This window comes from Artibeus jamaicensis, unplaced genomic scaffold (assembly GCF_021234435.1).
Source record: "Artibeus jamaicensis isolate MK-2021 breed Jamaican fruit bat unplaced genomic scaffold, CSHL_Jam_final contig_399, whole genome shotgun sequence".
Classification (NCBI taxonomy): domain Eukaryota; kingdom Metazoa; phylum Chordata; class Mammalia; order Chiroptera; family Phyllostomidae; genus Artibeus; species Artibeus jamaicensis.
The window spans coordinates 2441878-2586056 of NW_026521816.1; the positions used below are offsets into that span (position 1 = coordinate 2441878).

Below are 144179 nucleotides of genomic sequence, written 5' to 3' on the forward strand. Positions count from 1 at the left end.
GCTCCCTCATACCCCTGCCCCAACTCCACTCTCCCAAGGAAACAACAGTATGGGAGTTGGTGTGGATACTTTTTTCCTCACCCCCACCTCCTTTTAGGCTTTCAGTTTTTAATCTGCCTCCATAATATTCAGCTGTCAGTACTTTCAGCCACATATTTAAATATCTACCATGAATTTATATTCTACTTATACTATTATTCAGTGTCCACATATAGATTTACAAATATTATGTGACACTGTTGGGGGAAATTGATAGCTATTTTAAAATATAGCACAGCAATTAGGGGACTGTTTTTTTATAGCCCGGGAGTTTAACAGCCCAGTGATTTGCCTTGTTTCTTTTAGCTTATCGCCTACATACCAGAGATAGTGAAACGCTCTGCTTTCTGCTTCTGTAAATTGTCTCCTGCTTTGGTCTGAAGGACAGGCCTCCCCCTTGCTCTATCCCCCCTGCTCTATAAAATAACTGCTTTCCCTTTGTTCAAGGCCCAGAATTTGGAAACTGACTGCTCTGGGCCTGCGCGTAAAATAAACTTCCACTCCGTACACCCGAAAGCGGCTGAGTTGTTTTCTGTAACAACACTATGTAGAATATGACTTATTTTCCAGAATAGCGACTTTGGATAAAAACTGGAGCATCTGGGCTTTAAAAACATTTTCTCAGTTCTTTTCTCAGTTCTCAGTTCTCTTCTTTTCAAGAAGTCATTGATGGAGACTGAATTTAAAGTAAAAAATGCTAACTTGTAAATTCCAATAAAAAAGACAATGCTATACATAGATTTAAGTAAATACTATTCTAGACAAATGTAATAATTAAGTCGCTTAACACTGACAAATACTGAACTTTCTTTTAAGCCGAAGGAACATCTACAGTAGCAGCTGCACCACAGAACCTCGACAGAAAGTGAGGCTATGAGACTGCTGCAAAGACAAAAGACAGAAAAAGTGAATTCAGCCCACACATGTGAAAAGTCAATGAGTAAACCATATAAGGAAATCAACTACCAGAAGAATGTTAACAGTGAACTACCACAGCTGTAGTAAATCTTTTCCTTTGTGAATGGAAGACAACAAAATAACCTTATACCAGTAGTAGAAAAAAAAATGAATTATTTATATTCTAAGAGGCTTCCTGGGGGGGATATACATGTATATTCATGTATGTATGTATTAAAGCTTATAAAATTGAAAATGTGAAATAAAATGGATTAATATTAAGGTTTCATAACAGGGAAAATTTAAGAGAACAATATTTTCCTTGAGGGAAAAAATATTTTCCAAAACTGGTTTAAAAAGCACGTACGAAACTATGCTGTCAGGTGCCACACCAGAGGTTTGGGGTTGCTTTTATCAAATGCAGCATAACAAAAGGCACTTCACAGCATAACTTCTGGTCTGGAATCACACAGAAAGCAATTAAATACTCTTTTAATTGTTTATAATACACAAATTTTTGTGGGTAGCAGCAGCTCCTCCTGTAAATGCTCTTAAAAAAATGAAACAGAAGCAATAGAGAAAAAAAATGAGAATAAAGAGCAGCAGCATTAAATAGAAAAATAGATACATAAATACATTATAGAAGGCTTACAGCAAGCAAACAGTGCTGTGCAACTTTCCATTATACTAAGTAAAGTGCACTGCTTAAATGCTCAGATATCATTTCCCTCATGCTAAAAACAGGAATCTACCTATTGGTATTTTTGATACTAAACAAAAAAGGACATTTAGGGTTGTGGCCCTAATAGCTCCCTCCCAGTATTTATTAACCATTTAGATGTATTTTGTGGGAATATTTATTCACATAATTTTGCTTAATACATTTCTGTGTACACAAGACTGAATTTAAAAGTTCTGTAATATTTTCAATTACAGTAATAGGTGTGGATACTTCTAAATGTTTTATGCCTATGCAAATATATCATTTAAACAGATAGAGAAGCTGGCTCATTTAGTTGCAATCATACTATCCAAGCTTCTCTACAACTTACAGATTTGTCATTTAGCTGCTTCATAGACATTTAATAATTTCACTTATGCTGCAGGCTTATTTGCATGATATCCATTGTATAAATGCACCTTCGTTTACCCCTTCATTACCCTATTTCTTCAAAAGATTCTTTATATCCTTCTCAGTACCAACCACTCTCAAACCTTCTCTGGGTAACTTTGTCACCTTTCTGGGGAGTGAAAATTCTGTTGGGACTCTTCCCAGAGGCACCAGAGCTCTGCACCAGCACCAGCATTGTTTCCAATCCTTTTCCCACCCTCATTCTCCCTGCCACTGTTTCTGACAGTGTTCTGTGGGTGCTCTCTAGAGGCTCACATTTCAGAAGGCAGCTTGTGGGAAGCCAAGCACTGCAGCAGTGTTGCAGGAAAATGAAGCGACCAGACACCGAGGGATTCTGGAGTACGAGGTTTATTTCTTAACGTGCATGGGCCCAGAGGAGTCAGTCTCCAAATTCTGAGCCCCGAACAAAGGATTCTTGGGGGGTTATATAGCTTAGGGGTCTTCCTGTCTACGTGACAAACGTGGGATACAGAAGCAGAATGTGATAATTGTTCTACCAGCGGGGGTGCTAGTTCCAGTCCTACTGACTATCCGGCCACCCGTCCTCCCAGACGGCCCCATCATTCTCCCTAGGGCGCCTGGGGCCTGGGCAAATAAAGGTTAAACAGAGGTTTTTCAAAGTTTCCCATATCAGCAGCTCCTTAACAAATTCTTCAAAACTTCGCACTGAAGAGCAATTAAGAGAGGGCACACCTCTGGACTTTGGGGGATCATTATACCTTTAGTCATTGGTCAAGGATGTCTTTTGGCTCCCACTGATGTAACTCAGGCCCTCTGACCTCCTGAAGCAGAAAAGACTCTGTCTGGTTCTCTCTGTCTTGGCTCCTCTCTCCCCAGTCCTCTTCCTCACTTGCCATGGTGATCTTAAAATCTCATGCCCTTCCACTAAGCTCAGAAACTTTCAATGGGTACCCATTTTTTTCTGGAATAAAGCCCCAACTCTAAAGCACAGTTCTGTGAAACTCCCCATTTGCAAGAAAACATTTGTCCTCAAGCCATACCCTCCTCTTCCTGGATTCTATGGAAGTCCCAGGCGCAGAAACCCAGGAGCCATCTTCTCCTCCACCTATATTCGGTTACCTCCCGTGCTCTGGCCTTTCTGCCTCAAAAATAACTCTGATTGGTCTATTTCTCTCTGCTTGCACTATTGAGAATGCTTTTTCTCGTTCCTCTCCTTCCCCCAACCCTTGCAGGTGGTGTTCCTGTGCCCTCCCCAAATCTTTTCTCAGAGCAGCAGAGCATGCAGAGGATCAGAGAGAAAGCTGCTCTGCTGCTCCAAACAGGGGAGCTAAGTGAGGAACTATGGCTGCCCAGACTGCTATAAGTACCAAGGACAATGCTCCTATGTTTATTGTTTTAATTCATTGTCTACTTGAGGAATTTACAGCTTATGACAAAAACACTATGGGACTTGATATGGTTGTTTTCCATATCTGGTATGTCTAGGTCAGTCACCTTTAGACATGTTCATCATGTTGTTTTCATATTTGGAGGAGGGAAATAGTGTTACAGGTGGAGGAGTTTTTTTCATTTCAGCCCTCAACTACTTATGGGAAAAGTTGAAAACGAGCCCCCTCATGGCAGCTACTGTAGTTGTCAGGGATAGAATCTGGGAGGGGGAGTCTTCTTAAGCAATGCCTTGAGAATGTAGTTGTAGACAGAGGGTATCCCCAGCAGTGGGGCAGAGAACACCCAGTTTTTGTTCAGCCCTTGACTTCTCCAGAAGTAAGACTGAGTGACTATTGCCAGTAGTTGAACTCGTTTCTGTCTTCACTTCCTTGGAGAAATATAATAGCTTTTTATGGAAAAAGAAAAGCCCCTAAACATAAATTTCTGTTTTTCAGTCTGCTACTAAGAGGCAAAGGACAGAGTAGGTAGCTAATTTTCAGAATTTCTCACGGTCTTCCTGAACTCTGGACCAGTATTCAAAATCAGTATTGTTGCCTCCCTGAATGGAGGAACCTGGAAGCTGGAAGATTTGCATGTGCTTTCTCTTGTCACAGTGTCCACAGGTATGCAGATTCTCCCAAAAGAATCCCTGTGATGTGGTCACAGCTGGAGGTGGGAGTGTAATGAACTCCAGGGAGAGAGGAAGGTGAGAGAAGAAGGAGAGGGACAGCACCAGACAGAGCTATGTGGGTGCTGAGTGTCCCAGCCCAGTTTTCCTCACTTAATGCATAACATCCCTTCCTTTAGAAAACTTTCAGGATTTGAGATTTTTATGTTTTTAGTGAAATTGTTCAACTACCTTTTTTTTTTAACCTTTGCAAGATATTTATTGCGTGACTGGTACATTCCTCATTTGGCTATTTCCTGCAGCTATGTCAGTTATGTTATGCTCTCCAAATTCAATTACACAACTATGTAATCCAGGACCAGACTCTGTGCTAGGCATTGCTGGAATTACAGGAAGTTGTGTCCCTACCTCTGGAAACTTAGCTATTAAAGAAGCTGACCTACATCATTTACAGAGGCCTGACAACAGTAAGTGTTGTTAACTACAATACAGAATGCTAAAAGGAAGGGCAAGAGTAAAGGGAGGGGCTCAGAAAGATGCAGAGTAACAACTTGAAGGGAGAGTTGGGTTTGGAATCAGTGATACAGGGTGCAGTCAAGGGGGGGAGCCCCCAAAAAAGATTTGGAATGGTGTCCAGAATTCAAAGTGTATAAGAATATTGGAGAGACATATAAGATGTCCTCACCACTCCACCCCCCAGGGGAAAGGGACAAATGGAGCAGGGCCATTGAGAGCTGTTTTGCATAGCAACAGCTTTGCAGCTAACCTCTAGAATGGTCATTTAACATATCTATGAACTTTAACTGGTTTCATAGATATGTTAAATAGCAGTGGCCAAGTTTTGAGCCAGGGAGAAGGGAGTGGCTGGTACCCAGGATGTAACTAGGAGCTGCACTCCTGAGTGAGAGTGCTGGTGTGAGAGCTTGGAAAAGATTGGCTCCTGGACATGACGGGATAACTGCCCAGGTGAGAAGGGAGCCACAGAGTTTCAGCAAAGTAAGGGGGTGGCAGCCATTGAAGGGAGCACTGTGTGGGTGTAGGTGTATACCCTAAAGGACTTTGATATTTTAGTGGAGGCATTAAGCCTAAATAGCATTAAATAAACATTTTGTTTCCTTTTCACAAATCTCTGGCATTGAGAGATGTCTTTCCAATTGGCAGCGGACAGAAGAGCCCAGTAGATATTAGTATTCTGTCCTTGGGAGGGGCCCCTGTTCTTTAGCAGTTTTTGGCATCCCTAGGTGGGCCGAATATTGCCCCTCCCTCGGACCTGTTGTTCGGTAACAGTTTTTGGCGACTCCGCCAGGACGATAATTGTCTGTGGCAGACCGACCCCCTCAGGTGGGAGAGAGTGAGGCTTTGGAATTTTCCCAGTCTCTGAAGATTTCTCTGCGCCCTTGAGGGCATCGGCAGCCTAGTCATGCCTGGAAAGGTGAAAAGGAAATGAAGCGGGGAGGGAGCAGAGATGTGAAAGTGTTTGGGGTTGAAAAACTTGGTTTCTGACTGCTCTTTTGCAATAACAGAGCTGGAATTGTGGGCGATAGCAGGGGAAACATCTGGTTTTAACACCACCTGTATTCTTTTTGCTCTGAACTTTGGTTGCTTTGTTGGAACTGTGTGAGTAGTTCTATAGAGAAGTGTGTAATGGTCCAGAAGGAGAAGGGGGTCTTAGAACCCCTCCCTGATAGTAGATCACAGGAGGAGAAAGGTGATGAGGAAAGAAACCTCATTAATGCTCTGAACCCGGGGAATGAGGGACCCCAGACAGCAGTAACTCCTGTGGTGACACTGTCTTCTGGGAAGGTGAGGCCCAATGTTATCAAACAAGAGGTCCGAGGGAGGGGCAATACAATATTTGGCCCACCTAGGGATGCCAAAAACTGCTACACAACAGGGGCCCCTCCCAAGAACAGAATACTAATATCTACTGGGCTCTTCTGTCCGCTGACAATTGGAAAGACATCCCTCAATGCCAGAAATTTGTGAGAAGGAAACAAAATGTTTATTTAATGCTATTTAGGCTAACACCTCCACTAAAATATCAAAGTCCTCTAGGGCATACACCTACACCCACACAGCTCCCTTCTCCCACTGTCCCAACTCCGGGTACCGTAAATCAGGAAAAGAGCACACGTCTGTGTTGCAGGCCGCTGGCACCGTCAGCTGTGTCACCTTGCAGGCAGGATCTCTCTCTAGTTAGTCCAAAGTACTGTGGTACCCTCTCATGGTCCACTGGCAAGAGTTCTTTGTACCCAGTTCCAGCCAAAGTCTCTCTTGCTTTTCAGGCCACGCAGCCAAAGGGGGCACCCCAAAGCCGCGTGGGCCTCTTCTACCAAAGCTGCAGGGGTTCGCACTCCACCAAAAGCATGTGGCTTTCTTCTTCACCTGGCTGCAGGGATCTCCATTCTGGCAAAGCTTCGTGGTTTTCCCTTTCACCTGGGCAGTTATCCCCTCATGTCCTGGAGCCAGTCTTTTCCAAGCTCTCACACAGGCCTTCTCACTCAGGAGTGCAGCCCCTAGTTTCATCTTGGGTTACTAGCTACTCCCTTCTCCCTGGCTCAAAACTTGGCCACCGCTATTTAACATATCTATGAAACTAGTTAAGGGTTATAGATATGTTAAATAATCATTCTAGAGGTTAGCTGCAAAGCTGTTGCTATTCAAAACAGCTCTCAATGGCCCTGCTCCATTCGCCCCTTCCCCCTGCGGGAGGGGGGGGAGTGAGGACATCTTATATGTCTCCCAATATTCCTATACACTTTGAATTCTGGACACCATTCCAGATCTTTTTTTGGGGGCCCCCCCAGGGCTTCACCCTGTATCACCACTACGGCTTCTCCTGTCCTGCAAGTGGGAGAAGTCTCCACCCCAGATTCGCAGCCTCTGCAAGTGGGCTCTGCTCACCCACTGCAGCAGGGGCTGCCGGGAGCTGCTTTGGCTCCCGAAAACAGAGCTGCACAGCCTCCACCTTCACAGGTGGGCGGAGCCTGCTCTCCACCTGCATTGGTGACTGCAGCCTCAGTGCACCACCCCCAGTGGGTGGAGGGCAGTTCTGTGGTGCCCCCAGGGCCCGCGGGTGGAAGGGGCCTTGGGGGCTTCTGGGCTCCTGAAACTGGAGTTCTGGAACCTTCCCAGGTGGGTGGAACCAGAGTCGGGGTGCTGCCATTTTGGGTACAATGGATGAGCCACTGAGTGCCCCACCATGGAGGACAGCCCCTCATGCGTGGGTGCCGCCATCTTGGAACTGGATAAGGCTTCTCTTCAGATTATAGTCTGCATGCTACTGCTGTGTGGGCACTGCAGCAGTCAGGTTCTCCGTGTAACTGGTTCTGATAGTAATGGTTCTGGTTTTGAAGGTCATGAACTGAGGTCCAAGGGTGACCATCTTATTTATAGGGTATTTGCAAGGTCTAAGCTTCAGAAAGGTGCAAAATGTCCCTGTGAACCTAGGGACTTTTAGTGGAAGATACCTATAGTGCTATGGACTTTTAGCTGCCACATACTGAGTTTAAGTATAGTCCTTCCCAGTGTGGGAAAGGGACCAAGAGTAAAAGAGAATGATAGGTAAATCTAGATGAGTAGGAATACTTATAAAAGATGTGAAAATTTTAAACCTGTAGTAAAGGAAACCTCAACTACTTGTTTTCTGGTTTCATGGGCAAAACAAATTTCTCACATGTGGTTCTGTTTCTGATCAGAAACCTGTATTGTAAGACCTAGTGAAGGTCACTGTAGCCGGTTGGGGAGGATGCCTTTGCCACCCGGGACCCAGGAAGGGTCATTTGGGGCTGATGAGTGCTTCAGCTTGAGGCAAAGCAGCATGTCTCTGCCATGAGACCAGGCCTGAAGGAGCATGTCTCTGCCAGGCACCAGTGGACACACTGGTGCAAGAGAATGTCTCTACCTGTATTGTTTCGGAACTCTGTGTTTCGGATTTTGCTCTGTATCTGCTCTGAAAAGGAAATTGAGGATTCCAGAAAAGGTTGAAACTTCATACTCTGTAAGAAAATGAACAAGGGAAAGTATAAGATAAATAAATGAAGAAGTGTATGAAAGGATGTAAAAGTTTTTTGGATGTTGCTAAAGGTCTGGGAAGCTGCACAGATAGAATAGGGCGTGTTAAAGGTTGAAGTTTGTAAAAGTTTTGGAAAGGAATTATGTGGAGTTAGTAATGGAAGGTATAAAGCATGGAGATGCAATCTTAGTGGGTATCAGAAGGAAAAGGATTTTTCATCACACTTTGTATTTTTCTCCCTACCTGATCCCTCCACAATTTGGAATTCTGAAGTAATGAGCGATGACGTAACGTTTCTTTGCATAAAACCAATAAGACCAGTTGGTAATGGTAGTTTTGTTAACCAGGACTTTGACTGGAATGTCACGCCTGAAGAGGCATGTATGGGTTCTGGTCGTTACCAGAAAGCCCTGAGGAACTAGGATTGGCTTGTGAAGCTAGGCAAAAGCCCACAAGAAAAGCCTGGTACTTTGGTTGGTTGTGCGGTTCGTGCCAGTATTTCTAGGGAAGGAACGAAGGTTGCTTTCCTGAAAGATGGCTAAAAAGGAACCTGTAGGCACAATAGAGGCTCAAGGATTTGAGTGAAACAACTGGTACAGGCGAAGCCAGATGACAGATGTGTGGCTCTGCTTCTGTGCCCTGAGGGGCAGACTGAGAAGTCAACCTAAGGGTTCCCTGTGTGAGTTCCAGCAAAGCAGACTTAAGGATCATAAGTGATCCAGGCTTCTCTTGGTGTGTTTATGCAAACAGTCAAAATCAAAAGCGGACCCAAAGCAGTTCCTATAACAGTGAGGGTGATCTTAAGGAGAAAAATTATAGTTCAGGAAAATCACAATGCTCAATATTGGACATCAGAATGGCACATCTGTCTTGAAAGTTTGTTTTCATTAAAGAGTTGAAACCAGGTTTGTGATGTCACCGAAGATGTACAATTTACAGGTACAAAGGACCTTGCAATGAAATGTCTTCACAAAAGACAGTCTCACAGTCACAGAGACTGGTTTGGAGATTGTTGTGTGAATTAACCTGTGTGTTCTTCTGTTTTCATAGGGCGTATGCCTATGACCTGCCTATGCCTATGAGTGATTGGTTGCAATATAGGCCTCACTTAAGGAGCCCATCTTCGTCATCGCCCCCCTGAGACTCAACGGTTTGGCTGAACTAAGTAGTTGGGTTGGTGAAGGGCTGGGGCGGTCTGTGGGCTTCACTTTAGAACTGATTTTCCCTTTTCTGTCTTGATGGCTTGGACAGAAAGGGCTCAGAAATCTGAAAGGAGGGAAAGCTTAATGTATTCCCCTCAGCCCGAGTGAAGTATAGTGGAGCACAAGACTCTTGCATAGGTATAGCATGCCTTGTGCACCTTCCACTAAATAAGCCATTCTTTACTGAAGTCCCTGACTTTGTCAATTAATAGTTATGATTTAATTGTGCTTCCAATTTCTTGCTTAATCTGTCATCTCCAGAATATGACCTGACCAGAATGCCAACGGTCCAGTAATGCCAGCCTTTGGACACCAAGCCTGCGACGTCCGGGTGACAGCCAACTGACCAGGACCCTTTTAGGTCTTTCCCCTTGCAGGAAGGACTCCCTCCGTGCTGCACCTCCCCCCCCACTTTCAGGGCACCCCTGAGCCAGGGGTAGGTAGGACAGCGTCCACTTCCAGCCAGAAGCAGTTACAACATGAGACCTTCGTCCATTTTCCTTTATATGATTATAAAGTGGGTGTAAATCTGAAAGGAGGGATATTGATACGGGGTGCAGCCAAGGGGGGGCGCAAAAAAAAAGATCTGGAATGGTGTCCAGAATTCAAAGTGTATAGGAATATTGGAGAGACATATAAGAGGTCCTCACTACCCCCACATCAGGGGGAAGGGACGGATGGAGCAGGGCCACTGAGAGCTGTTTTGAATAGCAACAGCTTTGCAGCTAACATCTAGAATGATTATTTAACATATCTATAACCTTTAACTGGTTTCATAGACATGTTAAATAGCAGTGGCCAAGTTTTGAGCCAGGGAGAAAGGAGTGGCTGGTACCCAGGCTGTAACTAGGGGCTGCACTCCTGAGTGAGAGTGCCGGTGTGAGAGCTTGGAAAAGATTGGCTCCTGGACATGAGGGGATAACTACCCAGGTGAAAGGGAAAACCACGAAGCTTTGCCAGAATGGAGGTCCCTGCAGCCAGGTGAAGAAGAAAGCCACATGCTTTTGGTGAAGTGCGAACCCCTGCAGCTTTGGTAGAAGAGGCCCACGCGGCTTTGGGATGCCCCCTTTGGCCGTGTGGCCTGGAAAGCAAGAAAGACTTTGGCTGGAACTGGGTACAAAGAACTCTTGCCAGTGGACCATGAGAGGGTACCACAGTACTTTAGACTAAGTAGAGAGAGATCCTGCCTGCATGGTGACACAGCTGGCGGTGGCGGCGGCATGAAACATAGACGTGTGCTTCTTTTCCTGATTTACGGTACCTGGAGTTGGGACAGTGGGAGAAGGGAGCTGTGTGGGTGTAGGTGTATGCCCTAAAGGACTTTGATATTTTAGTGGAGGCATTAAGCCTAAATAGCATTAAATAAACATTTTGTTTCCTTTTCACAAATCTCTGGCATTGAGAGATGTCTTTCCAATTGTCAGCGGACAGAAGAGCCCAGTAGATATTAGTATTCTGTCCTTGGGAGGGGCCCCTGTTCTTTAGCAGTGTTTGGCATCTCTAGGTGGGCCAAATAGTGCCCCTCCCTCAGACCTGTTGTTCGGTAACATCAGGAGAAAGGAATGTGGGAGGGAATAGACTATTATTGCTACTGTAAAAGAACCAACTGGTCCTGCTGGCCCAGGCCCTTAACTTCCATGCCTGCTCTCCTACTGTGACCAGCAAAGGCACAGACAGAATTACAATGAAGGCAGAAGTGTTACATCATGAACAAATCGTGCAATCCTCACAGAGCTTGGTATAGGGAAGAGACAAAACCCTGTCCAGGAATCAGAACACCTGGGATTTGGTCCCATTTCTGTTCTGGCTGGCTTTGTGATCTGGGATAAATTCCTGCACCTTTCTGGACCTGACTTCCCTACAGGTAAAATGGCTACCCTAACACCTGCCAGGGCCAGATCTCAGGGTATCTGTGATGGTCAAAAGGACTGCAGATGGGACTGTGAGGATAAACAAGAAAGGAGCAGAGGGAACAGCAACTGAAGCAGGCTAAGAGATGAAAGCTGGAAAAGGGCCCTAGTTCCTGTGGCTAAGTGGATTGAGCACCAGGCTGCAAACTAAAAGGTCACTGGTTTGATTTCCCAGTCACAGCACATGCCTGGGTTGCAGGCCAAGTCCCTAGTTGGGAGTGCATACAAGAGGCAAATGATTGAATGTTTCTCACCCTCTCCTTCTCCCTCCTTTTCCCATCTCTAGAAATAGATAGATGATAGATAGATAGATAGATAGATAGATAGATAGATAGATAGACAGATAGATAAAGGAAAAATAAGAAGGAGGAAAGATGGAGATGGGCTGGACAGTAGCCAAGTAGAACCTGGGGAGAAAGGCAAGGTTCCAGCTGCACTGAGGTGAGAGTCTGGACAGAGGGCATCAATATCTGACATGATTTTCTAGCTTATCAACTGCTCAAAATTTTGTGGGACGGACATTGTCTGTAAATGGAAGTAACCATGCACTTTGACCCTTAAATGGTGTATCTAGCTAGTTTGTAACTAGTCAGCCCATCATATCAAGTGCCTTCATATGGCACATCAGACATGCTGTGATATCAACACAAGTAGCAATGCCATAGTCCTTTTCTTCAAAGTCTCCCTGTAGGGCAGGGTCCTCCTTATGTTCCCAGTCCCTGGCACAGACTAGGTGCTGAGTAAATGTCTCTAGATTAGGAGCCCAGTGAAATTTTGCAAACAACTTGGCCCTGGTCAAATTTTTGGAAAATAACAGAGAAGACACTTATTTGTAATGGATTAGAAATGAGCTTCTCTGAGGGTATGGTCATATAGTCCTATTATGTAAATTTGAAAAACTACCATTTTGGGGCTAATTCCCCCAAATAAGAGTCAACCATAAACAATAAAAGTTTTATTAAATCATTTAGACTTGAAAGAAGTCACAATAGTTAACATACTTAAATGCATTCTATATACCACCAACCCAAATGGATTGAGTTCAGAATTTTTATAAATAAAAAATAAAAAATTTTTATTTATAAAAACTTTTACATATTCACAGTGAAAAAAAAACATACTACCAATTTAGATGGTTAAACTGTTATCTATAATCAGTTTTCAGAAAGTACCAACCTACATATAAGACATGAGACACTTAAGATTTTATTAGGTTTTAAAAAGTCCATAATTAAAGAAGTTAGCTGTATGTAATACGTGATTCATTTCTTACCATGGCCCTTTTTTTAAATCCCCAAACCAGAACTTTTGACCAATTTACATAAAAAGCTTCATCCCCTTTTTTGGATATAAAGTATAAAAAGCTCTTATACTCTTCCTGGAACCATCTAAGGAATATAGCTATTTAATGCTAAAAATGCCACTATAAAACTAGCTATGGCCATAAACCACTGTACAATTTGTGCTACTTGTCCTCCAAAATAGTGCAGACTCCTAATTTACCCACCAGAGATAAAAATGGAGCCAGTTTTTTTTGAAAATCAGTTTCAAAATCACCAGTATCCCTAGAAAGCATGTTTCTAGAACAATCTAGTTACCAAAGGCAGGGATTTTCATTATTCTGTACTATAAGAATATGTCTATTAATTTTACAGATCGCTTCCACCTCCCTAGGCAAGTTTCAAGACCAACAAAGAAAAAGACCACATGTGATTCAGTGCTAATTCTCTTCTTGAGTACAGCAAAATCAAGAGTTGGCTCCAATTAGGTTATACCTCAAAATTCAGTTTAAATTTGGCTTAGAAAAGTAGTCAAAAAAACTGAGCAAAAAGAAAATTCTCAAGTCCACAATTTTGTAAAGTCACATTCCTGAGAAGTGGACTATTCCGCGTCACCCATCAGGAGTACAGGCACAACATAAGGCTAACTGCTTGGCAAAGGGCTATGGGAGTTGCTAGGTGGTCTTGAATGTTTTTGTTCCTGACGAACTCATGGAGCGAGACCTCTGCCTGAGCACTGTTTTTTCTGGAAACTCCAAGTCTTCAAATATAGCATTTTCAATGATGTCTGTGGCTTCAGGCCGATCCATGGGGGATGGAGACAGCATGTCTTTAACCACTGTATACTGAAATACAAAAATTGTTTTGTGACAAAAAGGCCAGGTTTAGACTACTAAACAGACCCCTAGTCAAGAGTCAGCAAAATTTTTCTGTAAATATATTAAGTTTGCAAGCCAGTTTCTGATACAACCTCTCTACTCTCACACTGAAGTACAAAACAGCCACGGACAGCATGTAAACAATGGGCATGGCCCATTGTTTTATCCAAAGCTTTATCACAAAACTAGGCAGCCGGCTGGAAATTGGCCTGTGGGTTGGAGCTTGCCAACAACTCGTGCTCCAAATAAATATGGACTATCTGTAGGTAATTGCTTGTTATCTAACATATAATAAAAGGTCTTAAATCACATCCTTGAGGTCTGGCTGGTGTAGCTCAGTGGACTGAGCGTGGGCCTGCGAACCAAAAAATCACGGTTTGATTCCCAGTCAAGGCACATGCCTGGGTTGCAGGCCAGTTCCCAGCAAGGACGCATGAGAGGCAACCATACATTGATATTTCTCTCCCTCTCTCTTTCCCTTCCCCTCTAAAGATAAATAAGTAAAATCTTTCAAAAAAAAATAAATCATATCCTTGAAACACAGAAATAATCTGACTAAAAACAAATTCACTAATACATGTGAAGTACAATCATCTCAATAAAAATTTCAGTTAAAATATAATAATGCCAGAGATCAGTATCTAACACCATTAAAAAAACTGAACCCCTATTAATGTAACATATTCATTTTTAAAAATATTTTATTTATTTATTTTTAGAGAGAGGGGAAGGGAAGGAGAAAGCATTGGAGAGAAACACTGTGTGCTTGCCTCTCATGTGTCCCCTACTGGGGACCTGACCTGCAACCCAGGCATGTGCCCTGACTGGGAATCAAACCAGCAACCCTTTGCTTCACAGGCCTGTGCTCAATCCACTGAGCTATACCAGCCAGGGTATAATGTAACATATTCTTATGAGCCCCCTTGAGAACTGATTCATTAAATTTGGAAAATATTTAACAAAATAATTTTTAGTAAAATATATTTTATTTAGGTTAGTGGATTCTGTATTATTATAAGATTTATTTTAATGCAATCCTCTATTGTAATACTGAAAATAAATTTAAACTTCAATTTGTGGTAACAGTCTAATTTACTTCAACTTAATTAAAGAAAATTCAAAATTCGTCAATGTATACATTTTTCAATGTTTGTGGCTGAAACATTTTATGAAATAAACAAAAGCTGCAAAAGAAAGTTCAAAGGTTCATCACACAAAATTTTCACCATTCAAGACCAGACCAGCTAAATGTCCCCTCCCCACTCTCCTGAACAATTTACCCAGAGTGGTACAACCCCAACACACACAATCAATGGGAATTATTTCCCTCTGCCCTGCAAAAAAAGCCAGTTTTTAAGATCTCTCCAAAATTCACTCAGATAAAACAATTAATGGCATGATCAGAACAGCAGCTCTGTCCCTGTAAGGGTACAGCTGTCCCTGGGAGGGCACACAGGGAGCTTGGCCTGTGTAAGGGAAAGATGGCTACAATTCGCATATAGGACTCCATGCAGCACAAGAGCACAGAAAACAAGGCCCAAGGCCCAGGGCTGAGTTCCAGTCTTCGATCTTACCGGGTACGCTCTTGGAATCAGGTCCCTTTCCTCTCTAGACCTTTGGCTTCTTCATCAATAAAATGGGACAACTGACTAAATGACTGCTAAGGACAGTACACTAAGTTCTAAATGATTCTAAAGTAAACAAAAGATGAGAATTATACAAACCTCATGAGGATATTTCTGAGTAAATAGTGGTGGAAATCTGAGATTTCTTACATCAGTTAAGATCTAAAAAAAAAAAAGAAAAGTGTTACCTTTGAATCTATTTTGATAGATCTATTTAAAGATAAAAATATTTCTGATACTTTAGAAGAGTGACTAAGGAGAAAGGGTAAATATTAAACAGATGGGAAACTTATCAATAGCTTTTACTGATGATAATCTATACATAAGTACCATCAAGTCATCGAAATCTAAAAAATAGCTCAGATATAATTATGCTTGAATCATGCATGATAGGGACAGCTGGATTTTAACTGAAAATAGACTCATTTGTATCAAAAAATCCAGTCATTTATGAATACACACTTGTGTCCTTAAGTGGATAACTTTTTCTATTAGTTTCTAATCTCTCTGCATTTGATAGAAAGAGCATACTCTTTACCTTTTGGGGGGGGGAACCAAATCAATTCTGCAAAACACTGAGTATAAAACTAAGCTTTTGAAAGTTCTCTGGGAAATTTTCAAACAAATTATTACTCTCTTTATGCTCCAGTTTCCTTATCTGCAAAACAAAGATAATAGGCCCCACTTGTAAGACTGTATTGAGAATTAAATGAGTTAATTTCAGTACCTCATTTAGCAAAGTACCCAATACTTCTTTTGTGATGATGACAAAAACCAATTTTTAGAAATAAAGCAAGCAAGTCTTTATATTTCTTAGGAAATAAACTGAAAAGGGGGAGTGGGGAGAGGTAGAAAAGAGTAAAGAGAGGAGGAATAGTAATGGAAGGAGACATGACTTGGAGTGGTGAACACAAAATACAATATACAGATGAGGTATCAAAATTGTACACCTGAAATCTATATAATTTTATTAACTAATGGCATCCCAATACATTCAATCAAAATAAAAATATAAATTTAAAAACAAAGAAAGAAATAAGCTGGAGTGTGCTTAAAAAAAGTAACAACTAGGTTGGCATTTGTTACTTCCTACTAAAACAGGAACTAGAACAATCTGTGCTACAGGACCTAGAAGGGAGAGTTTCATTACTAATAGGAAGGTCATACCAAATTAAGTGAAGATAAATGCTTGAGTCTGAACTCACTAAAGTAATGTTTAATCATATAACATTTTAAACCAAAGGTTTTTATGTTAAAACTTAAAATTGCAACAACACCATGACCATAATTCAATAGGGGAAATGGTAAGTTGTTTAAAAAAAGCATAGCATACTGGAGAAGGCTGATAAATTGGAAGTTCAAAAGTAATACCTGCTGAGCTTTGAAATACACAAATAAAAAAATAAAATGGCAAGCCACAGACTAAAACAAAGTACTCACAATACAGCTAGCTATCTGGCAAAGGACTTGAAAAGGACTGGTCAAGGTCATTGGTCATCAGGGAAATACAAACACAAACCACATTATGATTTTATTATGCCTGTACTAGAATGGCTAAAATTGTGAAGACTGAAACTTAAGTGTTGACAAGGACATGAAAGAACCAGAACTCTCATGCACTGATGGTAGGAATGCAAATGGCACTTTCTTATAAAGTTAAACCACTTACCACATAGTTTATCAATCCTACCTAGGTAAGTACCTAAGACAAATGAAAACATGTGTCTACAAAACAACTTGTTCACAAATACCCACAGTGTCTTTATTCATAAATGCTTCTCAATAGGTAAATGGATACATGAACTGTGGTACACACAATTGGAATATTACTAATAAAAAGGAAGAAACTACTGATACATCTAATAAAATGAATGAGTCCTGAAAACTTTTTGGTAAATCAAAGAAGGCAGACACAAAAGAATGTGTGTCTTGACAGATTCCATTTACATGGAGCTTTAGAAAAGACAAAGCCTGAGATGGTGGTATGGGATTGACTGGGAAGGAGAAAAGGAAGGTTTCTCAGGTGATAGAAATGTTCCATAGTTTGAATGTAGTGATGATTATATGGGTATATAAACTTGGCAAAACTCATGCAACTGTAACAAAGTGTAGCTCAATAAAGTCAATTTTAAAAAGGGCCTTGCTCAAATCACTGAATGGTCTGTTTTACATTCACTAAGAGAATTTCAGAGAGATTTTGGCTAAACATGGCAGATTTTCTGCTACATTTTCAGTAAACATTTGCACTGAAACAACTGCGAAAGAATGTGAAATACATAAATAAGTCTATAAGGATGAGAACACTGGAAGAAAAGTCAAATTTATGGAAGACAGGAAGTAGATAGAAACATAGCAACTACTTTTGCTGAAGAGAGGAAGGTAAGCAGAGCTACCTGCTGGGATAATGCAAGTGAACAGGGATAATGCAAGTGAACAGGGAGTGGACTAGCTGTGCAGAACCTGCAGGTGGTGGGGGGGAGGCCAAGGATGAGAGCAGGAAAACTATCTGCAAGTATGTATATGGAGTGATACATCCCCCTATAAACATACGAGCTTTATTTTCTGGAGAAACTGAACCAAGGAAGTCCAGACTTAGAGTCACTCAATAGAAAGGAAAGGTGTATGCTGGGGTGGGCATGGAACAGTAGGATGATCTGCATACATGCCCACCCATCCACACTCTTTCAGGATAAGGAAAGCCACTTCTCTGGAGAAAATGGTTGTTGTAGAGTAAATAAAGGTCCATAGATGCTGATATGTAGGAAGTTCTCTACCACACCCCTAGGTAAGAACTGAATTGTAGTCCTTATAGTGAAGTCCATTCTAGTGTCCATTTTAGAGCCCTATTCTTAAACATGAACAGCTAAGGACTGTTAACACGAGAAAAAAAATCGTTAAAAACACCCGAGTTAGATTTTGGTACGGAGGAAAGTGTGATTATAAAGAGGTAGTAGAAGGGAACTTTTTGTGCTGATGGAACAGTTCTGTGTCTAGACTGCAGTGGTGGCTACACAAATCTAGCACTATAAGCTATAAAGCCCTCAACATTCTGGGTAAAATTATTCCAAAACTAAAATTGAAACCTGGAAAATTTATCGATTATGTGTGAGGATGGGGAAAAAATGCATTTTCACATACTCGAGGACTCTAAAAATGTTAATCTAGAAATCTCATACATTCTTTCTGAGGAATTTATAGCAGAATGTGCTCTAGAGAAATAAAGGATAGTACAAGAAAAAGGGGAAAACATGAATCCAAGCCAGGAAGGTAAGGAAGTACATCCTTGGTTGACAATTTACAGAAGGTCTAGGGGTGGGAATCACAACAAACTGAAGGAAAACAGCTTTGAGAAGACTCCCCCCAAAAATCTACCTACCTATCTATCTATCAATCAATCAATCATCTATCTGCCTGCCTACCTACCCATTCATCTGCCCTAGTGATAGAGAAGTAAACTACATTGAAACCCAGAGGAAATATTGTTTGATATACAACAGACTTTGAACATTTATTAAAAATTACAACAGAAGTTCAGAAAACTAAGCAATTGAGAAAAGGGAATGCTTAAAAAAAAAAAAGGATTACATCAGAAAGACAAAGAGTATATTTGATCTAGCATAGAACAGTATTTTCATGGTCAAGAGAAATACTGACTTCATTTAACCAAAACTTTTCCCCACAATTACATGCTTTTCTTTATTATATTTTCAACTGAAATAAAATGCATATTAAAAATTCACTGTTTTAATCATTTTAAAGTATATAACTCAGTGATTTTTATTCTATGCATGTTTTACAACCACCACTACTATCTAATTCCAGAACATTTTGTCACCCAAAAAGAAACCCCATATTGATTAAGCAGTCACTCCCCATCCCATTCTATCCCCAAACCCCAGCAACTACTAATCTACCTGGTCTCTAAAGATTTGCCTATTCTGGATATTTAATATAAATCAATTCATACAATATTGGTCTTTTGTGTCTGGCTTCTTTCACTTAGTACAATATTTCCAAGGTTCACCTGTGTTGGAGCATAGATCAGTACTTTATTCCTTTTCATGGCTGAATCATATTCCATTGCATGGGTATACCACATTTGTTTTGCCATACATCAACTGGTTGGATTGTTTCTACCTTCTGACTATTATGAAAATGCTACTATGAACATCTGTGTACAAATTTTGGGGTACACATGCTTTCATTTCTAGGGTATATACCTAGAAGTGAAATTGCTGAATCACATGTAACTCTGTTTAACTTTTTGAGTAATTATTACAGTTTCCACTGCAGCTGCACCATTTTGAAGTCCCATCAGCAATGTATGAAGGCGCCAATTTCCCCAGATCCTTGCCAACACTTTATCTCATTGTGGTTTTGTTTTATATTTCTCTAATTAATAATGTGCTTATTGGCCATTTGTAAACTTTTCTTTGGAGAAATGTCTATTTAAGTCCTTTGCTCCTTTGCTCATTCTTTAAATTGGCCATTTGTAAACTTTTCTTTGGAGAAATGTCTATTTAAGTCCTTTGCTCCTTTGCTCATTTTTTAAATTGGACTGTTTGTCTTTTTGTTGTCAAATTGTAATAGTTCTTTATATATTCTGGATACTAGGAACTTATCAGATATATGATTCATAAATATTTTTACCCATTCTATAGACTGTATTTTTACATTCTTAAAAGGGTCCTTCGAAGCCATATGACCCTGATCCTTTAGATATGTTGGACTTTTTAATATCCCTTTCTGGAAGCTTTTAGGATGTTCTGATATTTATTCATTTTGGTAGGTCCTCTTGGTTAGAAGATATGAGTCCTTTTGCTATATATGAGACCTACATCCTCTTCTACCTGGCCAGCAATCAATAGATAAGATCTAAAACTGGTAGAGAAATGGTGATAACAGCATAAATTTTGGAAGTAGGGAAGTAAGTACTAGGGACAAGCTGAGGATTACTACTTATGAAGGGTGGGGAAGAATGTGGCAGAGGCCTATTTTTACAACATTCAGTACTATCTTTCTTAAAGAATGATCATGGTTTGAGAGGAAAAAAATAATTACACTTCGTTTTCCAGTTTTTAAGTGTATGAGTGTGTGGCCACTTGTCCTCTGGAATATTCTCCTCTGACCAACCACTGCTGCCATCACTTCCCCTCTTCCCACACCTCCATTACTATGTGGGTTCCCTAGCTTTGCACTTATTACAAACTTACTGAGTACTGAATGCTGTTGTGATGAATTTTAGTTAACAACAAGGAACAAAACAATTCAACTAAACAATTTTTGAAGACTGAGCTTTAAGTATAGGCAAGCTGTTTACAAACCCTCCCTGTGTAGCTCACGTAACTTCTTTCACTTTTACTTAACTAATCTGCTGGTATTAAGAATAACTTATTCTCCTCTAACATTCTTCTTTTGTAAATTCAAGAACACTTTTTCCACCTTTTTTGAAATGGGGAGAACTTACCCTGACTCTCTCCATCTGAGTGCCAAATGGGTACAACAACTCAAACAGGATGAGGCCTAAAGAAAAGATGTCCACTTTATGAGAGTAGTTGTTTCCATAAATCTGAAATCCCATATAAAGAAGAAGTAATTAGAAAAATATTAAGAGATAATATAATTGATAACGATATTGAATGTAATTGATAATATGGCATTGGTGAATCCCAAAGTTAACTTAGTCACCTAATGGTTTAAATATATCTGTGAAAATGTTAACAAAGAGTTAATCTTGTAAGCCTCTTTTCTTCAACTCACTAGAGCAGGAGTAATTAAACTACTCAACATCACAGAAGGAAAGCCCAGGAATACCTCTGAGATATGCATCAGGTCTGGCAGAAACCTGGAGCCTTGCAATGCTAAAAAAAGTTTGTGGGAGCTGATGAAAACTGCTCAACTACCCGAGGTGAAGTTTTTCAAAGTGAACACTATCTAAGGCAGATCTCTCATTTCTAATCATTTAGCCCTCACCTATTTTTACGAGAAAATCTTCATTACTCCAACCCACTAATCAACTGTGGTTAGTCCTCATTATGGCACTTAATTATGGATCACTTTGCACTCTTACTTGTAGTTTTCATGTACATATTTCCTGTTCTTCACAACTAGAGATGAAGTCCTGGAGGGAAGGGAACTGCTTCTTTTGTATTATCACAACCCAGCACTGATATAGACAAGCCCTTCAGTAAGTGCTTATTTATTAAAATAAACAGGTAAGTTATAACCCAAATACTCTCACAGCAAAGCCTCATTCAAATTAAAAGTGACCTAGTAAAAACCTTTTTATTTGTGGAAATTACTTCAGGCACATAACTTGACATTTGGCAAAACTAAAAAAAGAGTGTCACTCTGGAAGCACCATACCAGCATTTCTTCACTGGGGAGTCACAGGTAGTAGCCAGGATGACAAACCCTCCACAACCTCCTCTCTAAACAGCACTTGATACCTATCCCCCTGGTTACTCCCACAAGCTGCCTGCCTCTGTGCTTACAGAATATAAAACATCAGATGAAAAGTCATCTCAAAGTCGGCATCAGCTACATCATCTTCCTCTCTTCCCTTACTTCTTATCCCTGGGCTTACAGGGTATAGTGATGAAAAGGACACCCTCATACAATATTTGGAGAATATAAACTAACATACCTTTATAAAAAGCAACTGGCAATAAAGTTTACTCCCACTTGATGGCCCTAATTAATTCCATCCACACTAGGGTAGATGGAAATGGGGACAGATATTTGTGCACAGGGCTAGTTATCTAAATGATATTCCCAACAGCAGAAGTTCCAAGTAACTAAAATGTCCAAAACAAATATTGAATAAATTGCTTAACAGAAATAATATATAGCCAAAAAGGCTTTATAAGAATATTAATACTATGGGAAATGCTTACATTTTAACATTATATCCAAAAATTTACACATAGAATATCAATTGTTTTCCAAAATAAGGTACATATGAAAATGTTATAAGATGTATATGTGTATGTGTACTTCATAAAAGGAAATAAGTAACCACTACTAATGGATTAGAGGTTTAGTAAGTGATTTTCAGTTTTCTTTATACATTCCTATATTTCCCATATTCCCTACAAAGAGAATAGATTAACATATGAGGGGAAAAGCATTATTAAGTACTTTTAAAAACAAATGTAGTTTCATGATTACATGTAAAATAATCTTTACAAAACATCTAAAAAATAAGTGAAAATAAATATCAAAGAAAAGGGCAGAATATAATACACCCTTTCAGAGTTTAACTTGATTGTTTTAGAATTGTGTAATCCTAGAACTTGGGCTGTAGTATTTCCTGGTAATTACACTAAGAACAAAGTGTGGTCTCTGCTCATTTTCTCCTAGAAAGAAAATTAAGAGCTTTGATAAAAAAATATTTTGAAACAATATCTTAGTACTGCTTCTGAGGCTTGAGAAAGATATTTCATATAACCAAAGTACTTTGACTTTTGAAAGTGACATTTAATAAAGTGACAGTTTCCATATTTAAGAATACTGAAGAACGATAAGGTTTAAGAAAATTAAGACTGTCCATTTTAACTACCTGATTTTAACTATCATACACTGCCATAACAAAACTTCTATATCTACCCTTAATTTTTTAGTATCTTCAATAATTACAAATATGGTATCACCTGTTGTCAATCTCTTCCTTTCTTAATTTCTTAGATGGCAAACCTTAACTCCAACAAATACACACACGTGTATACACACACACATACATTAGCCACAAGCCAAAATAGCACAGCAGTGTGTGTATGTGGTGGCCATGACTGTCCACCTGGTGTTTATTCACAGATACTCACATTCACTTTCCCAACAAACATTTATGCTGAATTCTAGGCATTGTTTTTAGGTGTTGGGTTAAAGTTAAAAAAAAAACAACAAAAAAAAGAAGGTCCCTTTCTGATAGCTTATTATTTTAGAGGGGAAGCAAAATACTTACTTTTAGAGAATTAAAAATGCTACGAGAATAAACAGTATAACATGAGAGATCCTGAAAGGGAGTGGAGGGAGAGTCATCTATTTCACACAGGGTTTGGGGAGGTGGGGACTCCATCTAGTGAGCCCTTCACAGGTACATGCATACAGGTAGAATTCCTTTCATTTAGTCATTCCTATTTTGTTGTCACAATACTTCCCAAGTGTGAAGGTGTATTTCCAGCCTCTTAAATAATGGTGAGTCAAAATATAATGCTATTAAAATATAGTTTATTATCAATTCTGATACATGCCTATGGAGAAATACTGAAAAACAGAGAAAAGTCCAAAATACCATTCAAAGCTCCTACACAGAAGCAGTGACGGTTGATATTTGATGGCTCTTACTTCCTACCTTTTTTCATATGGATATTAAATACATATTTACAGTACTTTGGTATTTCATACAGTTTTAATTTCTCCTGTTTCCAGGTTATGGCTACCATTACTTGACTAGGATCATTGAATTGCTTGGGCTAATAGATTTCTTTTTTCACTCAAGCCAGTTTAGATACTTTTGGTTGCAAATGATCTACTATGTATAATAAATTTCTTATAAATTAACATCTCTGCCAGTATTACTTTTAATTCCTAAATTTATTTGTGGTTTTCCTCTTTTAAGTGGATTGCTAGGGAGGATTACCTTTTCCACTTAAAACTTAAAATCTACCATAATGCTGTTTCACTGTTTCATCAGCATGAGTTGTTATTCCTGTTTACATCCTGCAGAATGTTAACATCCTACAGAGCGGAATGCTATATCACTCATACAGTATTATATAATGAAAGCCTTTCAAATAAATTTATCTCCAAATAGAATGCTGATAGCTTTCTGTGAATTTCAATATTTTTTCATTTATTTCATTGTTTTCTTTTTTATTGTTTTTAAATTTATTTTATTACTGTTTTTAGAGAGAGAAAAGGGGAAAGAGAAACATCGGTTTGTTGTTCTACTTATTTATGCATTCCTTGGTTGATTACTATATGTGCCCTGATGGGTGACTGAACCCACAACCTTGGAATATCAGGAAGATGCTCTAACCAACTGAGCTACCTGGCCAGGGCCTCTTTCATTCTTTTCTTATTATTTTGCATAAGCATTTTTATTTTATCATTCACCCAATAGGTACTTAGGAAGGTGTTTTAAATTTACATTAGCCTAAACAAACAAAAACCGAAAATCAAAACAAACCACTATCACCTTTTTAAAACTGTGTTGTGATTATAGTGAAACAGTCACAAGTTCTATTTTCAAATACACTGATGTTTCTTTGTGGTCTAGAAGTCTGAAATGAAAGTATATCTTACTTTAATTTGTTTATCAATAAATGCTCAAATACTGACTATAAATAAGGCCTAGTATACTTTTCATCTAGCTTCCCTGGATGGGTAAAAGATCCATTCAAAGTGCAGAATGGCCCATTCCGACATGATTCACTTGGTTGGAGCATCATCCTATACACCAAAAGGCTAGGGGTTTTGAGTTGCAGTCAGGGCACATACCTAGGTTGTGGCTTCAGTCCCTGTCTGGGCATGTATGTGAGGCAACCAATCGATGTTTCTCTCTCACATCAATGTTTCTCTCTAAAAATCAATAAGCATATTAATTTTTTAAATTAAAAAAAGTGTAAAATAAAATAAGGATATTTAACAGAGTAGGAAACATTCAATGATATGGTTCTAGACTACACAGGACAAATGGCTTTTAAGAAGCTGTCACCTACTGAATTTTGACTCACTATCAAAGAATACTCATAATTACCTGAAAATTCTATTAAAACATTCCTCCCTTTCCAACTACATACTTTTGTGAGGTCAGATTTTCTTCATTCACTTCAGACAAAATAACAGACTATAACAAACTGAATGAAAAGCACATATGAGAATCTAGGTCTTTTAAATCAAATATTAAAGAGATTTATAAAAATGTAAATGAATGCCATTCTTCTCACCAATTTTTTCAGGGAGAGGGATATTTATCATAAAAATATCCTTACGATGAGATAGGTTTAATATTACTATTAATTGAATCAATGAAATTTTATAAATTTTTCAGTTTTAATCTCTAATATGGCAAATACTGATAAATAAAATCTCATAAGAAAAACTCTTAGGCTCTCAATCATGTTTACAAGTATAAATAGGTACTGAGACCATAAAGTTTGAGAATGGCTGATAAGCACAGATAAGCTTGTACGTATCATTAGCCTGGTGGTGGATGGGCATGCTCCTCCAAAGCTCCCAGGACACCCTGCTCCCACCACTCTTCCAATCTCCGTCCTGTTCCATTGGCGACTAAACATCCCACAAGGCAAGATATTCCAGTCTATCAACCTTTATTTACTGCCCTAGTACATTCTGAAAGTTGCTGTTGAAAACTGCTCTGCCTGGTTTCAGGAGTTGTAACTACCTGCCATGGCTAAGGCTGAGTGAGCGACCTCTGGAATGCGAGCCACTAAAGAGACAAAGCTTGTCTCTAGTAGGAAACGCTGTCTCTGCTTTCTCCCACTGCCCCCAAAGCAGTTAGTCCATAATAGGTAAGACTCCTCAGAGGAGGGGCAACCTAAGCCAGACATGATCATGTGGGAGGTCATCATGGAAGAACTTGGGGGGGGGCCTGCAACAAAGAGGGAGTGATGAACCCTTGTCCCCTGGCTATTCTGACATAGCCCGAGTCCCCATTTCCTCTGGGAGAAGACCTTCCTGGCTCTAATCCACTTAAGCCTGAAAACCTGTGATGGGGGAGGCGGTGCAGCCTCTTACCAGCTAGAGCAGGATCCAGAGTGGGATCCAGAGCAGGATCCGGGGTGATCAGGCATAAGAAAGAGTTCCTAAAAGTCCTGTGAAGCCTGCTTTGCTAACAGTGCTTTCATTCATATGTTAAGTGTCCAAGCAGGAAATGAGTATGTCTCCCAAAGTTTCTGCAACCCCCTTTCCTGACAGACTCTGACTCACACTAAGCCCTCAGATTTCTTTGAAATATTATCTACTGTTTGATCCTTACTGCCTGTATTCCTGTGTATTACAACCTAATAAAAGCCCCTGGAGGAAGGGGCTCCTGGCCTTTTTCCTCTGAGAAATTGGCCACCTCTCCTCCCCAAGCAGATCATGTCTTGGTAGTGCTTTTATCCATGGTAGATGGAGGGACCTGAGGGCAAAGCCACCCCCACAAGTTGCCTTTGAATTATTATAGGGCACAGCCCAGTACAGTACCTCTGACTCTTCCTGGCTTTGAATATAGTTCCTATACAGTTCACACAAGGTGAAGTGGAATTAAGTTTAGGAGAGGGCATTCAAAGTCTCTTTATAAATTTATGGTTGCTTTCAGGTTCTGGTTCAGAGGATGGGCATGTTTTATGAATGATGAGTGTTGTTTTAATTCATTCCAATTCAAGTTGTAGAAACTGACCCTAGCTGTGTTGCCTGTGCAACAAACACTACCACCAGTTTTCATACTTTTCAAATTTCATTTTATTGGGTATTTTAAGTAGAATATAGATGGCAAGTCATGGGGGATATCTGGCTTGCTGTCATGCTAAAAATCTATTTTCTTTTTATTTTATTTCATTGATTATGCCATTACAGTTGTTCTATTCCCCTCCCCCTTTGGTTTATGACCACGTGTCTCAAGTTCTTTAGATTCTATATTTCCCCTACTATTCTTGCCCTACCCCTTATCTATTTTCTATCTACGGTCTATGCTACTTATTTTCTGTACCTTCTCCCCCCTCTCCTTCTCCCACTCCCCTGTTGCTACCCCTTCATGTGATCTTCATTTCTATGGTTTGCTCCTGATCTAGCTGTCCTCTTAGTTTGCTTTTGCTTTAGGTGTGGTTCTTAATAACTGTGTGTTTGCTGTCCTTTCACTGTTCATCTTTTTTATCTTCTTTTTCTTAGGTAAGTCCCTTTAACATTTCATATAATAAGGGCTTGGTGATGATGAATTCCTTGAACTTGATCTTATCTGAGAAGCACTTTATCTGCCCTTCCATTATAAATGAAAGCTTTGCTGGATAGAGCAATCTTGGTTGTAGGTCTTTGGATTTCATGACTTGGAATACTTCTTTCCAGCCCCTTCTTGCCTGTAAAGTCTCTTTTGAGAAATCAGCTGACAGTCTGATGGGGACTCCTTTGTAGGTGACTGTCCCCTTATCTCTTGCTGCTTCTAGGATTCTCTCCTTCATTTGAATCTTGGGTAATGTAATTATGATGTGCATTGGTGTGTTCCTTCTTGGGTCCAACTGCTTTGGGCCTCTCTGAGCTTCCTGGATTTCCTGGAAGTCTATTTCCTTTGCCAGAATGGGAAAGTTCTTCTTTATTATTTGTTCAAATAAGGTTTCCACTTGTGGCTGTTCCTCTTCCCCTTGTGATACCTCTATAATTCGGATGTTGGAGCGTTTAAAGATGTCCTGAAGGTTCCTTAGCTTCTCCTCAGTTTTTTGAATTCTTGTTTCTTCATATTTTTGTTTGGTCATTTTCTTCTTCCTTCTGGTCCTCTCCCTTGATCTGAGTCCCAGTTTTCTTTCCATCACTATTGGTTTCCTGTGTATTTCCCTTCATTTCAATTAGTTTAGCCTTCATATGTTCCTCTAATTTGTGGCTAAAATCAACCAGTTCTGTGAGCATCCTGATCATCAGTGTTTTGAACTGTGCCTCTGATAGTTTGGCAATTTCTTGTTCACTTACATTTATGGGCTCTGGGGCTCTGAGTTCTTCTTGAGCCATGTTTTGATCTGTTCGCGCCTGTTACATATGAGGAGAGGAGCCTTAGATGTTCACCAGGGCAGGGCCACCCAGGTCACTGGTTTGTGATGCTGTATGTGGGGGCGGGGTCAGAGAGGGACAATAGCAGTCCCCTCTTCTCCTTCCCACCCCTGGGGTCTGCCTGGTCTGTCTCACTGCTCGCTCCTTCACTGGTTTATCTGCGTGCAAATGTGTGACCGCGGTCAGCCAGCAGCCTTGCACCTTCACTGGGTCTGCCCATCGCTACCCCACACCTGGGATTTGCCCTTGGCTGTGTGGGTTGGGAGATCTTTTTTGCCCGACCTGCTCCACTGCTGGCTCCACCCCTCTTACTGGTCTAGCTGAGTGGTTTGGCTGCATTTATTGTTGCTAAAACTTTGTTGTTTTTAGATTTGGTTGTGCAAGAAGGGAAAGTGTTTTCACCTACGCCTCCATCTTGGCGGAAGTCCATTAAAAATATACTTTCAATTAAGAAGGAAAACAATAAAACCTCACCTGCTCTGGGCTCATATACAGTTTGGTCCCTACTTGTCCTGTGTGTCTCGCATATGCTGGCATTGGAGTCAGAACCATCTGTTCTTCCTCATCTTGGTCCATTGCTGTCACTAATCCAAAGTCTCCAACCTTGACCACGTTGTCCACTGTAAAGAATATGTTGGAAGGCTGGAAAAAAACAAAACAGACAAAAGCACAATGGATGTGTACCGACAGGAGAGCAGTGAAGGGAATTTATTAAAATGACAACAGAAAGTAAATACAAGAAACTAGATATTTTCAAACATGTTTCCCTTTAAAATGACCTAATATGAAAATAAGAACAATCTTTCCATGCCAGACAAGTACTGTGAGTAAACAAAATGGAAGGGTAGCAGAGGGAGTTAGAATTTACATTTAGCCATTTAGATCATGAGTTAGCAAACAGCATCTGTTTCAACCCTTAGAGATTCACAGTACCTAGGGCCTGGGGTACTTAATGCTCAATCCTACTAGTCTATACATTTTCTCTCTGTCAAGCTTCTCTATATTTATGACTGAAGCCATGCTTATAATAATAGTAAAAATAATAGCAAATGCATATATACCACTTAAAATAAGCCAAAAGCCATTCTAATCTATTTACCACTGTCAATTCGCAACCTTATTAGTTCTATTAGTCCTTCCTTGGACTAACAGATTAGTTCTATTAGTCCTTCCTTGGACTAATAGATTAGTTCTACTAGTCCTTCCTTGTTCAATTTTCTGTAGTTTGGCTGCATTTATTGTTGCTAAAACTTTGTTGTTTTTAGATTTGGTTGTGCGAGAAGGGAAAGTGTTTCCACATATAAGAGTCCTAATAAGGACTCTTATTAGTTCTATTAGTCCTTCCTTTTACAGATGTGAAAACAGAGGCCCAGAGAAGTGCAGTAAATGGCCCAATATTAGCCAGGTAATAGTAGGTGCTAAAGCAGGGATTCAAACTCAGGCAGTCTGATTCTAGGAGAAAAGGATGTCAGCTGCCTTACCACAGGTCCAGCAGTCATTGTAGTTTGTGCCCTATGGTAGCAATCACTACTATTTGATAAATGAATGAAACAGACTGATACTCGGTTTATGTCTGAGAGAGACAAGTAGGCTATCAAGGAGAATAAGAGCTCATAACTATAACCTTGTGCTGCCTCTTCTAATATCCATATGCTTCCATGTATTCTAAGACCTCTGTCCCAAGTTATAAACTCTCATGTACAACTGTTTAAAAGATATAGGTAACCAAATTTCTCATGGGCCACTTAAAGTCCATCCTTTACATGAAATATATCTTCCCTCAGAGCCTACTCTAACCTCTGTTCACATGACCACCATTCATAGACCTAAGGAAAAAGAAAGCCATTTAGCTCATGAAACTGAATTTCATCAATCTTCAAATTCTGCCAGACAAATAACATTTTATTCCCAAACTCCAAAATGACAGTATACAATTTTGACTAATAAACTTACTGCACACAACCAAAGTCTATAGTAATAACCTTCCATTCTCCCACAAATAACCTTACATGAGAAACAAAAATAAACTATGCTACCTTAAATTTCACAATTCCTCTGCCTGCCATAATCTAGTGTTATTTACTGAACACTGCAATAGACTTTCAAAATTTATTTATTTTTAATGTTTAGGCTCTCTAGCATCTATTCCCCTGTACTTCCACTAGAAGTATCCTGACTTGACTTTGGGAACTCTCTTCTTCCCAGCTATGCAGCAAACCCATGGCTGCATAAAGCAATCAGCATAATCCCATCCCCTGGTCAGGACACTGGTTTAGGGATAAGTATGTGTCCTTGGTTTATCAATTGGTAGGAAACTCAGAACTTCCAGTCAATGGTGGGGGAGAAGAGATACTTTTCTCCCTTATTCCCTATCTCATCACTCCAAAGACTTAAAATGTGTAGCCCTGGGACTTCCAGTCAAGATGGTGGCGTAAGCAGACATGGCTCATCTCTTTGCACAACCATATCAAAATTACAACTAAAATATAGGACAGCCATCACTCAGAAATCAAGTTAAATGGAAGTCTGACAATTACGGAATTAAAGAAACCACATTCATCCAGACAAGTAGGAGGGGTGCAGAAGTGGAAAGTGCTGGCCCCACACCCACATGGAAAAAAATTTGTGAGCAATATCTCAGGAGCAAGGAGTCCCAGACCCATCCTAGGACCTCCAGCCCAGGATTCCAGTGCCAAGAAGTAAGTCCCACAACTTCTGGCTGTGAAAACCAGAGGGGATTGAGTTCTTGGCAGAAATTGCTAGAGCCCCAAGCAATTCCTCTTAAAGAACTCACAAAGGACTCACCTATTCAGACTTACCCTCTCTGAACTCTAGCACCAGGACCGCAGCTGGAAAGGCATCAGTGGTATACAGGGAAAAACTGAAGTGTCTGGCATCAAGGTGAGCAGAGGCCATTGTCCCTTTGTTAACCCTTCCCCCACAGAGCAGGTAACCTGGTGCCATCCCTGAGACTCCATCAACCCAGCTAACACTGTGCAACCTAGCTTGGAGATCTCCAGAGGCTCCACCCAATTTACGGGTCCACCTAAACTGCTATTCCATAAGAATGGCTGGCCTTGACTCCTAAATCCTATCAAACAAGCAACGGTTGGCTTCAGTGAGCCCTCGCTACAGCCAGATTAGAATCACAGGTTGGTTTTACCTGGGAATGTCCAAACCCAGCACAAGTAACAATTACCTCAGACTGCTTTAAACCTCCGGCCTGGTGCCCTGGGCAAAACACAGGTGGGAGCTGACCTTGGCCTGCGCCACCCAGGAAACCCAGGGCCAACACACCCAGTGGACAACTACAGATTACCTCAGAGTACCACCACCCTGCCCCCACCCTACACAGCTGACCCTCCATGGAAGGTAGAGGTTGGTGGTCAGTGGTCACAGCTAGCTTTTGCAGCTGACTGGTCTGAGTAAATCTCTCCCACTGACCTGCCAAAAGCAACCAAGGATCAACTACAAGAAGACAGTGTACTCAGCCCACACAAAGGGTGTACCTCGAGCACCCAGCTTGGGTGATAGGGGAGGCTTTACCACTGGACCCTACAAGATACCTACTACATCAGGCCACAGTGCTAAGACACAGAGTCAAAGCTCCTCTACCTAATACATTGAAACAAACACCGGGAGGCTGCCAGAATGAGGAGATAAACATGGCCCAAATGAAAGAACAGATCAAAACTCCAGAAAAGACCCAGTCAGGGCATGCATGAGAAGCAACCATACATTGATATTTCTCTCTCTCCTTTCCTTCTAAAGATAAATTAAAAAAACAAAAACAAAAAACCTCCAGAAAAGAAAATAAAACAGTCTATCAGATGCAGAGTTCAAAACACTGGTTATAAGGATGCTTGAGGAACTTAGTGAGGACCTCAGCAGCAGAAAAAATACTTGTTCAGAAATGAAGGAGGCACTAATTGAAATAAAGAACAATTTACAAGGAACTAACAGTAGAATGGATGAAGCCAAGAATCAAATGAATGATTTGGAATATAAGGAAGAAAGAAACAACCATGCAGAACAAGAAGGAAAAAAGAATCCCCCCAAAATGAGAATAGTATAAACAACGTCTGGGACAACTTCAAGAGGTCCAACATTTGTGTCACAGGGGTGCCTAAAGAAGACAAACAGCAAGAAATCGGAAATCTATTTGAAAAAATAGTGAAAGAAAACTTCCCTAATTTGGTGAAGGAAACAGACATACGAGTCCAGGAAACACAGAGAGTCCCAAACAAGATGGATGCAAACAGGCCCACTCTAAGACATATCATAGTTAAGATGCCAAAGGTTAAAAAATAAAGACAGACTATTAAAAGCAGGGAGAGAAAAGAAGTTAGTTACCAGATGGTTGCCAGATAGGAGAGGGAGGGGGAGAATGTGTGAAGAGGTGAGGGGATTAAGAAGTACAAATAGATAGTTACAGAATAGCCTTGGGGATGTAAAGTACAGTGTAGGAAGTGGAGTAGCCAAAGAATTTATTCGCATGACCCATGGAGATAAACAACAGTGAGGGGACTGCCTGAGGGAGTAGGGGCACTGAGTGAAAGGGGGCAAAAAGGGAAAAATCAAGACAACTGTATTAGAACAGTCAATAAAATACAATTTTTAAAAAATGTGTAGCCCTGAGAATAGCTGGCAGCAGTGCTGAGACTGTGAAGGAAGAGCCTACCTTAAAATAGAAACTAGAAACAGGGCAAGGTGGAGGGTGGGGGAAGACAACATTCTGGCCATATCACCTTAATCTTAGATAAAGCTTTACTTAAATTTTAGATAGTTCAGCTACATGGGCCAACAAAAGTTTCTTTTAGATTAAATTATTATAAATGCTTTTGGTTGCAAACAATATTCAAATTATAGAATTATATGAGCAACAAAATTTTCTTTTAAATTATTATAAATGCTTTTGGTTGCAAACAATATTCAAATAAAATCATCAGGCATTGTGCTAAGAATATAATAGGTGAACAAACAGACACAGCTCTCACCCCTGTGGAGACCAGAAGACAGTAATATAATTGTGATGAGGATTATGAAGGAGAAATATCAGGTTCTATGAGGACACTGTGTATTTAAGAAACTGAGACCTGGCTGGTGTACTCAGTGGATTGAGCACGGGCCTGCAAACCAGAGAATCGTGGTTTGATTCCCAGCCAGGGCACGTGCCTGGGTTGCAGGCCAGGTTCTCGGCAGGGGACACACACAAGAGGCAACCATGCATTGATATTTCTCTCCCTCTCTCCTTCCCTTCCCCTCTAAAGATAAATAAATAAAATCTTTAAAAAATTAAAAAGAAATGGAGAAAAACCCAGCGTAGCTTGAATGAAGAGAAGATTACAATTAAGTCTGAAGAATCAGGGACCAGAGAGTGGTAATGACAAAAATGTGACCAAAATATAAAAAAGGGAAAGGTCCTATGTTTAACTTTGAGCTCAGAGACTTAGGTCAGAAAGGACACAATGCATTAACTTTTTGGACTAGGAATAAAAATTATGGAGGAATTTTTTTTCTGGTTCACTAGAAATGTTTAAACAGAATTTATCTTTACAAAAGATTATGTTTTTGATATGTAGAAAAATTAAAGTGAAAATAAATTTCTTGAAATCATTTTGGTGCATAGACATACAAGAGAAATCTTTAGACAACATTGTAGCATTAAACAAATAGTCACCAACATCTCATTAACACTTCAAAATCAACAGAATATTCAAAATTAGTAAGAACATAATGACATGCCTTTCAACTTTGCATTTTGGATATATACTATGTGTTAACTATAAGAAAAATGTGTATATCAGGTAACTGGTTCCAATCAAATGACAAACATGCACCACATTCCAACAGCCAACACTCTCTCAAGTTAGGGATATCTGGCCTGTTGGAAGCTGTCTTCTCCCTTCCTACCAAAATCAATCTCTGAACTTTTTTCATTCGGCACACAGTAATTCCTGACAATCATTTTTGGCCCACATAAAATCACTGAAGTGATTAGATATACGTTAACAACAATTACTTTGGAACGGAGGAAGTATTTCTAATTAGTGTCCCTGTTACTCCAAACTCTTAAAAAATATTCATGAATTTAAAAAACTGACTGCTGACGTTAAGAAGAAAATTACTCATCCTAATAGCTAATTTGGTGCCTGAAACTAATTTATGGTTATGTAAAACAAAACTGAAAATACTTAAAATGAGTCCAAGTCTATCAAGAATTTAAGTAACATCCATCAGAAAAATATTTATGTATTTACCACACATCTATGTATACTATAATGATCACTATAAGCATATGGAATATGGCAAAAATTAGTTAAATAAGTTTATATACTTATTTTAGAAACATACTGAATAATGAATGTTTTAGTAAGAATCTTATGTAATTTAGTATATGGCATTGCTACAATATTCAATATTTTATATATTAAAGATAGAATCAAAGATTTTAGAGTTACAATCACTTGGCTAACCATTAGTCACCTTTTATCACCCAGCTTCTCACCTCCTCCCCCAAAACCTAAACAGTTCAAGAATAGGGGCAAAAAGAATAAAACTTGTGCTAACTCAGAGCTGGCTAATGAAGAAAACTGTCCCTTGGGTCCCTTTCAATGTGCTAGTTCAGGACACAATGGGAATCTGTGCCAGAGTTACTCAAAGCCGTAAGAAAATGGAATGTTTGGATTTTACTAAAACTTTTTTTCTTCAGGAGATTGGGAATACTTTTTACTGTAAAATGCACATAAACATATTATAGAGGAGAATTCTCAATTTGCCTGAGATTTCTAAATCATGAGATTTCTTACTTTTGCAGGAGGCGCCTTCAAGCTACTTTCCCAGATCTCTGGTCCTGAGGCCTTCTCTCTCTTCCACGCTTACAAGTACTTTTATTAAAACCTGACAAATATTGCAAGTATTGCACAGACTGTCAGTTTGAGACCTGTGGGTGATGTTCCATAAGTACCGACCTTGAGGTCCCTGTGCATGAGCCCCTTGCTGTGCAGGAACTCCACCGCCTCTGCAATCTGCAGAAAGATGTGCAGGCAGGCACCCCTCTCCCTTTCTGCAATGCTGCACCGGCTGTTCATCCAGTCTTTGAGGTTTTCTTTTCTGCACAGCTGCATCTGAATGTAAAGATACACTTTCGGTGAACTGGGTTGGCGTTGGTCTGCAGTGTTTTTAGTGAGATCTAGACTTAAAGAGGTTGGTCTTGGAAGAGAAACAGACAAAGTAGGTTCTGAAGATTTGCTACTGGAATGCTTGGTAGCAGTTATTTTATTAGCATAATTGTTGCCAATGTGCACTTGGCTGGTTTTGGGCTCTTCTTTACTAGATGCATTACCGCAGCCTGAATCTTCGAATACTATTGAAGAGGAGGTTCTCTCCCTTGATCCTACATAAGGAGTAGCTTCTGAAGGACAAAGTTCAAAGGAGTGCCCCTCATCACTGCCATCCATAGTACCATCTTCCACATCACAGTCTGTAAGGCAACTGTCCTGGAAGTTGTACAATGCACCTGCTGACTCACTGGTGTCTCCATGGTCTGGTCCTGAAAATTCCAGTGGAGAGAAGTGGCTCTCAGATGAACTTGTGTGACCACAGGAAATCCCTACTGAAAAAGACTTGCTTCTTTGTGGTGAAGGAGCTATGATTTCAATACGTTCCTTTGTAGAGAAAGGATCCATTTTGCATATTTTAACTGATGGTGCATCTACTGGACTAGGAGAGCTGAGCGGCCAATCTGTGCTAAAAGTAGGAGAAATACAAAAGGATGAGAGTAAATATGTGCTGATTAAATTATGTGAACTGCACCCTTTATTTTAAAGCTTCAACTACAATAAAGCCAGTTACCAAAACACAAATGATGGGCAGATTAAAATAATAACATGAGTCAAAGAACACCACATTCCATCTATTTCTTCTCATTTAAAACATTAATTTATATTTGGAACCATTATCTGAGATTGTCACACAAGGACAGCCAAGGCCTTTATGTGAAACACAAAGCACTGAACGAAAACCAAGGACAGGACCCCTCATGGCCATGACTCTGAAGCCCTGTACAAATTAGGGCAAAAAGCTCACTGGGCCTGGAGACAAGACACCATTTTACTTGATCTTTCCATGGTCTGGCTATCAGTTGAGTCTAACACATGTCGCTGTAATAAGGGCTGTGTTTTGTACTTTAACGTAGGAATTCTACTCCAGCTGATTAGTAAATAGTCCACTTGCAACTTGCTTCCTCTTTTTTATCATTTCGTAATTTTTAAAAGGTCCTCCTTTCTATAGCACAGAATATTTAATATAGGAATTATCTTTGGGTTTTATAAGTTCATATATTTTTAACTTCAAATAGTTGAAAACTACTTCAAAAAGAAGTTGTAAATTGTTAACTACTAAGAGCTGAATAAACATTTAAAAATATGTAGACAAAAGCATGTAATATCTCTTACTGAGAAAGCCACTGGAAACCCCATAGTGAATTACAATGCATAGAGCCCTATCCACTAAAAATTTTAAGAATTCATTATCTGGATCAATGATGTCAGCCATATTGCAGTATAAAAGGACCTCCAGTCTCTTTCCTTGAAGTTACAACAAGATGAACAGCTGTAACTCAAATCATCAATTCTCTGCCCAACACAGAAACACATCTGAGAGCTCCTTACATTGAGATATCTGAAGGTGGTGGGCTTATTGGGTGAATAGGAGAAACAGGCTAGATAAGGACAGAGACAGGAGTCAGACCCAATCAGGGACTTGCCACGGCCCTGGCTGATGAAATTCCAGTGAAGGGCAGGGGGAGAACTCCTACTGGGCAAACTTAAAAGGCAGAGACAGCAATCGGGGTACACACTGAGGCTGAGCCCGAGCCCAGGATCAGGGGCAGAGAAGCAGTACAAAGGGTGGCAGCATTCCAAAACTCACAAAGGATTCCACAGATGCAGGAACATACCCACCCCATCTTCCTGACCTGCCTGGAAGTAAAATCCAGGCAGATCACAAATGGTCAGGAAAAACTTTCCAGCCTAAGTGGTCTATACTCAATGAAGCTAAACCCACTAAGAAGAAAAAAGCTATAGACACCCAAACCTGTTAGCCCCCATCCACCCTCTCTCTCACAAATCCAGGGGACCTTGATAGCAGCTGTGTTGACTTAGATCAGCTCCACCTGCAGGTTCCGTCTACAGGAAGGTGGCAGTAGGAACACATAGGTCTACAGAACCATAGAGAACCACCACATCCCACCACCGTGGTGATGCCCAGAGAATCAAGCAACTGGGTCTGAAGAACAATGCCCACCTATTCCGGGGTATGGGGCATTTTCCATGGCTAATATGTAATAACCCACAGATATCCTGGAAGACACAGCAGTGCAAGTAAGAAAAAATAAAAACTTGTGCTTCAGCACTACCTACTGAAAAACAAAAGAAAGCCTTCTACTTATCAACCAGCTCAACAGTGGAGTCAAATACTAAATAAATAAATAGATAAATAAATAGATAGATAGATAGATAAAATGCCCAGGTAGGAAAATAATCTATCAAGCACAACAAATAGCCAAGGTAACAAGGGAGTTCAGAAAAAAAAGTCTCTAAAAAATAAACTTAAAGACATGAAAGACTGTGATTTAAATTAGAGAATTCAAGAATACGGTTCTGAAAAACTCAATGAGATACAAGAAAACTCGGAAAAGCAATTCAAAGAGCTCAGAAATAAAACCAATAAACAAGAAGAGTACTTCACCAAAGACACCAAAACTATAAAAAAGAACCACAAAGAAATTATGGAGCTAAGAACTTAATAAAAACATAAAACTGAGACACATACATAAAAAAAGGTGGGGGAGGGGAAGCAGAAAACAAAATCATAGAATACCAACAAACTGAAATGACAGAAACACATGGGTAAAAAAAAAAACAAGACACAGAACTACCAGAAAACAAAAGATAAAACGGAGATAGGAAATTGTCATACATCAAGAACTACTCTAAATGTAAGTGGACTGAACACACCAATTAAAAGGCACTGAGGAAGAATGAATTAAAAAAACCAAAACGAAACTATGTGCTGCTCTTAGGAGACACATCTCAGCTGCAAAGACAAATATACAGCCAAATATACACGATGACATTCCAAGCAAATGGTATCCAGAGAAAAGCAAGTGTAGCCACACTTATATCAGACAAAATAGACTTGAAGATAAAAAAGGCAAGCAACAAAGACAATCATTTACAATGATGAATGGGACAAATACATCAAGAAGACATAACACTTACTAATATATATGCACTTAAAAATGAAAGCACCAAGGTATGTAAAACAACTACTAAGAGAATTAAAGGGAGAAACTAACAAAAATACAATTACAGTAGGGGACCTAAACACCCCATTAATGGCAATGGGTAGATCATCCAAACAGAAAATCAATTTTAAAAATCAGCCTTAAATGATATAGTAGACCAATGAACATCAATATTTATAGAGCTTTTCATCCCAGAACAACAGAATATACATTCTTTTCTAGTACACATGGAATACCCTCAAGGAAGGACAATATGTTGGGGCTCAAAACTAGCCTCAACAAATTTAAGAAGACTGCTGCTATACCAAGCATATTTTCTAACCATGACAATCTGAAACTGGAAATCAACAGCAAAAAAGAAAAAATTGGAAAAAACCACAAATATGTGGTGATTTAACAACAAGCTACTAAAACAACTGGGTCAAAGAAACAAAAGGAGAGATCAATAGATAATAGAGACAAATGAGCAAGACCACATAATACAAAAATTTGGGGACTGCAGCAAAAGCAGTAAAGAGAGGGTAGCATTACATGCCCACCTCAAGAAACAAGAAAAATCTCAAATAAACAGCCTAACATTTCACCTTAAGGAAATAGAAAAACAAATGAAGCCAAAAGTAGAAGAGATAAAAATCAGAGCAGAATTAAATGAAACACAAAACAAAAAGACAATAGAAAAAAATAAGGCAACAAAAGACTGTTTCTTTAAAAATTAATAAAATCAACAAATCTCTGGCTTGACTCAGTAAGGAAAAAAGAAAAAACTCAAAGAAAATCAGAAACGACAGAGAAGTTACAATGAACACCACAGAAATACAAATGACTATTACAAGAATACTATGAAAGGTTATAAGCCACCAAATTCAATAACCTAAAAAAAATGGACAAGTTCTTAGAAATATATAAACTTCCTAGGCTGAATGAAGAACTAGAAAATCTAAATAGACTGATCCATAGTAAGGAAATTGAAACAGTCATCAAAAACCTCCCAAAAGTCTAGAACCAGATGGCTTCACTAGTGAATTCAACCGAATATTCAAAGATTTAGAAACTACCCTTCCCTAACTTTTCAAAAAAATTGAAGAAGAAGCTATAATTCCTAACTCATTACCCAAATATTAAACATTACCCTAATACCAAAACTTGGCAAGAACAACATACACACAAAATCACAGACTAGTATCTCTGATGAACACAGATACAAAAATCCTATACAAAATACTGGCAAATCAAATATAACAATACATTAAAAGGATCATATGCCACAATCAAGTGGAGTTCATTCAAGGGTGTGAGGATGGTTAAACATATGCAAACTGATCAATGTAATAAACCACATAAAACAGGATAAAAAATCATATGAACAGACACAGAAAAAGCATTTGACAAGATATAACATCCATTTATAATTAAAACACTCAATACAGTGGGTATATAGGGAAGTATCTCAACATAATAAAGTGCATATATGAAAAGCCCTCAGCTAAAATCATACCGATGGTGAAAAAATGAAAGCTTTTCCTCTAAAATTAGGAACAAGACAATGATGCAAACTCTTACCACTGCATTCAACATCATTCTGGAAGTCCTAGCCACAGCAATCAGGCGAGAGAAAGATATAAGACATCCAAGTTGGAAATGAAGAAGTAAAACTGCCACCTTATGCAGATGACATGATTTTGTATATAAAAAATCCTAAAAATGCCACCAAAAAAGTATTATAGAAACAATAAACAAATATAGTAAAGTGGCAGAATACAAAATCAATGTACAAAAATTTGCTGCATTCCTTTACACTGACAATGTTAGGAAAAGAAATGAACAAAACTTTTCCATTTGCAATCACAACAAAAGTAAAATACCTAGGAATAAACTTAACAAAAGATGTGAGGGACCTATATACTGAAATGTAGAAGGCACTGTGGAAAGAAAATGAAGAAGGCAAAGAAATGGGAAGATATTCCATGTTACAGACTGGAAGAATTGATACAGTTAAAAAGACCTTATTACCTAAAGCAATATACAGATTTAATGCAATTACTGACAAACTCCCAACATTCTTCAAAAAAACTGGAACAAAAACATCATCAAATTTGTATGGAACCATAAAAAAAATCCCAAATTGTAAAAGAAATCCTGAGGAAAAAGAACAAAACAGGGGGTTATCACACTCCCTGACATTAAATTATACCACAAAGCTACAGCAATCAAAACAATATGGTATTGGCAGAAAACAGTTCCACATGCCAATGGAACAGAATTGAGATCCCAGAAGTAAATGGACATGTATATGGGCAACTAATTTTCAACAAAGGAACCAAAAAGATACAATGGAGAAAAGAGAGTCTCTTTAATAACTGGTGTTGGGAAAATTAAAAGCCAAATGCAAAAGAATGAAACTAGACTGCTACTTGACACTATACATAAATATTTACTCAAAATGACTTAATAACTTAAATATAAGAACTGAAACAATAAAGTACATAGAAGAAAACATATGTACTAAATTTATAGATCTTGGAATCAGAGAAGATTTTATGAACTTGACCCCAAAGGCAAAAGAAGTAAAAAAAATAAATGAATGGAACTGCATCAAACTAAAAAGCTTATGCACAGCAAAAGAAACCATCAACAAAACAAAAAGGTATTCAACTGAATAGAAGAAGATATTTGCAAACAATACCTCTGATAAGGGGCTAATATTCAAAATATATAAAGATGTCATACAACTCAACACCAAACAAACAAACAATGCAATTTAAAGAATGGGCAAAGGACCTGAACAGACATTTCTCCCCAAAAGACATACAAATGTCCAACAGGTATATGAAAAAATGCTCAACTTCACTAGCTACGACAAAAATTCAAATCCAACCACAATGAGATACCACCTCATACCTGTTAGGATGGCTATTATCAGTAAGACAAAAAGTGTAGGAGAGGTTGTGGAAAATAAGAAATCTTCATACATGGCTGGTAAGAATGTGAACTGGGACAGCTGCTATTGAAAACAGTATGTGGGTTCCTCAAAAAATTAAGAATAGACATAACTGTCTAACCACTATGGTGTACATATTAAAACTAATCCAGAATAATACTGAATGTAAACTGTAATTTAAAAAATTAAGAATTAGAGCTATCATATGACCCAGTAATTCCTCTTCCAGGTAGCTACCTTAAAAGTTTTGAAAATATTTATTCAAAAAGATATGTGTGTCCTTATGTTCACTGTAGCATTATAAATGATAGCCATGACATGAAAACAACCTAAGAGTCCTTCAACAGATGACTGGATAAAGAAGTGGTACATATATACAACAGAATACTACTCAGCCATAGAAAAGATGAAACACTGCTATTTGTGACAACAATGAAGGATCTTGAAAGTATCACACTAAGCGAAATGAGTCAGATGGAAAGGACCTTATGATTTCATTCATGTGGGATAATAAAACAAAAAGCAATAAACAAAGAAAACAAGCAAATAAACTCAGAGACAATAGACAACAAAAGGATTATTACCAGAAGGGAAGGGGGATAGAGGGAGGATGAAGAGAATAAAGGGTGTCTGTGAAATATATGGTGGCACATGGACACCTGACTGGGTGGTGAGCACACAGTGCAATAAACAGATTATATATTATGGAATTATACACCTGAAAGTTACATAATGTTATTGACCAAGGTCACCCCAATAAATTTAATTTAAAAATTCATGTTCTGGACAAAAAAAATCATGTTTAAATACTAAATAAAATTTAATTTAACAACTGAGAATGTTCCAAAACATGGTGAGAGAATAGTATCTGCTGTTATTTTTCTTTTAAAAAGTCATTTCTAAAGTTATAAGAAATAACATTTTGGCCCTGGCTGGTGTAGCTCAGTGGATTGAGCGCGGGCCTGCGAACCAGACAATCCCAGTCAGGGCACATACAGGGGTTGCAGGCAGGTTCCCTGCAGGCCAGTTCCCAGCAGGGGACGCATAAAAGGCAACCATACATTGATGTTTCTCTCCCTCTCTCCTTCCCTTCCCCTCTAAAGATAAATAAATAAAATTAAAAAAAAAAAAGAAATAACATTTTTTCTTTTAAAAAGTCATTTCTGAAGTTATAAGAAATAACATTTGTTTGCATAAGCAAAAAACTAGCCTGAAAGAAAATACCATTTTTTAAGTCTATATCTAACAATATTTACCTTTCATCTTTCAGCCAAATTTCATCCATTTTTTCTTGCCACTTCTCTGGTGGCGCTTCCAACCAAGCATTGAAATACCTAACAATTCCTGGGTGTTCAAGCTTGGCTAAGGCTTTAACTTCTCGCATTACCTTTTCCCGAGCCAATTCTCTGAAATAGAGAAAAAAAGGAGAAACTGAAGGATGCTCTGATCTCAACAAGTAATCAGATATCAGTAATTAGATATAATAGTAAGAAATAAAATAAAATTCTCCCTAGGATCTAAAATTAGAAACAGATGAATTAGCCTAGTGGTATAATTCTAAAAAGCCAATATTAAATCCTGTACTTGAAAAAAATACATGTTTAGTATTTTGTTTGTTTGTTTTAGTTCTAGAATTAAGTGCTACAAGCATGTCTATTACTTCATTGAAAGAAAGCTTTCTTGGCTTATGAGTATAGACCTTTAAAGATTATTGCTTAATGTTCTTTAACGAATAAAAGGATGAATAGGTACAAAGTCAATTAATCAGAAAACAGAGCTCAGTATCACAGCTCAGGAAGATGGAGAATGACCACTGAACAGGGTACATATTACAATCCAAAGAGCTTGTTCTAGCATGTTTGTTTAAAGCATGTTTGTTTACTGAATATCATAGGCAATGAAATTTAATGACAAAGCATCTGGATTTGACCTTTTGCTGTGATAGCTTTTCTGATTAATCTAATCTCATATTTCTAGGGATTCTGCTATCACCCGAAACAATGTAAGTACAAGTTAAATCTGCTTCCTTCCCCAGGAGGTCGTCAACTACTCCCAATTTCCCCCCCGCTGTGTTTTGTTGTTATTGTCCCCACTCTGGGATTCCTGGTATGTTTCTGAATCTGTCAACTTCTGGTCCAAACTTACCAAAACCTACCAGCTCCTCCTTTCATTTCCTTACACTCATTCCTTCCACTGCTGCTGGGCTAGTATTCTGTATCTTAAGACTAAACTTTTGCAAAAGTAAATCTCCTAACATACATTCTTTTCTCTGACCCTCTTCCTCATCAGCCATCTATGTGCACACCACCTCCAGTTGTAAGAGGGTGCAATCAGGGGATCCCCAAAAGAAGGATTTGTAATGGGGCCTAGAACTCAGGGTATCCAGGAAATACTAAAAATATGGGATATCCTCACCCCCACAAGTCTGAACTGGGGAATGGGATACATGGAGCAGGGACATTGAGTTTTGCATAGCAACAGTTTTACAGATAACCTCTAGAATGGTATTTAACATATCTATAGCCTTTAACTGGTTTCACTGATATGTTAAATAGCTGTGGCCATGCTTTCAGCTAGGAGAAGGGAGTGACTTTCACCCAAGATATAACTGGGAGACAACTCCTCCTGGTTACAGAGCCTGAGCGCTTAGAGATGATTGTCTCCACAACATGGGGCGATGCCTGCCCAGACTTAACTATGGCAGCCCAGAAAAGCTGGAAAATGCAGGAATGCTGGCAAGTGTAGCTGATTGTGAAAAGAGTTGGAAATGGGGCTGCAGAGGAAGACTAGCACTGGGATTTAAACCTAGGCACGGCAGCCATGACAAGAACCGCTACGTGACTTTGGCAAAGAATCACCACGAGGAGGGAACCACCATGCAGCTTTGGCAGGTGAGAATCACGTGGCTTTGGGTCTCCCTTTGTCACACAGCTTAGGAAGCTGGAAAACAAGATGTAGCAGCAATACAGAGCTCTCTCTCAGCAGTTCTGAAGAATGCAGGAAAGATGCTGTGGGAAAGAAAAGGGTGAAAGAACTCTTGCTGGTGGGCCAGGAGAAGGTGCCACGTGGGTTTGGAATAAGAACTGGACATCCCAGCAACACAGATGATGGTGCCAGGAACCAAGGGAGGCCTGCCAGCCAAGCACAGATTACTGGCAAGAACTGGGAACTGCCTGAGCCATGGACTTCTATTTTTTTTCCTGAGATATGGTACCCCAGACCAGGCAAAGGGGTGAAGGAAGTACTGTGCGTGCTTGTGGGTGTTTTAATGGACTTTGGGATTTTGATGAAGATATTAAGTCATTACTCTTAAGTCTGTATAATTTGAATAAATAATTCCTTTCCTTTTCACCAATCTCTAACATGGAAAGCTATAATTCTCTGGCAATGGGCAAGGCAAACCTAGTATAGGGGGACCCCAGGAGAAGGGGGGGTTAATTTGGTAACACTGTGGGACCCCCTTTCCTAAGGGCTAATCAGGGAAAATCACGGGAGACCACATGTGACGTAGCTTTAAGTAATACAACTACTTGCACATATGCAGTAAAAGCCCACCAAAACTAGCCAGGAAAGATCCACCCTGTAAGAATAGAGTCCCTCTAGCCCATGAGGTCAATCTCTGCTTGGAGTTGGCCTGCTCCCATGTTCTCTGCTATAAACTCTGGGCGTTTGGTTCAATTCTTTGTCCCAATCACCAAGAACCAGGTTACCTATGCCCACCTGTGACACAGTCACCTCTACTTTGATCATGTGATTCTCTGTTCAAAGCCATAAGAGCCTGCAAAATGAAATATAAACTCCTTTGCTTGACACTGAACATGCTATGACCCATCTTTTTCATCTTCTCTTCCACACCCCCTCCCAATTATTACCCCTGTGCTCTACCCTTACCAGAACTCTCACCATTCTCTTTACCACCCTTGAGTGCTGGTCTAGAGCATTCACTCAGGACATGTCAGGTACTTGGCCATCCCTCCCCTACACACCTGTCTACTGAGGGATAGGCTACTCTTGAACACTCAGCACAGAAGTCACTACCTCCATAAACCTTGCCATCCTTGACTGCCTTTTGACTACATCTGTGCTTTTTTCATGACAAGCTATTTACTTAAATCATGGATCACAATCTTCCTTGCACTGTAACTGAGTATATATACAAAAAACCTCAAATAGTTATAGGTTTTTGAGCACAGAAGCCTTTCCTTTGTGTTGCCTTGCACACGTAAATATTTAAACTATCCAAAAATTACATACTAAAGAAATTAATTAGTCCCATAGTACTCAAACCATCCCATCCTTGTGTCCCTGCGTGGCATGGGCCCAGCTCCCAGTGCAAAGCGAGGTTCAATGCACAGGACCCATGCCCACAGGTAGGTTCTCCTGTGGGGAATCAGACCTGCATTGTTCCTGGGCCACTTTGAAACTTGCTTTTGCTAAGACTCCCTCACCATGAACTGAGGCAGCTAGTGCTTACTGTAACTTCCTAATGTAGGTGCTAAACCTCCCCAGTATGGAGTGTAACCAGTTCAAACACTTTTGCCCTTGGTCTGAAATATCCTTCTCTTTTGTTTTCTGGAAATCCTCTCCTGGCATCCTTTCCTTTGTTTTCTGGAAAAGGTAACCACCTAAAGTGAACCTGCATATAGTAAATGAGGACCATCATATAATGTGCTCAGAAAAGCAATAAAAATCTGTCAAGGCAAGGGTCGGCGCATTCTCCTCTTGAGAGAGTGGCTGAGGCTCTCCAAGGCGCTCTCCCCTTGAGAGAGTGGTCATGTGAATGGTCTTGTCTCATCCATAATGCTGCAGACCCAATGAGCCAGGGTCCAGGTCACCTATCTGTTGTACAGAACATCCTACTACCAGTTAGAACAGTCTGGCAGTTAGTGCACATTTACCAAGAATCCATGCTAAGTAAAATAAACTAGGCAGAGAAAGACAAATATATATGCTAGTATTTCACTTATATGTGGAATCTAAAGAACAAAATAAGCTAACAAATAAAATAGAAAGAGATTCATAGATACAGAGAACAGACTGACGTCTGTCAGAGGGGAGGGGAGCTGGAGAGCTGGGGGAAAAAGGTGAAGGGATTAAACAAAACAAAGACAAAACTCACTGACACAGACAACAGTAAGGTGATTACCAGAGGGAAAGTGGGGTGAAGGGAAGAAGAATAGAGTAAGGGGGGTGTGGTGGAAATGGTGATGGAAGGAGAATTGACTTTGGGTGGTAAACATACAATATATAGATGATATATTATGAATTGCACACCTGAAACCTATATAATTTTATTAACCAATGTCACTCCAATAAACTCAATACATTTTTTTTTAAAGAAAAAGAAATCCATGTGTAGAAGGCACAATGCACTTATTGTGCCTTCTACAATAAGTGGAAAGGAAGGTACTACAGAAACTCATCATCTTAAGCATCACATTGTTCTGAGCCAGAAATTCTACTTCTAGGAATCTACCCAAAGGAAACAGATGTGATCAAATATTTATATAAAAGGTGCTGTATAAAAGGCACATAGACAAAGCCAAAGAGGTTTAGGATCCAGGGTGGGAGGTGGGGATGGCTGGGGTGGGAGGGAGTAGTGAGAGGAAAATGGAGATAACTGTACTTGAAAAAAGAATTAGGAAAAAAAAGAAAAAGAAGACGAACACTGCGAAGTTATTTTTAATTGTAACAAACTGGAAACTTAAATATTTAACAATACAAAATAGTTAAATATGACAGAAAAATGTATTAACTGGATCATCCAGCTATAAAAACACTTTGAATGTATTTCAACATTTTAATAAAATACTCAGTAATATGGAAAATCCTGAGGATGCAATGAAGGAAGCAAGAGATGAAACTATACTGAATTGATAACTAGGTAAATTTATGGCTAGAAAAAATCAAAAGGAAATACTTTAAAATGTTAATGTGGTTATTATCAGGCAGAAAAGATACAGATAATTTTTATTTTAATACTTTTCTTTATTTTCCATAATATTGTTTTTCAATGGTGCTATGTATTATAATCTACAGTTACTAAAATTCGCTATGGGAACGTTCTGAGTTATTAAAAATATAAAACAAGGATAGATTTTTTAAAAGTAGATTCAAAGTAATTAAAGTAGATCATGCCTTTTAAACACCTATAGTTACCTGGTAGCACTTACACATAAGATTCAGAAGGTCAGAAACTGTTCTCTATAGTCTCTTTGAAGTATAGTAAGAAGGACATATTGCCTATGAGATTAAACTATACAGTGCTAACTCCAAGTTTACTAAAAATACCATCCATTACCTGTTGGGGAGACGTATTCTCTTGATAGCATAATTGCAGTCATCTACTTTGTTTCTAGCTTCAAAGACAACTCCAAACCCACCACGACCCATGCACTGAATTGGCTCAAAATCTGTTAGATATCTAAAAAAAAATTAATTAATTAGAGTTTTAATTTTGTAGTATGTAATAATCAGTTCAATCGTATTTCATGACATATAAAATGTATAAATTCAGCAAGTCTCATAGAACTTATTTTAATGAAGCATATAAATTCTACTGATAGCATTCTTTGTTTTGTTTGCATAAGCTGAGCAAACACATTCTAATTTTTTCACTAGGAAATTTATTAAAAATATAAAAGCTTCTGCTTCATTGGGAATCACATTTTCTATTGTATTTTTTTTCCATCGCCTTTTAACCCCCTTATACCACCCACTCCAGGAATCACTTGGGAATCACCTGTTCTTAAAGCAACTATACTACTGTTCTGTCCTATCTAATACTTTCCATCACCTATCAAAATATTATATCCTTAATTCTCTAACCTAAAGGTTCTGTACTCAATTCAAAAGTGTATTTTAATATTCTGTCAGTACCTGTAACCTTTATGGGACAAATTTAATCAATCCTACCATAATTAGGTACTTTTCAAATCAGAAACCGCTCTAGCAACCAAAGCTATCTGAATTTGGCTGAGTTGCCTTATGAGTAAGTATGCTCATGCCCAAAAGTATTCAGACAGAAGACAACTCATCATCTGTCACTTACAGATGGACCTCCATATTGTAGCCATTTCTCCCTTTAGTGCCTGACCTCACAACCAACTCGTACCAGGCTCTCTCACATTTAGGGCTTTGCTTCTACTATTTGCTCTAGGGGACGGCCTACTTCTTCGTATTTAATGAAACTATTCTTCCTTCATTCTGGTCATCTCACTACCTCTGTAAGCCCTTCCTAGACCCCCATCTTAATGTTCTCATAGCAGTATGCACACAGTTGTTTGAACTATATTAAAATTTAATCTCAATATTTTGCAGTTATTTCATGCAGCTCATTCTCCCTACTGTCATTGAATTGTGGGGGCCTTGAATGCAGCAGCAATACATTCTTATTTCTCTTTGTATTTTCAGAGATTGGGCTTACCCGGCAAATAGAAGCTCTAACAAATATCTACTGAAGAATGAATAAATTAATAAGTGAATGTATGCATGCATGCATGAATGCTGTGGAAGTTTTCTTCCAGCCATATGGGAGAAGAGTTGAATTAGATTATCTTTTATATCTCTTATAAGGCTAAATTTTTTAATTTATGATTTGCACACCCAAGCTAATTTAGTAGTTGGCTCAACTGGTTAGAACATAGAGAAGGAGGAGGAGCAATAGATTCCAATCCTCCACGACTAATTATCTTCACAGAGAATGAAGAATAACAATCTGTACCCCTAAAAATAGCTAGTCAAGGTACTTCAGTACAAATCCATCTCCCCAGCTGCGAAATCCATGAAGTTCATGTAATACTCCTAGAGGGCCAAGAATTACCCTCCTATGTTAAAGAAAACATGTATATGAAAATGGGTATATCTTCTGAAAAGAGGAACATCTTTTATATGCTTATAGGCTCTATAAATATCTATTGCCTTGCCAAAGGTCCCAGCTGATAAACAACAAAGTTGGGACTGGGACTCATGACTGAATCCAGAGCTCATACTCTTCATAATGCCTAGAATATAGGAGGCACTCAACATATATTAGTTATTATTACAGAGCTCCCATATTTCAAAAGCTATTAACTATACTTTTGAAAATGGATAAAGTTAAAGGAAAAATAAGTCATTTAATTGTAGAGTACAGGGAGTTTCAAGATGGCGGTGGACTAGGACGGAGCAGATACCAGTTCCTAGTACAAAAGAGACAGAAACCTATCCGATCGGAGGAGGTGAGGCCAGCAAGCCAGCAGTTGCCAAGCATATATGAAAATAAGAGACCAGAAACCTCATCGGTCACGGAGGAACCAGACGGTAGGGAGACAGCAGCGGTACAGTAGTCTGTGGGACGGAGCAGGATGAAACAGCCGGTGCAGGGTACGGGAACCAGCGCCCTGTGGCCAGAGCCAAACGGCTCCTGGGGACAGCCTTCAGCGCCCGGACGGCTCCCTCCCTGGGATCTTTTTGCCGGGCAGGCCGAGTGGCCCAGGCAAAGAGGTGTGGAAGAAACTTCAGCCTGCGTGCAATTTGGGGAACTAGTCGCTCCACACGCAGTGTGTCTGGGCAAGTGCCCGAGGGCGCCTAGGCCAACGTTCAGCGCCCAGAAAGCTCCCTCCCTAGGATTTTTGGGCCGGGGACCTGCCAAGTGGCCCAACCAGAGGGGAGCAGAGGTGATTTCAGTCTGTGCATAGCTCGGAGGTTCAGCACCTGGTGGGAACTGTGTCTGGGAGAGTGCCTAAAGGCGCCTGGGACAGCGTTCAGCGCCCGGACGGCTCCCTCCCTGGGACTTTTCTGCCGGGCAGGCCGAGTGGCCCAGGCAAAGAGGTGTGGAAGAAACTTCAGCCTGCGTGCAATTTGGGGAACTAGTCGCTCCACACGCAGTGTGTCTGGGCAAGTGCCTGAGGGCGCCTAGGCCAACGTTCAGCACCCAGAAAGCTCCCTCCCTAGGATTTTTGGGCCCGGACCAGCCAAGAGACCCAACCAGAGGGGAGCAGAGGAGATTTCAGCCTGCACACAGTTCTGGGTCCAGCACCCAGCGTGGTGCTGCTCCATCCCTAGGTTTTTTTTTGCCAGAGGTTGGCCAGGGGATCCAGACAAACACAGGAGCAGAAGGGATACACACCACGCAGCGTGCCATGACGAGCACACAGAGTTTCTAGGTCGGCGCCCAGTCCTCAGATCTGCTCCCAGCTTCCAGTCTACCCCCCTCAGACTATCTGGAAGCCTAGGGCGCTGAGGGGTCCTGGGAAAAGAGCTGAGACCCTCAACCCCCTCCCTTTCTGGCCAAGCAAGGTGGGGGGCCAGGAGAGACTTGTTTGATAGAGTTTACAGAGGGTGCGGAGGACAAAGGGCCCCAACCAAAGACTCTGTGGTTGCCAGCCCAGGAGAACTCAGAGGTGCAGCCTGGGGCTCTGAATCCAGTAGACACGGCAGCCTGGTCTACTTCACACCCAGCTTGGCAGCAAACCCAGGATTGGGCAGAGGGTCTGGGGCTTCCCAACGGAACAGGGGCAGGCCTGTGCTCAATCCCGAGGGAACCAGGCAACTAGGCCGGTGCAGGTGCCTGCAAACACAGCAAACCAGACTATGGCAGTAACCCCTGGGAGGGGAGCGCTGCGAGGAAGTCCTAGTTCCCCATTGTAGGGAGCTGGGGGAGAGGCGCCAAGTGTCTGGATCCTGAGAGGGGCTGGCTGAAAAAATCACAACAATCAACCCTCAGCCAACTGCAACCAGAAAAACCGGTTGGGCTAGTTTGAAGCCAACAAGTGACATTTCCTTTTCTGAGGTTGCTTTTGAGAGATTATTTTTGTTTGTGCGTTTTTTGTTTTTTTACTTTATTTTATTTTTATTCTTTCTTTTTTTTAATTTACCTTTCTTCCTTCTCCATTCCTTTTCTTTATCTTTTTGCTTTTTTAAAGTAATCTGTTATTTCTTTTAAACTTTATTACTGTTTCATCTTTCCATACTTTTGTCCTCTTTTCGCAGATTTCCTGGTTTTTTTTCTTTTTCTTTTCTTTCTAAACTTATTGCTCTTTCTTCCATTCCCCTACCATTTTTTTCTTTCTTCCTTTTATTTCTTTCCTTATCATTTCTTTCTTTTACCCACAAGACTCACAATCAACTTGAAAATATGAAAAGACCAGAGCTGGACCCATAGAAGAGGCCTCCCAATAGTAGAGTCAGAGAGACAAATTGCACATTGTAGTAGAAGAGAAGCCACAAGTTGCTGCATATTTGAGTAGGTGGAAGCAGAGAACAACAGGATAACCAAAAGAGGCTGCACCATTGAAATTCACAGGCATTCCACCACAAAAGTTCATACCATAAACCCGGGGTGTCAAAACAGATTAATCTAAGAAGCTGAGGCTAACAAGAAGAGTCTCACAAACAATGGGAAGACAAAGAAACAATCCACAAATGAAAGGAAAGGAGGAATCCTCAGAAAGAATGTTAGATGAAATAGAGGCAAGTCAACTATCAGATACTGAATTCAAAGCACTGGTTATCAGGAAGTTCACAGAGCTCACAATCAGCTACCAGAAACTACAGGGAAGCTACAATGATCTCACTGTGAACTATATCAACATGAAAAGGAAATGGAAATTATTAGCAAGGGCCAAGAGGAAATGAAGAATACAATTTCTGATTTAAAAACACAGTGGAAAGCATTAAAAATAGGGTGGATGAAACAGAAGATCGGATTAGTGAATTGGAGGACAAAGTAGAAAGCATCTCACAGAAAGAACAGGAAAGGGAAAAGAGGCTCAGAAAGAATGAAGAGAGATTAAGAGAAATGCAAGACAATATGAAACGTAATAATATCTGAATAATAGGAATACCAGAAGGAGAAGAAGAAGAACAAGGGATAGAAAACATATTTGAAAGAGTAATGAGAGAAAATTTCCCTAATTTGACAAAAGAAAAAGTCACACAAATCCAGGAATCACACAGACTCCCATTCAACAGGAACCCAAAGAGGCCCACTTCAAGACACATCATCATTAAAATGGAAAAATTCCAAGACAAAGAGAGAATCTTAAAGGCAGCAAGGGAGAAAAAAGAAATAACATACAAGGGCGTCCCAATAAGGTTAGCCACTGACTTCTCAATGGAAACACTCCAAGCAAGAATAGATTGGCAAGAAATATTCCAAGTAATGAGAAACAGAGGCCTACAACCAAGGCTACTTTACCCAGCAAGGCTCTCAATCAAGATAGAAGGCCAAATAAAGAGCTTCCAAGACAAAAGAAATCTAAAAGAATTTGCTGCCACCAAGCCAGCTCTACAAGAAATACTAAAGGGTCTGCTTTAAGGAACGGAAGGAAAAGAGACAGACAGAGAGGAACACAGGTACAAAAATGGCAATGAATAAGTACCTATCAATAATAACCTTAAATGTAAATGGATTAAATGCTCCAATCAAAAGACACAGAATAGCTGAATGGATAAGAAAGTATGACCCACACATATGCTGCTTACAAGAGACCCACCTTAGGACAAAAGACCATCACAGACTAAAAGTGAAAGGATGGAAACATATTTTCCAAGCAAATGGACAAGAAAAAAAAGCTGGGGTAGCAATTCTCATATCAGACAAAATAGACTTCAAAAAAAGAGCCATAAAGAGTGACCCAGAAGGTCACTTCATAATACTCAAGGGAAGAATCCACCAAGAAGACATTAACATCATAAATATATATGCACCAAACATAGGAGCACCAAAATATATAAGGAAAATCTTAGAGGACTTTAAAGAAAGATATTGACAGCAACACAATTACAGTGGGGGATTTTAACACCCCACTATCAAAAGTGGACAGATCTTCCAAACAAAATATCAACAAAGATATTGCGGCATTAAACAACACCCTTGATGAAATGGACCTAACTGATATATACAGAGCTCTTCACTCCAAAGAAGCTAAATACACATTCTTTTCAAATGCACATGGAACATACTCAAAGATAGACCACATGATAGGGCACAAAACAAGCCTCAACAAATTCAAGAATATTGAAATCATACCAAGCATTTTCTCTGACCATAAGGGACTGAAACTGGAAACCAACCCTAAAGGAAAAAAACCAAAACACCCAAAATCATGGAGACTGAATGGTATGCTATTAAACAATGAATGGGTCAAGAATGAAATTAGGGAAGAAATCAAAAAGTTTCTGGAAACAAATGAAAATGATCTCACAACAGCCCAAAACTTATGGGATACAGCCAAGGCAGTCCTGAGAGGGAAGTTTATAGCAATACAGGCCTACCTAAAAAATACAGAAGCATTTCAAACAAATGACCTTACTCTACGCCTGCAAGAACTCGAGGAACAACAACAAAAACAGCCCAAAGCAAGCAGAAGGAAGAAAATAACTAAGATCAGAGCAGAACTAAATGACATAGAGACTAAAAGTACAATTCTAAAGATCAATGAATCCAGGAGTTGGTTCTTTGAAAAAATAAACAAAATGGACAAGCCTCTAAGTAGGCTCATCAAGAAAAGAAGGGAACGGACACAAATAAACACAATCAGAAATGAAAGAGGAGAGATTACAACTGATACCACAGAAATAGAGAGGATTGTAAGAAATTACTATGAAGAACTGTATGCCAAGAAATTTGAAAACCTAGGGGAAATGGACACATTTCTAGAAAAATATAATCTCCCAAAACTCAATGAAAAAGAAGTAGAACACCTGAATAGACCAATAACAGCAAAAAGAAATTGAAGCAGTAATCAAAAAACTCCCATCACACAAAAGCCCCGGACCAGATGGATTCAAAGGAGAATTCTACAAAGCATTTAAGGAAGAGCTAACCCCCATTCTTCACAGACTATTCCAAAAAATCCAAAAGGATGGAAAACTCCCAAACTCCTTTTATGAAGCCAGCATCATCCTAATTCCAAAACCAGATAGAGATACAACAAAGAAAGAAAACTTCAGGCCAATATCGCTGATGAACAGACACTAAAATCCTCAACAAAATATTGGCAAATCGCATCCAACAATATATCCAAAAGATTATACACCATGACCAAGTGGGATTCATCCCAGGGATGCAAGGATGGTTCAACATTCGCAAAACAGTAAATGTAATTCATCACATAAACAAAAGCAAAGACAAAAACCACATGATCATATCAATAGACGCAGAAAAAGCTTTCAATAAGGTACAACACCCATTCATGATAAAAACACTCAGCAAAATGGGAATAGAGGGAACATTCCTCAATATAATAAAGGCCATTTATGAGAGACCTACAGCCAATATCATACTCAATGGGCAAAAACTAAAAGCTTTTCCACTAAGATCAGGAACAAGACAAGGATGTCCACTTTCACCACTTCTATTCAATATAGTATTAGAAGTGTTGGCCACAGCGATCAGGCAGGAAAAGGAAATAAAAGGCATCCAAATAGGAAAGGAGGAAACAAAACTGTCACTGTTTGCAGATGACATGATAGTGTACATGGAAAATCCTATAGACTCTACCCAAAACTGCTCAAACTAATTAACGAATTTGGCAAAACAGCAGGATACAAAGTTAATATCCAGAAATCAAAGGCATTTTTGTATACAAACAATGAATCAGCAGAAGCAGAAATCAAGGAAAAAATCCCATTCGATATAGCAAAAAGAAAAATAAAATATCTGGGAATAAACCTAACCAAAGAGGTAAAAGACCTGTATGCAGAAAACTACACAGCACTGAAGAAAGAAATCAGGGAAGACACAAACAAATGGAAACATATACCGTGTTCATGGATTGGAAGAATTAACATCATCAAAATGTCCATACTACCCAAAGCAATATACAGATTCAATGCAATACCTATTAAAGTACCAATGGCGTATTTCACAGACATAGAACAAACACTTCAAAAATTTATATGGAATCATAAACGAGCCCGAATAGCAGCTGCTCTTTTGAGAAAGAAGAACAAAGTAGGAGGGATCACAATACCTGATATCAAAGTGTATTACAAAGCCACTGTAATCAAAACAGCCTGGTACTGGCATAAAAACAGGCACATAGACCAATGGAACAGAACAGAGAGCCCAGAAATCAACCCAAACCTCTACAGTCAATTAATATTCGACAAAGGGGGCAGTAACATAAAATGGAGTAAAGATAGCCTCTTCAGCAAATGGTGTTGGGAAAACTGGACAGCTACGTGCAAAAAAATGAAACTTGAGCACCAACTTACACCATACACCAAAATAAATTCAAGGTGGATAAAAGACTTAAATATAAGCCGTGACACCATTAAAGTCCTAGAGGAGAACATTGGCAAGAAAATCTCAGATATTCCACGCAGCAACATTTTTACGGATATGTCCCCTAGAGCAAGGAATATAAAGGAAAGAATAAACAAATGGGATCTCATCAAAATAAAAAGCTTCTGCATGGCTAAAGAAAACACTATTAATTTAAAAAGACAACCAACTGTATGGGAAAACATATTTGCCAATGATACCTCAGACAAAGGTTTAATCTCCAAAATATACAAAGAACTTACACGACTCCACTCTAGGAAGACATCGAACCCAATTAAAAAATGGGAAAAGGACTTGAACAGACACTTCTCTAAAGAGGACATACAGAATATCCAGAGACACATGAAGAGATGCTCAATATCGTTAGCTATCAGAGAGATGCAAATTAAAACCACAATGAGATACCACTTTACACCAGTCAGGATGGCTGGATGGCTATAATAGACAAAGCAACAAACAACAAATGTTGGAGAGGTTGTGGGGAAAAGGAGTCCTTAGTTCACTGTTGGTGGGATTGCAGACTGGTACAACCATTATGGAAAACAGTATGGAATTTTCTCAGAAAAATAAAAATTGACCTGCTTTTGACCCAGCAATTCCACTGCTAGGATTATACCCCAAGAATGCTAAAACATCAATTTCAAAGAACCTATGCACCACAATGTTCATAGCAGCACAATTTACAATAGCCAAGAGTTGGAAGAAACCTAGGTGCCCATCAGTAAACGAATGGATCCAAAAATTGTGGTACATATACACAATGGAATTCTATGCAGCAGAGAGAAAGAAGGAGCTACTACCTTTTGCAACAACATGGATGGAACTGGAAAGCATTATGCTGAGTGAAATAGGCCAGGCATTGAAGGACAAATACCATATGATCTCACCTTTGACAGGAAGCTAAAGAATAAAACAAACAAGCAAACAGAATAAAAACAAAGACGCTGAAATAGAGAACAAGTGGGCAGCGACCAGAGGGGAGAGGGAAGGGAACTTAAGGGGAAAAAGGGGGAGGGATTTTGAGGAACAAGTATGAAAGACACAGAGATGAGGACTGGGGGGAGAGGGGGAATGGGAGAGAGGGTGGAGACCGGGCGGGGGGTGGGTGGGTTGGGAGAAATAGATAAAAAAAAATGTACTTGAAAAGTAACTAAATAAAATTTAATATTAAAAAAAAATTGTAGAGTACATTACTCTAAATTTCTTCACAACAGCTTTACAAATGTATGTATCTATTCATCACACCTCATTCCTCCTCCTCCTCCCATCCAGCTTACTTATGATTTAAGGTTCAGTTAAAATGTGACTTATTTATGATGTCCTCTTGAATCATCACAACCAGAGTTAGTCACTTCGTTCATCGCTTTTTCTAATATATTTATGTATTTACCCAGTATTATCTTCCCCCATAGGCTTTAAGTTCCTCCAGAATAAGCCCAGTCTTTCTGTTTCTCCCAAAGCCTGAAATACTGACATGCGCACAGTTATTCAGAGTAAAAGTTGAATAAACAATGAATGCCTTCTATAGCAGATTACCCACAGGAAGCTGTCAGGTTCTTTGTTCTCTCCCTCTCTTTCTTACTGCCTGCTAGTATTGCTGGTCACTGACACATTAGCATCTCTATTAGTAGGGGTCTTAAAGCCCTTACCACTTTTTAGTCACCTAGTAAATTTTGCTTTGAGAAACTAGTAGTTAAAACAAATTCATTACAATAAATTCTCAATTTTTGATAATACAGTATGAATGCATACTGTATTAGATAAATGCTTAGATAAATTAAGTCCATAGATAATCAAAATACCACACATATTAGCTGTCATTTTTAATTTTTCCTGTCATAAAGCCATTATCCTAGTTATTACAGTAAGGTTCTATATCTTTTCCTTGTCCCCATTAACTACAGTGCTAAGTATAATATCAATATAAAGGGAAAAAGTAGTGATACTCCATGTAATATGAAAAATGAACTACAGCACCATTTCCTGCACCACAAGCATCAAATCTGCATGTGTGACAGATTGCTCAGAGGCTCTAATTTAAAAAAGATTTTATTTATTTATATTTAGAGACAGGGGAAGGGAAGGAGAAAGAGAGCAAGAGGGAGAGAAACATCTATTGGCTGCCTCTCAAATGTGCCCCAACCTGGGACTGAAACCGTGTGTGATCCAGGCATATGCCCTGACAGGGAAATGAACTGGTTACCATTTTCGATTTACAGAATGTGGCCCAACAACTGAGCAACACCAGTCGGGGCCAGAGGCTCTAATTTTATTTTCGAATTATTCAAATTGACTACTTTTTAGGCAACCTACTTACCACTTCTTCCTTTAAAAACAATCTATTCTATTGGCTTATTTCCCCATTCTCCTACTTCTAATCTAAACAGAATAAAGATGAAAAAAATGAGAGTTAAGTCACATATGGAGACTTATATCATAGTCTAATAAAACAATTATTTAGTACTATTAATGCCGAGCCCAAGTACACAGTATACCCTCAACAACTAAATTATCTGATAAACACTTAAAATTTGGTGGCTGAAATTCTAAACTTCTGTAACACTCTATTTCTACCCATTTTAGGATTCATACACTTTGAATAAGTTTAAGTTACTTGAGGGTTAAGTGTATGTTTTATTTACATAGACAGTCACACATTAAAAAAAGTTAAACAAGATCTTATTGTAGAGGACATTTCTTCTTTGATCTAACAGTTGCCACCAGAAACTACCACACATAAATATTTTATGACAAGACTCTTACCGTGATATATATCCAGAATTTTTTATGTCATTCCAGCTACTGTCATTAGCTTCTCCACTTACAGAATCATATTTATTTTCAGTTTGACATTGAGTTTCAGATTCTTTCCTTTGCTGGTAAGGTGGGGGAAAAAATCACTATCAGTACAAAGATGAATGAAATTTAGCTAACGATCTCAGGCTATGAAATAACACTGAAAAATAAATAATATTGAGAAAAATAAAAGCATTATAAAAACACAGAATACTGCATCACCCTTGTGAAATGGAAGGGGAATGACACAGATGGAAGCCAGACTGCTATGCACTGAGGAGAAATGAAAGGTAAGGAAGTGGAAATGGCATATGGGTAACAATGAGTTTACCATAAAACTTAAGTAAATGTACCCCTGACCCCCACTCCCAACACTCACAATTAGTTTTATAAACTCTAAACACTTTGAAATACATTAGATTCTAAAATACATCTTACTCTGTGAAATTGAGGATGGAAAAGTCTGCATACAATAAAAGTTGTTGCTATGATACAAAACAGAATAGTTAAAGCTATTTCCTTCCACCAATGTAAAAGGAGAACAGGATCCTTTTTGCGGACATTCTTGTTGTAATTTGGGTTGTCGAGAAATCTGACTGTCATCTGTGTGTTCCTTGTGCTCCGTTTGCTCCTTTCCTTCCGGTAGTACGGTAGATAATAACCATTATCTTGAAATACAAACATTAAAAGGTTATTTAAATTTTTTAAAAGATAATCCAAATCAGATGTACCTTTACTTACTGAAAATTATTAATTATTCTATGACTTATGGTATTAATTCCTTTTATAGAAGTTTCATCTCTTCTTTAACACAATAACCTCATTTACCCAACTTTTTCTTTTATACTATGCAGTATTTTCCTTTATCCCATAAGCATTATAAATATTCTTTATATTGAGTGGTGATTGCTGCAGAGGCAGAGTGGTGAGTGGGTGTGGAAGAGGGTATGGGGGGATAAGATAATGAAAAAAATACAACAAAAAATGAACTATTAAAAAATAAATTTTCTTGCCCTGGCTGGTGCAGCTCAGTGGATTGAGCATGGGCTGTGAACCAAGGGGTCACTGGTTTGATTCCCAGTCAGGGCACAGGCCTGGGTTGCAGGTCAGGTCCTCAGTGGGGGCCATGTGAGAGGCAACCACAGATTGATGTTTCTCTCCCTCTCTTTCTCCTCCCCTTCCCCACTCTCTAAAAATAAATAAATAAAATATTTTTTAAAATAAATTTTCTTTATATTGAATAATAAGACTAGAAAAAAAATGTAAGGTCCAACCCACTCATTACTTCATTAATAATTAAATCCTTTAAATGAAAGAAAAAATTAGACAATACTCAATACTCAACTTCCTTGAAGAACTTTAAACTTTACTTTTACTTAGCATCACTCATAAGCCAAATTTTACCATGAATCATTCTTCACAGGCTGAAAGGAAAAATTTCCATCACACTGCCTGGTTCATTCCAGGTTGTCTAAATGAGTTTGTCTAGAAAGCAGACTATCATTTTTGTCTTCTACATTGTATTATGTGGGCAGATTACAAAGTGCTCTCGTACTGTTTCTAGTTCACAGCTCTCTGAGTTTGTTGTTGTTGTTCTAATCAATTTAAATGCTACAATTATTTCCCAGTCCTAATAGCTAATGTAACTAACTGATGAGGAGTCTATGCTTTTGTCTAATGCAAATTTGAGGACTTTATTTTTTTAATATCTAACTGCTCAAGACACAAAGGCCTTTGTATCTTATTATATCCCAATTTTAAATACATGGGAATGTATTTCATGCCAAAGTTCACCTATTCTTGACTTTTGCAATAATTTCCATTGTCTGCAAACAAAATTAAAATACCTTATTTTACAGTATTTTCACATAGCTCTATGGAAACATAGATTTTCTTCATTATACAGACTGATTTTACATTGACTACATTATATCAGCTGATAATTCAATAAAAACTAGTAAGAACAACTAATGGTTATTGAACAGTTATTTGCCAGGCACGGTATTAATTAAGACTGTACACACATTATCTCATACCTCACAACAACCCAATAAATAGACATGAAGATTATAATCCTTGTTTTACAGATGACACACAGTAAAGTTAGATGCCCAACCCAGCATGTAGCAAAATGAATTTGAACCTTGGCAACCTGACTTTTGCAGTTTGCACCTTGGCCACCATTCACAATATCGCCTTCCACAGTATTTTATTTTTCCACCCTCCAATTAACTAGCTTTCATTTAAATTCTATTAATTAATTTCAAGTTAATATATAAAATAAATAAATAAAACAGCATTTTTAACCCAAGAGTAATCACACTTACCATATGGATACTGCAAGATTGAAAGTGCACCATTACTATACTCTTCATGAGAAAACTTATCATTACTAAGACATTTGTCAAATTCATCAGACCCCACCAAAATAGGAGTTCTGGAAGGAGAGTCTAAAAGAAAATGTAAAAACCACTATGACTTTCATGAAAACATGTATCTCATTCTTTCAAACAACAGATATGCAACCACAGTTCAATATAAGCATTTAAGATAAACAAATGGTTCAAGGTTCTTTCCCTTGAAAAGCAGTCTGATAAATTCTTTAAACAAGTAATTAAAAACGGTGTGATAAAAAATATACACAAGGGCCCTGGCTGGCGTAGCTCAGTGGATTGAGCACAGGCCTGTGAAGCAAAGGGTCACCGGTTTCAATCCCCAGTCAGGGCACATCCTGGGTTTGCGGGTCAGGTCCCCAACAGGAGACGTGTGAGAGGCAACCACACACTGATGTTTCTCTCCCACTCTTTCTCCTTCCCTTCCCCTGTCTCTAAAAATAAATAAATAAATACTATTTTTTAAAAGGTAATTACCATATTAAAAACATATATATATATACAAGGTACAAAAAGATAACTGAAGAAAGTAGTAGTCTAGTATTTAATTTCCATTCATTGTTTCAAAGACTATGATGTGACAACTAGATAATTTTTCATAAATATTCTTGATATAAGTAGGTTAAGCATATACTTAGGCATGATTGGTGAATGGTTAAGAGTTTTCCTAAGTTGTGCAGAGAAATATTTTATTAACCTTGAGTTCTGGTGAAGGAACTGCTGTTTCAATGGAATCATGTTCTAAATGATAATTAGAATTCATTAACATTTGAAATATCTTCCTAGTTTTCCAGAAAATACAGAGAATATAATAGTTATGATCTCTGTGATAAACAAAACTAGGGCAAAGACACTAAATGATTATTAGGCTTCTGAACGTTAATAAACTTTGTGAAAGTTTCCAATTTACTTACGAATTAAAGGTTTCCATTTGATTGTTGGCAAAGGAATAACTGCATTTTCATTATTAATAGATTCCAAGGCCTTGGGACTCGTAGGAAACTTGTTTGAAATTCTGACTGATGATTGAAGATACAGCTGCCCTCTGTACATTCCTGAATCAACCAGAATATTATCAGTTATGTTTATAATAAAGCACCAATAATCTTTTTCAAAGAGATTCATTTTCGATTTAATAATATCAGATTAAATTCCAGTATTTTTCATGTGTTATACAGCTCTTTTCAAAGAACCATGCCTGAAGCAAATGACCTAAAGGCTAATCAACAAAAATATGGGAGGAAAGTTACACACAAGGTCCACACAATGTTTCTCATTGAATAAAAATTTTCAGTAACTACTAGAAAACACATTCAGTAGCAAAATTCAAAGAAAAGTCATCAGTGTTCCCTTAGGAGACTAATAACTTAGATGAAGTAACATTCTCCTTAAGGAAAGCTAAACACCTATAATTCCAGAGAATACTGCTAACAATTCAGTTAAATATTATCATAACACATGTATAACATGTTAATCTTTCAAATTCTTGCATTTCATTGAGGATGAATGGTGGATAGCACACTGATAAAACTTAAAGAAGTTTGTGAGTATCTAACCATCTAAACTAGTTCAACTTATTGGATTCAAGGTTTTTCCAAAGTTTTTAAAGAACTTCAATTGCCAAGAAGCATTCCAAAATTTTATTTTTATTTTTTAAATAAGTTGTATAGATGCATAGTAAAAGTTAACTTTTTTAAGGGAGGAGCAAATTGCAAGTACAAATACAAATGTAGAAAGTTTTAGACTTTGGGGATATATCAATAACTTGAAATGAGCTATGTACATGTATAATGGCAACATTTCTAAGCCTTCATGATATAAGTCTCAGAGGGGAAAAGAGTTATAGTAATTAAAAGTTTCGGAATTGGATAAATGAAACAAAATAGCAGGAATGGAAATCAAAGTATAAATCTCAGGACAACCTAAGGCATAGAATGTATTTACAGTAGTTATTAAAACTACAATAGGCACATCTGAAGTAAGAAGGAATAATATAGCAATCAAATCTAGATGTCAATTTATACTATCACTAGATAAGATTCACTCACCCAGGTAAACACTGTTTTCTGTGGCTCCTCGGGCAGCTTCTACAATGTCTTCTTCATCTTCTAAAACTTCATCATTAGATGCATAACTAGTATCATCAAAAAGACTGATGGGAATAACTTTTCCACCCTTAACCAACCAGGCAGATGCAATGGGAGTACAAAACTAAACAAAAGTGGGGAAAAAGTCTAAATAATTTCAAGCAGTATTTGTGTATTCTAACTTCTAAAATGCCATTTAAAAATCACAAATTTTTTAAATTTTAATTTTTCCAAATTTATTGAAATATAATTGACAAAAAGATATATAGATACTTATGATGAAAATGTGATATTCTGATATATGTATACACTGAAATGATTAGCACAATCAAGCTAATTAACATACACATTGCCTCACATATTTTGTGATTTTTGTGTGCATGTGGTAAGAACCTTTAAGATCTATTCTCTTCATTCATAATGTACATGTGTATCAAATCATTACAATGTACCGACCAAATATATATATACTTTTTCCTTGTCAGTTATACCTCAATAAAGCAGGAAAAGGTTTTTTTTTAAACATCTATTCTCTTGGCAAATTTCAAGTATACAATATAGAATTATTAACTACACTAAGCACCATGCTGTACATTATATCCACAGAATTTATTCATCCTGCATAACTGAAGCTTCGCACCCTTGACCAACATCCCCCCACTTCCCTTTCCCCCATCCTCTAGCAATCATTATTCCACTGTCTGCTTCTATGGGTTCAACTTTCTTAGATTCCACATGTAGGTGAGATGATGTAGTATTTAACTATCTGTGTCTGGCTTATTTCAATGTCCTCCAAGTTCATCAATATTGTTGCAACTAACAGGATTCCCCTTTTTAAGGCTGAATAATCCCATTATATGTATACATAGACAGACCACATTTTCTTTATCCATTCATCCACTGATGGACGCTTAGACTGATTCCATACCTTGGCTACTATGAATAATGCTATACTGGACATGGTAGTACAAATATCTCTTAGAGATATTGACTTCACTTCCTTTGAGTATGTACCCAGAAGTGGAATTGCTACATCACATGGCAGGTCTATTTTTAATTTTTTGAGGAACCTCCAAACTGTTTTCCATACAGGTTGGGCCAATTTACATCCCCATTAGCAGTGTACAAAGATACACTGTTGTACACTGTTCACCAACATCCTCACGAACACCTGTCTTTTGTCTTTTTCAAAATAGCCATTTTAACAGGTATGAAACCACAAATTTCTTAAGCATAGAGAATAAGTTAAAAATTCAAAATGGCAGTCATTTCCCACTACCTAATGTTTGGTCAAACAGAAAGGAAAAAACAGTTGATAAATTCTCAACGGTTTTAGGTACCTGATATTCCCATTCCAGATGTCCTCCCTTCTTACTAAAAGCCATAACCTTCCAATCAGCAACTGAGACTTTTATCACTGTGTCCACAAGGGCAGCTTCCTGTTCTTCCACATCTGAAATAATTTCAGACTCTTTGTTCCAACTGGGTTTTAAGGTGCTTTCAATAAATCCAGCTCTAGTTTCCATGTCTGGAATATACCGAAGTTCAAAGTGCCCAACACTGAAATTCCACCTTAAATTCACAAAGGCATGTTTTAGAAATTTACACTTGATACATGGGGGGGCAAATAAAGAACTTTTCTACAGTAAAACAAACAAACAAACAAACAAACAAACAAGAATTAAAATCTTTTGATGAGGAAAAACTCCACAAAATCTTCTGTAAAGAAGCACTGATAATTCATGCCACAAGAGGGCATAACTTTGTCCCGACCCTTCAGAAACAATGATTCTGAAAGTTGTGATCTGACAGCTGTGGAACAGATTTTCTCTCAAAAATTAATGTTTATATTTCCAAATCAGAAAGTATTATTTCAAAACACATCAAAGTCATCTTAAAATGAGGCAGCATTCAGATGGCCTTAGTTCTTAATTAAAGTCTAGGCACATTTCACTTAAGTGCAGAGAAATTCATGTCTGCCAGTAAACCAATGTAAAAGGCAAGATGAACAAATGAATTTTAAATTTATATGAAAGCATATCTTGAAGGGCAATGTGACACAGTATACCAAGCCTCACATACCACCTTACCTGCAATCTCTACTCACTGAGCTCTGGAAAGTCCCTTAATCTTTTCCCAGTTTCAGTGTTCTTATTCATAAAGTGACAACAATAACATTTCCTCTATAATTAATATATAGAAAAATCACTTACCTATTAACAGTATAATATCTTGTCACTTAGATATAAAATGACCTTAAAAATTACATCTATTGAAACAAAGGAACCAAATAAAAGAACTTTTCTAGAGTAAACAAAATACATACACACACACACACACACACATATATACACATACATTTATATATACACACATTCTTAGGAACATGGATCTTAGACACCAGATTCTTCTTATACCGGTAACTCAAAATTCTAATTAGTTTAAACATCTGTCCCTAAGGTGGCTGAGCACCCAGCAAGCACTCAAACATTTAAAAAAAACAAAACACAAAATCCTATCAGAATAAAAAAAAAGTTAGGCTGTCAGCAGATACTCTACTTACAGTCCAATAAACATAGAAAAAATGCATTCTTAACTGAATTGGGGAAATTAATTATATTGCTCATACTAAACTAAATTTGGAAGTTGGGTTCACTTTCCAAACATAAAGATGGGATCTAATATAATTTTTACTACAAAGGCAATTTAAAAATTAAATATTAGGATTTTAGAAAATCACACATGTATGTGGTTTAAGAACAGCGGATCTTATCCCATCATCTTATTTTTATCATGTTTAAATATAAAAATTGCATTAAAAATTCATTATTTGAAAAAAATAAATTTTACCAAATAAATTACATTTTCATACTTTAAGAAGAAAATACTTATAGGGAACCAAAATAGTTCATAAAATCTACAAAGAAAAATCTGATGAATTTTGATCTTGGTGTAGTTCTACATAATATGAGCAGCAACACTGTCTGAATACACACGTCTCATTGCCACTACGAGGTCCAACAGCTCTAACAGTTTTCTGGGTATGTTGCAGAAGCAGGGTATCTTCTTGTTCCATTTCAGCATTATCCCATTGGCGACAACCCAAGGCTGAACAGATGTACCTCACCTGAAAGACATGTAAAATTAGTTTAAAAAAGAAAAGGTTACTAGAGATCGGAGCCATTAAAAGAATCTCTAATTTACTTTTTTAATATATGTAAAATGTGTAAGAAATACCCAACTATTAAGAAACAAATTAGATGACCAACTCCTAAAATGAATTATTTAGAATCATAAAAGTAGCAATGAATATTCAGCGAGTGATTTTAAAGATTTAGATAATTTTTGTCTTACCTTGAGCATTTTCATGGAATACACAAAAAGAAATGGATAACCAGTTTTTATATAAACAATATCATTTAATAAGATTTCAGATAAATATTACAAAATCAACCTCAGAGTTTCCATTTAACAGAAATAGTTGGTTTTTGAAAATTTGAACTTTTTCTGGTAGCTACAGTATTTCAAAGTAACTCCTTCAAATCTTTATTAAAATAAAAAGGAAGACTCTTAATATGACCCAAACTAAAATTCTCACAGAAAGAAGTGTAGCTTCTACAATACCAGACGTATGCAGAAGTATATCCAGTTGGAGAACCAGAGGAGTTGGCTTAATCTCAGTGTTCAACAGATAAGATCACTGGAGTAAACAGAGAACACAAGGTCTCCTCAATGCAATGCAAAAGAAGGTGGTGGAGAAGCAGAAAAGCATCTGCAACAAGAGCTATGGGTCCAGCACTTAGATAAGGGATCATTAAAGTTTGAAAACTCAAGGGTCAAAGGATAATTTTTCTATTCTTTCTTGATTCAGCCTTAAGTCTATTTATAAAATATTCACACATCAAAAATTTAAAAAAGATTTTTACCTTTCTTAAAAAGATGTTTTAAATTAGTTATTACTAATGGATTTTTATTACAATACCCAATCTTAGATGCTGATTATGATCACATCCGAAGAGCTAATATGAACAAAGTTTAGGTTTTAATAGCAGGACTTTATCAGACAGATCAAGTCAAATCTGACCTTGGAAATTTCTAAACCTTTTAAAGTCTTACCAGTTTTCTTGTTTTTAATGTGAGCACAAACTTTCTTCCTAGATTCTCTTATTATAGGATCAAACTAGATAAAGAAATGAGTGGTACAATTATTCTTACTAGAATTGTTAATGATCTTTACATTTACAGGGTTCCTCATCTGCCCAAATGGAAACAAAAATATGTAACCCTTAGGAATACTGTGAGGATTTCAAAATGATGTATAATAAATGCACCTGACACCCAGTAGAATGTACTGTTTCCCTCCTATTATCCTGGATCTGCTGTTTATTCTGTTATCTTGGATAAGTCTAAGAGTTACTCTCTCAGTAATATTTTCCCCTTTCTACTTTATAGCTTTTTTATTAAAACAAATTATATTCTTGGGGGAAAACTTTAATAAACCACAACCTGTAATAGTATACTTTAAGAAAACGACTTCTTCTATTCCCTATTGATTCTGATTTCTCCCCAAATAAATTCAACATTTTCACTTACCTTTCCACTATATGCACTGAGTCCATATGTAGTGAGAGACTTTCCTCCAACCAAAACAACATCATCTCCAAATTTATAAGAAGATTCAAGAAGTGATTCAACTGTAAAAGGAACTGTTTCCATGTTCTCATGGTCTCGGTCCCACTGGAAAAGGTCTCCATCCAGGGAAGGAATGATTATCTTATTCCCCAAAACCTAAAATGAAAGCTACTTTTTAAAAGGCTCTTCACTGTAAGAGGAGTAACTAAGAGCTGGAGTCTTGAGCCTGATATACTCCAGCCTCTTCTCAGCAGAACAGCTCATCAATAGATAACAATCTAAAGGAACTGCCAATCTCTCCAGGGGCCTACATTAAGTTTTCCATGATGGTTTTTCTCAAATTATGTTTGCCATGAGTGTCCCATAGTGATAAGTGAGTCACCGAAAGAGAGTTTTATGACCAAGTGAGTTCAAGAAGAGGTTACTAGAAAGGTTCATATAGTGATCAATATGCTAACATACAAAATGATTTTCCAATAAAGAGACAGCAAATGTAGTATTTTCCAGGCCTATTTTATCCAGCTTAATTATTATCATAGGCTCAGACCCTAGGAACACACGTTGATTCACACAATATCCCATCCTTTCTTGTATTTACTTTCTCAAGTCTGCTATGGGCTAGAAACCGAGCTTACTGATTGTATGCTCAGTAACAAGTTCTTCCACCTTAAAAATGTTTACTGAGGGCCTACTATGTGCCAGGTATCATTCTGTTGCTTAGGATAGACCAATGAGCAAAATGAATAATAATAATGCCGTTCTAGAGCTCAAACTCTGGCGTCAGCAAACATTATAAATAATTATAGGGTATATTAGGTGATAAAATGCCAGAGGGGAAAAAACAGAACAAGATAAAGGGAACTGGAAAATGTGCATGTGGGAGGGGAGGAGACTGTCACTGAGGAGTTTAGGGTAGACCCTGCTAAAAATATAATATTTGAGCAAAAGCTAAACATGAAAGTTAACTATGCTTATTTTGGGGTCACACGATTTACCAAGGCTGTAAGCATACATATCCCAGGGAAAGGGAATGGGCTACTGAGGCAAGGGTAGAGGCAAGAAAAGAAAGTAGAAGGACAGAGAGGATGATGATGGTTGATAGCACTAAAAGTGCTGAAGGAGGTCAGATTTAGAGAGAACATAACTGAAAGGTAAGGCCAACAGGATTTCATGGTGGATTCCTGTGCAGAATGAGCAAAAGAAAAGAGTTCAGCCTGACTCTAAAGGTTTTGGCCAAGAATATCTTGTCTCTTGAGAAAGAGTTATTAGCACATGGTTTGGTGACATTAATCTTTTGGCATTTAAAATACATATACAATTTGATTTACTTTATCTAATGACAAAATTATTTTCCTGATATAGACTCAGAACTTTGGAAAAAAGAGAATAGGAAAGAAGAGTAAGTTTAAGAAACAAAAAAATAAGATGCAAACAGGCCCTGGCTGGTGTAGCTCAGTGGATTGAGCACAGGCCTGCGAACCAGACAATCGCGGTTCGATTCCCAGTCAGGGCACATACTGGGGTTGCAGGCTGGTTCCCTGCAGGCCAGTTCCCAGCAGGGGACGCACAAAAGGCAACCATACATTGATGTTTCTCTCCCTCTCTCCTTCCCTTCCCCTCTAAAGATAAATAAATAAAAATTTAAAAAAAAAGATGCAAACAAATGCTGGTCTTAACTCTTTTTAAAACAACATTTCACTATGGACTTCTTCATTCCTTACCCAGGAGAAGTTTTTCTCTTTAAAGGGATACTTAAAAACTCCCACAGAACCAGTAGGACTTCTAAGTTAATGCCCAGCTCACAAACCCTCCCCTTCCCCTAGCTTTGACCCGCATCCCTGGGATTCTGGACACAGCAGGTTGAAAACCACTATTCTAATCCACTCCTTTCTTTTTCTTTCCTTTCCTCCCTGTCCTTCCTTCCCTTCCCCCTCTTTCCTTCTGTAATAGCCTCTATACCTCTTACCCGGAATTCCTTCACTCTAATTTCTCATTGTCTTATGGACTAATCTCTGAAGTAAGAGTTAAGCTTGTTATGATGCTATTCAAAAATCTGCAAAGCTCTCTGTTACCTTCTTAGTAAAGTCCCCAAATCCTAAGTCTAACATTCAAAAGTCCTCTAACCATGATGTCAAACAACCTTTTCCACCTAACCTTCACTTTTTCCCACACTGGTAAGAATCAGGCATCATCACTTAAACATACTATTTAATGTTACTTTTACTGTTCAGTTATTAACAAATTGTTAACATAGAAGCAATGTCTTATCTCTGAAACAACCCCTTTTACCAACACTGCCCACTGAAATTCTGTTTGGACATCAAGCTAACACCAGTTATGTTTTCTATGAAATCCAAGAAAAGGCTGGCAATGCAAATTTGTTGACAAAAATCTTCTAAAATTCCTGACAACTTCTGGCCAAGATGGAGGCATAGATAGACATACTGTGCCTCCTTGCACAACCAAAATAAGAACAATAACAATTTAAAAAAAAAAAACAACCAGAAATGACAGAAAACTGAACTGTATGGAAGTCCAACAACCAAGGAGTTAAAGAAGATACATTCAACCAGACTGGTAGGAGTGGCAGAGATGGGCAGGTGGGTGGAGAGAGCTCGAGGCAGGGTGGCAGCTGGCTGACCCCTGGTGCACAAGGCGGTAACTGGCAGACCCAGCAAGGCTGCGGATTGTGGAGTGAGCCGGGCTCAGCACACAAGGCAACTGGTGGTCTGGGCAGTCACACATTCACATGCAGATAAACCAGGCAAAACTGGGGAGCAAGACAGACTGTGCAACCCAGGGTCCCAGTGCAGGGATATAAAGCCTCAAACCTCTGATTAAAAACAACTGTGGGGATTGAGGTGGCAGTGGGAGAAATTCTCAGCCTCCGGAAGAGTTCATTGGAGAGACCCACAGGGTCCTAAAACATACACAAATACACCCACCTGGGAATCAGAACCAGAAGGGCCCAATTTGCTTGTGGGAAGCAGGGGAAGTAACCGAAATCCGTCAGAGAGTGGAGCAAGTGCCACTGTTTCCTCTTGGAGCCCTACCCCACATACAGCACCACAACACAGCAACATGGGTTGCCCCACCTGGGTAAACACATAAGGCTCTGTCCCTCATTAGATAACGGGCACATCAAGATTAAAAAAATGGCCCAAACAAAAGTGCAGATCAAAGCTCCAGAAAAAATACAAGTAAGTGATGAAGAGGGAGCCAACCTATCAGATGCACAGTTCAAAACAGTGGTAATCAGGATGCTCACAGAATTGGTTAAATTTGGTCGCAAACTAGATGAAAAAATGAAGGTTACAGTAAGTGAAATAAAGGAGAATGTACAGGGAACCAATACTGGTGGGAAGAAAAATAGAACTCAAAACAATGGTGTGGACCAGTAGGAAGAAAGAAACATCCAATCGGAAAAGAATGAAGAAACAAGAATTCAAAAAAATGAGGAGAGGCTTAGGAACCTCCAGGACATCTTACACGTTCCAACATCTGAATTATAGGGGTACCAGAAAGAGAATAGGAAGAGCAGCAAGTGGAAAAGTTATCTGAAAAAGCAATAAAGGAGAAATTCCCCATTCTGGCAAAGGAAATAGACTTCCAGGAAGTCCAGGAAGCTCAGAGTCCCAAAGAAGTTGGACCCAAGGAAGCACACACCAAGGCACATCATAATTACATTAACCAAGACTAAAGATAATGAAAGACCCTTAAAAGCAACAAAAGAAAAGGAGACAGTGACCTATAAAGGAGTGCCCATAAGACTAATGGCTAATTTCTCAAAGAAACCTTGCAGGCAAGAAGGGGCTGGAAAGAAGTATTCCAAGTCATGAAAGGCAAGGACCTACATCCAAGATTGCTCTATCCATCAAAGCTATCATTTAGAATGGAAGGGCAGATAAAGTGCTTCTCAGATAAGGTCAAGTTCAAGGAGTTCATCATCACCAAACCCTTATTATATGAAATGTTAAAGGGACTTATCTAAGAAAAAGAAGACCAAAACATGTACGGTAAAATGATAGCAAGCTCACAATTATTAACAACCACACCTAAAACAAAAACAAACCAAGCAAACAGCTAGAACAGGAACAGAACCACAGAAATGGAGATCAAATGGAGGGTTATCAACAGGGAAGTGGGAAGGTGGGAAGGTACAAAGAATAAGTAGCATAGATGATAGGTAAAAAATAGACAGGGGATGATAAGAATAGTTTGGGAAATGTAGAAGCCAAAGAACTTATAAGTATGACACATGGACATGAACTAAAGGGGGAGAATGTGGGTGGAAGGGGCTGTGCAGGGTGGAGGGAAGGGGAGAAAATGGGACAACTGTAATAGCATAATCAATAAAATATTTTTTAAAAAATCTTCCAATTCCTTAATACTGTACTTATTGCTATAACTGTAAATTGAGATACCATTACATTCCCAAAAATTGTATGTTGTATCTCTAAGACATATGTACCAGGTATGCTAACAATTTTACATTTGTTTATACAGTGGCTGTAAAACTAATGCACTCAAATCTAGTGTCCAGATTTTGTTATCTAACTTCATTCCCCACCTAAGGAACTAAGCCTTCTCATAGAAATGGCTGATCCCAGGGCTGGGGCAGGGTAGATACAAGATTGGCTTTTAAATATCTTATTCTAGATAGTATGGATGTAATTTTTTTAAAAAAAGATCAGAGCATGCCATTGACCACATATGGAAGAGTTTAAGCATCAAAATAATTAGGTACTAAATTATACAGCATTAAAAAAAAAAAAGGGAATCAGACTTCCAGCCAAGATGAAGGTGTAGGTAGATACACTTGGCCTCCTCACACAACGAAAAGGACAACAACAAATTTAAAAACAAAAAATAACCAGAACTGCCAGAAAAATCAAACAGTATGGAAGTTCAACAACCAAGGCGCTCAAGAAGAAATATTGATTCAGACCAGTAGGAGGGGTGGGGATGGGCAGCAGGCGTGGAGAGGACTCCTGGCAAGGCAGCTGCCAGAGGACTGGGTGGACGAGATGGCAGCTGGAGGACCAGAATGGGCAATGGAGAGGCTGGTAGTCCAGGTGTTTCCACATTTGCATGTGGATAACTGGGAAGAACAACTGAGGAGCAAAACAGACCATGCAACCCAGGGTTCCAGCACTGGGAAACAAAGCCTCAAAACCTCTGGCTGTAAAAACCTCAGGGAGTTGCAGCAGCAGGAGAAACTCCCAGCCTCACAGGAGAGTTCACTGGAGAGAACCATGGGGCCCTAAAATGTACACAAGCTCACCCACCCAGGAATCAGCACCAGAAGGGTCCAATTTGTGGGTAGCAGAAGTAAGTGAAAGCCAGCTAAGAGCTAAGCAAGCAGACTGTTCCCTCTCGACCCATCCCCCACACACAGTGCCACAACACAGTGGCATAGGTTGCCCATTCCTAGCGAATACCTAAGGTTCTGATCTTTACATCATAACAGCTGTACCAAGACAAATATATATATATATATATATATATATATATATATATATATATATATATATATATATATATATACGGCCCTAATGAAAAAAAAAAAAAAAAACAGATCAAAACTCCAAAAATAAAAGTGATGAAGAGACAGCTAACCTATCAGATGCAGAATTCAAAACACTGGTAATCATGATGCTCACAGAAATGGTTGAGTATGGTCGCAAAATGGAATGAAAAGTTAAATGAAAAGAAATGTACAGGGAACTAACAGTAAAAGGAAGGAAACCGGGACTCAAATCAACAACCTGGAGCAGAAGGAAGAAATAAACATTCCACCAGAACACAATGAAAAAACAGCAATTCAAAACATGAGGAGAGACTTAGGAATCTCTGGGGCAACTTTAAACCTTCCAACATCCAAATCATAGGGATGCCAGAAGGAGAGAAGGAACAGCAAGAAACTGAAAACTTATTCGAAAAGATAATGAAGGAGAACTTCCCCATTCTGGCAAAGGAAATAGACTTCCAGGAAGTCCAGGAAGCTCAGAGTCCCAAAGAAGCTGGACCCGAGGAAGCACACACCAAGGCACATCATAATTACATTAACCAAGACTAAAGATAATGAAAGAATCAACCACAACAAGAGAAAAGGAGACAGTTACCTATAAAGGAGTGCACATAAGACTGTCGGCTAATTTCTCAAAAGAAACCTTGCAGGCAAGAAGGGGCTGGAAAGAAGTATCCCAAGTCATGAAAGGCAAGAATCTACATCCAAGATTGCTCTACCCAGCAAAGCTTTCATTTAGAATGGAAGGGCAGATAAAGTGCTTCCCAGATAAGGACAAGTTAAACAAGATCATCATCAACCAAGCCCTCTTACATGAAATATTAAAGGGACTTATCTAAAAAAAGATAAAAAAATATGAACCGTAAAATAACAACAAATTCACAACTATCAACAACTGAACCTACAAAAAAAACTAAGCAAACAACTAGAACAGGAACAGAATCACAGAAATGAAGATCACATGGAGGATTATCATGGGAGAATGGAAGGAGGAGGGGGGGGAAGGTACAGAGAATAAGTAGTATAGATGCTAGTTAAAAAATAGACAGGGGGAGGTTAAGAATAGTATAGGAAATGTAGAAGCCAAAGAACTTATATGTACAACCCATGGACATGAATTAAGGGTGAAGAATGAGGGTGGGAGGTGGGGTGCAGGGCAGAAAGAATAAAGGGGGGGAAGGACAACTGTAATAGCATAATCAATAAAATACATTTTTAAAAAAAGGGAATCATGAGTCCATACTGGTAACAAATAGATCAAATAAATAACACTTTATTTATTATTTAATAAATGGGGGGATCTCTCTGCAATAAAATGGCAAGTTTCTACTGGTATATATAAAGGGAAGCTGGCACTTGAAAAATTAGCATTTTTGCGACCATCACAGTAAAAACTAAATCAGGCAAAATCAGCAATGGTGTTAGGTCTAGGTAGAAATTTTTATATGAAGCAGGATATCTGAATGGTCTTAAAGTATTCCCATAGACTGCTTATTAGATATAAGAATTTTTTCTAAAACAGTAATTATATAAGGAAGGACTCATATAATACCTCGACTAGATGACCAAAATTAATAACATGCCTGAATGACAAAAGTGATGTCCTGAGGGAGGACACAAAACCTATGCAGGACCCACACCATGAATGCACAACCTGCACCTAATCACAAGGAAACAACAAACACAAAATGAGGAAATGTTAATTCTTACATAAAAAGTCAGAGACTGTATCCTTCAAAAATGTCAATGTCATAAATGACAAAGTCTGTGGATAAATCCAGATTAAAAGAAGCTAATATAGCATGACAAATAAATGAGATGTGACGCTATGCTGGGATAGAGCATGCTATAAAACACATTACTAGGTCAACTGATTAAATTGAAATATTAGTAGTAGATTAAAGTATTAATATAAATTTATAGATTGAAAACTGTACTGTTATTATACAAAAGAATATCTCTATTAAGAAATATTTACTAGCAAATATTTCTTTGGGTCATGGTGGACATTTCTTTTCAAATAGTTTCAAGGAGAAAACTATAGGCCTTGGTGCATGGGACAATGCTCTTACCAACTAAGCCACCTGGCTAGGTCTGCAATGGTTGTATTGTTACAGCATGTAAATCAACTCTTAGAAAAGAAGCAAAGGTCAAAAGTGGCCTGGGGCTTCCAGTCAAGATGGTGACATAGGCAGACATGGCTCACCTCTTCACAAAACCACATCAAAATTACAACTAAAATATAATACAACCATCATTCAGGAACATCAGAAATCAAGCTGACTGGAAGTCTGACAACTACAGAATTAATGAAACTGCATCCATCCAACTGGCAGGTGGGGTGTAGACATGAAAAGAGCTGATCTCATACTTTTGTGCAGAAAAATTCAGGGATATCTCGGGAGCGAGGAGTCCCACCCCACACCAGGGCCTCCAGGCCAGGATTCCAGGATTCCAGGATCCCAGGATCCCAGGATTCCACTACAAGGAAGATAAGTCCCCATAACTCCTGGCTACAAAAATCAGAGGGGACTGAGTCAGTGAAGGTTGCTGGAGCCCTAAGCAATTCCTCTTGAGGAACCCACACACAGACTCACCTACCTGGCATCAGAACAAACAGAGGCCATTTGTCCCTTTGCTGAGCCCTCCATCCAGAGCCGGTAAGCTGGTGCCATATCTGAAACTCCCTCAACCTGGCTAACACTGTGTGACCTACCTTAGAAATCCATAGAGGCTCTGCCCCACTCAACTTATGGGTCTACCCAAGCTGCTATTCCCTAAGAATGGCTGGTCTTGGCTCCTAAATCTTATCAAACAAGCAACAACTGGCCTCAGTGAGCCCTAGCTGCAGCCAGATTAGAGTCACAGTTTGGCTTTACCTGGGAATCTCTAAACCTAGCACAAGTAACAGCCACTTCAGGTTGCTTTACAGCTCAGGCCCAGTGCCCTGGGCAAAACACAGGTGGGGAACTGACCTTGGCCTGTACCACCCAAGAAACCCCAGGGCTAACACACCCAGTAGACAGCTACAGAACATGTTGGAGCACCGCCACCCTGCCCCTGCACAGGTGATCCTCCACGGAGGCCAGAGGCTCGTGGTCAGTGGTCAGAGTCAGTCCTCGCAGCTGACTGGCCTGTGTATCTCTCCCATTCATCTGCCAACAGCAACCAAGGCTCAATTACAAGAGGAGGGTGTACTCAGCCCACACCTTCAATACCCAGCTTGGGTAATAGGGGAGGCTGTGCCACTGAATCCTACAGGATACATACTACATTAGACCACACTACCAAGATACAGAGTCAAAGCAGCCCTACCTAATACAAAGAAATAAACACAGGGAGGCCTCTGAAATGAGGAGACAAAGAAACAGCCTAAATTAAAGAACAGATCAAAACTATAGAAAAAAGAAGTAAATGAAATGGAAATAAGCAGTCTATCAGATGCAGAGTTCAAAACACTGGTTATAAGGATGATCAAGTTCCTTGAACTTATGCCGTGAGGACCTCAGCAACATAAAAAACACCCAGTCAGAACAAAGGAGACACTAAGTAAAATAAAGGGAAACAAGAGTAGAGTGGATGAAGCCAAGAACCAGATCAATAATCTGGAACATAGGAAGCAAAAAACAACCAATCAGAACAATAAGAACAAAGAATCCCCCCAAAAGTGAGGACAGTATAAAAAGCCTTTGGAATAACTGGAAGAGGTCCAATATTTGCCTCATAAGGGTGACAGAAGGAGAAGAGAATTAGCAAGAAATTGGCAATCTGAAATAATAGTGAAAGAAAACTTCCCTAATTTGGTGACAGAAATAGACATGCAAGAGCAGGAAGTGCAGAGTCCCAATTATGATGGATACAAAAAGGCCCACTCCAAGATACATCATAATTAAAAGGGCAAAGGTTAAAGACAGACTCTTAAAAGCAGCAAAAGAAGTTAGTTACCAGAAGGTTGTCAGATGGGAGGGGGTAAGGGGAGAATGTGAGAAGAGGTGAGGGCATTAAGAAATAAAAATGGGTAGTCACAAATTAACCATGGGATGTAAAGTACGGTATAAGAAATGGAGTAGCCCAAGAACTTACATGCACTAACCCATGGACATGAACTATGGTGGGAGTATGGCCTGAAGAAGTGGGGGTTGCTGGATGGAGGGGCACAAAGGGGGAAAATCAGGACAACTGTAATAGCACAATGCATAAAATATAATTTAAAATATATATATATATATGAGTGGTTGGGGGAGGGGAGAGAGAGGCACTAAAATGATAAAGTGAACAGAAGGTTTGCATAGGTAAAGCTAGGTATACAAGGGTTGGGGTAGTTAAGCACCTTTACGTGGGCAACTTTTTTGTAGTTTGAAATTATTTCCAAATAAGAGGTTTAAAAAAAAAAAAAAAAAAAAGATACTCAAGAGCCTTGCTGGAGCTCTGTAATTAAAGCCAGGAGGCTATGCCATTAAATCAAAGGTTCATCATAATGCTAGATATTAAAAAATCTCCAATTATTACTCTTTATTTAAAGATTTATTTACTTTTAGAATGGGGGGAAGAGAGAAAGACAAGAAGAGAAATATTAATGTGTAATAGAAATATCAATGGGCTACCTCTTGCACACGCCCAACTGGGGACTTGGCCCACAACCCAGGGATGTGCCCTAATGGGGAATTGAACCAGCAGCCTTTTGCTTTGGGGGATGACACTCAACCAACTGAGCCACAATGGTCAGGGCTGTTCATTTAAAAAAAAATCGATTTTTAATAAACTGTCAAATGGCATCAATATGTATCCCATTACCTGAGAATTCCTGCATTATTATTTTATTCCTTGCTCTTATATTTCTTGGTAACAAGATAACAGACTTTATTTTCGAAATATTTAAACTATTTTTTCTTTTGTAGAACATCCAACTTAAGTGTCCACTAAGAACAGACATAGGTCAAAGTATACATATAGTATGATAACAATGTATAGTATGTAGCCAATATGATCCTCCATTTTGAGTTACATATGTTAGACAATCAAGTATTTATTGCTCTCTATCTTCCATAGTATGTTAGATATTCTATATGTTATTTACCAGAATAGTAAATTCAAATAATGATAAAGTTAAAAATAGGTATTGCAGGTTGTCAAGTCCTATTAAGTATAAACAGGTAAAGTAAATATATATCACTAGAAAGAAGAGTGAATGGGTCTGTAGTGAAAAGATAACATTTATTTTGACTTGTTTATTCTTCCATAAGCAACCTGTTTTCATCAAAAGCAGCAGCAGATCCTTAAGAAACATAACGGTTCCTAATTCCACCTCCCATTCCCGCAAAAAAAAATCCAAAACTATCCAGCTAATAATACAGACTAAAATTCCTCATTACTGGATGCTGGGAAGATGGCCACGGAGTAGGACAGAGCAGATTCTAGCTCCTGTACTCGTGGGTGAAAATCCTGGCAGATCTATAGAGAAACAGCACAATAAACCATCAGTTACCCAGCATTTATTGAATTAAAAGACCAGAGATTGTGACCGACGCTGAAACACCAGACGGCGGCAGAGTCAGCTACTGGAGCTGGGTCTCACGCGGCCCCTGTGCTGCCGCCAGAGCAACAAGCCTGGGAGCCGGGGAGTCAGGTAAAGGAGCCGGACACTCCAAGCCCCTGTGACAGTCCAGGGAGACAGTGGAGTCAGGAACCGGAGCTGGGACATTCTCGGCGCCTGTGCCGATGCCATAGCTACTGACCTGGGCAACGGAAGGGTCGGTTGCAGGAGCTGGGACACCAAAGGCCCCTGTGACGCCACCATAGAGACAAGCCTGGGCCCTGAGGAGCCAGCTACGGGAGCCGGGACGTTCTCAGCCCCTGTGCCACTGCCATAGCGATGGGACTGGATGCCTGAGAGTCCGATACGGAAGCCGGGATGCAACAAACCCCTGTGAGGGCCATGGGCAGCAGAGGAGCCAGCTACGGGAGCTGGGACACACAGGGCCCCTATGCTGCCGCCATAGCAACGGGCCTGGGAGCAGGGGAGTCAGGTAGGGGAGCCGGACACTGCAAGCCCCTGTGATGGACCTGGATGCCAGAGGAGTCAACTACGGAAGCCAGGACATTCTCGGCCGCTGCCATAGCAATGGGACCGGATGCCGGGGAGTCAGGTACGGGAGCCGGGACACTCGAGGCCCCTGTGACGGGCCTGGGTGCCAGAGGAGTCAGCTACGGGATATGGGACACTCTCAGCCCCTGTGCCGCTGCCATAGCAACGGGCCTGGGTGCAGGAGGAGTCGGCTACAGGAGCCAGGACACTCAGCAATGGTAGGTGACCAGTGCGAAAACCAGCTCGAGGAACAGAGTGAGAGTAGACGGAGACGGAGAACATCAAGATACCTGAAGGAGTCTGCACCACTGAACTTCACAGGTATCATACCAAAGAAGTTCACAACATAAACCCAGAGAGTCAAAACAGATCAATTTTAGAAGCTGAGACTAACAAGAAGAGTCTCAAACAATGGGAAGACAAACAAACAATCCCCAAATAAAAGAAAAAGCAGAAATTTCAGAAACAATGCTAGATGAAATAGAGGCTAATCAACTATCAGATAGTGAATTCAAAGCACTGGTTATTACGAAGTTCAAAGAGCTCACAATGAGCTAAGAGAAACTACAGGGGAGCTACAATGATATCACTGCAAACGACATTAACATGAAAAAGGAAATAGAAAATATCAGCAAGAGACAAGAGGAAATGAAGAATACAATTTCCGAATTGAAGAACACAGTAGAAAGTTTCAAAAGAAAGATAGGTGAGGCGGATGATCGGATTAGCCAGTTGGAGGACAAAGCTAGAAAGCATCTCACAGAAAGAGCAAGAAAATGAAAAGAGGCTCAGAAAGAATGAAGAGGGATTAAGAGAAATGCAAGACAATATGAAACGTAATAATATCCGAATAATAGGAATACCAGAAGGAAAAGAGGAAGAACAAGGGCTAAAAAAACGTATTTGAAAGAGTAATGAGAGAAAATTTTCCTAATTTGGTAAGAGGAAAAGTCACACAAATCCAGGAATCACAGAGAGTCCCAATCAAGAGGAACCCAAGGAGGCCCACTTCAAGACACATCATCATTAAAATGGCAAAATTCCAAGACAAAGAGAGAATCTTAAAGGCAGCAAGGGAGAAAAAGGAAGTAACACACAAGGGAGTCTCAATAACGTTAGCTAGTGACTTCTCAATGGAAACACTACAAGCAAGAAGAGAATGGCAAGAAATATTCCAAGTAATGAGAACCAGAGGCCTACAACCAAGGCTACTTTACCCAGCACGGCTCTCAATCAAGATAGATGGCCAAATAAAGAGCTTCCAAGACAAAAGAAGTCTAAAAAAATATGCTTCCACCAAACCAGGTCTACAACAAATACTACAAGGACTGCTTTAAGCAAAAGAAGGAAAAGAGACAGACAGAGAGGAACACAGGTACAAAAAGGCAATGAATAAGTACCTATCAATAATAATCTTAAACGTAAATGGATTAAATGCTCCAATCAAAAAACACAGAATAGCTGAATGGATGAGAAAGCATGACCCACACATATGCTGCCTACAAGAGACCCACCTCAGGACAAAAGACCATCACAGACTAAAAGTGAAAGTCTGGAAAAAAGTTGTCCAAGCAAATAGACAAGAAAAAAAAAGCTGGGGTAGCAATTCTCATATCAGACAAAAGAGACTTGAGAAAAAGGGCCATAAAGAGAGACTCAGAAGATCACTTCATTATACTCAAGGGAAGAATCCACCAAGAAGACATTAACAAAGTAAATATATATGCACCAAACATAGGGGCACCCAAATATATCAAGAAAATCTTAGAGGACTTCAAGAAAGATATTGACAGCAACACAATTGTAGTAGGGGATTTTAACACCCCACTATCAAAAATGGACAGATCTTCCAAACAAAATATCAACAAAGATATTGCGGCATTAAACAACACCCTAGATGAAACGGACTTAACTGATATATATAGAGAGCCCTTCATCCCAAAGAAGCTAAGTACACATTCTTTTCAAATGCACATGGAACATTTTCAAAGATAGACCACATGATAGGAAACAAAACGAGCCTCAAGAAATTCAAGAAAATTGAAATCATACCGAGCATCTTCTCTGACCACAAGGGACAGAAATTGGAAACCAAACCCAAAGGAAAAAACCCAAAGCACCCAAAATCATGGAGACTGAATGGTATGCTATTGAACAGCAATTGGGTCAAGAATGAAATTAGGGAATAAATCAAAATGTTTCTGGAAACAAATGAAAATGATCTCACAACAACCCAAAACTTATGGGACACAGCGAAGGCAGTCCTGAGAGGGAAGTTTATAGCAATACAGGCCTACCTAAAGAAGATAGAAACATTTCAGGACTTCCTCCAAGATGGAAGCATAGGTGAAGACACCGTGCTTTCTCACACAACCAAGTTTAGAGAAAACTAAATATTAGCAACAGAAAACACAGCCAGAAAACAGAAAATTGAACTTTTCGAATGTCTTAAAAACAAATTTTTCAGCCTGATCGGTAAGAAGAGCGAAACCAGCAGCTGGCGGAGTGGGGTTGCACAGAAAAACTCGGTCAGACAAACTCAGGCACGCGGAACCCAGGCGCAGGATTGGACCTAGTGAGAGACACGCGATCGACCTCGGGGAAACAGCAAGGGAGCAGGGCTGTGGGTTGACTGTGGTCACGCATTCGTGCGCAGATAGACAAGCGAGGGAGTGGGCGATTGGACAGGACCCAGCCGGTCCCCGCTGCGAGCGGCAGCGGAAGGCGCCGCCATTTCCCCGCTCTCACCATGCCTCCACATACAGCATCATAACCCAGCGACTTTTGAGTGGCCCGGCCCTGGTGAACCACCTAAGGCTCTGCTCCTCACCCTGATCTGACCACGCCCCCATACACAGCGTCACAACCCAGCGACCTGGGAGTCCAAGGCTCTGCTCCGCATACTTAACAGGTGCGAACAGACCAAAAATGGCTCAAGAAGATCTCAAAGCCCCAGAGCCTATAAATCTAAGTGATGAAGAAATAGCAAAACTTTCAGATGCACAGTTCAAAGCACTGGTGATCAGGATCTTCACAGAACTGGTTGATTACAGCCACAAATTAGAGGAACATATGAAGGCTAAACTAATTGAAATGAATGGAATTGCACAGGAAACCAATAGTAATGGAAAGGAAACTGGGACTCAAATCAATGCAGTCGACCAGAAGAAAGCAAATAATGGCCAAATAGAAAAGAGTGAAGAAGCAAGAATTCAAAAAATGAGGAGAGGCTTAGGAACCTCCAGGACATCTTTAAACGCTCCAACATCCGAATTATAGGGGTACCAGAAGGAGGAAAAGTACAGCCACCAGTGGAAAACTTATTTGAACAAATAATAAAGGAGAATTTCCCCAATCTGGCAAAGGAAATAGACTTCCAGGAAATCTAGGAAGCTCAGAGAGTCCCAAAGAAGTTGGACCCAAAAAGTAACACACCAAGGCACATCATAATTACATTAGCCAAGATTCAAATGAAGGAGAGAATCCTAGAAGCAGCAAGAGATAAGGGGACAGTCACCTACAAAGGAGTTCCCATCAGACTGTCAGTGGATTTCTCAAAAGAGGCCTTACAGGCAAGAAGGGGCTGGAAGGAGGTATCCCAAATCATGAAATCCAAAGACCTACATCCAAGATTGCTCTATCCAGCAAAACTTTCATTTAGAATGGAAGGACAGATAAAGTGCTTCTCAGATAAGATCAAATTCAAGGAGTTCATCATCACCAAGCCCTTATTATATGAAATGTTAAAGGGACTTACCTAAGAAAATGAAGTTAAAAAAACATGAGCAGTGAAAGGACAGCAAACTCACAGTTATTAACAACCACACCTAAAACACAAGCAAACTAAAAGGACAGCTAGATCAGGAGTGGAAACATAAAAATGAAGACCTCAAGGAGGGTTAGCAACAGGGGACTGGGAGGAGGAAAAGGGGGGAGAAGGTACAGAAAATAAGTAGCATAGACAGTAGATAGAAAATAGATGGGGGGGCAAGAATAGTATGGGAAATACAGAATCTAAAGAACTTGAGACATGTGGTCATAAACTAAAGGGGGGTAAGGGTGGGGGAGGGGTGTGCAGGCTGGAGGGGAATGAAGTGGGGGAATAGAACAAATGTCATGGCATAATCAATTAAAAAATAAATAAATAAAAGAAAATAGATAGGGGGAGGGTAAGAATAGTAGGGGAAATACAGAATCTAAAGAACTTGAGACACGTGTTCATGAACTAAAGGGGGGGAATGGTGGGGGAGGGTTGTGCAGGCTGGAGGGGAATGAAGTGGGGGAATAGAACAAATGTAATGGCATAATCAATAAAAAAATTTCACAATAAAAAAAAAAGAAGATAGAAACATTTCAAACAAACAACCTAACCCTACTCCTGCAAGAACTCGAGGAATAACAACAAAGACAGCCCAGAGAAAGCAGAATGAAGGAAATAACCAAGATTAGAGCAGAATTAAATGACATAGAAACTAAAAGCACAATTCTAAGGATCAATGAATCCAGGAGTTGGTTCTTTGAGAAGATAAACAAAATAGATAAGCCTTTCAGTAGGCTCATCGAGAAAAGGAGAGGACAGAAATAAACACAATCAGAAACAAAAGAGGAGAGATTACAACTGATACCACAGAAATAGAAGGGATTGTAAGAAATAACTATAAAGAACTGTATGCCAAGAAATTTGCAAACCTAGGGGAAATGGACACATTTCTAGAAAAACACAATCTTCTACAACTCAGTGAAAAAGAAGCAGAAAATCTAAACACACCAATAACAGCAAAAGAAATTGAAGCAGTAATCAAAAAACTCCCATCACACAAAAGCCGTGGACCAGATGGTTTCACAGAAGAATTCTCCAAAGCATTTAAGGAAGAGCTGACCCCTATTCTCCACAGACTATTCCAAAAAATCCAAAAGGATGGAAAACTCCCAAATTCTTTTTATGAAGCCAGCATCATCTTAATTCCAAAACCAGATAGAGATACAACAAAGAAAGAAAACTTCATGCCAATATCGCTGATGAACATAGATGCTAAAATCCTCAACAAAATATTGGCAAATCGCATCCAACAATACATCAAAAAGATCATACACCATGACCAAGTGGGATTCATACCAGGGATGCAAGGATGGTTCAATATTAGCAAATCAGTAAATGTAATATATCACATAAACAAAAGCAAAGACAAAAACCACATGATTATATCAATAGATGCGGAAAAAGCTTTTGATAAGGTACAACACCCATTTATGATAAAAAAAAACTCAACAAAGTGGGAATAGAGGGAGCATTCCTCGATATAATAAAGACCACATATGAGAGACCTACAGCCAACATCATACTCATGGGCAAAAACTAAAAGCTTTTCCACTAAGATCAGGAACAAGACAGGGATGTCCACTTTCACCACTTCTATTCAATATAGTCTTGGAAATTTTAGCCACAGCAATCAGGCAAGAAAAGGAAATAAAAGGCATCCAAATTGGAAAGGAGGAAGCAGAACTGTCACTGTTTGCAGATGACATGATAGTGTACATGGAAAAGCCTATAGACTTGACCCAAAAACTGCGGAAAACTAATCAATGAGTTTGGCAAAACAGCGGGTTACAAAGTCAACATCTTGAAATGAAAGGCATTTTTTTGTATACCAACAATGAATCAGCAGAAGCAGAAATCAAGGAAAAAATCCCATTCGATATAGCAAAAACAAAAATAAAATATCTGGGAATAAACCTAACTAAGGAGGTAAAAGACCTGTATGCACAAAACTACACAGCCCTGAAGAAAGAAATCAGGGAAGACACAAACAAATGGAAACATACACCTTGTTCATGGATTGGAAGAATTAACATCATCAAAATGTCAATACTGCCCAAAGGAATTTATAGATTCAATGCAATACCTATTAAAGTACCAATGGCATATTTCACAGACATAGAACAAACACTTCAAAAATTTATATGGAACCATAAACAACCCCGAATAGCAGCTGCACTTTTGAGAAAGAAGAATGAAGTAGGAGAGATCACAATACCTGATATCAAAGTGTATTACACGGCCACTATAATCAAAACAGCTTGGTACTGGCAGAAAAACAGGCACATAGACCAATGGAACAGAACAGAGAGCTCAGAAATCAACCCAATTCCCTACAGTCAATTAATATTCGACAAAGGGGATAGTAACATAAAATGAAGTAAAGATAGCCTCTTCAACAAATGGTGTTTGGAGAACTGGACAGCTACGTGCAAAAGAATGAAACTTGAGCACCAACTTACACCATACACCAAAATAATTCAAGGTGGATAAAAGGCTTAAATATAAGCCGTGACACCATTAAAGTCCTAGAGGAGAACATTGGCAAGAAAATCTCAGATATTTCATGCAGCAACATTTTTACTGATATGTCCCCTAGAGCAAGGAATATAAAGGAAAGAATAAACAAATGGGATCTTATCAAAATAAAAAGCTTCTGGGTGGCTAAAGAAAACAGTATTAAATTAAAAAGACAACCAACTGTATGGGAAAACATATTTGCCAATGATACCTCAGACAAAGGTTTAATCTCCAAAATATACAAAGAACTTACACGACTGCACTCTAAGAAGACAACCAACCCAATTAAAAAATGGGAAAAGGACTTGAACAGACACTTCTCCAAGGAGGACATACAGAAGATCCAGAGACACATGAAGAGATGCTCCATATCACTAGCTATCAGAGAGATGCAAATTAAAACCACAATGAGATACCACTTCACACCGGCCAGGATGGCTATAATAGACAAAGCAACAAACAACAAATGTTGGAGAGGTTGTGGGGAAAAGGGTACCCAAGTGCACTGTTGGTGGGACTGCAGACTGGTACAACCATTATGGGAAACAATATGGAATTTTCTCAGAAAACTAAAAATCGACCTGCCTTTTGACCCAGCAATTCCACTGCTAGGATTATATCCTAAGAACCCCAAAACATCAATTTCAAAGAACCTATGCACCACAATGTTCATAGCAGCACGATTTACAATAGCCAAGAGTTGGAAGCAACCTAGGTGCTCATCAGTAAATGAATGGATCAAAAAATTGTGGTACATGTAACAATGGAATTCTATGCAGCAGAGAGAAAGAAGGAGCTCCTACCCTTTGCAACAACATGGATGGAGCTGGAAAGCATTATGCTGAGTGAAATAGGCCAGGTGTTGAAAGACAAATACCATATGATCTCACCTTTAACAGGAAACTGAACAACAAAACAAACAAGCAAGCAGAATAAAAACAAAGACACTGAAATAGAGAACAAGGGGACAGTGACCAGAGGGGAGAGGGAAGGGGATTTAAGGGGGAAGGGGGGAGGGATTTGGAGGAACAGACAGGAAGGACACAGGGATGAGAACTAAGGGGGGTGGAAATGGGAGGGAGGTGGGGAGCACGGGGCAGGGGAGGCTGGGAGGGAGAAATAAACAAAAAACTGTACTTGAAATATAACTAAATAAAATTTTAAAAAATTCATCATTACTTTAGGGATGAACTATATTCCTCCTAGTGTTACAAAAAACAAACTTTTTATAACTAAAAATGGTTTAAACAACCAAGATTTTATATGATTGACAGTACCATGAAAAATTAGCTTATTTGAAAGTTAAATCTCCCACAGCATTAAAGCAATGAGAAAAGTAGAAAACCCAAACCCACAACAGAAAAGCATTATGATTCAATATTGAATCATGTCCTATTTCTGGGTTATGATTTTAAAAGTCCACCCTTAAATTGCTGCTCTTCACTCACTGGCCACTCATGAGTCATAGAGAAGGTTGCTAACCTTTGCGCCAATCTTTGTGAAGTCTTTCAGGCTGCATATTTGTAAAACCAGATGGTGCTTTTCCTTGAGAGCCCATAAGAAACATTATCTGCATTCAGTTCAGGTACAGAGATGAATGACATCACCCCTCTGAAGAGCATTACCTCACCCTCCCAGCATAGGAATGAGTCACCCAGATAGTTAGCTGTAAACCTCTTGGTAGAACAAAATGTAGGTTATTATGATGCATCTTCACATTCCACTGATTTGTCCCTGTAAGCAGCTATTTGTTCTGATCCACCGTTCTGCATCTCAAACTAATTATGCAATTTGCTTTCCCCCTTCAGTTATTTTTTTAAATATAAATTCTTGGTTTTGTGTTTTTTCTTCTGTTTTTTCTGCTCATAACTTTATTTATTATTTATTTATTTGTAGAGAGAGGGGAAGGGAGAGAAACACTAATTGGTTGCCTCTTATACTCCCCCAATCAGGGACCTGGCCTGCAAACCAGGCATATGTGCCCTGAACGAAAGCTGAACCAGCAACTTTTCTGTTTGCAGGACAGTGCCCAATCCACTGAGCCACACCAGGCCTTTGAGAAGATAAAGCACAATAAGAATTATAATTATTGCCCTGGCTGGTGTGGCTCTTTTTGTGGAAATACTCTCTTCCACAAAACCAGTCCCTATTCTAAAGGATCATAAAGTACTTTATTTATCATGAAGATAGGCAACATTAATAGGCAAGTTAACAGGCATATTTTTGTATATTTCAATTCTTCCAAAATGATGTACTATGTATAGAAGATAAAAATAGTAACTCTTAATAAATCAAAATGAGCAACTGACCAGACTACTAGATGCCAGAACTGAATATTTGTGAGTTTTAACAAAAGTTCCATTGTTATGTTCAGAAAATACTTTTTATATTTCCCTGAAAACTTCTAAATCACCATGATAGGGAGAGTGAAGGAAGCTTATTTGATAAAAGAAAAATTTTCCTGAGAAATTATACCTCAAAGACTTCTGATGATCTAACATAAAGGATTATGAGATCTCTCAGGAGATCTGAATACTAATCCAGGAAGTCAACCTGCATGACATGCTTAAAACGAAATGTAGATTTAAAATAAGAGTAAATGGCCCTGACCAGTGTGGCTCAGTTGGTTGAATGTCATCCCACAAAGCGAAAGGTTGCTGGTTCAATTCAGGTCCCTGGCTGAGGTGTGTAAGAAGCAAGTGATATTTCTCTCACACATCAATATTTCTCTCCCTTTCTCCCTCCCTTCCCCTCTCCCTCCCTCCCTTCCTCTCCCTCTAAAACTAAATAAAATTTTAAATATAACAGTAAGAGTAAAAAAAATAAGAGTAAATGCAGAAGAAAAAAACAAGTGATTTAGTATTTATTCTAATCTTCAAAAGTTGTTAATTAATAATGCCCAAGAGCAGTGAGATACAACAATATAATAATTTTTTCATTATTTCTTTACTTAACCTATATTCAACCTACAAAACAAAATACCTAAAGGAAAATTACTAGACTTTTTAAGCATACTTTTCATATTCATGATGAAAAGCACAGATTTTTAGAAACTATCTTTGTGTTTACTTAGACTAATACACATTCATTAAGTACATAAAAATGCGCACATGAAGTCAATTGCTTAAAAAACAGGGTCAAATCAATTTCTCACTTGGCAACACACTTGCTGGAATAAATTAGTTTGGTTCACAGCATTGCTTTCAACCGTGCTGAGGGATTAATAAAACAAAATTGAATTAAAGCACTGCTTCATTCCTATCAAAAGAAAAGCAATTTACCTAAGCAATTATTTAAATACTGACCTGCTACATGATTGACAATGACTTTTCACTATAAATCACAACCTTATATGACATAGCCAGGCCAGCTATGTGCTAGTTTATATATGTACAAATGAAAAACTCCAAAATGACAGGCATCATTCAGTATAAGTTTGAGAATCTTTGTCAGTGATGACAGAGATTTTAATAAAGCAATATTCAAAAAATCTACTAATGAAACCTTTGTGAACCATGAATCAGCAACCACAAAAGTGTCCTCTTTCCAAAGGCTCCCCCCACCTCTGAAGGCCCTTCTTAATGAATGCAGTCTGATGCGAGTGGGAAGGAAGGAGGATGGAGAGCCCAGCTTCATGGTTGTCTGTTTCTGCACCTGTACGAAACAGAAAGGCAGTGTCCCTTGGGGAGGAACATGCCTAAAATAAAACAAAACCCCAAATTCTAACTATAGACTTATAATAGAGTTGTTTGTTCTTTTTAAGAGGGGGGGAAAAAGGGCATTATAACAGAAAACAGAAACAGAAAAACAAATATATCTCTAAATAAATAAAGATATTCTTCTAAAGACAAACTTATATCCACTTAGATTTGGTAAAGTGGGTCCAAATGCCACCCGGAGCCCCCTCCACCCCCAAAAACTATACTGATATGTTACAAAACAAAATAAAATTTAGGACAATGAGGAACCACAGCCAAACCTCCTTAATGCTTTTTCAAGGTTGATTCTGCATGTAAATTACCAGAGGAGGGCAAAGCAGGTTTCATCTCAGGTGGTCCTTCTGAAAATTAAAAACAAAATTCTTAGCTACTACCAAAAGTAGTAGGCTTAGAAACTAGGGCACATCTGTAAAAGCTAACAGAGTATCCCTTAAGTCAGTGATTTTCAACCTTTTTCATCCCATGGCATACATACACTAATCACTAAATTCTGCAACACACCAAAAAATTTATATATTTTTCCAATCTGACAAAAAAATAGGTATAATTTTAATTCATTCACACCAGACAGCTATTGTGTTGGTTGGCCTTTTTTTTATTTGACAATCTAAGGAAAAAATGGTCAGTGCCCCTTGACTAAACAGTCAGATATTGCATGTTTTAAAAACTCATATGGTACACCAGTTGAAAATTGCCTAAAGTTCATCATTTATTCTAATACACACATACAAACAGTTTTGGATTGGTTTTTCTATCAGTATTCTTTTGAGGAAGTTTGCAAATGCCTAGTTATAAGAAAAGAATGGCAAATCAGACCCGTGTCCCAAGGTACCTCTACTTTCCTGCAGTACACAATTCATTCTAAATGTAATGTAAAATACTTGTTTTTTTCCTTCTTTTTAAAATTGTTGTTCAAGTACAGTTGTCTCCATTTTACCCTCACTATTCTCCCCACACCAGCCATCCCCACTTCCCACTCTTGATCCTACCTCCCTTTGGTTTTCTCCATGTGTCCTTTACAGATATTACTGAAAACCCTTCCCCCTTTCCCCTTCATTATCCCTTCCTACTTGTTTTTAATAGAACCATCAACCTCTGTCACCCTGTATGAACTGATGTTTTTAAGGGACACAATCGAAACACCACTAAAGCAACATAATACACTATTTTATATGCCTTTTGGATCAGATGAGTTTAAAGACAACATCAGAGCAGGCCGGAAGGCAATGAAATATGCACTCAATGGTAATTTCTAATGTATTTGTACTTCTTAAAAAAGGTTTTATTTATTTTTAGAGAGAGGGGAAGGGAGGGAGGAAGAGAGGGACAGAAACATCAATGTATGGTTGCCTATTGAGTGCTCCCTCCTGGGGACATACCCACAACCCAGGCATGTGCCCTGACTGGGAATTGAACTGGCCACCCTTTGGTTCTCAGGCCGGCACTCAATCCACTGAGCCACACCAGCCAAAGCTATACTTTTTTTTTTTAAAGAATCCTTAAATGTAGGAAAAAGGGAAGTTCGAAAATCCCTCTGGATAATTTATTTGGATGTTTTCATATATTCAATGGTACCTGATTCCTGAAGTTTAGCCCAGTCTTTACAAATTTAGTCCAATCCCATAATTTTACGAAGATAGAAAATTAAAGATTAATTTAGCCAGGTCATAAGCCAGTTATTAGAAGAATCACACTAGAACTCAAGCTCCTGAGTCCTAGGTCCTCCTCCACAACATCACACAGCCTAAAAAGTATGTGCAATCTATAACCAATTCCTCTATCATTAATAACAAAATTGTTATACACTATAAAATCCTTAACCCTTCATCTTCTCATTAGGTTAGTAATTGTTGCACAGAAAATACATCTCTGATCTCTGGGTTTGATTTGTTTCATCTTCATACCGCTCTAGGTAAAAGCTTAGAGGAACTGACAGCCTAATACAAGAGTCCCCAAATAGATCTATTGTCACGTGGGTGGCACCTGCCCCATACGGACCTCTCCACATCAATTCCGTTTGCCTGCTGCATGTAGCCCTCCTTTCTACATTATACTTTCCTACCAAATGCTGGGCCTTCAGACAACGTTAACCTTTTAACCATTTCTCAAAAAAAGTTAGAGACCTTCTTAATGTATTGTATCAAATGCATTTAGAAAGTTATTACTCAATGCATATAATTCAGAACATTACAAAGAGCAGTTTTTGATCACCTTTTTTTGGTGTTTTGTCCAATTTCTGAACACAACTTCTAGATGCTGAGTAACCCATATCTCGCTGAATAACAGGTGACTCAAGCTTGTAATACATTCCTCTCATTGTTAACATGTTTATAAATCTTACAAATCTTTTTTATAATTTCTGTGATATACTAATCAGAAATTTTCAAAGTGTGGTCTGTGGACACTTTTAGAGATGCAGAAGATCAAACAGTTTTCACTAATGTGTTATTTGCCTTTTCACTGTGGTGACATTTACACAGAATGTAAAAGCAACCGTAACTAAACTGTTGGTGCCTTAGCACAAATCAAGCACCAAACTAGTAGTCCTTATATTCCTCACTGTCACACACTCACAGCAAAAAAAAGAAAAGGCAGTTTCATTCAACAATGTTCTGATGATGCAATAAAAATTAGTAATTTCATTAGACTGTGACCTGAATACATACATATTACTACTCTGCATCACTAATTAGAAGTTTCCATCAAGGTCTGTGCCACATACCTTGTCTTGGGAAAAGCACTTGTGTGACTGAGTTTTGAGCTGAACTAGAAGCTTTGTTCATAGAGATGCATTTTTTACTTGAAAAATTGAGAGAAAAACTATTGTTAAGATGTTTGGGTATTTCACAGACATGTTCTCAAAACATTTGTGATAAAATTCTAAACTAGAATTTTGGAAAACCTATAATTACCAATGTGAGCTTGATAGCTTGGCAATATGTCACCATCAGAAAGATCTTTATAACTCAATAAATCAATATTTTCCAAATGAGGATAGAAAACCATACAAAAATAAAAGGCAAGACAGACCAATGGATGTTAATGTAACAGTGTACAAAATGTTCATTAATATGGTTTGAGATTCCATAGTACAACTAACTTTAAAGAAACTTTCACTTATTTTAATAGAGTATCAAAAAAGTGACCAAAATCATCTGAACAGGATACTGAAATACTCCTCCCTTTTCCAACTACTATATATATGTGTGTCTGGATTTTCTTTTTCATATAGTTCAACCGAAACAACAATGCAACATATTAAATGCAGAAGCAGATACCAAAATCCAATTGTCTTCTACTAAACCAGAAATTAAACCAACTTCCAAAAAAATGTAAAACACTGCCACTTTTTTAATTAAATGCTTTTGCATTGGAAAATATAGTTATTCTTCATAAAAATATGGTGTTGATTCTATCATGCAATGCCCCCACTGGTCTTTTATAATGAATTACTAACTAAGTCTTTTTAAAAATTAAGTTTTAACTTTAAACATTGTTTAAGTATTGACAGGTATAACCTTGGGGTGATAGGGGGAAGCACTTTGGGAACTCGATAATTTTTAAGAATGTAAAGGGGGACCATAAAGTTTGAGACCCACTATATGAGGCAAACGGCTTTAACTTGTACAAGAAGGTACAGACAAGATGAGAAAGGGCTCCAGTGTAGGCATAAGGGCATACAGTCAGGCAAGCCTGAGTTCAATCCCAGCTTTATCACCTAGTCAGTTTGCGATGTCAAGTAATTAATTTCTTTGGGCTTCCATTTCCTCTTTTACAAAATGACACCAACATATCAACCTCAGGAAAATCTCTGTGAGAATTACACACTCATAAAGCATATCATATGTGTATTACAATGCTGGGAACAGTGTTGCTATTAACATATCTACATAAACTTAGGGAAGCCGTAAAATGTAGTAAACTTATCATGCTATCCCAAATGTTTCAATAACTTTAGATTGTTTTCTATAAAGTAGAAAATTCAAATCTAGATAATGCAAAGGGGTCTCAGTATTCTTTCCCTGCATGGAAGGTAGCCAGTGAGTTTTCATTTATTGTACAAAGGTGATACAGTGAAACTTTTTGCACTTCATCATTTCAAAGCGTTCTATCCAAAGGATCTAGGGTTAGGGATGGGTAGGAAGGATATTTAAAACAAGAGAACCCTAGTAAACCACAGAAAATGTTAAGGACTAGTGATGATAAAGAAGTTGGATTACAATTTAAAAACCAGCCAATAGGGAGGCAGGTCCAAGATGCTGACATAGAAAGATCCCCCTTCCAAGGACACATCAAATGGACACCTATGTTTAGAGCAGTTCCTCCTGAAATATAACTGAGAGCCAACAGAACAGCTTCTGCACAAAAAACAAGAAAGTCTGCATAGAGAGGGTCGGGAAAGCATAAGAGAAGGTTGGGAAAGCATAAGAAGCTGAGAATACTCTCCAGGAGAGGATAAACTGGTGAGCACCATTGTTAATGTTTCCCCGGCACAAAGACAGCAGGTGGAAGCTCTAACCAGGGTATCTGGCCAACCTGCAGGGTAGCCTGGGCACATCCCCAGCCACCCCTGATGGAGACAGATCTAGCAGGAACAGGAAGGCATCATAGTGCACATACAAGGCACTCCTCCACCTTGAGATTGATCCAGTTACATGCATATAGGGCTCCTCAGCCTAGACAGGGTACAGAACTAACAAAATGTAGTAGTGTGTACACACAGGGCTGCCCCTTGGAGAGAATAAGGAGCTGGTAGGGTAGTGTGACGTACACACTCAGAGCAGTTCAGCCCTGACTCAGCTCAGGCAATAGACAATTAAAGCAACAGGGCATGCTGAGTGCACTGGGCAGACCCACCTTGGCAATCAACCAGACACACACATGGATGCCCCACCCAGAACCCGTACCTTCAGATCTGGTTATATACCAGGCACCACACATGCACACCCAACTACATGTAACCTGCCAAAACCACACACAGGTCACTTTTTCAAGATTGGGAGAGGGACTTCCGCCAAGATGGAGGTTTAGGTAGATGTGCCTTGCCTCCTCACACAACCAAGTTTAGGGACAACTAAATATTAGCATCAGAAAACACAACCAGAACACGGAAAACTGAACTTTTCGGAAGTCCGCTAACAACAAATTCTTCGGCCCGACCGGTAAGGGGCGAAACCGGCGTCGGGTGAGGAGTTACAAAGGAGAGCTCCATCGACCCGGGCTCGGAATCCAGACGCGCGAATCCAGTCGCACGGGTTCCAAACCCAGGATTGGACCTAGTGAGCGACCAAGCGGCCCACCGGGTGAGCGACTATGGAGGAGTCAGTGGGGAGGCGGTGGCAGCGAGTTGACTGTGGTTGCCCGGTTGCGCGCGGGTGAGGGAGTGAGCGGTCGACCGGCGGCGGCGCCATTTTCCCGCTCTGACCACGCCCCCACATACAGCGTCACAACCCAGCGACCTGGGACTCCAAGGCGCCGCTTCTCTCACTTAAAGGGCCAGAACAGACCAAAAATGTCGCAGGGGGACCTCAAAGCCCCGGAGATAAATCTAAGTGACGAAGAAATAGCAAATCTCTCAGACGCACAGTTTAAAACACTGGTCATCAGCTTCCTCACAGATCTGGTGGACTATAGCCACAAATTAGAGAAACATATGAAGGCTAAATTAAGGGAAATGAATGGAATTCCACAGGAAACCCATAGAGATGAAAAAAAAACTGGGACTCAAATCAATGGAGTGAACCAGAAGGAAGAAAAAAAATGATCAATCAGAAAGGAATGAAGATATAAGAATTCAGAAAAATGAGGAGAAGCTTAGGAACCTCCAGGACATCTATAAACGCTCCAATATCCGAATTATAGGGGTACCAGAAGGGGGAAAGACACAACCACCAGTGGAAAAACTATTTGAACAAATAATAAAAGAAAATTTCCCCAATCTGGCAAAGGAAACAGACTTCCAAGAAATCCAAGAAGCCCAGAGAGTACCAAAAATGTTGGACTCAAGAAGAAACACACCAAGGCATATCATAATTACATTAGCCAAAATTAAAACGAAGGAGAGAATCCTGGAAGCAGCAAGAGCTAAGGGGACAATCACCTACAAAGGAGTCCCCATCAGGCTGTCAGCAGATTTCTCAAAAGAGACCTTACAGGCAAGAAGGGGCTGGAAAGAAATATTCCAAGTCATGAAATCTAAAGACCTACAACCAAGATTGCTCTACCCAGCAAAACTTTCATTTAGAACGGAAGGACAGATAAGGTGCTTCTCAGATAAGACCAAATTCAAGGAGTTCATCATCACCAAGCCCTTATTATATGAAATGTTAAAGGGACTTATCTAAGAAAAAGAAGTTAAAGAAACATGAACAGTGAAAGGACAACAAACTCACAGTTATTAACAACCACACCTAAAACGAAAGCAAACTAAAAGGACAGCTAGATCAGGAGTGGAAACATAGAAATGAAGATCTCAAGGAGGGTTAGCAACAGGGGGAGTGGGAGGAGGAGACGGGGAGAGAAGGTACAGAAAACAAGTAGCATAGACAGTATATAGAAAATAGATGGGGGGGCAAGAATAGTATGGGAAATATAGAACCTAAAGGACTTGAGACACATGGACATAAGCTAAAGGGGGGTAATGGTGGGGTTGGGGGGGGCAGGGTGGAGGGGAATGAAGGGGGGAATAGAACAACTGTAACAGCATAAACAATTCAAAAAAAATAAATAAATTTATTTTAAAAAAACAAACAAACAAACAAAAAAAAGATTGGGAGAGATAGCTATCTCATCTAACTTGTAGTAACAAACATAGAAAGTGAATCAAAATGGGGAGACATAAGAATATGCCCCAATTAAAGGAACAAGAGGAAAAAAAAGAAAAATAATAAAAATTGAAGATAAGTAATGTGCCTGATAATTCAAAAAACAGTCATAATAACACTTAGCAAATGCGAGAGCAGAGTAGAGGAACTCAGAGAGCACTTCAACAAAGAAGTACAAAATGTAAGAAAGAACCAATCAGAGGTGAGGAATACAATCACTTAAATAAATAACAGATTAGAACAAATTGACAGCAGATTAGTTAATGCAGAAGGCATGAGCTACCTGGAAGACTGAACAGTGGAAATCACCAAATCAGAAGACCAAATTTTTTTTTCATTATGAAATGAGGATAATATAAGAGACCTCTAGGATAACATCAAGCACTCTAACATTCACATTATACAATTCCAGAAGGGAGACAGAAATGGGAAAAAAGTATATTGGAAGAAATAATGGATGATAACTCTCTTATTCTGGGAAAGGAAACAGACATCCAGACCCAGGAAGCACACAGTTCCAAACAATACAAACCCACAGAGGCCCACACCAAGACATACTGTAATTAAAATTAAAATGGCAAAAGTTAGTCACATGGAGAGAATTCTGAAAGCAACAAGAAAAAAACAAGTCAAATACCAGGGAAACCCCATAAGGCTATGGACTGATTTCTCAGAAGAAACTTTACAAGCCAGAAGGGAGAGGTAGAAAATAATTAAAGAGCTGAAAGAAAAGAACTGACAACCTAGAATACAATATTCCACAAGGTTGCCATTCAAAATTAAAGGAAAGACAGTTTTCCAGACAACCAAAAACTAAAGAGTTCACCACCATTAACTAGATTTACAAGAAATAGTAAAGGGTCTTATTTGTGCAGAAAAGACCAGAAATAAGGAAATAAAGGAAAGAAAAAATAGCACTGGTGAAGGCAAATATGTAGCACAGTAAAGCAACCACTTAAAAAGCTAAAATGAAGGCTCAAAAACAAAAGTAGCAAAATTAACTATAACTATAAAAAATAGGTACATAAAACAAAAATATATAAAACACATCAAAAAAAAGTAGAGGGAAAAGCAAAAATGTAGTGCTATTAGAATGTATTTCAACTTAAATGCCTATCAGCTAACAACAGATTGCTATAGATATAGATGGATATACTGTATGTGAACCTCATGGTAACCATAAACCAAACACATTAAAAAATACACAAAAAATAAAAAGAAAGGAACCCAATCAAAACAAACCAGCAAATAAATCAAAGGAAAGAGATCAAGTGAAGAAGAAAGTAAAAAAGAACAACAAAAACCACAATAAACACACACCTATTAATAATCACTTCAAGTACAAATGGACTAAATACTCCAATCAAAAGACAGAGGGTAGCTGAATAGATTTTAAAAAAAAAAACTACATGTTGCCTACAAGAGACTCACTTAATTTTTTTTCAATTATAGTTGACTGTAATTGAAAATTTCACTTCAGTACTATTTCATATTAGTTTCAGACATACTGCATAGTGGTTAGACATTTATATAATTTCAGAAGCAATACCCCCAGTAAGTCTAGTACCCACTTGGCACCGTACATAGTTACTACAGTATCATGGACTATACTCATATTCCCTATGCTGTACCTTTACACCCCTGATTATTTTGTAATTATCAATTGTATGTATTACACCCTTCACATTTTTCAACCAGCCCCTCCCATTTGGCAACCAGTGGTTTGTTCTCTGTATCTATGAGTCTGTTCCTATTTTGTTTGTTCATTTATATTCTTCTTTACATTCCCTATATATGTTAAATAATATGGTATTTATCTTTGTCTGACTTATTTCACTTAGCATAGCAGTCTACAGATCCTTCCACGTTGTTGCAAATGGTAAGATTTAATTTTTTTATAACTGAGTAATATTCCATTATATATACGTGCCATTCCTTCTTTATCCAATTGTCTATTGATGGACACTTAGATTGCTTCCATATCTTAGCTTTTTAAAAATAATACTGCAATGAACAAAGAAATGCACATATTTTTTCAAATTAGTGGTTTGAATTTCTTCAAATAAATACCCAGAAGTAAAACTGCAGGATCATAAAATAGCTCTATTTTGAATTTATTGAGGAACCTCCACACTGTTTTGTATAGTAGCTACATGAATTTGCAATCCCACCTGTATCCCAAATACATGTTGCCATGTATCCCAAGGCAACAATACACGAGGATTCCCTTTTCTCTGTATCTTTGCCAACACCTGTTGTTTGCTGATTTATTGATGACAGCCATTCAGAGAGATGTGAGGTTTTAATTTGCATTTCTCTGATGATGAGTAACCCTGAGTATCTTTTCATTTCTGTTTACTGGACATCTGCCTGTCCTCTTTTGAGAAATGTCTATTCAGGTTCTCTGCCCATTTTTACCTGGATTGTTTGGGAGTTTTTTTGTTTTGTTTTTTGTTTTCAGTGTTAAGTTCTATGAGATCTTTATAAATATGGGGTATTGATGTCTTACTGAAAGTATCATTGTGCATATCTTCTCCCAACCATTAGGTTAGGATTTTTATGTATTGATTGTTTCCTTTGCTGTGCAAAACTTTTAAATTTGATGTAGCCTCACTGTTTGTTTTTTCTTCTCACTTGCCTAAGGAGATGTATCAATAAAAACATAACAAAGAGCAATGTCAGAGAGTTAACTGCCTATATTTTCTTCTAGGAATTTTATGGTTTGGGATGTTACATTTAAGTCTTTAACTCATTTTGAGTTATTCTTGAATGTGGTGTAAGAAGGTGATATAGTTTCTTTTTTTTTTTTTTTTGCCTGTATCTGTCCAGTTTTCTCAACACTATGTATGGAAGAGACAGTCTTTATTGTATATTCTTGCCTCCTTTGCCAGAGATTAACTGACCATAGAATCATGGGTTTTATTTCTGGACTCTATATTCTGCTCCATTGACCTGTGTGTCTGTTTTTATGCCATTACCACACCATTTTGATTACTATGGCCTTACAGTGTGATTTGATATCAGGTAGCATGATATCTCCAACTTTTTACTCTTCTTTCTCAAGGTTGCTGAAGCTATTATAGGTCTTCATGGCTCCATAAAATTTTAGAATTATTTTCTCTAGTCCTGTACATTAATAAAAATTGATCAGAAGAAGAAATAAATAGGATTATATTAATATAATTCCATTTACAACTGTATCAAAAAGTAAAATACCTAGAAATAAATTTAATCTAGGAGGTAAAAGACTTGTACTAGGAAAACTATAAGATACTGAAAAAAAGAAACTGAAGAGGACATAAATAAATGGAAGTATATAAATGGAAGGATATACTATTCTCATGAATTAAAAGGATTTACTTATTTAAAATAACCATACTACTCAAGCAATCTACAAATCCAGTGAAGTCCCATCAAAATACCAATGGCATTCTTCTCAGAACTATACCACTCTCTTACAGCATATACACAAATAAACTCAAAATGGATTAAGAACTTAAATGTAAGCACTAATATCATGAAACTCCTAGAATAAAACATAGGTAGTAAACTATTTGACATCAGGAAAACACAGACAAAAATAAACAAATGGGAGTTCATCAAACTAAAAAGCTTCTGCACAGCAAAGAAAATGATCAATAAAACAAAAAGATAACCTACTGAATAATATATTTGCAAATAATATATCTAATAAAAGTTGATATCCAAAATATATGACTCATACAACTCAATAAAAAATATACATTCCAATCAAAAACTGAGCAAAAGACATGGAGACATTTCTTCAAAAAAGATATACATAGGGCCAACAGATATATGAACACATGCTCAATGTCACTAACCATCAGGAAACATATATCAAAGACACAGTGAGATATCATGTCATACCTGTCAGAATGGTTATTACCGAAAAGTCAACAAAGTACACATTGATGAGGATGTGAAGAAAAGGGAACCCTTATGCATTGTTGGGGGAACACAACCTGATACAGCCTCTATGGAATACAGTGTTGTGGACCGCTCTGCCTGATTTTAGGAATTGTGTCTCTACCCCTTGTGGCTAAGGGCGAGAGACGACCTTTGGAATGCCAGCCGCAGGAGACAAAGCCTGTCTCTGGTAGCAAACGCTGCCTCAGTTCCTCTCCGTGCCCCCAAAGCTTGGTCAGAAGTCAATGATGGGTAAGACCCCTCATAGTGGGGGGCAACCTAAGCCAGACTCGATCACGTGGGAGGCCTTCATGGAAGGACTTGGGGGGCTGCAACAAAGACCAATGGACTCTCATCCCCGTTCTGTACCCCCTCCCCCCGGCTCTGACATAGCCCGAGTCCCCATGTTCTCTGGGAGAAGGGCTTCCTGGTTCTTAATCCCTTTAAGCCTGAATACCTGTTGGGGAAAGGTGCAGCTCCTTGCCTTGCTAGAGCATGTCCTGGGGAAAAATCTGGCATCACAAAGACTTGCTGATAAACCCGTGAAATCTGCTCTGCTAGGAGTGCTTTCATTCATACAATAAGGGTCTGAGGGGAAATGAGTATGTCTCCCAAAGTTTCTACAACTCTCTTCCTGACAGACACTGTCTGATACTAAGCCCTCAGATATCTTTGAAGTATTATCTACTGTTTGATTCTTGCTGCCCTGTACTCCTGTGTATTACAACCCAATAAAAGGCTATGGATGAGGGGGCTCGAGGCCTTTTTCTCCTCGGAGAAACTGGCTGCTGCTGGCCTTTATCTCCCCTGAGAAACTGGCCACAGCCCAATCCTCATCCGCTAAGTAGATCTCATCATGTCTCTGTCATATTCGCTTTCGTCTGTGGCACTCGGGGACTCTCGAAGAAGTCACTCCCACAATACAGTATGGGAATTCCTCAAAAAACTAAAAATGGATCTACCAGATGACCCAGCAATTCTATATCTGGGTGTATATCTGAAGAAAACACAAATACTGATTTAAAAAGATGTATGCACCCTTATGTTCACTGCAGCATTATTTACAATAGCCAAGCTACGGAAGCAACCTACATGTCCATAGCTAGATAAATGGGTAAAGAAGATACAGTATAAATATATAATGGAATATTACACAAGACAGGATGAAATCCTGTCATTTGCCGCAACGTACATGGACCTAGTGGGTATCAGGCGAAGTGAAATAAGTCAGTCAGAGAATGACAAATACAGTGTGGTTTTGCTTATATGTGAAATCTAACAAAAATCCCAAATGAGCAAGTACAACAAAATAAAACCAACCTCACAGAAACAAAGCTCAGAGGGCAGGTACTGGAGGGGAGGGAATGAATGAGAAAGGTAAAGCAGAATATAGTCAGTAATACTGTGATAAACTGGCACAACAACAGATAATTACTAGAATTAGAGGGATGATCATATTATAAGGTATGAAGACACTGAATCACTATATTATACACCTGAAACTAATATCTTGTGTACCAACTGCAGATAAATTTTTAAAAATTAATTTAAAAAACCCACCTAACATAGTTGGTATTTGTGAGAAAACCTCCAAATTCAACTAGCTGCTTATAATCTAAACATACCAAAGCATTCAAGTTATTACAACTATTTGCATTCTAATGTGTCATACCATGCAATTTATCTTTCGTGCATGCATGTATACATTTTACTTTGCAAACACACACATGCTTTGTACCACTACAGCACACCTCAGATGTAAACAACTTATAATCTTCTGATTTTGCTGATCCTCTATTACGTATAGTTTAAAAATAGAGCAAAACATACATATACAAGCATAATCCCAGCAGAGCACAAATAATTGAATGTTTAGCTTGAGTAGTAATCATTTGACTATTATACCTGATTCAAAATTATTAATGTAATTTATCACCAAACTGCTATTTGTATTAATAATTTACAATACAACAGAAGTTCATTATTCTGAAAAGGTATTTTCAGTATACTGTCTGATAAATAGTAGGCACTCTGAGAGTCTAGTCAGGGCTTAGCAAACAGCAAATGCGGAGGTTGAATAGTGCCATCTCCCCTAAATACTTGCCTGAGTGCTCCAGGAAAAATATCCAGGCTAGGTTTACTGGAGTTGAAAGTGGGTCACTTAGTAGCAGTTTTCCCATCAAAACATTTTCACCACTAATCAGTTCATTCTCAGGACTCTCATTTTAGGTTTTGCCTTTTTCAAACTTGATACCAGCTAAGACAGACTGATGATAATAGAAAAATAGAGTAGCCTGAGGAGTAACCCAAAGGTACAACTTGATAAGATAGAAGGCTGAGGGTATTCTGGAAAACAAATTTTGGTAGTCTCAACTAAAAAGAAGAACTTATTTTAAACAATTTAAACAAGAGAATAAACCTCCACAAAAGGAGAGAGACGATCTACCAGAGCCAAGACTAAAAAGGAGAAAAAACACTTACTGCACTTGATACAGGGTGCAGCCAGGGGCGCCCCCCAAAAAAGATTTGGAATAGTGTCCAGAATTCAAAGTGTATAGGAATATTGGAGAGACATATAAGATGTCCTCAATCCCCCCCCCCCCACCCGGGGAAGAAACTAATGGAGCAGGGCCATTGAGAGCTGTTTTGCATAGCAACAGTTTTGCAGCTAACCTCTGGAATGATTATTTAACATATCTATAACCTTTAACTGGTTTCATAGGTATGTTAAATAGCAGTGGCCAAGTTTGGGGCGAGGGAGAAGGGCTTGGACTCAGAATGGCAACGAGAGGCTGCTCTCCGGAGTGAGAAGGGCTGGGACTCAAGATGGAAACTAGGGGCTACGCTCCTGAGTGAGGGGCTTGGACTCAGGATGAAACTAGGGTCTGTGCTCCGGAGTGAGAAGGCCTGTGTGGGAGCTTGGAAAAGACTGGCTCCAAGACATGAAGGGCCCCCGCTTGGCCAGATGTAGGGAGAGCCACGCGGTTTTCAGCCGAGTGAGGACCCCCTCTTGGTGAGGTGAAAGAGGGAGCCACGTGGTTTTGGCAGGGTGCGGACCCCATCTTTCCCGGGTGAAAGGGAAAAACCACGCAGCTTTGCCAGAATGGAGATCCCTGCAGCCAGGTGAAGAAGAAAGCCACATGCTTTTGGTGGAGTGCGAACCCCTGCAGCTTTGGTAGAAGAGGCCCACGCGGCTTTGGGGTGCCCCCTTTGGCTGCGGGGCCTGAAAAAGCAAGAGAGACTTTGACTGGAACTGGGTACAAAGGACTCTTGCCAGTGGACCATGAGAGGGTACCACAGTACTTTGGATTAACTCGAGATCCTGCACAGTGACACAGCTGACGGTGCCAGCGGCCTGCAACACAGACGTGTGCTCTTTTCCTGATTTACGGTACCCAGAGTTGGGCTCTGTACTCGCAGACCCGGACCACTCCCGTCCCTTCCCCTCTCGAGGAGCTGCGGGCAGTGTGCGTTTGCCTCTGGGAATGGAAGATCGGACCGGATATTCCACTGCAGGGCCTTCCGCCTCTGCCACGGCAGCCTTGCTTGTGCCAGTGCGGCCTGGGATGAAGGCAACGCCAGCCACATCGGCCGCGCTGTGTGGGTGTAGGTATATACCCTAAAGGACTTTGATATTTTAGTGGTGGCATTAGGCCTGAATAGCATTAAATAAACATTTTGTTTCCTTTTCACAAATCTCTGGCATTAAGAGATGTCTTTCCAATTGGCGGCGAACAGAAGGGCCCAGTAGATTTTAGTATTCTGTTTTTTGGGAGGGGCCCCTGTTGTAGAGCAGTTTTGGGCATCCCTAGGTGGGCCAAATACTGTATTGCCCCTCCCTCGGACCTCTTGTTGTTCGGTAACACACTTACTCACTCCCCTAACCTCATCAGGGCAGGCAGTGTCCTTACCTTCTAGATGAGGACACTAATGCCGAGGGGCTAAGCAACCTCCCCAAGTCTTGATGAGACCGAGTAGTTTTGGAAGGTCTCTTTTTTGCAAATAATCAAATTTATCTACAATTGCATTCGAGGACTTCCGCCAAGATGGAGACGTAGATGGAGGATCCACCTCGCCTCTGTGCACAACCAAATCTAAGAACAACTATTTTTAACAGCAGTCACAACCAAGCCACACGGAAAATCGACAATACGGAGTCCAAAGAACAACTAAATACTCGGCTGGACCGGTACGAGGAGCCAGGCCAGCAGCGGAGCAGGTTAGCAAGAAAAAATTCCCGGGGCGGTGCGCGGTGCGCGCAGGGAACCGAGGGCGCAATTGCGAGCGAGCTGGCTGCCGGAGCGCACAAAGAAGGGGCGCGGTGGGTCGCTCAGTCGCGCGCATTTACGTGCGGAGAAGCCAGTGAGAAGGGAAGCCGGCGCAGGGCAGCAGGCTCGCGCAATTCCGGTTTATCCAGGCGTGCGGAGTGACTAGAAACGCTGGGCTAGCGTAGAGGAAGGAGAGGAACGCCATTGCTCCCTCTCTGACCACGCCCCCACACACAGCGTCACAAACCAGCGACCTGGGTCTTCCCGTCCTGGTAAACAACTAAGGCTTCGCTCCGCTCACTTAACAGCGCGAACAGACCAAAAATGGCTCTAGGACAACTCAGAGCCCCAGAACCGATAGACCTAAGTGATGAAGAAATAGCCAGTCTTTCAGATGCACAGTTCAAAACACTGGTTATAAGGATCCTTACAGAACTGGTTGACTTTAGCCACAAATTAGAGAAACATATGGAAGCTAAATTAATTGAAATGAATGGGGATACAAAAGATTCCAATAGTAATGGAAAGAAAATTGGGACTCAAATCAAGGGAGAGAACCAGAAGGAAGAAAAAAATGGTCAAACAGAAAGGAATGAAGAAATAAGAATTCAGAAAAATGAGGAGAAGATTAGGAACCTCCAGGACATCTTTAAACGTTCCAACATCCGAATTATAGGGGTACCAGAAGGGGGAAAGGCACAACCACCAGTTGAAAAATTATTTGAACAAATAATAAAGGAGAATTTCCCCAAGATGGCAAAGGAAATAGACTTCCAGGAAATCCAGGAAGCTCAGAGAGTCCCAAAGAAGTTGGACCCAAGGAGGAACACACCAAGGCACATCATAATTACATTAGCCAAGATTAAAATGAAGGAGAGAATCCTAGAAGCAGCAAGAGATAAGGGGACAGTCACCTACAAAGGAGTTCCCATCAGACTATCAGCAGATTTCTCAAAAGAGACCTTACAGGCAAGAAGGGGCTGGAAAGAAGTACGGAAAATAATACATAAATAATACAAGAATAAATTCTGTGTTTCACTTACTTACAACTATAAACCTACTTTTGCCAACCCTGTATTTCTATTAAAGCACAGTTAAAGTACATATATTTATTTTATTATTTAGGGTCTATGTAATAATAGTAAATGATGTTATAGCTCAGATAATGAGCTATACTGATATAGCAGATAGTATCCTTAGTCATTTATATGACTAACTCATTTAATGCCCAAACAACCCTAAGAAGTAGGTGATTACATAATTATCACCTACCTTATTACAAGAGGGGAACTGAGGAACAGGAAAGTAATTGCCTCGGGGGGACATTGTTGGTAACAGGCAGGCAGGCCTCACACCTAGGCAATGGGGCCCTGAGCTCTCCAGCTCTAAATACATAATATTAATATTAGCAATTGCTCATTATAACTGAGTTTTTCCATTAAATATCAACATTTAACAGAAAATTCTTACCTCTGGTTTGCTAAGGCTGGATGAAACCAAGGAACCAGATCCAACATCCAAATCCCACTGCTTTTCACCATGATTCTCTGGATCCAAGGCAGCAATTCGCCCATCTAAAGTGCTGATAATCACTAATGATCTGTAAATTTAAAAATTCATAGGAAAAAATGTAAAAGGCGTCTAAGCTTTTAAGCACTTACTCCACACACTCAAAAGAAAACCCTCCCTGGCATCTACCTACATGAAAGTGGGACCCACCTTCTCACAACACCAAATTTTCTTGGCACCACAATTTGTCTTTAGCCCTCCAAACGAACTGCACTATGACCTTTAACTGCTTACGTCACTTATGAAAAGTGCCGGACTCCTAGGTCATCCCTCATTCCTACACTCTAATCCCCATATGGAACTCAACATTCCCTACTCTGTCCTCTTCTATCATTCTCCAAACCCTGAAGTATTCCCTAAATGTGCACTTTCCTTCCCTTTCTAATGAAATCTGGCTTTCCCTGAGGACGCTGCTTCAAAAGCAAAAATTGTTTTCTCCATACTCTTGGCCACTGACTGGGCCTAGTAATGGAGTAGGTGTATTCCTTGCACCTCGTCACCATTCCCAGACTACTTTCCTCTCTAAAAATCCTCAATAGATTGTTCCATTTATCACCCCTCCAGCGATTGTTTACCAACCCCTGGATTACTAGCCCAATCCCATGAGGATTTTAGCTCCTGGTTTACTGTCACTATTAACAAATTCTTTGGGGTTTTGTGATCTACCTTGCCTCAGCCACTCCCATGGTCAGACTCTAGTCCTTGTCACTACCAATCACAACTTCCCTCTCCCAGTGAAATTTCAAGCATTGGGCCCCTAGACAACTACCCCTCTCTCCTGCTCATTTCCTCTACTTTCCTGACTCCAACAAACTGGTGACTCCACCAGAACCTACAAACCATTGATCCTATCACCTACCTTTACTACCATTAGGCTTTCATTTCTTTCTTAACCAAGTGCTTTATTGCACTTTCTGTAGTATTTAGAAAGAAATACTAAATAAAGCATTTCTTTATTTTAAGCACTCCCTTTCTTACACCCTCAACCTCTATCCCTCTCTTGCATTTCACACTTGACTGGCAAAACTCCAATCCTAGTTAAATTTAACTTTCTGCCCTTTTTAAGTCTTACATCTGTGCATTGAATGTGGCTGAAGAATAACATAACCATGCTGACTGGTCTCACTTTAATTCTGACCACCAAGCTAAAAAGGACTATTAATGATGCTCAACAATCATATGACACTGCCCTAGTCCATCCACTTGCCCACTAACCTAGGTTAACTATTACATTTCTCATTTCTCCTCAAATTCCTGATACCAGCTCTTCCAAGCTCATGCATCTCAGGTATTGTACTACCCATTTCTTGAAGGAAAACAGAAATAATCCAACAGATTGCTTCACACCATCACCTCTATCCATTTATCTGTACCTGGATCCATGTATTCTCCCTTCACTCCTGTTACTGTGGGTGAACAGTCCATACTATCATCCACCACCAGCATTTCCACCTAGGCAAGAGATCTCTCCATCATGTATACAGGAGGACTCACTCCTGCAAATTTCCTCTTGTCATCACACCAATTATTCCCCTCTCTACCAGACCATTCCCCTCAGTATCCCCTCAGTAAGCAAGCAATTGGCTATGCTTTCTCCTAACATAAAAACCAACACAGATGAAACAGAAACAACCATTCTCCTCTTTCTAGCTTCTAGTTCATTCCTTGCCCAATTTGGAACAAATGCCTTGAAAGAGCTATTATATACTCCATGTCTCCAAATCCTCTCCTCCCCTTGCCCTGAACTATTTCTAATCAAGTTTTTGCCTGTACCATTCCACTGAACAGGTTCTTGCTGGAGTCACTCATCACCTTCACATTGGAAAACCCCACAATGAGGTCTCCATTCACTTGACATTCTAGCAGGACCTGATCAGCTACTTCTCCTGCCCTCCATGAAACATACTCTTCACGTGGTGTCCAGGACACCATCTCTCCTGCTATTTTTCTCTTCTAACCTACTCTTTCACAGCTTCATTCTCTAGTTCTTCCTCATTTCTCCTATATCTTAATATATTTTCTGCCTATGCGTACCTTTTTTTGGTGGTCTCATCCAGTATCATAGTTTCAATACCATTTATATGCTGGCAACTCCCAAATTTTTATCTCTGGTTCCAAGCCATTCCCTAAGCTCCGCACTTACATATCTAACTGCCTACCAGACTTAGATTGTCTAAGAGACTGCTCAAAGTTCACATATCCAAAATCGATACCCTCAGACTGACTCCCCCAATTCCTCAAACACATCATGTGTGGTTTTCCTCTGGAGCCTTTGCAGCTACTATTCCTTTTGCCTGTGTTGTACAGTTGTTCTAGGAAATTTACTAGGTATATTTGTCTGTTTCAAAGACCATGCAGATTCCACGCACATATAGTTATGTTCCTGGTTAGGATAAATACAACTTTTGTCTTTTCTATCTCACTTGATGTATGATGCACCAAATTAAAAGTAAAGCTACAAGTTGACCAAGACAAAACAGTTTAAGTAAACTCATTTGAAACCTTCCAAATAATTTATCAAACAAATAAATAAAATTGTTCATTTAGTTTCCAAGCTATACACCAATTCTAACTTTGAATATTTCAAGTGGTAACTTAGTGTAATTTATGAAGATAAAAATTTTTGCCACACTACAAACTCTAGTAATTTTAGATAACAAACTGAAAGAAAGGGAGCAACTTGACTTCCCTCCCCATATCTGCTTTCTAAAGAAATCAGTTGGGAGTTGGGAGAGAAGGATACCTCAAGAAAATTATTTTATAATGAAGGTTATAAAAACTCATATCTTAAATGTGCCACTTTACAAGTAAAAGCACTAAAATATAATTAACTTGGAGATCCAGGATTCAGAACCAAGTTAACCCCCTTCTCCTTGCCCCACTGAACAAATGTCTAATTATTATGTTTAATAATCATTAACCACAAATAAATGGTTGAAAAAATAATTTTAATTTAAATAGAACTCAGTGCAAGCAACAAGTGTTAACCCATGAAAAAATTAATGAGACAACTGGAACAGCTCAGTAACTATTTTTTGTAATTCAGAACACTGTTCATTTATTATCCTAGATGTTTTAGTTATTAAAATAACAATAACAACAAGCCATACTTTTTCTAAATATGTAGCTATTTATTCTAGAGGTAAACAGAGAAGAATGATAAGATTCTAGCTTTCACCTTCAAAATAAAGAAAATCCATCAACAAAATATGCATGTGTCCTATGTACATATAAAAAACACATTTGAATAGGTAATTTGGAGTTTAACACCTAACTATTCTTTCCCTGAAAACTTATTTTTAACTGAGTCAAAAATTCAGCTTTTTAAAATAAACAAGATATTTTCAGACTATGAACTGTATTTAGACAGTACCTGTAAATCTGAGCAATAATTAAATACAAACGTGGGAGGAACAATTAAGCACATCACTCTCTTACCTACTATTGCTACTTAGTCACCTGGTCCTTTGATTTGAATGGGGTACCATTCATTATTTTAGCCCCTCTTAACGGGAATATCAGAAAATCCCCTAACAAACTCTATCAGGTGTCCAATAAATAAATAAGTAAATATCCTGCCCCTAACAGGGTAGCTCAGTTGGTTGGAGCATCCTCTTGTTGCATCAGGGTTCCAGGTTTAATCCCAGGTCAAAGCACATACAAGAGTCCACCAATGAATGCATGAATGGGTGAAACCATCAGTTTGATGGTTTTTTCCTCCTTCTCTCTCTCTCTCAAATCAATTTTTAAAAATTCTAAGAAATAAAAATGTATGCTTCATCCTTCTGTCTGCTACAAACTAGCCATAATAGAAACTATGGGCTCCTTCCCAAGCATGTTTCTAGAAGGGAGGGAGGTACCTCTTCTGCTGTGGCTGAAACTGAACAGTCCCATACACATATACAAAAATGCATTATATATGCTACAATTTAGACTAATGTATCTAATCACAGTCTATGAGAGAGATGCACATTGACATGCTAGCAACTAAAAATGGCATCAGGGAGACAGATATTGCTGAAAAACAAAGTCCTCAGGCTGAATGCAGCAATAAATCAGAGGACAGCAATAAGAGATGGCATTTAGAATAAACATCAAGTAGAAATGAAAAATGAGCTCCCCCAACTGGGAAAATATAAAGTCATTTATGTTCCCCTGACTGACTCAACCTATTTTGACGTTTCTATGAAAAAGATGAAAGTTTAACTTATTCAAGAACAAAAGAACTGCAGAGCCAGCACTTCCAGTGTAAAGAACCAGAGATCTGAAGTCCTGAGTACACATCCACATGGTTCTGTTTACTCTCTGCATGCATGACTTCTTCATTCAATTGGCTTTTTCATAAGTAAAATATAGACGCACCTTGTTTAATTATGGTTCATTTTATTGCACTTCACAGATGTTGCACTCTTCACAAACTGGAGGCAAAACCCTCCACCATCAGAAAGATTACAAATTGCTTGCTGCAGTTACTCATTTTATTGCGATCTGGAACCAAACCCACAAAATCCCCCAGGTCAACCTGTATGGCTGTCTCACCTAGCTCAGATATGCCTGATCATAAAAGTCATCTGGAGCCCATTAAAAACAAGGGAAGGTCCACAACTCCCTCCCCACAGGGGTCTTGGGAGAATGGAGCTTAACAAGTAGGACAGGTGAGTCTCATAAGGTCAATTTGGCAAATATGATTTAATTCAAAGGGCTACTTCCTTGCAGTAAAATATAAAGAACCAGTCAGACATGACTAATACATTATAGGGAATTGATAGTAGAGGAGATGAAGCAGAGGATCAAATGAGTGATTTGGAATATAAAGAAGCAAAAAACACCCAATCAAAAAAGCAAAAAGGATTTTAAAAAATGAAGATAGTGTACGAAGCCTCTGGAACAACTTCAAGCATATCAACATTTCCTTCAAAGGGATACTGGAAGGAAGAGAGAAGAGCAGAAAGTGAAAACCTATTTGAAAAAATAATCAGAAAACTTACGTAACCTGAAAGTCTGCAGTCAGTAAGGAAATAGACACAGAAGTCCAGGAAGCACAGAGTTCTAAACAACATGAATCTAAAGAGGCCCACACCAAGACACATCATATTAAAATGCAAAAGATTAAAGAATCTTTAAAGCAACAAGAAAAAAGCAGCTATTGATATCTACAAGGGGGCCTCCATAAGACTGTCAGCTGACTTCTCAACAAAAACTTTGTAGCCCAGAAGGAACTGGCATGAAATATTCAAAGTAATGGAAAGCAAATACCTACAACCAAGACTGTCCCACCCAGCAAAGCTAACATTTAGAATGGAAAGACAAAGAGCCTCCCAAACAAGAAAAAGCTGAAGGAATTTATCACCATCAAACTAATACTATATGAAATGTTAAAGTGTCTTCTTATAAAAGAAGAAAAAAAGATAAAAAGTATGAACAATAAAATGGCAATAAAATGCATATCTACCAACAACTGAATCTAAAAAACAAAATAAACAAACAAGCAGAACAGAAACAGACGCATGGATGGAGAACATTTTGACAGTTGCCAGATGGAAGGTGTGTTGAAGGGATGGGTAAAAAAGGTTAAGGGATTAAGTAGAATTTGGTAGTTACAGAATAGTCATGGGGATGTAAAGTACAGCATACAGAATATAGTCAATGATATTCTAATAACTATGCATGGTGTCAGATGTGTACAGATTTACCAAGATGATTACTTAGTAAATTATATGTCTAATCACTGGTGTATACACCTGAAACTAATATAATATTGTATGTCAACTATACTTGAAAAGTAAAAAATGATTTAAAAATATGCTCTCACTCAGGGAAGCACATGTTCTCATGTAAAAACAAACTAATACTTACTGGACTTTACTTCTTTAGTCCCCACATACTGAGTAAATCTTCAAATCAAACCTCCTTTATTTAAATGTATCACAAGACTATTTGTGCCCCAAATCAAAACAAATGGAATGTCAAAAAACTATACTTTATTACTTCAACCCATGTTTGGTAGACCTTAAAGAAATACAATCTAATTTCTCACTGTTATAAACAACATGAGAATGGCAGTTATTCTTTTCCCAATAGATTAAAACATTTTCAGAAGCACTTTTTCTACTTTATTCCATAAAACATTTTAAATCAATAAGGTTATTTATAAATAAAACAAGGTTAAAAATAGAAAATAAAAGTAATCCTACCCTCTCATATTTAGTTCTCTTCTTTGTATTTTAAAACATTCTGTAATAAAAATATAAAGCAGCTCCTCTCTTACAAAAAAGGAAAAAAAATGATGGAGTTCCCAGGCAGTGTTTAAAGAATGAAGATCCATGCCCAAACAACAGCTCACAGCAGTTAATAAAGACAGGATCCCTTGTGCAAAATGTTGAACATTGTAAAGGCTGCTGAGTTCAAATTAAGTATAGTCCCCTCATATTACATCTGGCACATATCACAGTCCCCTCATATCACAGTCCTGGCACATACCACATCTAGACTCCAGGTGTCAATTAAACTAAAAAGACAATTGTAGACAAGAGGGCTAGTCCACTCTTTGCTAAAGTATGTTTATTTTGGCTTACAACTTGCCTTGAAAGTTATGCATAAATTCTTCCTTAAATGTGCATTTTGGTCAACTTTGAAAGTCTGCAGTCAGTAAAGTCCATTTTCAACAATGCATTCTGAGATTTTATTATTCCAAGGTCATATTTTACTGTTTTAACAAAAGCATGCTTATGAATCTGAAAATCTTAGGACCAGAGTTCTGTACTACAAATTCACATCAGTTTGTGAAAGGACGGAGAGAAATAAAGAAAAATGAAATCATCTTACATTTACAGAGTATTTTCATGTTATCTGATTAAATTTTTAAAAATCAGTTTAAAGATGTACCAATTCAAGAAGCACCATAGATTATCAGATTTTGTAGTACCTTTGTTACAGGGGAATTAGAAGAAAAAGAAACAATATTTTATACATCAGCATGATTGTTAGCATAAAACTAGTTCTCGACAACCTCTGAGTTTGTTGGATGTCCTCAACATGAAGATGCCCATGCCACCATGAGAACTGCCAGTAACACTTTGTAAATTGCTATTGCCACTGGAGTCAGAAAACTAGTAGCTCAAATTATGCTAACTTGCACAAAACTTAATAATGAAGTGAGATTATGACTTTCTTCTCAACTTTCTACAGTGGCCATCCCATTTGAATGCCAACTATTTGCAATGTTTAACAGAAGTAGCAGTGACAACAAGACTGCTATCAGAAAAAAACATTTATCTTTGCTACTTTTTAAAAGAAAAAAAGTTTATTCACTCATCCACATGCTTGAGGTTGCAAAGTATTTATCATGAAGCCACTGAAAATGTCATCAAGAGAAAAAATTGCCTCAGGAAATCAGAGCATCCTCTGGATAGGCCAAAGTTAAGGGTTTGATCCCTGGTGAGCTCAGCTCACATACAAGAATCAACCAAAGAATCAATAAATAAATGGAACAACATATCAAAGTTTTTCTCTCACTCTTCCTTTCTCAAAGGGGAGGGGAAGGGGGAGGGGAGGGAGAATTAGCAAGCTTCATACAGCTTCTTGGGCTTCAAAAGACAATATGCAAAAGTGACAATCTATTCCCCACCTCCTTTTTAAAACAGTTTTGCAAGTAACATAATTCTTCACAGCTGTTTGTAATTAATGCTTGGTTAATTCAAATCTCTCCCCTAATCCTCCTTGAAACAAACAGGATATTGGTCTATTATTATGAACTGATCATGGCTTTTTTTAAAGAGCATTTACAGAACAGTTTTATAAACACTGCATACTTACCTCCTCTTGGCTTTATCAATTTACTTACCTAAGGTTTCTCAAACTTTCCACACTATCTTAAGCTACTAGGCAGACCCCTACACCTGGGCCTATGTCTTCCTAGAAAATCGTTTGCCAAGGAACACTTACTCTCTGCCAGGCAGAATTCTTCTATTTTCACCTTGTTTCTAAGGAAAGAAGTGATTCTCCTGCTTGCCAAGTAGACTGTCTCCAACTACTTCCACCTCCTCCATTTCTCTTTTTCAACCTGTGTATGCAGGGTCTCTCCTCTGAGTGTATAAATAAGATCAGACATCTCTGGTCCTAAAAATTGCCTCCTATCAGTATAGCGGTGAGGGAAGCAGGGGCTGGAGCTGAAAAGGATGAATACTTAACCCCTCTCTTGCTATCCGAGTAATCTCTATTGCTTTTCTTAAACTCTTTACTTATGCTCATCACCAAATCCCACCTTCTTCTTAGTCCTCACTCTTCTAGTCCCCTTATCTTTTCTTCCCTGCTTCCCAACATCCCTCAATTGTGCCCCGTGCACTCTCACTTACTGGCCACCCAGTCTCAATCTTTGTATGGGAGTGCCAAGAGAGGAGGAACGGATTAATTTGCTAGGAACCAAGATTCCACCTCAAATATATCCCCTCTGTTCTATGTCCAGTGAATAGTAAACCTCTCATCTAAACTGCTACAATACTCTCCTTGTGGTATCTTTACCTCAAGTTTCAGTACATAGTATTGCTAGAGAAATATTTCTTAAGCAAAAACTGTAATCAGGCATGGCAGCTGAGATACTCTACACTTCTCAAACTGTAATGGGCATGTAAAGCACATGGTGATCTTGTTAAAGCAGATACTTATTCAGTGGGTCTGGGTGGTACCTGATTCTGGATTTCTAACACGCTCTCAAGTGATAACCATGCTACTAGTGTGAAGCCACACAATATGGCCACCTACTTTTCTAGTCCCATCTTATACTCCTCCTTGCCCTGCACTACCCCATGTACCTCTCACAAACACACAGGTCTCACACACACTGACACACACAAAGGTACACAAATTGTTCCTTAAACATACTTCCCAGCTTCTGTGCCTCTTGCTGTCTCAAGTCCTGTGTCTGCTCACCGCAATTCTAACCACTTTACAGGAATCAACTCATTCTGCTATTGGCTTTACTTATCTTCTCATCTACCTCACCCATTCTACTCTACCCACTGAAAACCACAAAAACCTCAAGACACTTACGGCACTTAATTTGCACTGTCTATGCTCTGCAATGTCATTATGGGTCTCATGTAACACTCAGGGCTAAACGCCACATTCTTACAGGAAGGCAGGGACTATCTTGTCCACCCTCTGTAACCCCAGGGCACCCAGAGGGCCTTGTGCCCCTAAGTACCTACTGCAGTGGATTTGTATTCTAAGAAAAATGAAACATCTCACTTTATGTAACTTTGAGTAGGACTTCAGAAGTTTCAAAACACCCTTCCTGGAAAGTTAATTCATTAGCAAAAACTATTAAAAATTTGTCAAATATTTGCTACTTTAAAAAATATATCTATATATAAACATTCAAGTGGTGCTCAGAGAATTTTATTACTTATTCTATTTATAGTAGTCTGCAGGTACATTGATCAAGATTCTGATCTATGATTAAATCTACTGATCATTAGATCTACTTATTACAGCATTATAAACTTACAATACTTTGTAACCCACATTGTAACCCTCCCTGGTTTAATTTACCTAATGCTCCTTTTATTACTCCATTTGTTAAATGGGACCTCATTTTCTCCTCAGGTGTGCTAAGACAGCTGTCTGCAAAACATTTCAGCATTAAAATGCCATACATTTGTGTTGACTTTGAAATGTCCTTTAAAACATGAATCTTGAAGTACCATTTTCAAGGAGGTTAACCAACTCAACCCTATATTCAATATTTATATGGTAAATCGTCTACATATCAAAACCGCCAGAATTCAAGAACCTACCCATAACTCTTAAACTATAGTGTGTTCAAGAATTGTTTGGTGTGCTTGTTAAATTTGCAGATTCCAGGTTCTTACCCAGAGAAAGTCTGATTCAGATCTGGGGTGAGGCCTAGAAAAATGTAGTTAGCCAGCATCCCCAGGTGATTCTCCTGCAGGTGTTCTGCAGATCTCAATTAGACGAATAGTGACATTAACCCTGCTCCGAGGCACTACAGGATTGTGTTAAGAAAAAATGCAGAAATTAGTTTGTGAAATCCTTTCCCAAAACAGCTGTCATACCACCACAGCTCAATGACGATTCACGAAAAAGGGGTTATGGAGGAGCAGGCTGACTGAAAAATTCCTTGAAGTCTGAACAAAGCCCCAAACAATCGGAAAGTGGAGTTTCTTTCCCATCTCTGCGCTCCATTCTGCGACCATCCCCCAAGACACTCTCCGGAACTGGCTCTCCTGCCGGAGCCGAACGACGCCGGTCGCTGGCCCGAAGGGTGGGAAAGGCGGACCCGACACTCAGCTCGCGCCCCTCACCTGCCGCGCGGCCGCAGCTCGGTATCTGGGTCCGGCTCGGAATCCCGGGGCTCCTGCTCCTCTGCGGCCGCCGGCAACGCGTCAGCATCCTCCACCGTCACCTCAGCCACAACCACGGCCCCAGGTGCCTGCACTCGCGCGGCCGAGGTAGGAGCGGCCGCGGCCCCTAAGCCAAACGCAGCCTCTGACGCCGGCGCTGGTCGGTCGGCGGCGCGCCCCGAAGCTTCCGTCCGCACCACTAGCGCCAGCAGCAGTTGCAGTAACAGCGACCGCGCAAGCGGCCCCGGGCGGGCTGCGCGTTCCATCAGCGGCCGGCACGGGGCGCGGGCATGGAAGTGAAGCCGCCGGTGCCCGCCTCTCCCGTAGGTTTGAGCACCCTATCAACAAAGGACGCGCTAGAGTTCCCGCGGCCCTGACAGCCTGGACACCAAGCCCTGAACCTCCCGCCACGTCTTAGCTGTGCGTGCCACTACCTGAATGACAGCCTCCCTCGGACAGCATCCATTGGACGAACTTTCCGCATGTCTGCTCTCCGATTGGCTGAGACCACTGCCACTCCGCGGGCCGGCCGGTCCCTTGGGAGACGGTGGGCTTTCCCCGGTTGTCAAATCACGCCTGCCAATCAAATTGAATTGTCTGCGCCCGAGGCCCAGCCCTATTCCGGAAGCGGTTACCCCAGGTCTGCAGAGAAAATTTGAAGCTCATTGGTGGAAGTGGATGCCCCTCAAAGCTCTGAGATAATTTCTTCCTGATTGGTTGGAAATGGCACCTAATACGTGGCAAATTCTGAGTGTGAAGAGTACTGTACCTAGGGAAAGGAAGAGCTGGAGGTGAGTTCCGGGTGGGCGGGAGGCGACCGACCTTAAAGCATCTGCCGCTGTGGCTCTTCTAAAGCCTTGTCTATTTGGAAAGGGGAAAACAAAGCCGGAAATAGAAGTGAGTTCTCACGCCGTGTGGTTAGAAGTAGAAGGGATGAGGCAGATTCAGGAACCAATACTACGTATGACCCCTAAATTGCTGAGCGGTTAGGGATGCCAGTGCTCTAACAAGGTGATCTAGTCTGCTGACACGCCCCTTCCTCTTTATAACCGGAACGAGCCCAGGCGCGGTGCACTCTAGCAAGTTGTCTAATGACTCAGGAGCTAGTTGTTTGCAGAACTATTACTTTAAGCCTTCTGACCCTGATGTGGCATGCTTGTACCTCACTACAGAGCTTTAGAGAAGAAAGAGCTAAAACTGCAAAAGGCGAAACTGGGAGAAGATCTGAATGTTCATCTAAGGAATTGAAACTTCATTCAGTAGTTAACGGATACCCTGAGATTTTTGAGCAAAGGATGAAAATTGTGGTTTGTGAAGATGCATCGTCAGCTTTGTATTCAAAAGAATAGCATCAAAGATGAGGAGAGTGATTGGGAGGCTATTGCCCATCAAATTTCTGTAGAGATTTTTTAAAAAAGGTATTGACCTAAACATGCTGTTATTAACGTCAGAAAGCAAAAACGTAAAAAGCCCCACTTCCCCCTCTATCTTGCACCGTATTTTCTTGCTCCTACAAGCACAGCAAAACTTAGTGCTCTAAAAAACGTGTCTTCAATTCTTCTCAAACACACTAGTCAGGTGTTCATACCCATAACGCCACCAAACGTCCCTTGCTGAGGTCACCACAGATAATTCAAAGAACAATTGTCAGTTTTCATCTTATTTAACCCAGTAACTCAATCTTACCTGTGTAAAATATTTTTCACTGGTTATCTTGCTATCAATAGGAGCAAGACTTACTAGGTTTCATTTTAACTTAATCACTTTTGTAAAGGCCTTATCACCAGTATGGTTACAATCTGAAGTGGGAGTGGGGAGGAAGGATCTCATATGAATTTGGAAGTAGGGGAAGCACAATTCAGCCCATAACACTTAGATCCTCACAAGGCTGTTCCCTCAATTCCTTCAAGGTTCTGTTACTTTCCCAGTGAAGCCTCTCCTGACCACCCTTTTTAAACATTTTAAAACATTTTTTTTTCAATTTCAGTTTACATTTAATATTATTTTATATTAGTTTTAGGTGTATAGCATAATGGTTAGATAGTCATATACTTTACAAAGTGTTCCCCCAATATTTTCAGTACCCACCTGGCACCATACATAGTTATTATAATATTATTGATTATATACCCTATGCTGTACTTTACATACCTGGACTATTTTATAACAACCAATCTGTACTTCTCAGTTCCTTCACCTTTTCCATCCAGTCCCCTAACACCCCTCCCAGCTGGCAACTATCAGTTTGTTCTTTGTATCTATGAATTCGTTTCATTTATATTGTTCTTTGGATTTCACATATAAGTGAAATCATATGGTATTTGCCATTCTCTGACTGACTTATTTCACTAAGCATAATACCCTCTATCCGGATGACCACTTTTTTCTTTTAAAATTGACTATTATTTACTCAACAAAATAGGAGATAAGCTCTCCTGACTAGGTGAGGAATTTAATAATATGAGAAAGGTGTCAGAAAATTAACACGAGATGAAAAATGATTGTTGACTTTTACATAATTTGAAATTACATAGCTAGTGTAGGTATTTTAGTGAACCTAGTCTTCATGGCTTTGTAACTTTTTCAAAAAAATGTCATGGCATGAACAGTAATCTGCATTAATAAATTAGGAGTCTACTTGCCACCACTAAATGATGTGAAAGTTTTTTGTTCACTTATTCATTACAATTCAGGGAGTATCACATGGCCACCTGCATGTAATGGGAATAAAGATGTGAACAAAAGACCTGGCTGGTGTAGCTCAGTGGATTGAGTGCGGGCCTGCAAACCAAAGGACGGCAGTTTGATTCCCAGTTAGGACACATGCCTGGGTTGTAGGCCAGTTGTCAGCAGGGGACCTACAAGAGGCAACCATACATTGATGTTTCTCCCCCTCTCTCCTTCCCTTCCCTTCTAAAGATAAATAAATAAAATCTTTTAAAAAACCAAGAATTAAAAAAAAAGATGTGAACAAAAGAGGCATGGTTCCTATTCTTCTGAAGCTTAACATCTATCTAGTTAGGGAGACAGACACTACTTAAATACTGACATACATATTTATATTATGTACACAATGTGCTATGATGAAAAAAGGCATAGGCATGAGAGCACAGTGGTACAAAATCCCAGTAAGAAGTCAAGCTTTACTGGTACTCAGGGGAAAAATGCAAATATTTCCATTTTGGAAAAAGAAAAAGTCCTAAGTAGTAGTTAGCTGAGTAAAAAAATAACTTGAAGGAAGGAAAAGAGGGTCTGAGAGTTTTAGCATAACATATAGAATCAATGGTGACTGCATAGTAACTCTGGAATCAGTCTGAGTACTTCAGAGAAGTGTAAGAAAAGTTAGGACTAGCCTGATAGCTTGATCAGTAAGTCTGGTCTAATCTACAAAAAGAAGTTGGCACTTAGGTGCCTGAGCCAGGGCTGACCAGAACAATTAAGATTCTAAAACAGCATGGTCCAGGAGGTCAGGAAAACAGGGTGGAGATTTAGTATCCTGAACTCAGTTCATTAACAGAGAAAGTCAGAATCTGTTGAGATTATACTTGATTGTAAATAACAAGTGTCCAAGAAGCTGAAGAGTGTTCCAAAGTGGTTCTACTTTATACCTCACCTGTAGTATATGACAGTTCCAGTTGTTCCATATCCTCATTAACATTTGATATCATTAGTCTTAATTTTTACTATTAGGTGGTATGCAGTTGTGGGTATTTAATTATGGTTTTGATTTGCATTTTTTTGATGGCTAATGATTGGAGTATCTTTTAATGTGCTTATGAAATACTTATCTTCTTTTGTGAAATCTCTATTCAAAGCAATTACAAAGGAAAGAATTTGCATAGGTAAGCACCCAACAAAGTTTGCCACACAGTGAAATAAGCTGTATCAGTTGACTATTGCCATAACGATGCTATGTAAGGAATCAGCCCCAAATGCAGCAGCTTAAAGCAAAAAAAAAAAAAAAAAAAAAAAAAAAATGCTCACTCCCTTTACCAGGGGGTTAACTGATCTAGCCAGAACTCATTTTCCTTATGACAATGGAAGAAACACAAGAAAGGTGAGTGGAAACCTACAGGGCCTCTTGAGGCTAGAGCAAGAATGGGATACTATTACTTCCATCTACATTCCATTGGCTAAGGCAAGGCATACATCCAGGCCCAACATCAGTGAGTCAGGAAAATAAGCCCCACCTCTACTGGGAGAAACTATAAAGTCACATGACAAAGGATATGAATACAGGATTTGAGAGAAAAATACAATTACCACAAATGCTTTGAGAGTAATCAGTTATATCTATGCCTGCATCTAGCATGAGCAATTGCTTCAAAGCAATACACACAATGAGATAGCACTTTATATCTATCAGAAAAGCTATTTTTTAAAAATAGGAAAAGACAGCCCTGACCAGCATGGCTCAGTTGGTTGAGTGTAGTCCTGCAAAGCAAAGGTTCACCAGTTCAGTTCCTAGTCAGGGCACTGCCTTGATTGCAGGCCAGATCCCTGGGGCATACGAAAAGCAAACTGACTGATGTTTCTTCCTCATATCAATGTTCCTCTTTCTTTCTCCCTCCCTGCCTCTCTCTTTAAAATAAAAAGGAAAGAAAAGACAATATCAAATGCTGGAGAACAACTGGAAGTTTCATTAATTGCTGGGATCTGAACACAACTGGAAGTTTCATTAATTGCTGGGATCTGGTAAAACTGTTTTGGAAAGTTTGGCAGCTTTTTACACAATTAGATATACATTTACCATTTAACCTCCCAATCCCACTCCTAGGTTTTTACCCAGGAGAAATGAAAACATATGCCCACACAAAGACCTATATGCAAATCTTTTAGCAGCTTTATTCATAATTGCCCAAACTAAAAACACTGAAAATGTCTATCAACTAGTGAATGGATAAATTGCCATCCATCCACATGATTGAATACTACTCAGGAATAAAAAGGGATAAGCTGTGATACATGAATGGCATGAATATATTTCAGATGCACTGCACTAAGTGAAAAAAGTGAGAAACAAAGAACTATATACTGTATGATTTCAAACATGATAGTCAGGAAAAAGCAAAACTCTAATGACAAAGTGGGTGAGATTGACTAAGAAAAGCACAAGGAACTTTTTTAGGGTGATGAAAATATTCCAAATCTTTTTTGTAGTGGTAGTTCTGCAAGTATATAAGTTTGTCAAAACATATAGAGCTATACATCTAAAAAGGGTGAATTTTACTACATATAAACTTCACCTTAAAACAAAATGAACAACAACAACAAAAAACATAAGCCTTTTCTCTTTCACCTTGCCCTGGAATAGGCAAGAGGATATATTTTATTTGTTTGAAAACTGAAATTTCACAGATTTTTAGCTGGTTAAGTGACAAGACAAAATTAAGTGTGACTTGGTTTGATGTTAACACATGACACATAAATAAGTTTGGGGATGCACCTTAAGCATTAGAATTTGCTTGGTGTAGGTTAAATGACAAGGGTGGGAAGAGAAATTCAGGAGGTTCTGGTTAGGGAATACAGAGTATATAGCAAGCCTGATCTTCTGGTATCAACCTTTAAAAGGATGATTACACTTAGGGCCTCTGTAAAAGGGGCTTGGGAGCTGCAAGACCTAGCCTAAAGACTAGGGGTTGTTCCAGATGTACTGAGGAAGCAGTTTATCAATGTTTCCCTAAGTATGGATTTGAAAGGACCTAACCAGACAAGAATGGGGCCCAGGAATCTCCATTTTAAACAAATTCCCGAGGATATTCTTATGCACTAAAATTTGAAGAGTGTGGCAGTTTAGAGTTGATATGTTTCCGTGAAATTAATGATTCTTCAATCAACCTACAATTTTTTTACATGTGCCTAGTTTATACCAGAGACCCTTCCCCTTGAAGTGTTACTTGAGTGTCCACTACCAGTACTACGCATCCTTTAGTTCAAAGACTTTAAATTTTTCCATCATGGTGTACTAGAAAATTTGTCATGGATATTACAACATCATCTCAGCTGCTTGCAGCTTGACTGTGAGTTATGGCAACTTCACTGTAGTCACTGCCTGGAACTCCTGGACACACCCCCTGCAAGGAGTGTCTTATGATTCCCACAGGTTCCAGCTCAGATTTCATTCTCTATACATACCACATAAGACTACACCTGCAGATCAAACTTTACCAAAAGGTTGGGATGATTAAAGAGGAAAGAACCCACAAAGATAAACCCACCGTGGGAGTCCCCATGCATACCTCTGTCCATAACCCTGCTCTCCTGCCCTCATTTTCCTCTATCTTGGATATCCCTACTCTCTCTTTTTCCCCCCTTCCTATCCACAGGAATTGGTCTTAGCCCAGGACTCACTGCCCCTGCATTTTGTTGGTCAGCTATTGTCCCAATAATCTGCATTACAACAACCCTAAAACACAGTACCTCAACAATAGGCACTTATTCTAATGCATTTGCATGTTAGCTGGGGCTTAGCTCCAAACTGAGGTGGGTCCACATCTCCTCCATTGATCTCTCATCTCCTGTGGAAGAATGAGCTACTTGGAGCAGTTCTCATGGCAATAATGAAAATGCAAGAGGGCAAGCCCCACCACATATGCATGTTCTGAACCTCTGTTGTTATATGTCTGCTAACATTCTTACAGCCAAAGTGTACCGCATAACCAAGTTCAGAGTGAAAGGGCAAAGAAACGCACTCCACACACCAGAAGGCATGGCTAGAGTATGGGTGTGTATTACTACCACAAGGGAAAGAAGACTTTGGATCAGTCATTCAATCTATACATTCGTCTTGAGTATTGATTCCTTTATCTGAAGATTGAGTCTAGAGAAATGCCTGAGGCTTTACCAGGACAGTAACTGATAATAACCAACTTTTGAATTTACACTGTCCAGTTTAGTTCTGGACAGAAATGGATGATCCATTCTGATTCTCTCCAAAATTGGAATTTGTAGGAATGTACACACAAACGCAGGAACAAATCCCTGGACACACACCTGCGTGCAGATTTATATGTGCTTGTGTGCATATGTACAGGTCCAGTTATACAGGACCTTTCTACAAAAAAAAGTTCCTCTCAGATTTTCAGAGGCTAAACTCTTTAGTAGACAAAGGATTTTTCTGCTTTATAACTTGCGAGAATACTATTTCATAATGATATCAGGACTTTGCATTATGCTGAGAAATAACAGTGCTTTTTCTTCAACCTTGTCTCCTCATAATCAACCCCCATGGATTTGCCAAGAATAAGACAGTAGCCAGGTGCTAGAGCTCAGTACCTCTGAATGACACACTCCCTAACCGCACACAGCTTCTGCTCTGGAAAATTCTTACTCAAGGGCTTCATTGCTTACATTTTCTGTCGAGGTAGTTTCAGCTTTCCAGCAATTCTTCCATTGTAGGAGGAAATGAAGGCCCTAATTAGTACTAATTTTGGAACTCCAAATTGTTGTGTGCTCTGGGACAATATGCATCTCAATGTATTTCATAGTGTCTTCCCTGGTCACTTGCATCGGTCACTCTTTTGTCACTTGTGCCAGGAGCTCTCTGAGGTCATTTTCTCACTTGCACCAGGGACTTCCTTTGGTCACTTCATTTCCACTTTTTTATAATATTATGCGTCTTTTCTCTGTAGAGAATATTTACACAATTTTACAATTGAAAAATCTAAACCGCCAAGAAGAAGTAAGTAAACACACATGAAAAGTATAACTTTATACTATTAACCATAGACAAAATTATTTCTCACATGGGTACTGCCAATATGCTTTTCGGTCAGCAAATATAGAATAAGATATTTTTTAGTTTTGTGTTTTAATTTGGATGATAATTTTGTAATTAAATATAATTGTAGGATTATATCTTTGGCATTTCAGGCCCAAGCTTGTATTTTTGTCTATCAACTTAGCACCAATTTATTCTATTTTAATTATCATAGGCAACAGAAGAAAAATAAGCTGCATATTTATGTATAAAAGATTCTTCCTGCCAAATAGAAAGCAGAAGACACATTCTCTGAAAGCAGGTGTTTCATGTGGCCCAAATAAAGAAAAGTGGTGGGAGAATCAGATCCTCACACAACACATAACTTAATAAGGGGCCAGGCTGAAGAGTGTATCTTAACTGTCAATATTTGGACAACTGCTTTCAGCTCTAGCATAAGAGCTGACTTTATACCAAATCTTTCACTGAGAATGACTGAAAAGTCAGATTAAAAACAAATATTTGATGGTATCACAAAGCAACCAAGTCATCTAGGACTTGAGGGGCTAAAAATGGGACAGAAAGAAAATGCAGTCAGTTCAGGGTAACACTCTCTATCCTTTCCCCCCTTGAGACATTTGCTGAATTATAAGCAGAAATTACAGGACCTAGAGGCCAAGTAGAAAGTAGCAGCTTACAGACTCACAGGAGTATTAAAACATAATGTGGAGCTCATAGCTGGCAAAGAAAGCCAGGATTGGGCCCTTACCAGTGTGACTTGGATGGAGCATCGGTCCTATACCCAAAAGGTGGTGGGTTCAATTCTCAATCAGAGCACATGCCTGGGTTGTGGATTCAATCCCCAGTCTGGGAACATATGACCCCTGGTCTGGGTATATAGGGAGACAACCAGTTGATGCATTGCATTGATATTTCTCTCTCTCCTTTCTGTTCTCCCTTCCAATCTAGAAGCAATGGGGGGGAAAATGTCCTCCTGTAAGGATTAAGAAAAAAGAAAAATAAATGCCAGTACTGGAAGGGCTCAGATCTCAGAGAAAAGAGAATTGTTGAAAAGTGAATTGAGCCCTGGCTGGTGTAGCTCAGTGGATTGAGCACGGGCCTGCAAAGCAGACAATCGCGGTTCGATTCCCAGTCAGGGCACATGCCTGGGTTGCAGACCAGTTCCCTGCAGGCCAATTCCCAGCAGGGGACGCATGAAAAGCAACCATACATTGATGTTTCTCTCCCTCTCTCCTTCCCTTCCCCTCTAAAGATAAATAAATAAAATCTTAAAAAAAAAAAAAGAAAAGAAAAGTGAATTGATATTCCACCTCACCTTTCCATCAACACATTTGCTGATTCCCAAGCCATGAAGGTAAGAGATCAATAGCCCAAACAGAAAGAGGCAACTCAGAGGCTAAAAAGTCTCATTGTGTTAAAGAGTCCAAAATTGGAAGTCAGGGCCCAGCAAGCAGTGAAATCTCTGAAAAATACTTCCAGGTCTTCAGTAGAGAATCCAGGCAGATTTCAGACAGGAGTAAGGGCAAAGTAGAAATAAATTAGGTTTGTAAAACCTAAAACCTCAAAATACCACATTCCTTAATTGGACCAGCGCTCTCTGACCCTACTCTCTCTGCCAGAAGAAAATTAAATTATTTCTAGAGAAGGAAAACATCATGTAGATGTTTTACAATTATTTATACACATTGTCTAATACTTGAAGAAAGATCTACAAGTCATGTCAATAAATAGAACCAAGTGACAGAAATTCACTTGAGAAATTGAGATATTGAATAATTATGAGACTGTGATGAATTATGATTAATGTCTTAATCATAATTAGTCAATAATTAGAGGCTATAATAATTATGATTAATATCTTAAATGTATTTGTTCCCTTCATTTCATTTAATGCTTTGATAAATAGCTCCTGTTCTTTTAGGATGGAATAGTATTCCATTGTCTGGATGTACCACAGTCTTTTTATTTACCTACTTCAGGACATCTTGGGTACTTCCAAGTTTTGACAATTATAAAGCTATTATAAGCATCCATGAACAGGTTTTTTCATAAATATAAGTTTTCAACTGCTTTAGATAAATATCAAGGAGCATAATTGCTGAACCTTATGTTTAGTTTTATAAGAAACCAGCAAACCGTCTTCCAAAGTGGCTGTACCATTGCACATTCCCACCAGCAATGAGTGAGTGTTTCTGTTGCTCCATATCCTTGTCAGCATTTGGTGTTGTCAGTGTTTTTGGATTTTAGCTGTTCTATGAAGTGGTATCTATCTCACTGTTGGTTTAATTTGCATTTCCCTATTGACATATGATGTGGAACCTCTCTAGGTAACATTGTAACAGGGTGCAGCCAAGGGGGACCCCAAATAGGGGTTTATAGTAGAGCCCAGAATTCAGGATGTCCAGGAAATATTAGTAAAAATATATATAGGATGTCCTCACCCCCACAAGTCTGAGCTGGGGGATGGGACAGATGGAGCAGGGCCATTGAGTGCTGTTCTGTATAAGCAACAGTTTTGCAGCTAACCTCTGGCATGGCTTTAACTGGTTTCATGGATATGTTGAATAGCTGTGGCCATGTTCTGAGCTAGGGGAATGGAAAGGGACTTCCCCCCACCCCAAAAGATGTCACCCTCCCCCCCCCCAGGTGACAGTGCCTGTGTGAAAGCTTGGACAAGATTGGCTCTATGACATGGGGCCACGCCTGCCCAGACTCACAATGGCAGCCCAGTAAAACTGGAAGGATATGGGAGTGTTGGCAAGGGTAGCCAATTGTAGGAGGAGTTGGAAATGAGGCTGCAGAGGAGGATTGGTGCGGGGATTTAAACCAAGACATGGCAGCCATTGAAAGGAGGGCCACACGCTGTTGGCCAGAGTGGGGATCCCCGCAGCTTGGGTGGAAAGAATCACTATGTGGCTTTAGCAGAGAACTACCACTTGGCTTTAGCAGAGTGGTGACCACCCCCTCCCTGCAGCTTTGGTAGAGAGAAGAACCACGCACTTTTGGCCAGTGTGGGGACTCCCACAACTTTGGTAGAAGAGGACCACATGGCTTTGGGGTGCTCTCTTTGGCCACATGGCCTGGGAAGCAGGAGAGACTTTGCCTGGAAGGAGGGTGAAAGAACTCTTGCTAGTGAGCCATGAGAAGTTACCACATGACTTTGGATCAGTTAGACATCCTCCCTGGATGGTGACACAGCTGATGGAGCCAGCAGCCTGAAACAGGGATGTTTGCTTCTTTTCCTGAGATATGGTACCCTGAATTAGGGCAGGGGGAGAAGGAAGCACTGTGGGTATCTATGGGTATCCAAAAGGACTTTGATATTTTAATGAAGAAATTAGGTCACTACTTTAAGTCTGTATAGCTTTAAATAAACATTTCCTTTCCTTTTCACAAATCTCTGGCATTGAGAGACATCTTTCCTAAGGTGGTGGACAAACGAACCTAGTTGGAGGTCCTTTCAGTAATAGTATATCGCCCCCCACTTTGGCCTTGACCTGTGTGCTCTGTAACAGTTTTTGGTATCCCTGGCTAGGCCAGTAATTGTCCCCCCTTGGTCCCTGTGTCAGTCTGTAACACATGGACACTTTGGGTCTGTGGTCCTTATTTCCTGAACAGATGGGAGCACTTGTGGGACCACGAAGTTGCTGGGCCTATCAGAGGCTTAGGCTTTGCATGGTTGGAAGCCCAGTCCTGGAGGCAGGATCCCACATTGGGATATGTGCCTCCCTGGGCTCCAGCCTCTAAGATAGTATGATCCAGTGCAGTATAGCACATAGGGTCCTGGACTGCTACATGGAGACTGGGAGCAGTGTACCGCAGATCCTGAAAGAGAGAGCTGCTGCAAGAAGATGGCAATTCTGAAACCCATGAGCACACATTCCAGAGACAATGGAGTGGCTGGCTTAAGGACAGATAAGGCAGTGGGGAACTTCTGGGAGTGGTTTTAGCTTGCAATATTTTGGGGAGCAAGAGAAGTTCTGGCTTTTATGGGAGAGAAGGACTCAGAGCAGGAATTCATTCAGCACCCCCAAAATTGGGAACTGGTTAATAAAAACCTGTTTTCTTTAACACAAATCTTTGGGTCATGCATGAAGGTAACAAGTGGCTGAACCCCATGCTGCACAGTTATATAACCAGGAAAGAGACTTTTAAATGTCATATTTTGTGTCTTTTGAATTAGAAACCATGGCAGTAAAACAATAGAGAATAAATTTTTTAAAAAGTAACCATGGTAGTATATCAACTACTACAATATAAATAAATAAAATTAACAACAAAAGAAAGGTGCTCTTGTCCTTGTGGTCTATCATATAATTGGGTAGGATCCATGTAAACTGATTCAGTATTTTCCACTTGCATCATACATTTATTCAATTCATTAACAAATATTTTAAATGCCTAGGCTGTGGCCGACCTGCTAGACACTGAGATTTTATAGTCAGCAATTATTATTGTTTTCGGGAACATATAGTATTTATTTTACATGTTACTAGCAAAATTGCTAGCTCCTTGGAGAAAAACCTGATCTGTATTCCTTTTTGCATTTTGTACCTGTCAGGCAGTTGGGGACACACATTTAGTGCTTATGTGATATATGCAATAAAAAATAAAATAAGACCCAAGGCACAGAATCCCTGAAGGATTTTACTGGCTGGGTAACTTTTGTTACCAACAATTAGAAGATAGAGGGGGGCTCCTCTAAAACCACGTCTTGGATCTGGGAGACCATGTTCTGGGATCCAGGCTCACCCGCTCTTACCTTCCAGGGGTCCTGCTTCTGTGCAGAGCATTGATTTCAGCATAGACCTAAGTCAGCATTTTCAGGCTCTTGTCATCAAGTATGACATCCCAGGATAGCACTGTGTACAAGGGAGCGATTACACAATTGGTCTTATAACTCCCTTCAACTTGGCACATTAGGAGATTTTTTAAAGGTATTTATGTTTATTCAGTGTCCTTAATTCACTCTAACTTTCTACAATGAGTCTGTTACCTATGCACTTTTTAAATTAAAAATAAAATTCATTCCTGATGGTGCCTCCTACAAGAAGCCTTCTTTGACTCCTCCCCAACCTCTTCAAGGTAGTTTTGGTTCCCTCCTTTTAGTTTCCATAAATTCCATGCTCACCTCTACCACAACACTTACCACAAGGTTACTTTAATCACGTGTTCAATAATCTGCCTCCCACTTAGGCTGTGATTTCCTTAGGGCAGGTGCCTTTCCTTTCATAACTGGGTTCCTAGGGCCTCATCTGGGGCCTGAAGCACAGAAGGAGCTTTCATCTTTTCACCTTCCTAGGTGCCCTGCCTTTAACACCCAAATAAATAAACAACTGACTCCACAGCTATTCTTGGAGAAAGTTTCTCTTCAGTCAACCAACATGTCTTTCTAAGACTTGAGTACCCAACACTAAGTCAATGAATATGAGAAATTGAGGATTCCAGAGGGACTTGATCTGCACATCCATCTCAGGAATGCTGGAAGTCAAGGCAGGTTCTCAGGAATGTGACTTAGGGCACAGCTATATTCCTCCAGAATGAAAGGCAAAGGAGTGGTGGTGGGGAGTTAGGGACTGGAACTACATCTCGAGTCACAATATAAATTGGGAAGTAGAAGGGCACCAGTCTTTGCTTCGGAAGATGAATTGATGGAGGGATGGAATACAAACACAGAACTTACACAGATTCATTAGACATACTTGGCAGAAAGGAAGGAGGAAGAGAGAAAGAAACAAAATGGGAAGGTGTAGAGAAAGAAGATGCCAGAGAAGTAACCATTTAAATAATATAGGTTGCCATATTTCATTAACGTGCAAGGAATGTGCAAGTGTTCTTCCTGAAGATCTTGAGAAGGGACAAGTGGCAAATCCTCACCTTCAGTGTGCTGGGATTCCATGCTCACTGCACTTGGATTACCACAGGAGCTGAAAAAAATACAGTTGCCTGGACTCACAGTCCAGGAGTCAGAGGAGTAGCCTGGGCTTCAGACTGGTTAAAAGCTCTCAAAAGATTTATTTCATTTTTTTCTATTGTGGTAAAATATACATAATATAAAATTTACTATCTTAACTATTTTTAAGTCTACAGTTCAATGATATTATATAAGTTCATAATATTGTGCAACCATCACCACCATCTTTCTCCAGAACTCTTTTTATCTTGTGAAACTAAAACTCTATATCCATTATCCTGCTTACCCCTAGCCTCTGGAAATCCTCATTCTATTTTCTATCTATATGATTTTGACCACTCTATTATCTCATATAATTGAAATAAGACAGTACTTATATTTTTGTTGTCTGGCTTAATTCAATTAGCATACTGTATTCAAGGTTTACACATGTTGTAGCATATGTCAGAATGACCTTCCTTTTTGAGACTATATGATACTGTGTTGTGTGTGTATAACACGTTTTGTTACCCACTCATCTGTCCATGGATACTTGGGTTGCTTCCACATTTTAGCTACTGTGAGTAATGCTACATGGGTACACAACTATCTTCTTGAGACCCTGCTTTCAGTTCTTTTGTGTATGCACCCAGAAGTGAAATTGCTGGATCATATGGTAATTCTATTTTTTATTTTTGAGAAAGCTCCACACTGTTTTTTACAGTGCTTTGTATTCCCATCAACACTGAACAAGGGTTTTAATTTCTCCCCACCCTCTTCAACACATTTTACCTTTTTGTTTTTTGATAGTAGCTATTGTAACTGGTGAGGTGCTATCTCGTCTTTGTTCTGCTGTGAATTTCCCTAATGTTTAGTGACATTGAACATTCTTTTCATGTGCTTACTGGCCATTCATTTATCTTCTTTGGAGAAATGTCTATTTAAGTTTTTTTTATCATTTTTTAATTGGATTGTTTGATTTTTGGTTAGTGAGTTTTAGAAGATCCTTGTATAGTCCAGTTATTAGTTTCTTATCAGATATATAATTTACATGTATTTTCTCCCATTCTGTGGCTTGCCTTTTTTTATCCTATTGATAAAAGAATCTATCAATCTATTCTTTTGATAGTGTTTTTCTGATATGTAAATTTAAAAAACACAATGAACTCCAGTTGGACTATTCTTCCTTTTGTTGCTTATACCTTTGGTGTCCTATCCAATAAATCATTGCTAAAGGTAATGTCATGAAGCTTTTGCTCTGTGTTTTTTCTTCTAAGAGTTTATTAGTTTTAGATATTACATCTTGGTCTTTGATTCATTTTGAGTTAATCTTTGTATATAGTGTCAGGTAAAGAATCAACTGTATTCTTTTGCATGTGCATATTTAGTTTCCCCAGGCACCATCTGTTAAAAAGACTATACTTCCCACATTAAGTAGTCTTGGCACCCTTGCCAGAAATCATTTGACCATACATGTGAAAATTTATTCCTGGGCTCTCTATTCTATTCCATCAGTCTGTATGTCTGTCTTTATTCTAGAATCACATTGTTTTGATTACTGTAGCTTTATAGTAAGTATTGAAATAAAAATGTGTGAGTCTTCTAGCTTTGAACCTTTTATCCAAGATTGTTTTGGCTATTTGGGGTCATTGAGACTCCATAAAAATTTTGGGATGGGTTTTTCTTTTTCTGCAAAAAAAAAATGTCACTGAGATTTTAACAGGGATTCCATTGAATCTGTAGATCACTTTGGATAGCATCGCTATCTTAAAATATTGTCCTCCAACTTCTGAACATAGACGTGTTCCCATTTGTTTATGTCTTCTTTACTCTCAGCAAGTTTTGTAGTTTTTATTGTATAAGTCTCCTATATACTTAGTTAATTCCTAAATATTTTTGGTAGTATGGCAAATGGAATTATTTTCTTAATTTTCTTTTCAGATTGTTCATTGTCAGTATATAGAACTGCAACTGATTATTGTGTGTTGACTTTATATCTTGCTATTTCAATGAATTCATTTATTCTTACAGTTTCTTTTAATCATTAGGTTTTTCTACATATAAGATCATATCATCAGCAAACAGAGATAATTTTACTTAAGTGATTTTATTATGCGGTTGTGCAGCCAAGGTTGAGAGTCTCTGCAGATGATCTTAATTCCTAATCAATGTTCCTAGTATTACTTTATGCTGTGCTGAGTGTGATTGTAGTGTTTAAAAATAAATGTGTGTTGCTTTGCCAGGTCTTCCCATTCTTGCCCACCTAGTGTGGTGCCAGCTCATCTGGAAGAGTTGCAGAGTTGCTGCTGAGTGGGCCCTGGCCCTCAGTGTTCAGGTCCTCATGACTGGTTACAAATACCTGAGCTGGGAGCAACTGGCTGGCTTTGATAAGCACAAGTACAGTTCTGTGGATACCAATCCACTCTCTCTGTAGATCATGCATCCATTTGGGAGCACTATAGTGAAAGTATTTTCTACCTGACTGACTATAAATATTTCTGCTTATTATATCCAATTTCTTACTTATGGCCTACTTTCACCCTGACTTTTATGCTTCAGCACCAGGTCACAAGTATGGGTTTAGATTGTAATAGGTAGTCTCAACTTCATAACCTATATTCTACCAGGAATGTCCAGCATTTTGGCATTTCTGGGCCACACTGGAATAAGAGTTATCTTGGGCCACACATTAAATACATTGTGACAGGTAATCACAAAAAGATCTCATAATGTTTCAAGTAAATTTTATGATTTTGTGTTAGACACCCCTGCTAGATGGTGTGACTCTAAAGCAATCCAATAGAACCAATTTCAGCACTCCCTTCGGGGAGCTTTTTGACTGTAACCTGGAGAGTTAGTTGTGTTTACTTTGTTTTAACTACTGTATATATTCCATCTTTGGACAAGGATCATCTGGTGTCAGTGTTTTTGTGCTCTATCTCCTACTATGGGTAGTTTTGTTTTCTTTCTACCTGTCCCACTGGAAAAAGCATAACACAGGGATTCTTTTCCTGCCATGGGGATATGACATCAGCCAGGTGGCTATTTCTTTTATCTGTATAGTGATTGAAATTGTGGGAGTTGAGACCTGTTATAAATCCTTCTTTACTGTTTAATTTCTTTTATAGACATCAGTGGGGGTGACTTTCCTCACAAGTCCCCCCCGTGCCACTGATGAGAGTCAACATGACTGAGACATGATCTGCTTGGGGAGGAGAAGTGGCCAGTTTCTCATGGGAAAAAGGCCTCGAGCCCCTTCCTCCAGGGGCTTTTATTGGATTGTAATACACAGGAATACAGGGTATCAAGGATCGAACAGTAGTCTGAGTCAGAGTCTGTTAGGAACAGAGTTTTAGGGTTTCCTGCTCAGACCCTTAACATGTAAATGAAAGCACTCTTAGCAGAGCAGATTTCACAGGTTTATCAGGAAGGCTTTGTGATGCCAGATTTTTCCCCAGGACACACTCTAGCAAGGTAAGGAGCTGCATCTCTCCCAAACAGGTATTCAGGCTTAATGGGATTAGAGCCAGGAAGTGCTTCTTCCAGAGAACATGGGGACTCGGGCTATCTCAAAGCTGGGGGGCGAGGGTCCATTGCTCTTTGTTGCAGCCCCCCCCCCGAGTCCTTCTATGATGGCCTCCCAAGTGGTCATGTCTGGCCTAGGTTGCCCCTCCTCTGAGAGGTCTTACCCGTCTGACCAAGCTTTGGGGGCAGGGAGAGGAAACTGAGGCAGCATTTGCTACCAGAGACAAGCTTTGTCTCCTGCAGCTTGAATTCCAGAGGTCCTTAGCCACAGGGGGTAGAGTTACAATTCCTAGAACCATGCAGAGCGGTCCACAACATTTGTTTGTTTGTTTCACCACTGCAGACTTTCTACCATAGCGGCTGGCCTGGGTCCCATGTGATTTTCCTTACCACTGTCTACAGAATCTGACCCTCATGTCATGTGCAAGTCCACTTGGAGTTGCTTCTCAGTTGAGCTTCTAGAAAGTTGTCCCAAATCCCCCAAAGAAATAACCTGAAAGAGCTATCATGTTGGCCATTTCAAACTAGGTAAAAAATGTGGTAACTCCTAGAGGACATCTACTGGAAGCAAAATGAACTGGGACAACAATGTGGTAGAGAAAGATTGTTGTCATTCTAGGAGACCCAGGGCTGGTAGTGTCCAAAAGTATCAAAGTTCACAATGGAACAAATGTGATTCAGCAGCATTGTCCTGCCAGGGTCCCCAGGTCTTTGAGAAATTAGAGGAGGTGGATTATATGGCCAGAGGACAATGGGTCTGTCTTTCCAGAGTTGCCAGATGGTTTGTGAGAATTGTGCTGTCTCAGGATAACTGATCCTATGGTGTTGGTAGAGCATATCAGTCAGCATTCTCCTGTGGCAAGCCACAGACATCAACTATTTTAAGAGAAATTTTTAAAAGATATATTGTTGTTGAAAAGGTGTTGGATAGATCACAGAATTAAAGAAAAAGCTGAACAACCATGTCTTTGAAAGTACAGGAACTGAGGCAACTTTGGTTTGAAATGGCAAATACTACAACTCCTTTAAGTTAAAAGTTATTTCTTTTGGGGATTTGGGACAAGCCTTTAGAATCTCAGCTGAGAAACAGCACCCAACAGACAGTCTCTTTAGACATAAATCATCAGGAGAGAACCACCTCAAATCATTTTTCTTTCTGGAGTCACACTGTTAAAGTTCACCATCTCTAGACAAAGAGATCCTTGACCTAGTGTAGATTATGAGTTCATTCTCTGCTAGAGGAGGGCAGGGTCCCTTGGTTAACATCCCCTCAAGACAGCATACAGTGGGTGGGGGAGGTGGCATTCCTACAGAGAAATTGGGGTTCCTCTTTCAGCTGATGGGAATATGGATGCTGGGCAGGCTGAACAAAAAATATCTAATGCTTGAGAAGAGAAAGAACTCTAGGTTGGAACCTCAGCATGGCCAACTGTGGAGCAGAGTCTCAGGAAAACCAGGTGGGCCTTAGATAGTCAGTCTTCTTGATTTTCTCTGCACTGATGTAACCTGAGAAACAAGGGCTATGCTAGGAAAATAGAAGATCTATTACTTTACGACTTTTTCCTTTTCAACAGATGTTTTAAAACTCCCTGGACATTAAAAAATATATTACACACTAATAAAAGAGAAGAAATGACCTGAAAGATGCCTGGACAGGAGGTTATGCAGTGACTCACTATAGCTCAAGGCAAAAGCTCTGCTACCTGTTCTTGACAAAGAAGGTCCCATCTATTGGCCCAGTTAACCAGGGCTGTGTTTTAAGACCCTTCCAATGCATCTGCACCAACTTACAGAAACTCTACTGCTTGAGAGGCTTGTGTTGCTCACTGAAAGTTGTTGGACTGCATTGCTGACCTGTGGAAAAATGGAATAGTCACACTCCTGATCATAAAACCAGGGCATATAAATAAACTCAAGAAAATGGATTTAGAAAAAGTTAAAAGGTACTTTATCAGGCACTGAAGTGATTTATCTAAAAAGTGTGGAATTTCCTTCCTTGGATATCTTTGAATACAGGGTAAAATAAATATCCAGTTAAATACAAACTTGAAGATGGCTTTCTGGGTGTTTCCAGTTCTATGGCTTTTTATTCATTCAAGCACCATACTGTAAGTATAGAAAATATAACATGTCTTCCAGTTGTAATTTTGATGGCTCTTTGAGCACGTTGCATAATTCCTGGCTCTTGAATTCTGAAGCTTAGCTGCTGAGATGTGAAGGATGAGTGGCTGTTATATTTACTCTTTGTTTTTCAGAAAAATCTCTCACCTTTAGCACAGTGATTAGGAGAGAGGCTCAGGAGGTAGTGGTACTAAATCCCAACCTTGCTTTACCCACAATCACACTGAGTCACTGTGGCAAGTTCCCAACTTCTTTACCTCCATTTCTTTCTCCTTGTTTTCCTCCCTACCTCTCCTCTTCCTATCACTTTTACATTTACTTTGATAAAGCTATGGCACAATAGTATCAGGGACATTAGTTATCTCTGAATGTGCATAATACAAAAAATAAACACCATTTCCCCTTTATTCTATAGTTACAGAATAATTCCCATTAGTTAAAAAACATGAATACAGTTGGCTATAGAGAAGGCTTGCAAAAAGTGTTTGAATTAATGCTGATTCAGAACTAGAAAAATAAGTCAGTGTTGAAGCTATTGATCATGAATCAGTAAGTGCCTTTTCCTAGGCATAATAGAAACAACATGGGTGGTCAGAAAATGAGTTAGAGAGATAACACTGACAATTCCTTGCAACCTAGAGGTCATTTGGCTCTACATTTTCATCTATTTGAATTTCTAACCCTCCACATCAGCTCTTCCTTGGCAGCACAGTGACTGGGTAGCACTATCCACTCTCTGGAAGCACAGTGGGTCAGGGCTGCCGAGTGGGGTGTTGCTCCTGCAGTTACCTGCTATTTCTTCTGCATAGGGCACATAGTGGGCTCTCAACAAATATTGGTTAAATGGTGAAAAAATAAACGAATGACTTGAATGAGCAGTATTTGCCTGGATTTGTTCTGGAATTAAGACTATGGGGCCCTTCACTTTTCTCTTAGTTGAAGTTAGCCTCCAGGAAAAGGAGTTCAGTAAAGGCCAGTTCCATTCTACACGTCAGCACCTTCCTCCAGCAGCCTTATTTATTTAGAGGGGCAAGCTATGTGGGTGGTTGTCAACCTGCTGTTTGCCTCTCTAGTCTGCCTTTCTCTGTGGCTGTGTTTTTGTTACAGAACAGACCTGGGTGGGGGTGAACAATATACTATTACCAAATGGATCTACCCTTGTGCTCTGGGGGTCCCCCACCCCATACTAGGTTCACCTCACACGCCACCAGGGAAGGACATCTGTCAATGCCAGAGACTGGTGAAAAGGAAAGGGATTATCTATTTTAAAGTTATACAGACTTACAGTATTGACTCTAGGTCTTCATTAAAATACTAAAGTCCTTTAGAATACCCCCAATGCACAGTCCTTCCTTCTCCCTCTGACCAGTCCAGGGTACCATATCTCAGGAAAAGTAGATGTTTGTGGCTCAGGTAGCCCCTTGGTTCTGGCACCATCAGGTGTGTCACCACCATGATCTTCAGTTAATCTAAAACCATGTGGCACCTTCTTGTGGCCCACCAGCAAAAGTCTTTTCACCCTTCTTTTCCCAGGCAAAGTCTTTCCTGCTTCCTAAGCCATGTGGCAAAAGGGAACATCTCAAAGCTGTGTGGTCTCAAAAAACCAGCATGGCTGCCACACCTGGGTTTAAATCCCAGTGCCAATCTTCCTCTGCAACCCCATTTCTGACTCCTCCCACAATCAGTTACACTTGCCTGCACTCCTGTATTTTTCCAGTTTTACTGGGCTGCCATAGTAAGTCCAGGCGGGCATGGCCCCATGGTGTGGAGCCAATCATCTCCAAGTTCTCAGATGGGCTCTGTAACCAGGGGGAGTTGCCTCCCAGTTACATCTTGGGTGGAAGTCACTCCTGTCCCCCTGGCTCAAAGCATGGCCACAGCTATCCATGAAACCATTTAACATATCCATGAAACCAGTTAAAACTTATAGGTAAGTTAAATGACCATGTTTGAAGTTATTTGCAAAACTGTTGATATGCAAAACAACTCTCAATGGCCCTGCTCCATGTGTCCCATCCCCCAGTTCAAACCTGTGGGGATGAGGACATCCCATATTTTTAATATTTCCTGGACACCCTGAGTTCTGGGCCCCATTAAAAATCCTTTGGTGAGCCCCCTGGCTGTACCCTATTACACTTTGAGCTAAGATGTTTCCACACTTTGCTTTTCCAGTCTTCAGTAGCTCCTGAATTCCAGAAACAAGGAATGTGTACTCATAATAAACTCTCCCTACTGTCCTGGTGATTGTGTTTTCAGTAGGGTGATTATCATGTGACACTGAAAACCAGACTTAGCTTCATTCAGAGAGGCCAATAGTGACTCTGATTTCTGTTTTCCTGAGACCTGTAAGGCACTTTGAGGTTTAAGCCTGTCTACTGGTGGGTGGGGGCCCAAGGAGTAATACTTTCTTTTACAGTTTCTTCTGGGAGAGCTGGAGAAGCTGGAAAATCAAGATTAGTGTCCTCCACCCTCTCCCCTTGACCACCTCCTGATGACTACCTATCTCCCTCTTTGCTAAACTGGGAGAGGGTGCCTTTTAATGTAATCAGGTACAGCCAAGGGGGGGCCCCAAGTGGGGATTTGTAATGGGGTTCAGAATGCAGGGTGTCCAGGAAATATTAGAAAAAAATATATATATAGGATGTCCTCAGCCCCACAAGTCTGAGCGAGGGATGGGATGCATGGAGCAGGGCCATTGAGAGTTGTTTTGAATAGCAACAGCTTTGCAGCTAACTTATAGCATGGTCATTTAACATAACTATGTTTTAATTTGTTTCATGGATATATTGAATAGCTGTGGCCATGCTTTGAGCCAGGGGGATGGGAGTGACTTCAACCCATGATGTAACTGGGAGGCAACTCCCCCTGGTTACAGAGCCTGCCTGAGAACTTGGAGGTGATTGGCTCCACGCCATGGGACCATGCCCAGCTGGACTTACTATGGCAACCCAGTAAAGCTGGAAGAATATAGGCATGCTGGCAGGTGTAACTGAATGTGGGAGGAGTTAGAAATGGGGCTGTAGAGGAAGATTGGCACTGGTATTAAAACGCACATGCAGCAGCCATGCTGAGTGTTTTGGGACCACACAGCTTTGGTGAAAGTTGGGACCCTGAAGCTTTAGGGTGCTCCCTTTTTGCCACGTGGCTTAGGAAGCAGGAGAGACTTTGCCTGGAAGAAAAAGTGTCCCACCACTCTTTCTAGTGGGACATGAGAAGGTGCAACATGGTTTTGGATTAACTGGAGATCACGGCAGCAACACAGCTGATGGTACCAGAACTGAGGGGCTGCCTGAACCATGGACTTCTACTTCTTTTCCTGAGATACGGTACCCCAGACTGGGCAAAGGGGAGAAGGAAGGACTGTGCATTTGCGGGTATTCTGAAGAACTTTAGTATTTTTAATGAAGACATTAAATCATTACTCTAAGTCTGTATAACTTTTAAAATAAATAATCCCTTTCCTTTCCACCAATCTCTGGCATTGAGGGATATCTTTCCCTGGCAGCAGGCAAGGCGAAGCTAATACGGAGCAGGGTCAGGGGGACCCCCAGAGCACAAGGGTGGATCCATTAGGGAATAGTGTATCATTCCCCCACCCCTGAGTCTGTTCTCTAACATTAATAAAACACTCTTCACCTTAGTTCTCTAGAAAAGCAGACAGAAGGGTAGTTTCTACACACAGCTCTGGTCTTCCACATTACTCAGAATTCCTATTTAACTTAAAAGGCTAAACACATCATGAACCTGGATGTGCACTAGGTGGTCATAAGTAGCTTAGCCAAAGGAGCAGAGATGAACCTCACTAAGGGTTCTTTAAGTGTGGGACAGAGTCTTCTCTCTGAAAGGAAAATTGAAGTATAGCACCATACAGGCCATGCATGGACGAGTGTACAAGGACCTACTTAATTCCAGAACAGCCCTGACCACATCGCACCCCTTGGCAGGCAGGCCTTTGACTTTACTGAGCTTGTGAAGATACTAGAGACCATTTGCTTCTTTCTTTGCTTGCTTGCTTGCTCTTATATGGTGGCTAAAGGAGAAAACTATAATTGGTTCTCTGTATAACCAAAGTATATATAAATGACCAAAATCATGAAAAGGAAAGCTTTCAAAAAAAGTCCTTTGGTTATGAACCCCAGCTCCTAAGACTGGTTCTTATTTCATACTAAGTTTCTCAGAACTGTAGGGCCTCACAGAACCTTGTAGCTCTAGACATTCCTTTCTTAAACCCACAAAGGCCCTTTGTGGACACACATGCACTAGGACAGGCCTTTGGACATAGGCCTTTGTTGTCCTGACAGACCCAATAAAGCCTTTATTAGTGAACAAAAGACAGGCCTGGATTTGATGGGTCCCAGAAATTGTAAATCTGGCTGTGGAAGCACATCACTGAACAGAATTTGTGAAAGGCACAGCTATAGAGGAGGAGGGCAGAGAGTGAAGGGCCTCACATGTCAAACTGAAGTATTTTTTCCTGCAAGCACAGAAACCCCAGAAAGCCGGGGAGAAATAGCAAAAGTGTCTGTAAAAAAATAATTTACAATTATTTCATTGATTTCATGAAACACTAATCTCAAGAAATGCTTCTTGAAAAAAGGGTCCCATGGACAAATATATTTTGAGCACCCAGTCCACTGAAGTCCTGCAATATTCTTGGAAAGTCACAAGCATATTTGTTTTAAAGTCTCTGAGAAGTCTTTCTCCCCCCTTTTTCTCCTTCCTTCCTTCCTTCCTTCCTTCCTTCCTTCCTTCCTTCCTTCCTTCCTTCCTTCCTTCCTTCCTTCCCTTCCTTCCTTCCTTCCTTCCTTTTTTCTAGAGAGGAAGGGAGGGAGAAAGAGAAGAAAAGAAACGAAACACTGATGTGAGAGAGAAACATCAGTCAGTTGCCTTTGCTACATGACCCACTCAGGAACTTAACCTGCAATCTAGGCATGTGCCTTGCCCAGGAATCAAGCTTAACTCTGCTTAACTCAAGGGGAGAGAAAAAAGAGTATATTGCTGAAAACCTGATTATATGTTTTTAGGCAACCCCACAACAAAAGAATTGCATTGCCCTTCTTCAATAATGCAGGCAATTTCAAAATGAATTTGTGGCTACCTTCTTCATTTGTATCAGAATATTGTCCAACCAATTTAGTATTGGGCAAATGTAACTTGCGTTTCCAAACCCCACCAGCAAGTGACCTCAAAATAAAGGTTTATTTATGGCAATATCACAAAACTTGATGCTCAGTGCTTCTACCAGAAATTTCCTCTGCAAGTATTCCTGGAAGCTCACAGGTATAGTCTCAATGCCCTGTAGGCTTGGACAGTTTGTAGCTCTAAGTTAAGTTCTAGTTTGGAGAACAAAAGGGAAAAGAGGGATAGTTCCATCCCATGTTCAGCCTGCACCCAGCTCACATGGTCCTGCTTCATAGGCTGCTGTTGCTCCCTGCTGTCCACTCAGTCCTTTTCCCATTCATGGAGACCTTCCAGATGGCTACCATGTTTGTGTCTCTCTACCAGCAGGAAGTCACTCCTAGGAGAGCTGCAGGGTCCTCATGGCACAGTTTTCCCTTTTGTGCTGCACTTCTCTTGTCCTTCAGAGCAGTGGGGGAAGGCTGGGTCTGGGGCATCACCTTCTGTGTCAGGCAGAGTTCTCCAAAAGGAACCAATATAATATGTATAATAAAACAGACCCCGGAAATAATTGATGCCGCAGTCTCAAGTCTGAAGACAGTGTGGAGGCAGAATTCCTTCTTTCTTGGGAGACCTCAGCCTTTTCTCCTTAGGCCTCAATGGATTGATGAGGCCCACTAACATAAGGAAGGTAATCTGTTCTACTCAAAGGTGACTGCTTTCAATATTAATATCATCTAACATGATAACAACATCATGATAATATCATAACATCTAAATGTTGTTATGAATCTTCCTAACAACATTTAGACTGGCGTTTTTTGAAAAACTGGATAAATAGCATTAACCAAGTTGACACAAAATTAACTATCATACCCGGGTGTGCTGTGGAGGTGGGCCCACTTTGCCAGGCTCCTGAGTCACTTGCAGTGACTTTTCTCTCAGGCTGCTTACTTCTCTCTGCAATCGGATGTCTATAGGGTCAGGGCCAGGCTAAATACTTAACTCAGATACAGCCAAGGTAGTGTGTAAAATGAATACAGCCCTTCCCTTAAACCCATTAAACCAGCTTTACTTTGCATGAAAGTCTGTAGTGTTTAAAGTCACATTTTTCCCAAAGATTTTCTTTATTTTTCAAACATTAAAAGCTTTGTTTAATTATTTAAAAACTCAGTATGACAACATGGGAATGGAAGGTGTGTCTACCACACAATAGCAGAAAGACAACCATACTATCCAAGAGCTCAATGTTTAAAGCCTGAATTCAGAGCATGGGAGGAGATTTGGGGGTGTCCATGAACAAGGTTGGGCAAAAGGAGGTTTACAGTTGTTTGCATGGAAAATAATACAATAATTAATAAACAATAATATAAGAATAAACTGTGTCTTCTGCACTCACCTGTAAACCTCCTTCCCCCCACTCTGTAACTAGGAAAAGACAGGTGGCACGCAGCCACCTGTGCCATGCTGTGTGGGTTGAAATGTGGGCAGAGAATATTTTCAGCCACGGTGATTTGTGGGGTTTTTTTTTTTAGTTAATTTTCAAGTACAGTTTTCTGTCTATTTCTCCCATCCCAGCCCACCCTGCCCTATGAGCCACAGTGATTTGATTAGACATCTCAACCTCAGGTACTTTAAGACTGTTTTTTATTTTATGGTTTTATCTGCTAAATATTTCATAAATGTAACTTCTCTCCTCTCTTCCCATTCTGAAATCTGACTCTCTTTTACTTTCAGTCTTTCCTCTTTAGATATGCCAGTGTAAGAACTCTTGGAAGCCAGGCCTCTGTCACAAAATTGTGCCTGGTGACCAGTCACCCAAACTGATTTTTATACTGCTTCTTCATTTACGCTAGCTCTGGTATCACAATCTAGTGTGATTTTTTAATATATTTTTTAATAACAATTGATACCCAATATTGTATTTGTCTGAAGAGTACAACCCAGTGATTAGATACTTGTTTTTTATATAATTTTTTATTGATTATGCCATTACAGTTGTTCTATTTCCCCTTCATTCCCCTCCACCCTGCACACCCCTCTCCCACCCTTCCCCCCCCTTTAGTTTATGACCATGTGTCTCAAGTTCTTTAGATTCTACATTTCCCCTATTATTCTTACCCTCCCCCTATCTTCTATCTACAGTCTATGCTACTTATTTTCTGTACCTTCACCCCCCTTCTCCTCCAACTCCTCTGTTGCTAACCCTTCATGTGATCTTCATTTCTATGGTTTGCTCCTGATTAGCTGTCCTCTTAGTTTGCTTTTGTTTTAGGTGTGGTTGTTAATAACTGTGAGTTTGCTGTCCTTTCACTGTTCATCTTTTTTATCTTCTTTTTCTTAGATAAGTCCCTTTAACATTTCATATAATAATGGCTTGGTGATGATGAACTCCTTGAACTTGATCTTATCTGAGAAACACTTTATCTGTCCTTCCATTCTAAATGAAATCTTTGCTGGATAGAGCAATCTTGGTTGTAGGTCTTTGGTTTTCATGACTTGGAATACTTCTTTCCAGCCCCTTCTTGCCTGCAAGGTCTCTTTTGAGAAATCAGCTGACAGTCTGATGGGAACTCCTTTGTAGGTGACTGTCCCCTTATCTCTTGCTGCTTCTAGGATTCTCTCCTTCATTTGAATCTTGGCTAATGTAATTATGATGTGCCTTGGTGTGTTCCTTCTTGGGTCCAACTGCTTTGGGACTCTCTGAGCATCCTGGATTTCCTGGAAGTCTGTTGCCTTTGCCAGATTGGGGAAATTCTCCTTTTTTATTTGTTCAAATAAGTTTTCCACTTGTGGCTTTTCCTCTTCCCCTTCTGGTACCCCTATAATTCGGGTGTTGGAGCGTTTAAAGATGTCCTGGAGGTTCCTAAGCCTCTCCTCATTTTTTTGAATTCTTGTTTCTTCACCCTTTTCTGTTTGGTCATTTTTTTCTTCCTTCTGGTCCGCTCCTTTGATCTGAGTCCCAGTTTCCTTTCCATCACTATTGGTTTCCTGTGTATTTCCCTTCATCTCAATTAGTTTAGCCTTTACATGTTCCTCTAATTTGTGGCTAAAATCAACCAGTTCTGCGAGCATCCTGATCACAGTGTTTTGAACTGTGCATCTGAAAGTTTGGCTATTTCTTCATCACTTAGATTTATGGGCTCTGGGGCTCTGAGTTCTTCTTGAGCCCTGTTTTGATCTGTTCATGCCTGTTACATATGAGGAGAAGAGCCTTAGGTGTTCACCAGGGCAGGGCCACCCAGGTCACTGGTTTGTGATGCTGTATGTGGGGGCGGGGTCAGAGAGGGAGCAATGGTGGTCCTCTCTGCTCCTTCCCGCCACTGGGGCCTGCCTGGTCTGTCTCACTGCTCACTCCTTCGCTGGTTTATCTGCGCACAAATGTGTCACTGCGGTCAGCCAGCTGCCTTGTGCCTTCACTGGGTCCACCGGTTGCTACACCTGGGATTCACCCTTGGCTGCCTGGGTCAGGGGATTTTTTTGCCTGACCTGCTCTGCTGCTGGCTCCGCCCCTCTTACCTGTCTAGCTGAGTGGTTCATTGTTGTCAGACTCTGTATTGTTCAATTTTCAGTGGCTTCGCTATGTTTGTTATTGCTAAAACTTTGTTGTTTTTAGATTTGGTTGTGCAAGAAGGGAAAGTGTTTCCACCTACATCTCCATCTTGGCGGAAGTTGCCATGTGACATTTTAAAGATATTTGATTAAAAACACCCAAACTGAATTTTGAAATAAGATTGCAGAAGAAATGTTAAAATTACCTAAAAGAACAACCTGTTTTTAAAAACTTAAGTGTCTGTTTATAAGCAAAAAATGGATATACTAACTATAAATCATTTTATCTTCTTGTTAAATTGGTTGTAGAAAGATCTTCTATTTGTAAATACTTAAAAAGTTAGCTAACTAAATGTTCAAGACACTGTGGAAAACAGTTTAGCCATTACATACTAAAGAAATTAAAAGCTATTGTATGTGTTTGTGTAACAATTTTAATTAAAACC

The 144179-nt window shown here is 39.4% G+C and overlaps 1 protein-coding gene and 1 long non-coding RNA gene across 5 annotated transcripts; one reads left to right on the forward strand and one right to left on the reverse strand.

Annotated features, from left to right (window-relative positions):
- Nucleotides 1-12469: 12469 nt before the first annotated feature.
- On the reverse strand, nucleotides 12470-116249 carry EIF2AK3 (eukaryotic translation initiation factor 2 alpha kinase 3). Of its 3 annotated transcripts, none has more exons than XM_037163027.2 (17): nucleotides 115766-116248; nucleotides 105345-105474; nucleotides 67146-67340; nucleotides 65549-65679; nucleotides 63893-64124; nucleotides 62514-62676; nucleotides 61380-61520; nucleotides 60400-60522; nucleotides 58511-58740; nucleotides 58040-58152; nucleotides 47306-47428; nucleotides 42261-42410; nucleotides 34729-35506; nucleotides 28232-28399; nucleotides 20463-20564; nucleotides 15095-15157; nucleotides 12470-13337 (listed from the first exon to the last, which is right to left on the reverse strand). In XM_037163027.2, exons 1-17 carry the CDS (start codon nucleotides 116068-116070, stop codon nucleotides 13167-13169), a joined length of 3318 nt encoding a protein of 1105 aa, XP_037018922.2. In that variant the 5' UTR covers nucleotides 116071-116248; the 3' UTR covers nucleotides 12470-13166. The 3 variants fall into 3 exon arrangements, 2 of the variants coding, with proteins under 2 accessions (XP_037018922.2, XP_053521233.1); XM_053665258.1 differs by lacking the exon at nucleotides 12470-13337 and adding an exon at nucleotides 15534-15653 and having other exon boundaries at nucleotides 115766-116249; XR_005084937.2 differs by lacking the exons at nucleotides 12470-13337; nucleotides 15095-15157 and adding an exon at nucleotides 24497-24577 and having other exon boundaries at nucleotides 20487-20564; nucleotides 115766-116249.
- A 90-nt stretch (nucleotides 116250-116339) lies between these two features.
- Nucleotides 116340-119140, forward strand: LOC128627436 (uncharacterized). 2 transcript variants are annotated; one of them, XR_008391622.1, is made up of 3 exons: nucleotides 116340-116595; nucleotides 116977-117222; nucleotides 118498-119140. It is a non-coding gene; the product is annotated as an uncharacterized LOC128627436 (long non-coding RNA). The 2 variants fall into 2 exon arrangements; XR_008391621.1 differs by lacking the exon at nucleotides 118498-119140 and having other exon boundaries at nucleotides 116977-117223.
- Nucleotides 119141-144179: the final 25039 nt, after the last annotated feature.

Bases quoted from the DNA above. Each gene is read 5' to 3' on its own strand.
- EIF2AK3 (XM_037163027.2), bottom strand. From the start codon at position 116,070: ATGGAACGCGCAGCCCGCCCGGGGCCGCTTGCGCGGTCGCTGTTACTG. The intron at 62,677-63,892 runs GTACCTAAAACC...ACTTTTGTTTAG, and splicing joins ATCTGGAATGGGAATATCAG to TTTTGTACTCCCATTGCATC. The intron at 61,521-62,513 runs GTGAGTGAATCT...TGGTTGATTCAG, and splicing joins AGAAAACAGTGTTTACCTGG to GAATGTACAGAGGGCAGCTG.